Source organism: Anguilla anguilla, chromosome 17 (assembly GCF_013347855.1).
Source record: "Anguilla anguilla isolate fAngAng1 chromosome 17, fAngAng1.pri, whole genome shotgun sequence".
NCBI classification, from domain to species: Eukaryota; Metazoa; Chordata; class Actinopteri; order Anguilliformes; family Anguillidae; genus Anguilla; species Anguilla anguilla.
In genome coordinates, this window is record NC_049217.1 from 3,978,757 (window position 1) to 4,122,935 (window position 144,179).

At 47.0% G+C, this 144,179-nt stretch overlaps 2 protein-coding genes across 2 annotated transcripts; one reads left to right on the forward strand and one right to left on the reverse strand.

Annotated features, from left to right (window-relative positions):
• The first annotated feature begins 80 nt into the window (after positions 1–80).
• LOC118216518 (actin, cytoplasmic 2) lies at positions 81–4,611 on the forward strand. Its single transcript, XM_035397752.1, has 6 exons — positions 81–236; positions 1,910–2,039; positions 2,364–2,603; positions 2,996–3,434; positions 3,543–3,724; positions 3,845–4,611. The coding sequence occupies exons 2-6, from the start codon at positions 1,917–1,919 to the stop codon at positions 3,986–3,988; spliced, it is 1,128 nt and encodes a 375-aa protein (XP_035253643.1). The 5' UTR covers positions 81–236; positions 1,910–1,916; the 3' UTR covers positions 3,989–4,611.
• Positions 4,612–33,605: 28,994 nt separating this feature from the next.
• LOC118217397 (trinucleotide repeat-containing gene 18 protein-like) lies at positions 33,606–110,598 on the reverse strand. Its single transcript, XM_035399358.1, is given in 31 exon segments — positions 33,606–33,839; positions 33,944–34,018; positions 34,483–34,719; positions 36,879–38,179; positions 38,533–38,763; positions 39,656–39,772; positions 40,966–41,074; positions 41,440–41,515; positions 49,665–49,782; positions 50,659–50,803; positions 51,950–52,099; positions 52,433–52,896; positions 54,179–54,421; positions 57,413–57,670; positions 58,269–58,647; positions 59,396–59,567; positions 60,127–60,258; positions 60,991–61,124; positions 61,530–61,681; positions 63,023–64,009; positions 65,424–65,553; positions 65,555–65,848; positions 66,301–66,488; positions 66,979–67,125; positions 68,370–68,575; positions 72,038–72,134; positions 74,196–75,968; positions 76,677–76,805; positions 82,371–82,535; positions 109,427–109,756; positions 110,432–110,598. Coding segments are annotated over 30 exon segments (9,024 nt in total). The 5' UTR covers positions 109,635–109,756; positions 110,432–110,598; the 3' UTR covers positions 33,606–33,632.
• Between the last annotated feature and the right edge of the window lie 33,581 nt (positions 110,599–144,179).

Genomic DNA, 144,179 nt, shown 5'->3' on the forward strand with positions numbered 1-144,179 from the left:
CAAGTTGCAACTCAGTGCAGCAATGTGCACGCGACACACCGAGTGTGACGCTCGACCAATCAGATTGCCGAGTTCCGAAAGTTTACCTTTTATGGCTCGAGCCGGGTGTCTGGCTGAGGATAAAATAGTGCACCCAATATCTACTGATTCACTTTGAGCTCCTCCACACGCAGCTAGTGCGGGAAAAATACAGCCTGTAACAGTTTCTCTTAAGCCGCTAAAGCCCCACACCCAAGGTAAGAAAAAACATTGTTTTAAGTAAGTTAAAGCTGGATTCAATTATTTTCATCATTTAACCTGATCACTTTAATGTAAATATATGCAACCAACATCAAGCGGTGTGCTGAAAGCATGAAGTTCTTTGTTGGATTATTTTACTGATATTTCAGATGTCTGGTAGATTAATGGCTATTTATTTTTGTTAAAATAATTATTTAGTCGACAACTCATTTTGAGCAGCAAATTGCGTTTGCTGGCGCAGGTGCTTGGACAATTGAACAAGGTTTGAATGAATAGGCGTCGTCAGTTGGTGGATATAATCGCTAAGCAGTGTTAAATTGGTTTGTTAGATTTGTCTCCGTAATCTTAAAACTGTAGCCAATGTTTGATCTTTACCTCGCAATGTTTTTCATCTAGTTGCATGGCAAAGCAAGGTCTGTAAGGAGATTTTTCTCGATGTATGGCTCCTGATGAGATTGGGTGTGACCTACTTTTCCTGTTAGCCGGTGAACTAGCGTTCGTTCTGAAGACTGATGGATAACTTGAATGCGTTCAGCCGGCTTTTTAGGACTGCTGCGTTTCCTAAAACTATAACTTCGATGCTATCTAATTATTTGCATCCATCTGGCTCGTTTGACACAAACCTCACAGCCCGACACCTAGAATGTTGGGTTCGCCAGTGAGGCTTCGCTATAATTCCTATGTATTCTTGGTTAATCAATCTCTTATTCAGAATTAACGTAAGGTGTGGTTGAGTTGTAGTGGGGCTTCCTACCGGACGAGGGCTTGCTAGGAAGTTGCTAAGGCGTGGTTCGAATGTGCTAGCAAGTGCAACATGGCCAATGACACTTGGCTAAATCGAAGCAGACCGCTGTCGTGACTGCTGTCCTTATGAAGTGATTGCTTACAAAAGCACACTACTAGTTGACTAGATGACAATGATGACTTATTTTAAAAATTATACTTTGTCATATATGATTAGCAAACCATTTCATCGGAACCACATTGTTTGGCTTAATTTAGTCTAAAGGCTGACATCCTTATTCTGAAGTTCGAACATCTGGACGTTGGTCGTTGTTCGAACTTTAGAATAAGGACTCTTATGATGCAAAATTCATAGTACTTTGCGAACGGGGGAATCGGCAACTAGCCGTCTAAACTAGTTGCATTGCAGTACCTAGATTGGCCAGGCTGCATTGGTGGCTAGCTAGCTGGCTAACTACGTTGGCTGGCTAAATGTGACGCAGTAGGGTTAAAATCTTTGGAGTTGGATACGCTGCTATAACGATAGTCAAGTCGTCTATCCGCAAGCGGGCGGGGGTGGGGGTTGCAAACTGGAAATGAATGGTGTAGGGAGTGGCCATGGCCATGTTGAATGTCGAAATAAGTTCCCTTTCCTGAAACCTAGCAGTTTGGCTGAATGCCACGCCGCCGGCAACCGCAAAGCTGCTCAGACCATTGCCTTTTATGGTAATAACGAGAGAATGGAGCGGGACTTCCTTTGTCTCTCGAATATCTCGGTTGGGCGGCAGCTCCCCCTAGTGGCAAAGTGCTAAACATGCAGCCGTCAGAAGCAGGAAATGAGGCAAAGCCTGTCACGTGGTGCGTTTTATGGGCAGTGCACTTGCGCAAGGCATAAGGATCATCGGCGCATGTAGTAAATTTTTTTCTTTCTTTCCTTTTTTTTCAGTTCAGCCATGGAAGATGAAATTGCCGCACTGGTTGTTGATAACGGATCCGGTATGTGCAAAGCCGGATTCGCTGGAGATGATGCTCCCCGCGCTGTCTTCCCATCCATCGTGGGTCGCCCCAGACATCAGGTATGTATTTCCACCCGTCAAGCCTGATCAGGTTAAATGAAAAGCGAAATAAATCTTTATTGGCGTTGAACCTAAATTAGTGTTATAAGATTTTGTAAACAATGTGTTTAATTGTGCACATTGAAGGCACTGTCTATGCCTATTTGAACCTCCTGTTCAATCATAAATGATGCACAGAGCTACTTTAAGTGTTTTAAAATGATTCAAAACTGGTAACACTGAGGGTGTGTGAAATGATGCCCCTGGTGGTGGATGATTTTAGACTTGTCCTTATTTTTATTTTTTTCAATGGGAGTTTAACTAAGACTCAAATCTGTTCCCCAGGGTGTGATGGTTGGCATGGGACAGAAGGACAGCTACGTTGGTGACGAGGCTCAGAGCAAGAGAGGTATCCTGACCCTGAAGTACCCCATCGAGCACGGCATTGTCACCAACTGGGACGACATGGAGAAGATCTGGCACCACACCTTCTACAATGAGCTGCGTGTGGCCCCCGAGGAGCACCCCGTCCTGCTCACAGAGGCCCCCCTGAACCCCAAAGCCAACAGGGAAAAGATGACCCAGGTAAGGACGCCCCCGGGGGGGAAAAACAGGGCACGACCTCAAGACTTATCAAAACTGGTCCTCCTCTTCCTCATTTTTCCATCCTCCGTTCATTTCTCTCCCTTGCCACCTCTTTCAGGAGTTCTCTCTCCAGCCCTGAGTTTCTCGTCCTTGTTCTGGAGACCCACAGGTTCATTTCCTTTTCCGTGTCCTGTTTGCAGTTCCTTTATTTATTTTGCCGCACCCCACGATTTTTAATGAATGTTGGGTTTTTTTTCCTCCTGCACTGAAACCTGACTAACTTTGCCTCTTTTTGGTTGGACGCATGCACTAACGGGTGTCTGCACGTCCCCGGCGTTGGCCAGTTTGAGGTGGACTAATCTTGTGTCCTGTTTCCCTCGTCCCTCTTCCAGATCATGTTTGAGACCTTCAACACCCCCGCCATGTACGTGGCCATCCAGGCCGTGCTGTCCCTGTACGCCTCCGGCCGAACCACCGGCATCGTGATGGACTCCGGGGATGGCGTCACCCACACCGTGCCCATCTACGAGGGCTACGCCCTGCCCCACGCCATCCTCCGTCTGGACTTGGCCGGCCGCGACCTGACGGACTACCTCATGAAGATCCTGACCGAGAGGGGCTACAGCTTCACCACCACGGCCGAGCGTGAGATCGTGCGTGACATCAAGGAGAAGCTGTGCTACGTCGGCCTGGACTTCGACCAGGAGATGAGCACCGCCGCCTCCTCCTCCTCCCTGGAGAAGAGCTACGAGCTGCCCGACGGGCAGGTCATCACCATCGGCAACGAGCGCTTCCGTTGCCCCGAGGCCCTGTTCCAGCCTTCCTTCCTGGGTAAGCGAGCCGCCATCTGAGCCCCCCCGGAGGTCCAGGACACCCCCCCCCCCCCCCCCACTGTTAGCTCTTTCGCGGCTAACTGTGAACCCCTTTTTTCCCCCACAGGTATGGAGTCCTGCGGAATCCACGAGACCACCTTCAACTCCATCATGAAGTGCGACGTCGACATCCGTAAGGACCTGTACGCCAACACCGTCCTGTCCGGAGGCACCACCATGTACCCCGGCATCGCCGACAGAATGCAGAAGGAGATCACTGCCCTGGCCCCCAGCACAATGAAAATCAAGGTGGGTTTGCCTGCGCCACTGAGGTGTGCTAACGGCTAGCCTAGCTGTGAACGACACGCACTTCCAAAAGCCCCCACTAGATGGCACTAGACTCACCTGTCTCCTCTTTCCTTCCTTCAGATCATTGCCCCACCTGAGCGCAAATACTCCGTCTGGATCGGAGGCTCCATCCTGGCCTCCCTGTCCACCTTCCAGCAGATGTGGATCAGCAAGCAGGAGTACGACGAGTCCGGACCCTCCATCGTCCACCGCAAATGCTTCTAAAGAGAGAAACAGACTGTTACCACTTCACACGCCGACTCAAAACTGCGCAGAGGAAAAACCAGAAACGACAACATTGGCATGGCTTTCTTTATTTTTGGCGCTCGACTCAGGATCTAAAAACTGGAAAACGGTGAAGGTGACGGCAATGTTTTTTGGCAAATAAGCATCCCCGAAGTTCTACAATGCATCTGAGGACTTTAAAACAAAAAAATTTAAAAAAATGTACTTTTTTGTTTTTTCTTTTTAGTCATTCCAAATGTTTAAATGTTAAATGCATTGTTCAGAAACTTATTTGCCTCTATGAAGGCTGCCCAGTGTTTGGGAGCAGATACTTAAACCTTGTTGTAGTATTGCTTATGTAAATTATGTAACCGAAACAATGTCTGGGTTTTTGTACTTTCAGCCTTAAATTCTTGGTCCTGTATTTTTTTCCCTTTTTTTTTTTTTGTTTTTCTTTTTGTTATGCAAAAACAGCTTTACCTTTATACAAAAACATAAAGGTTTACATCCCCCTGGGCATATGTATGAGCCGTATGGAAGGTGGCAGTGCCAGACATGGTGGGGCCAATCTGTACACTGACTAATTCAAAACCAATAAAAGTGCACATGTGAAAGACATGCTACATCCGTGTTGTGCTTCCTCTCGACTCCCGATTCTTGTTCAGTGTGTCCATATAAAACGGGGTAGGGTTTTTCATTGAGGGCTTATTGCAATGATGAAGGTTGCATTATCATTCTAGGGGTGTGAAATTGCATCCAGATTAGATTACATTTCTGTTGTCTGCAAACAAAGTAGAAAGCACTTTCTACACTCAAGTTCCCCAGAAAGTTACTTATGAGTGAGGAGTGCGATTGTGGGTGGGTAGGATTGAATCTAACTTCTATCCCCTGGATGCTCTTGAGTTGAGGCTGTTCAGCATTTAGCTGCATGACGGTAAAAGTGTGGTTACTGGGTACTTCTAGCCCAAGGGTAAGCAGTGGATGTAGAAATGAGGCCATTTGGAAAAAAAAGCCCTTAAATCTGATATTTGATTGGTTGGTATAACCAATCCTCTCCCAGGCAGGCAATACAGTGATCTCCACAGTAGGAAAAACTACAATTATGAAAGCTCTATGAAGTATTCTGGAATACCATGCAATATTTGCCATCTCTTTGATAATTAGATTTCCCCATGAATGATAAATTCAACTGCTTTAAACTTGATAAACTAATTCCAGTTTCAAATGCTAAAATTGACATTTTACAGGGAGTCACTTGGAATATGCTAGTGTTTTTGTTGAGATTACATAAGTGGAACAGGTTCTCCATAAGTTCAGAAACACATTAGACTTGTATTGATGTACTGTGTTTCATGTGTGTTTCCATTATCCTAAAAAACAAACACTAAACTAACATTGCATTTGAGAACGTGCAATATATTTAAGATGAGCAACGATTAATTCTAGCACACGCTGCCAGCAGTGATATTGAAGAAACTACAGGTGTTCCATTAACTCATTAGCATCTCCCACGCAATGCAGTAGTTTGCTGAGAACAATAATTGCCAACTAATTACTACATGTCTATTTATCTGAAGGTTGATAGATAGATAGATATATACTTTATTGTCTACTTTTGTGAAAATTTGCCTTTGGCTTCACCATATTTACAATAAAAACAAGCAGTCACACAATACAGGCTACAAACAACACAATACTAACAATATAGGTTTAGACAACACAGGCCACAAACAACCCAGTCCATAGACAACACAACAGAGCTTCAAGTACCTTTTCCAGTACATTAGAGTGCTATGGTCAAAATATTAATATTATATTAATTTTGTAAAATATAGAAGTGGGAATCCTGGACAGTCCTCTAAATCCTTTATAATTCCAGGAACACAACTTCTATTTGCAGAAAATGAAATATGAACATTATCTCAAACTTTAGAAATAACATTGCATCTATTTGTTGGTGGTCCTTTCTAAAATCATACTCAGTCTGTGTTCTGGATTCAGTATGGAATCTCAATCTGGGTTCTCAAGAACATATGGAGGAAAAACAGACTAAGCAGCTCCACGTGGTTAGACGCTAAGTATTGCTTATAACATCTCGACACGTAATTATTTTTCACACCTTCTGTAGGGGGTTTTGACTGACAGCCCATCATGATCCTCGTTGGTCTTCCAGGATACAGTATACGTTCAATTCTAAAACGTAAATAAAAATACACCTTTATTCAATACTAAGATAAGCTTCGCAACATATACTTTTCTGACAGCTCAGATTCTTCAACTGACATCCCCAATTATTTCAATGAACCCACAGCATAGATACTGACCTGCCTTTTCTGTATGAGAGCAGACCACTGGAGGGCGATCTCCTGTTCACTCTTGGTCTTCTCCGCTTTTATCTTTGCCTGTGTGTCCTTCAGGCAAACCTGAGTGGAAGAAGAATGGTGCGCCGTAAATACAAATCTCTTCCCTTCACTGATTTACAGCACAAACATTGCAGGACAAGTATAGAGAGAACTCTGTGAATGAATGGGGGAATTAGTTCCATACTTATTCATTCTAATTGGAAGAACATTTTCAGTGATGTCTCTGTAAAACCAGGTTCCCTGCCAGGGATTATGTAACCTCTCCTGTTTCCTGTGTGGCCCCCAGTTCTGAACGCGCCTCCACTTCCCTCCTTCCTTCCGTCTCCTCAGCGTATCTCCTCTGGCTGCCCCTGTGTGGCCTCTCTTGCCCCACATCTTGGGGCCCTGACCCCGCAGCGCCCTGACCGCCAGCGCAAAGTCCGTCCGCTCCGTCACCGCCAGCGCTAGTTACTGATTATTATGGGATGCAGGAAGACCCGAAACGGCAGTTAATGATGGAAGTCAAGTGGTAGGCTGCCCAAAATGCCACAAAAAACACATTCTACAAAAACAAGGAGGGGCAATGATTCGTTTTTGTTTTTATATCATGAGTCATCAGGGTGTGGTCCCTGAAACATTCAAACATTACGCTCACTATGAAAAGGCATATTTCTGAAGAGAACTGGCATGTTTACAGTTATTTTCGTTTCAACTCAAGCGGTTAGATCTGTGGCTACATCATTACAGAGAATGTGATTGGTCAACACTGTCTGTATCTCAGAAACCAGCGCATTATGTACTTCTCCATAAGAAAATCCTGTGACACATCTCCATATGAAGACTCATTGCTACCAGCACTAATTTATCTAATCTGTCCACCTTGCTTTCATTAGGTAAAATTGAAATGTGCTCCAAATTCCTGTCCTTTGTAAGAAAGACAAAATGTGTTTGTTTGCACCCTTAGGTACAGGGGTTCCTATTTCATCCATGGAGTCATGACCTGAACTGTAACAAACCTGATGTTATAATGTCAATGGAACTAAAGCAAATAAACCAGTTCACAAACACATGGAGGAGCTCACAGCACGAAGATGCCAGGTTCGTATCCCATCCAGGGTCTTTTCGTGTGGAGTTTGTATGTTCTCCCTACGTGCGCGTGGGTTTCCTCCGGGTAATCCGGTTTTCTCACGCAGTCCGAAGACATGCAGCTTAGGTTAACTGAAGACTCTAAATTGCCCATAGGTATGAGCGTGTGAGTGAATGGTATGTGCGCCATAGATGTGCGATAGATTGGCAGTCTGTCCAGGGTGTATTCCTGCCTCTCGCCCAATGCACGCTGGGATAGGCTCCAGCGACCCTGACAAGGAATAAGCAGGTTGGATAAGGGTGGATGGATGGACGGATCTGAGCAGTATTTGCACAGAAACTCACATTCAGTCTTTTTTTTCTCTTGCAGGCTTGTTATGGTAGGCTTGGTACACGAAGGAGCACAAATCCGGTTATATTTTTGATGGACAGCCTTGATTCCGGCCTGGGAATTTGGCTCGTACCTCCAGATGTCTCTCTGCCTCGCCGTGACGCTCTGGGTCTGTGAAATATTAGCTCAGTCCACAGAAACGTTAGCGCGAACATTCGCACGGCTCGATCGTAAGACCGCAGAGCAGACGGATGGCGGCGGAAGAGGCGCTTAATTTCGGCATGCGTCCACAGGAATGTGTTTATCGACATCCTTTTGCCGCAGAGACGCGACGAATGACCCAATTTGTCAGCAACCGGGCCGCAGCCAAACCCCCATATCTCATCCACACCCGGGAGTGGGTGGGGCAGGGGATGGAAGTGTGTGCGTGTTAGCCGTGTAATTTAGGATAAGGGTCTGAAAGCCGCCATGACTGAGCTGCATAACTTCCAAACGCCTGTGAGTTCTACTCCAGTTGGTCAACCTACATCGCAGATGAACAATAATCTATCAAACACTGTAGTGTTCACTAGTGTTCCTTTCTGGAGGACGGTGCTTGTACTTTCAGAGACAGCTGTTGCTTGGCTGAAACAGAAGACAAATGGAAGAAAAAAAAACAGTCTCCTGGGAGATAGAAGTTGAAAATACATCAGTGCTGGAGGCAGTCCTGTTGCTGTTTTTTTCTTCTTCTTTCCGACCACTACAACGTAGGCAGTTTCCAAACGCTATACAACCATTCAACTATACGTCCTTATATTTCCTCATTTATTTTCCTTTGTGTGAAAGGAGTCTGTCTATTTTATCGTCTATGACTACATTCAATTTGTCTTTCGGATTTACACGTTTCCACTTTATTCAACCTATTGCGATTGTTGGTATAACCAGCACATAAAGCTGCTCCACGGTCAGAGCAGCCCGGACAGAATGTGCCAGTGGTGATGGGACACGGAACCAGAAATGGGTATAACTGCCATGTACTAGCAGAGACTCGTTGATTTGAACCAATCAGTGCCTTTGCTTTGGGAAGCAAAATATTTAGATTGAGTTGAAACAGAAAGTAGTCACTGACAGATCAGACCTCCGCCCATTATGGGGTTTATTAAATATCTTGCCTCTCAGCCGTGCGCTGGTCTCTATCACAGCCAACTCAATCACGGCACGGGGCTTTTCACTGTGATGTAACCAAGCCTCGCGTTGTATAGCGCGGTCATCTGGAGTCGTTCTCCGCTATGAACGTATTAGTGTCGGAGGTTGCAAATTTCAGTTGGAATGGAAGATAGGCTACGAAGAGAATGACCAGACGACAACTCTCTGTCGGGCGTCTGTTGCGCGAGACAGTGACAGGAAACATACAATTTTGCGTTGTCCAGTCTTTATCTTGAGCTTATCGTGCGTGTTGAATTTGTGATATTGCAATTGCTGCAGTGGTCCATACATGACTGAGAAAGGATGTTTTCTGGGATAAAGTAGCCTAGGCCTACTTCAGGAAAACTAGGTCTATACAGACTTTGAAGGTGAATCTTTCACTGTTCCAAATGAAAAATCAGAAAGTATATAGCTAAAGGGACATGTATTCATCAAAATGGGCTATTTGCGTATAGCCAGCAGACTGTTACATCCTTGTCATTGGGGAAATCTGTCAACACAAGGCAATAAGCCCTCACGACTACTATGCAGTAGCCTACTTCTTTACATTACAGGCATTTAGCAGACGCTCTTATCCAGAGCGACTTACATAGCATTTCTTTTACATTGTATCCATTTATACAGCTGGATATATACTGAAGCAATGCAGGTTAAGTACCTTGCTCAAGGGTACAACGGCAGTGTCCTACCCGGGAATCGAACCTGCGACCTTTCGGTTACAAGCCCAGTTCCTTACTCACTGTGCTACACTCCGTCCCTACTTCTAGCAGATTAGGTCAACATATAGTAATGTAAATATAAACAACAAGCGTTAAAATGATCAGAAATAATATTTAAGACGCTTGTCTATTCTTTAATGTTTTACTGTTACATTTCTGTGTTTGTGGATGTCCGTAGGCCTACGCACTGTTGTAGCTCATGGTGAAATACAGCAGATGGCGATGTTGTTCTTTTATGTGCATTCTTTGAATTTGGCTCGTAATATGAACTGCCTGACAAGCACTCAGAGCGGCGAAATGCACCTCTGGTGACGAGCTGCATCCGATTTACATTATAACTCTCCTTTGTATTATTAAAAGAGATAATGAATGTATGTATCGGCCATAAAACGGAATGAAAGAATTACAAAGAGAGTCATAAAATCATGCTCGCGTTCTCTGAATGGCGCGTGCTAATCAGTATTCTTATAGCCTACGTTGCCTGTAAACAGACGGACGACTTCGGTTTCCCGATTGCGACGATATCCGATCTGGAGATGGGTGCCCTAGTTGCATATGATTTTCAGCTTGGCGCGTGGTGTTCGTTGACACTCCTTGATGAAATATGATCAAGAGATAGTAACTGCGGCACTTCACGTGGGGGGCGGGGTTGAGGGAGTGCGGGGGTGCCGTTTCTCGGCTCTCCTCCTGCTTCAGGCAGTTAGTGTTCAGTGAGGAGAAAGCAGCCATCTAATTTAAATTTATACTCCGAAGACGATATTGAACAGACCATAAAAGTCTTCTGGTCGTAATAGTAGCAGTAACAGCGGCAGTAGCAGGCCTTGGGAATGCAGCGTTTGTAATATCACACGTTGTATTTGAAACTGTCCGTATTATGACATGTGTTATAAGCCGTAACATAAAATTTTTAAAAGTGTGTACGTTTTCTATTGTCTGTCAAAACCCTGTAGTGAGGGTCATTGTTGCTTCCGAAACTGTTCAGTTGATTAACCCGGCCTGGAAAAGAAAGAAGATCCGAATGCTCTGTTCATTAAACTGTCGGATGCATAATGTATGCCCGTGGTCATTGAAATGCATTGGGTCTGCAGTAATCTCTCACAACTACCACCCCCTTCTCCCAAGAGAGCCCTCCTTAAGCAAATGTTTCTGTTCACAGGGCGTGGAGCCGCATGTTAAAGCTCCGTTGCAGAAAAGACAGGCGGTGCCGCCGCCGTGCAGTTAAAACATGCGAGAAATTCCTAATGAAAGCCTAACGATACTTGGCGGAAGCAGTATCAAAGCCCGGGACGCACGAGCCTATTTACCGCTCGTGGGTTTTCAATTTTGCGTCGGTCCTTTTCAATTTGGGCTGGTTTGGCTTGATTGCGGGTGATTTTCGTGAGATCCGTTTTTTGTTGCTGAAAAGTGTATGTGTGTGTGCGTGCGTTCGTGCGTGTGCGTGCTCGCTGGAAACTCTAGAGTTTTCACCGTTCCACTGTCATTCCTTTCGCTGCTTACTCTCACTGAAACGATCTGGATCTAGTATATTATGACCATGTGAAGGACTTGGTGATCGTAAAAGCCACGGCCAAGGCAGGGAAGTTGCAGAATGGATGTTGTATTTTTTTTAAAAACCTGAAGGACAGCCAGGGCCCCTGTGCCATTAAGTCCATTGTATCAAAGGAGTCCTTCTGGGACCACGCAAAATGAGATCTGGAGGTCTCTGAACAATTTTGAAAGGCCTGGCAGCGATTGGACGCGGAGAGGGCGTGTCCACTCCTCCCGTTTCCGATTGGCTGCCGGCTCCATTCTACCAGGCGTGCCTCCCAGCCTTAACCCGTTGACGCCCAGCCGTTCTCTCGCACATCGGGAGGGGATGAGTCTCGTCTTATCACTGGTAGCGACTCTAGGAGACCTTTATCTTTTGTGATTTTTAAAAGGTCTCTCGCTGTTTGTGGGGCGGGGGGGGGGGGGGGGGGGGGGGTGCAAAGGAGACGCACTCTCAGCGTGGAGCTGTAGTCTGTCACCGGCGGTGCTGAAACTCCCCACCACCCGGGGGATGCGAGCTTTGAAAGGATCTCGGGTGTTTTAATGCATTGCGCACGGGGAGATAGCGGCGAACTCGCCAAGGCGGTGACCTCACTCTCTGCTCCTCTGTGGCTGCATCGCCATTATTCGAGGATTTACATTGAGCAGAAGCTCTTAGCGATTCCCTTCACAGAAAGTAAACCTCTTTACGGAATGCCCGAGACTGGGACATTACAGTGTAGGAGAACCGAAGGTGGAATAGCACTTCAGTTTTAGTCGCTGGTGACCTTTGAGCAAAACGGGAGGAAGCCAGACGGAGAAGCTAGATTTCTCAATTTAGTTGACAGGCTCTTTTATCTAGAGCGACATACATGTGCGTTTAATATGGAAGGCAAACATCTCTTCTTTGCTTAAAAAAAAAGGATATTGGTCACAGCTAGCATTTCACTCATTTCAATAAACAATTTACAACGACCCTAGTGTTTTTCCTCCAACATTTTACTGTAGCTGCAGTCTGAGGGTCAGAGTTTCCTTATGGCACAGGGAGCAGAGATCTGACTGAGCCATTTCCTCTACCTGGTGTTGGAGTACTCCTGCATCAATCCTCATTCTTGGTGCATGCATGCATCCGTATGCGCACGTGAACACGCACATGTACGTTTGTTTGTAATAAGGCAGAGGAGGCAAGCCTTTTGCTAAGACCCTGATTCATGCCACTGTTTTTCTAAATGCGAAAAGCCATCCCTCCATGTGTTGGCTTTGCGTATGAAATATACATAGTAAAGAGCACGTGCGGCGGGCGTACGCACATTGCATAATGCATGGCGGTGAATTATGAATGACGCCGTCGAGCAGATGCGCTCGGTGTGTGTGTGTTTTCCAGGGTGTGTGTGAGGATCTTAAGATTTCCACACCCATTACCGGAATTCTTTTTAAGCTCAGCTTCCATTACGCGTCCCATTTGTCACCCTGCTCCGATTGGTGCGGATGACCCTTGTTCGCCCTTGGATGAAGAACTGGTGCCCCCCCCCCCCCCAACCCACATACACGCCCACACTTTGTAACAGTTGCAGTGATCCCTCGTTCAATACAAATAACCCTGTTCTAATCTGTCTTTGAAATGGGCTGCAGCCTCGCTATTTTGCAAGCAGAAGCCAGCAGCGCATGCTTTAAATAGCCAGGCAGAAATGCAAAAACAATAGGCAGACACACATCTTACATGCTACGTATATTCTATGCAAACAAATATGTGTATTGCATATAAATACAAATACACATGTCATGCACATAAATATATATTGCTTGCATATTACTCGTTTATATTGCTGAAAATGCACAGACAGAGACTCTAAAATTAAACTGAAATGCAGTTTTTTAGTAATATGTAAATATTGTTTTTAGGAGCTTGAGAGCAGCATACAGGCTAGTCTGCTTCTTTTGATCTGTTTTTCTCTCTGCACACCTGCCACGCAATAGTGTGTGTGTGTGCGTGTGTTTGTGTGTGTGTGTAAGCGTGAGTGTGAGTGTGTGTGTGTGTGTGATCTGTTTTCTCCTGTGTTCATTAAAACAGCAGTAACTATCCCCTCAGGCTGAAAGCCCAGTTTTCCGACAGCTACGCCACACCACCAGCAAGAGCTTGCCAGGAGCTCGTTGTGGATGATTTTGTGAGCCCAGGAGGAACCAGGATCTGCTGAATCGCCCATCTGCGGTTACTCCAATAAAGGCACATCTCTAATCACTTGGAACACAACCTAAATCCGACTAGGAATTAGTTCGAAATTGTGAAAAATAAATAAACTGGAAAATCACTGGTCACACCTTTTAAATAAGCACTGATTCACAGTTGATAATCGACATTGTAGTTATACAGTACTACACTAGAGGTATTTGCCTGTGTTGGTTAACATAGAATAATCACAAACCCCTGAATGTCCCATAGGCTACCGGCCTTTGTGTAAAACTGGCAGGTTAACAGAAATTTTCACGGATACTTAAAATATGCCTCAACACAGTCAAAAACTGCCTGGGATAATCAAAAACATGTACTAAAACTGAATATTAAAACAACAAAAACCAAACCACCCCTTCAACTTTTTAAATGTAAATTTGTCCAACTTAATGTGTGAATAAAACACTCCTCTTCACCTTTGGCTGTAAATCGGATGAAGTGAGAACAGGCCGGATTATGACTATTCCAGGTCATAACTCCATTAATCTGGTCTCCCCGTCCTTCATGTAAACGGTCAATTCCGTAACTCCACTTGTCTTTACTTCTGGGCATTTTTGAAAGCAGTCTGATTATATTAACTGCATCGGTAAAGCAAAGTCTGAATTTCAAAGGCAAATTACTGAGTTAAAGTAAATCTCCCTCTGACACTACGGAGAGTTATCACGCGCTTCCACACGCGGTTATGAAAACACACTGGGATTAACACTGGAAGTGAAGGATCTCATCACCCTCACACATGCAAACTAAGCGGTGAATAATCTGCGGCAGGACAGCGGACAGTAGTAGGGTTGAAAGCAAGAGGATGTGACTTATCTTTATCTCTTCCAGATTCTGGGTGGGTGGACACATCTCATTTTGAGGACTCAGAGCAGACTCACGAAACAAATGTTAGATCTTTCACTGCCTGCCAGTGAGAACTTCCTAGGCCAGTTGCACAAGGTATTTGGTTACTCTCTCGCCACTGAACAATGCTTGACGGTGATGCTTCAACAACTGCAGCATGGATGGACTCTGCTAAGAAGGCCTTGCCTGGTCAATAAACTCTTTCTTCATTTGCAATATCGTGAGTTGTAGCAGACGTCGACCGGACCTGGGTCAAATACTTATTTGTTTTGGATTCAAATACTTTTCTACGCTTTACTGATCTTGTCTGGTGTATTGGAACCAATGAAATATCCTCAAAAAGTGCAAACCCTGCCTTCTGGCCATATTGGGAGGCTCAATGACACCAGGCAAGATCAACAGAGCACAGAAAAATATTTGAATCCAAAACAAATACGTATTTGGACCAGGTCTGGTGTCTTGCACAGACTCAGACGGAGGTTTCTGGCCAGTCGAAAGGACTTAGGAGCCATTCGTCCATCTCAGAATACAGACCAGCCCTGTCTTTGAAGATATGCCCTCCCAACTATGCCCATGCACCAGATCTAATAGGGGCCATAGCAATGATAGCCTAAGCTATGACTTCTGCACCCAATTAATAGCGAACTTTGTTTATGTGTCTTATGGGATATTCAATTGCAATTAAGTAGGTCTGACGTCGACGCCGCTTCTAAAAAGAAGTCGAATGCTGAGCCGAGCCTTCCATTTTCTTCCATGTTCGAGGGCCGCACTCAGCGGTCTTAAAGGCACTATCATCATCCTCAGGAGGAGATGAAGGAGCGCCGCCAGTCAAACGTGTTCAGGGACAGCGCGGAAAGGAGATGCTAGCAGTCTCTGGGCTGGACTGAAGCGCCATTCCTTCAAGAGTCACCGTCCTCTAGAGCGGAGAGGAACGAGAAAGCCTCTTAAGTAGCTACAGAGATGGATTCACTCAAGATTACATCTGAACGATGAGCTCACGTGGGTGCGATGGCCTGCTCCTCATCGAACACTCCCCTGCACGTCTCATATTTCTGAAAGTTTCGAGGACCCGCACGGATCGATCTCCTGAAATTACTCGCCTGCGCCCTGCAAGGAATCCCAAAGGTCCACTGCGGACTGACACGTGGATTCCACAGCTGAACGCGTCTGTAGCTCGTTGCCGTGCGAGCTCGCGGTAGGTAAGTCTCTGTCAAATAACCCCTCAAAGTCACAGAGGGAATCCAAAAAGATACGATGAAATTGCATTTTCTTTTTCATCCCCCCCCGCAACTGGTGGCCCCCCCACCTCCGCGAATATACCAAACAGCAACGTTGTTATACTCTTTTATTTTATTATTTTTTTTACAATATTATTTGGGAAGTCTCCCCGCTCCCCCGCACCACCCCCCCCCCCCGGCCTGCGTTTCCCCGCGCCCCCACACCACCCCCCCCCCCCCCGGCCTGCGTTTCCCGGACACGATTCGGTGGAGCCGGCAAAGACGTTCCCGGAGGAAGGCAGCGGTGCTCACGCGAGTGACTCACCACCGCCGCCGCCGGTTCGCGCTGTCCGTCAGGGGAACCGTTTTTTCCGCGCTCCAGTTCCGAAGAAATACACTGCTCCCCCTGACGTGACAGTCAATTACGGGCTTATTTCCCTCTCGTTTGCCGTTGTGCCGTTTTTAAAAAAAAGAGGTCTGCGGGGAGGCGCAGGCGAGGGAGAGAGAGAGAGAGAGGGGATCGGAGCCGCGCGCGTTTCTCTGATGTGTCACGCGGCCTCTCGGCCTTCCTCCCGCTCGCGTTTCGCTTCTTGCGCGTCCGCGCGCGCGATTCCCGCCTCGGCGTCGCACCGCTGCAGCCAAGGCGTCGTAAATTTAGTCCTGGCGTGCGTCGCCGACAGTTTAGTTCCCGGAAAAAAAAATGCCGATGCCTTTTCTGGAAGAATGTAAAGGCCACATGTGTTTTGATCATTTGCGGGCTTAAAGGATTGCTTTAAAGGATAACTACAGCTATTCAACAAAAAATATTAAACGTACCTATCCCATTTTTCATTTGAAGTCTAATGGCAGCTTTACCTTTTTTCTTTTATCTCTGTTTGAAATTTAACGCCAGGGCTCATGATTTGGCGAAACCCACACCAAATCAATAGACTTTACTGCTTAACATCAACAGAGGGGTAATGATAAATAATCAAGACAGAAGCCCCTGACCTTTGGATAAATAGTTCAAGTAAAGACTTGAATACAGCTAACTAGGTCATTCCATGGGTTTTCTCTCTTCTTCCACTACAGTCACAAAGGGCAAGCCACACTAAAGATAATTAAGTAGTTCATTTGAGTATTAAGGAGCACTTAACTGATTTCCATAGCAGGATTTTTTAGAAAACCTGTAACTCTGGCTTGGAGTCGAGAACAAGGAGGTAAGAACGAGGACGAGGTGCGCAAAGCTTGCAAGGGGGAGGGGCATGGCGCTGATTAGCAGGTGTGGCATGCCCTCTGGAACATCAACACATCAACTCCTATTCATTTAATTTCAGGTGATGTCACTTGAGGTGCTGTAATGAGGACTTGTCAGCCGGTATGCAGCCGGTAACCTATTGACCTGTGCTTGTTCGGGGTCTGGGTTAGCCGCCCTAGACATTAGCATTTTGGCTGTGGAGAGCTGTGCTTGAGAAAACCTGAGGATTCTTCACCCGCTCTGAGGGAATGAGGGAGAGTTCCAGAGCAAGAGCACTCCTCGCTCTGTGTGGTGCTCCTTTCAGCGATGAGGTCGTTAGCGTTCCTCCATTTTGTTACTTCGGCAGCCAGGTGAACAAAGCCTCTTGAAGTAAAATGATGTCATCTAAGAATGATCTCGCGCCGGCTTGAGGTTTTCACACAGAGGCCTCCAGAAGGCCCCGCGGACTGTGAGAGATTTTTATTATTAAGGTTATGGCCAGTGCCTCACGCTCCCTTAATGAACCCACCCTCGCAGTTTACCGGGCCTCTCAAAACTCCGTGACGACGGCATCCCATAATCGCCGCCGCGTCGTTTTTTTTAGCATCGTTCCTCGTGGCCAGATGCCTGCGAGGCGCGGTCGTTTGCTATTAATTGGATTTTTTTTTCGTGAAAAAAGGGAAGGACCCCCGAAAGGCGTTTAGCGCCTTCCTGACGGGGGGGCGGGTAGGGGAGGGCCGGGACTCGGGGAGACCCAGGCAGCTTCAAAGGAAGCCATTTGTTTTTCCTGGGCTCCGACGGCGAATCAATCTGCCGAGGCTTGTGGGAGATGGAGGCGCGGAGGAGGACTGCGGCTAATTAGCTCAGAGGCACCGCGCTCTCTCCTCCCCTTAGCTGCTCCGTTCGTGCTCTTCTCCTCTCACCTTCGCTCAGCTGCAGCGCTTCCCCATTCCTCCCTCCGCTCTCCTTCTTTCCCCCGTCTCTTTCTGGTTCACTTTTTGCGGTTCTCATTTTAATCACGATTTAAGAAAAACAGACAAAAATCTATCGGTTATAGCAGTAATGATCCTGATTCCTGACGAATAACGGTTTGACTAAAAATCTGTACTGCTAAAAGTCTTCATTGTTACTTTGAGGACCTACTTTTCTTAAAAAAAAAACCACAAACACACTGCCCATTATTTTCAGCCCATTAAAAAAAACATGGCAGGCTGTTCGCTGTTCTTGTCATGTTTCTCGTTATATCTAACACACGAAGATCAGATTAAACTAATGAGCTTTTTCTTTGAGGCCATGAAACCGATACCGCGCGTAACATAATTTGTCCTCCGTCAGATCAAACATCGCACTTCTCATTCACAGGCCGTGTTATTTTTTCTTTCTCTGAAGTTGACATGCGTTCAGGTGTGCCCGCGGTGAGCCAGATCTTTCGGGCGCTCTGAGCAGGGCCCCCCCCCCCGCCCCCCCCCCGGGTGCTGACAGGCCTGTCACCGGCCGCGGTGTTATTGGAGAGGGCAGCGGGTCCGGAGCTCCCGCTAACCCGCCGCTCAGGGCGGGGCGGCGGCACCTTCATCCTCTCCATCAGCCGCTTTCAGCAGGTCAACTCACCTCTCCAGGTGCGTGTGTGTGTGTGTGTGTGGGCCCACGAGGGCGTGCGTGTGTGTGTGTGTGCGTGTGTGTGTGTGTGTGTGTGTGTGGGGCCACGAGGGCGTGCGTGTGTGTGTGTGTGTGTGTGTGGTGTGTGTGGGGCCACGACGGGGTGTGTGTGTGTGTGTGTATATCTGTATGCAATAGTGTGTGTGTGAGTGCCTGTGCATGTGTGTGTGTGTGTGAGTATATCTGTAATCAGGAGTGTGTGAGTGCCTGTGTGTATAATATGTGTGAGGGTGCAAGAGTGTGTGTATATGTGTGTGTGTGTGTGTATATCTGTATGCAAGAGTGTGTGTGAGTGCCTGTGTGTGTGTGTAAATTTGCGTGTGTGGGCATGAGGGTGTGTGTGTGTGTGTGTGTAAATGCGTGTGTGTGGGCATGAGGGTGTGTGTGTGTGTGTGTGTGTGTGTGTGTGTGTGTAAATGCGCGTGTGTGGGCATGAGGGTGTGTGTGTGTGTGTGTGTGTGTGTAAATGCACGTGTGTGGGCATGAGGGTGTGTGTGTGTGTGTGCGTGTGTGTGTAAATGCGCGTGTGTGGGCATGAGGGTGTGTGTGTGTGTGTGCGTGTGTGTGTGTAAATGCGCGTGTGTGGGCATGAGGGTGTGTGTGTGTGTGTGTGTGTGTAAATGCGCGTGTGTGGGCATGAGGGTGTGTGTGTGTGTGTGTGTAAATGCGCGTGTGTGGGCATGAGGGTGTGTGTGTGTGTGTGTGTGTAATTGCGCGTGTGTGGGCATGAGGGTGTGTGTGTGTGTGTGTGTGTAAATGCGCGTGTGTGGGCATGAGGGTGTGTGTGTGTGTGTGTGTAAATGCGCGTGTGTGGGCATGAGGGTGTGTGTGTGTGTGTGTGTGAATGCACGTGTGTGGGCATGAGGGTGTGTGTGTGTGTGTGTGTAAATGCGCGTGTGTGGGCATGAGGGTGTGTGTGTGTGTGTGTAAATGCGCGTGTGTGGGCATGAGGGTGTGTGTGTGTGTGTGTGTGTAAATGCGCGTGTGTGGGCATGAGGGTGTGTGTGTGTGTGTAAATGCGCGTGTGTGGGCATGAGGGTGTGTGTGTGTGTGTGTGTATAAATGCGCATGTGTGGGCATGAGGGTGTGTGTGTGTGTGTGTGTGTAAATGCGCGTGTGTGGGCATGAGGGTGTGTGTGTGTGTGTGTGTGTGTAAATGCGCGTGTGTGGGCATGAGGGTGTGTGTGTGTGTAAATGCGCGTGTGTGGGCATGAGGGTGTGTGTGTGTGTGTGTGTGTGTGTAAATGCGCGTGTGTGGGCATGAGGGTGTGTGTGTGTGTGTGTGTGTGTGTGTGTGTGTTGCTGTTTCGAGGCGAAGAGAGAAAGCTTTCAAACCTCCCGGCTGGCCGCGATCAAAGGCTTCCCCGCATGACTCCAAACTGAAAAGTGCATCGTGTGTTAACAGCTTTCGGCTTGTGGAATTAGCTGCTAGCGCAGGGCTCTTTCCAGCGAGTTTGTGACGGGCACAGCCGATGACTTCAGAAGCCGCTATCTGCTCTTTCATTTGCATAGCGTACGCACAGAGTCCACCTACTCTGTCAAGATGGAACTCCTGCATTATATCAGTACATTAATACATAACCAAAACGCGCAATTTTTACTGCCTTTTCACTCTTTTACCCTCATAAATTATTTTTCTCTCCATGAAGCATAAAATACGTCTAAGTAGAAAAACCAGTGGGAGCGTTTGTGGTTGAGATACGTCTTCAATGAAATGTTTTATTATCCTCGTTTATTTATAAGGCGATGTACCAAGCCATTTAATGTTTCACAGTGTTATGGATGCTGACATACGCTGGGGCATCACAGAGTCAGGTTTCAGAGATTTATTATAATTTAAGTACTTCTCTATTCTAAATCTTGTCTATTCTAGATTTTCTGCTTCTCCCTGTTGTCATATATTACAGTCTCTTATCTTAGTCTTCTTCACAGATTTTTCACCCCATCTCCTTAAAATACAAAGGAATCACATTTCCTTAGGTCATTGGGATACTTTGTCATATAGTTTTTGTATTATTTCGCATATTACTTGTTTATAATACTACTTTATCAACCATAGAACAGTTTGGGGGGGGGGGGGGGGGCTAGGTCCTGGAGCACCACAGCGTCTGCTGGTTTTTGTTTCCACCTGAAATCAAGCAGCCAATTTAGACACGAGAAACAAAGGCAGGCGAGTTAACTGTGCAATCAGTTAACTGCCTTAATTTATCAAAGTGACAAAAACCAGCAGGCGCCTTCCGGGACTAGGCCCGGCTACCCCCGAATTAGCTGACCCGCTACCCTCTGTGGGGGATCCTGTCCTTAATCATCAGGCACACCCCCCACCTTTCGCCGGAACTCGAAGACGTGGCACACCACCTGCCTCACACGGTAAAGCGTCCTGCGTTAATTCAACTCATAACAGACAACACTTGGTCTCGCATTCCAGCGTGGGACAAAATGTTTTCTGTTAAGAGGTGCATTAACACCGGACGTTTTACTGTGCTGAAACACAAACCTCATAACTGCCTTTTTTTTCTGTTTTGCAACTGTTCTTTTTGGCTGGACCGCAACGGCGGGGCCAGCCCTACAAACGCGAATGTCTGTGAGTGACTGACTGACTGACTGAGCGATGAAGTTACACCATTGGTCGGCCAAGTTATGAAGTTACACCATTGGTCGTCCGGATCACATGCGTTAGGTCCAGCCGTACACTAGGTCTTAACCTGGTCTTGTTTGACTTCGCCTTCCAATAAGGGAAGTACAAAACCAGCTAAATTAAAAATAAATAAATAAATAAAAGTTTGTCGGTTAAAAGAGAGGGAAATTCCTGACGCTGGGGGCGGAGCCTCGATTCCCCGCGGGGCCCCCGCGCTCTTTTATCCGCCGCGCGGCGGGCACAGCCGGTCGCCCGCGGGCAGCCGCCGCCGCCGCCTTTTACCGTCGACAGCTGCTCCGGCTTTGGTACTCCGCGCTGGATGCCCGTTTGTCAGCGCCGGCCAGCTGGTTCGCGCGCGGCGGGGTCTTTTGACGCCGCGGCAACGCCCCGGCTGCTCTCTGGGCCCCCGCGCTAGCGCCCGTCGCAGGCGCTAGCGCGGGGGGTCTAACACAGCCTGGGGTTCAGAACCGAGACGGGAGAACGGCGGGCTGATCTCCCCTTTTAAAGAGAGCGGGGCGGCCGTTCTTGGCCGGTTCTCCGTGAAGCGGCGTGAACCGACCGTGAGCAACGCTTTTCGAACTTTGAAAAACAAGACCAGGTCAAAACCCGGTCTACGGCTGGACCGAACCGGCCGACCAACGGTGTAACTTCATCAGTCAGTCAGTCACTCAGTCATGGACATGCGCGGTGTAACTTCATCACTCACTCAGTCACTCAGTCATGGACATGCGCGGTGTAACTTCATCACTCACTCAGTCACTCAGTCATGGACATGCGCGGTGTAACTTCATCACTCACTCAGTCACTCAGTCGCAGACGTTTGCGTTTACAGGGCTGGCCCCGCCGTTGCCGTCCAGCCAAAAAGAAGTCAATAAATGAGGGCGCCCTCGGACAAGCCGCGCAGACTTTGGGGTTGCCGTGACGGCAGCATTCCCGCGCCGTGGAGACGGACGGTCGCACTCGTGTGTCTCACCGCCAGGAGCGGGTCTCCCCCCGGCGTCGGGCCCTGTGGGAATCCCGCTGAGTACGAGTCTGCGCCGACACCCGACGCACGGCAGACGCGGGTTATTATTATGGTCTGGATATTTTCCCACCTCGGCTAATGGCGAGTATCTGTGGGCAATGCTATCCGTCACCCTCCAGTAGCTGCGATCCCGTTAATAGGGCTGTGTGCACGCGTGTATGTGCGTGTGTGTGCGTGCGCGTGTATGTGTGCATGCATGTATGTGCGTGTGTGTTTATGTGTGTGTGCACGCGTGTATGTTCGTGTGTGTGCGCGCGCATGTGTGTGCACGCGTGTATGTGCGCACGCGTGTATGTGCGTGCGTGCGCGCGCGTGTATGTGCGTGTGTGCGTGTATGTGCGCGTGTATGTGCGTGTGTGTGTGCATGCATGTATGTGCATGTGTGTTTGCGTGTGTGTGCACGCGTGTATGTGCGTGTATACAAAAGCAGCTTAAGGGGGTAAAAAGTGACAACCTTTGTGTCAATTCCCTTTTCTCATTTTATTCCTCACATACTCATTTTCAAGGGTCCCGACAGTGCCCTGTCGAACCGTCACAATCACCAGGCCTCTCCACAAGGCTGATGCTGTATCGTTCTTTTTAACAGGGATATTAAAATTGGAAAGAGACAGTTGTGACATCACCCTACTAGCAGAAAACAACGAGGACTTTCACCATGAGATACCTTGGTAACAAACAGCAGAACAATGCCAAAAATGACTGGTAGATACTTTCTGGCTGATGTCCGCAGAAAACCCAGAAGAATAGCCAGAAAGCATCCACCAATCACCATCACCATTGTTCTATGGGTTGCTACCAACATATTCACTGATTGGTGGAGCTCTTCCCTGTTTTCTTCCAGAAAGGTGACATGAGAGTTTTCCTTATCCCTAGTTTATTGAGAATCCCCTTGAACAAAAAGGACGTAGCCTCACTTTAGCTTTAATTTTCTGTTCCGTAATCATTGCTGAGGCGACACCTCTTATTTTAACAATGGAATTGGAAACGTGGGAACCAGAGCAGAGCAAAGCGCGTAATCCCGTTAAATCCGTCTGTTGCGCTTTACGCAGAGCTCCTCAGACGGTCTGCTAAAAAGACCGGAGACAGACGTGGAAGTGCTGGGCCTTGCCATCCTCACGTCAATCACATTATGGGAAAACAGGAGAAACCCTGATGCCGCTTCGCTTTGAACGACGTGTATTCTTTTGGATTCGGTGAAATGGAAAATATCGCGTTTTGCGCTTTTCACATCTATCCCTTTGAGAGTAGCGTTAAATAAACGACGACAGACTATATGAGGCGAATGTATCTAAAATGGAATCCAGCAGAGTTAACTTAACCCAGACAATTTTGCTGCGTTCCTTTCAGCGGCAGGTTATTCCTTTTGTTGATTGCATATTGAATTGATTGAATATTGTCATTTTTTTAAAGTTATTTCAGAAGAGACACTTTTTAATAAAAGCATTCTGTTTCACTCTCAGGAGGCATTTATCATTTGAAATCTTAGTGTTTAACAAGGAGCCCCAAAGCTAAAAGCCTAAATAACATCTATGGAAAGCCCTTAGTATATTACAGACACATTATCGTCAACACTGATGAACAAAATGAATACGTGTCAATAACTTTGAACACCACTCTGAAGCAACGTCTAATTTCACATATTAGGAGTTGTTAAATGAGTAATCGGTGATTCAAGTACCACAGTACAGTGATTGATGTAATTGATTAACAGGTGGTGGAATATTCACCTTGCTGCTGGAAGACTGTGAAAGCTAATCAGCCAAAAACACAGAGTACTACTCACATACTCAGGCAAAAACACAGGGTCCTACTGACATACTCAACTTCGGCAAAAACTCAGGGTCCTACTGACATACTCAGTTTAGGTAAAAACACAGAGCACTACTCACATACTCAACTTAGGCAAAAACACAGAGTTCTGCTCACATACTCAACTTAGGCGAAACAGAGTGCTACTCACATACTCAACTTAGGCAAAAACACAGAGTTCTACGGACAGACTCAACTCAGGCAAAACGACAGTCTTACTCACATACTCAACTAGGGCAAAAACACAGAGTCCTACTCACATACTCAACTAGGGCAAAAACACAGGGTCTTATTGACACTCAGTTTAGGTAAAAACACTGGGTCCTACTCACATTCTCAGTTTAACCAAAAACACAGGGTCTTATTGACACTCAGTTTAGGTAAAAACACTGGGTCCTACTCACATTCTCAGTTTAACCAAAAACACAGAGTCCTACTCATTTGATTGGCTTAGATTGGATAGATACTGGATAGATGCTTCTTGTGGATTTTCGGCGAGCTCCTGGTTTCACAATGATGTTATCGCGGATGAAAAGTTTGCTTTGTCTGCCTCTCAAAAATGGAAACACTGCAGTCGTATAAAGGCTATACACAGGGTGTGATTTGTGAAAAAGAGAGAGCAATGATGTTGGAATGCCGTTCTATTCAGACTGTGAGTTAAACAATTGATAAAGATTTGAAAACCAATTTTTGTGACATTTCAGCATTTAGCTAGGTTATTACTGTAACATTCAAGTGCTTGAGTGCTTGTGCAACATTATCATCTGTAAGCTGAGCTCAGGAACTTCTTTACTCCAATTTGCACACAGTGCCAGGTGCAGTGTGGGAGTAGGCCAAGATGACAGCTTGTCATGAAAGCGCCTCGGAATGAGAGTGAAAGAAGTATGTGCAGTACGTGTGATCACTGTGGACGGGGAACACGTGTCCAACAAAGGGGCTTGGTGTGTGGACAGACGCAGCGAGCGCGTTGAGGCCTTTCAGACAGAAACACAGCGTCCCGCTCACCGACTCAGGTAAGCTGAAAACACAGTGTCCTACCCACAGACTCAGGTAAGCTGAAAACACAGGTTCCTACTCACAGACTCAGGTAAGCTGAAAACACAGGTTCCTACTCACAGACTCAGGTAAGCTGAAAACACAGTGTCCTACTCACAGACTCAGGTAAGCTGAAAACACAGGGTCCTACTCACAGACTCAGGTAAGCCTAAAACACAGGTTCCTACCCACAGACTCAGGTTTAAGCCAAAACACAGGGTCCTACCCACAGACTCAGGTTTAAGCCAAAACACAGTGTCCTACTCACAGACTCAAGTAAGCTGAAAACACAGGTTCCTACTCACACACTCAGGTAAGCTGAAAACACAGGGTCCTACTATCAGACTCAGGTAAGCCTAAAACACAGTGTCCTACTCACGTAATCAGTTCGCCCGAAAACCGTAAAAGCCCGGCCAATGAAGTCAGCACAGCGAGAACCAGGGTCCGACTCACAGAGCCAGCGCAGCCGAAAACACCTGGACCTCCACCTCTTCCATAGAGCAAGGGGCTCTTGGAGGCAAAGGCAATGTTGACAGCAGGCTTTATTGCACATTTTCACCTTTGATGTAGAAATAATTGGATATATGCAGTTTTGTAGATTTTTAGACGTACCTGTGATGCTCGCCAAGGCAGGAGGAGCTGGAGGAGGAGCAGGAGGAGCAGGAAGAAGGGTATGTTCCATTGTCCACCGGGGAAGCATGCAGGGCCTAAGACAGCATCTGCCTTGCACACAAGCTTGCACAGCTGAGGCTGAGGAGCAGTCAGTGCTTCTGCACAGCTGATGCCGAGGAGCAGTCAGTGCCTCTGCACAGTTGAGGCTGAGGAGCAGTCAGTGCCTCTGCACAGCTGAGGCTGAGGAGCAGTCAGTGCCTCTGCACAGCTGAGGCTGAGGAGCAGTCAGTGCTTCTGCACAGCTGAGGCTGAGGAGCAGTCAGTGCCTCTGCACAGCTGAGGCTGATCAGCAGTCAGCTCAGGTGTTGCCCAATGCCTTCATTAGGCCCGTTAGAAGGGCACAGTACTCAGACTGGGAAAGATATAATTTTCTTTAAAAAAAGTCAATTAAAGTCACATACAAGCCCCCCATTTTCTACTTGCTTCTGAAAGGATTTTTTTGTTGCAGTTATACAATGAAAAGACTAGTGGTACTGTTCTCATACACGAATAAACATAAAAGTGGAGGTATTCTATCGAGTGCTGCATAATTTTTCCATTCACTGCCACAGTATTTTTTATGACATTCTCATTCTCACCTCATTTTATGACTCAAAACAGACAGCAGTCTTCAGGCAACAAAGGAGTTGTGTGTACGTACACACATACAGATATATAGTTTTTCCAATAACAAAGCTTTTTTTTTTTTTAGAACTGAAAAGATTGTTCTGCTCCTGTTGTAATTCTGCCTTTAATAACGCTGCCGGTTGTGTGTGGCAGGAGCTTCAGTGAACTGCCGTTTTAACGGATGCGGGGAATTTTACACAATCTTCTGTGATTCTGAGCTCATGCAGGGAACAGAGGAAGTAAACCGAGCTTTTCAGATATTCTGTGCCCGCGTCGTCTCAGTATTAGAAGCCACGCGCTGATATGAAAGCTCAGAACTGTACTCGGTTGTCGTAATGAATGCAGGCGCCTCTGTACTTCAAAAAAAGTGACATCAAAGCGGGCTGCTCAAACATATCTGTTGTTTGTATGAATCGCTGCGAAGCCGGCTCGGTTTAAAAATATTCCGCTTTCACCCAGGAGATACGCGACTCGTTTTCAACTTTTCCCAAGGATTCCAGAATATTCCATCTAAAGTTTTCGCTCAAACGTTTCCGCTGAAGATAATAACAGACTGCTGAAGACTGCAAATAAAGCAGCTGTTCGCTGAGCTAATGATTGGAACTCCTGAAAGCAGTGCTACTGTCAATGTGGAGGATATATGCTCAGGAGAAAATGTATTTTACTTAACATTCATTTCTAGGAAACTGCAAGGGATATTGAACACTGGATACTGGCAAAGATCTCTCCCCTACCCCTTGCAGTAGGGATGAGCTCCTGACTGCCACAAACCTAAACTGGGACTTTTATCTGAAACCCCTCCCCGAATTTACACAGGGCTCTTGCCTCCGACCCGCCGCCGCCCACACAGTTTCAGCTTCACTTTGCTCGTACAAGCAAAGAGAAGCTTTATCTACTTTATCCGTGTGCATTTTACCCAGTAATGAAAACCTGCCCTGTGATACTGTATGAAAAGTGACAGAAGAGGTATCATTATGCCTCTTAAATTGTCATATTTATCTGACGTTTACAAGCGGTTGTTCCTGTGCCGAGGTGGAAATCGTAAGCAAGAGCTCGCGACAGACTGTCAACACGCTGCTTGTCTTTTCATAACGAATTGGGAAATGTCAGATCTCTTTGACAGCCAACGTGAAATGTTCTCAATGTTTAGAGCAGCTAAAATGTTATTAAGCGGCAGTTGCTCATACATATCATTGTGTAGGCAAAAGCTTAATTCTTAATAAACAGAGTATAGGTGTCAACCCCAGTGCCCTGGTCAAACAAAACTGGCTTTCTATATCTGGACACCTCATCATCCCCAATCAAATTTCCAAGTGCTTTATTTGCATGACAAATATAGGTACTTGTGTTGCCAAAGCAGAGGTCACAAAATAAAACTGTCTACAATATGAATGTTATGGATTAGTTTTTAAAAAGCCTATAACAAAAATGGCAGCCAGTGATGTTAGGCGTGTGCATGTGTGTGAGTGCATGCGTGTCTGCTTGCATGTATGTATGCAGTACGCACATGTATGTGTGTGAGTGTGCGCGTGGGGTGGTCACTCATCCCTCAGCAATGTTTTTTCCCCTAATAAGAAGGGTAGTCCATCTGCCTCAGGTGTGTTATTTAATTTAGGGACATTTTTGCCTAATTTTGGGGTCAAATTTATTGCGAATTTGGTCAAATTTGGCACATTCTATCAGGAAGTGTTTCTCTGTTTCAATTTCAAGTCTTTGCATTGTTGGCTTATCTTAGACTGGCCACACAGTCGGGTGCATTCTTCCCCAGGACATCACAGCTGAGCAGAACAGTGTTCTCAGTTCATCCGCCTGCTTAAATAAAGGTTAAAATAGAAAGAAATCTTAATAAACTGCGCTGGAGGCCAATCCTGGTGTACACAGTGTAAATGGCAAACATGGCGATAACAATACTAAAGCCTATTTGAAAAGGGGCTTAGTAACTAGATACAAATGCTACCAAATGTGTACGATTAAAAAACAATGTAATAATATGACCGCACTTATTTATGATGTGTTGAGAAAAGAGCTGTGCCTTAAACCCACAGACTGAGGCTGTCCTCTGTGTGAGTGTTCAGTAACACTGGGCAGTTGTGCACATTGACGATTGTGGATATGTCTGTTTGAATATAAATATCCACAGATGTGTGTGTGTGTGTGTGACAGACAGAGAGAGAGACGGAGAGAGGGAGAAAAAGAGACGAAGAGAGGGGGAGAGGCAGGGAGAGGCAGAGGGAGGGAGAGATAGAGAAAGAGAGAGAGGCAGAGAGGGGGGGAGGGAGAGGGAGAGAGAGAGAATCGATGCAGATTTGTGTTTGCAGCCGATCTCTGATACAAAGCTGATGTGGCAGAGGACAATGCGCAGTGGGTCTAATCTGGGAGGCAGTGAGATGGTGATAATTATAGTGATAAAAGCAGTCTGGCAACCTAAAAAAAAAAAACCTTCACCTTGGAATGGCGTATTAGTCATACCAAAAAGAACTGAAGACGAGATTTTACTAAAGCACATCCAGAACAACTGAGTTTAAGGTCTTCCAAGCCAAACTGAACTGAATGCTCAGCATAGTAAATTAATAGACAAAGCTAATTTTAAAGTCTTGCCACGTTCAACCAGGTTACATATATTTTCCTCACCGAACCATAGCAGTTGCTTTTCCACGAGGCAGTGAAAAGGATGTTTATAGCTTCCATGTGAACAAGGTGCAGTCATAATGTGGAGAGAAGAAAACCTACTGCAAAAAACGGTTTCAGATCATTGTGGTTTATTGATGAATAACCTATAAAAAACATCTCAAGATACTAAAAAGCTTTAAAAGGAACACCTTGTGAAGGTCGGTAGTGTCAGTAAAAAATAAAAAGCTCCACTTACGCAAATTTTATACACAAGTCACACACAGCCATGTTCAGTTTTCGCTTAGGGCTTTAGTGTTCCGTTATCATCGCTACTGTGGTCTTAAAATGATACTTATTACATGATTAAACGTATACACAAAGTAACAGATTCATAGTTTATCACCCTCCTCTCAAAATGGATCATTTACAAAACCTTGATATTTTTAAAATTCCAAAATAATTTTTTTTCTTCTTTTAATATCGCTTACATATATAGATATATATATATATTTAACTGGACCTTTTCAATAATCAAAAAATGACAAACAAAGACCAGTGAAGGACCAGCCTCCAACCTCTGACCTCCGACCTTTGACCCTAACACGTTCCTCATCATCTCCATTCACAAACGTTTCTCGTTCCCCAACTAGCGGCTACCCAAGGAGAGCGCAAGTCAGCAGTATTGCACATTAAGCATGGAGAATACATCACAGGAAGAGGAAAACGCGAGAAAAATAAAAAAGACAAGATTTGTTATACAAAAAAGAACATTCAAAAATAAATCACATTAAACATTCTGAAAATCCAAGTCCCTCCCCCCCAACTATAGACGGTTGGCCATCTAATATTAAACAGTAGTTACAAAGTTCTCTGTATGGACGTAAATAAACTCCTACAGTATATCAGAGTTGAAATGAACATGCAGGAAGAGTCCCTAAAACGGATACATTAATTTGCTTATTTGTGCGTGTGTTTTATATAGAAACACAACGTGTCAATGTAGTGGTCACCGTGACAGCCAGAAAAAAGAAACTGATGCCCACTGGCGCAGATGAGCGCTGGTCTTTGCTGCTTTTGCATGCAATGCTGAAGACCCGCCCCCACAGGCCTGCAACGGCCAATCGTTTGCCTCCAGGATCCGGCTCACAGCCACGACCGCACAGGCAGGAGGCGGGACCAATGAGCCTGGGGTGAGACGGGAGGGCATGTGACCAAAACGAACCAATAAACAGCAACGGAACGAAGTGGGGGGGGGGGGGGGGGTGATGTGGGTCACGATCAGGTGATCACCCGCTACCATCCACTCCCCCCGCCCCCAGTTTGACAGAGGCCACCCAGAAAAGTACGTACGGCCTTGCCTGATTATTCTACTTGCGGACTATACGCAGGTTTTTTTTAAGTGACACTGCTGTTCACTTTTAAAGTAGACAACGTAAAAAGTCAAAAGTGCATCGGATGATTGCCTCAAGCTCTGAGAAAACATTTTTGGGGCACTGAAATTGGGAGTCCTAAAAAAGGTCGACTAAATCCTTCACAGAAAGGCAGCTGATTGTAAAATAATAATAGCCGTTACAATGCCTCCAACTTATTTTTTCATCTTTACCGCAGTTAGGAATACTTTGGCACCTCTGGGTCTATTTATAGATTTTCTCTGGGGAACAGAATAACTAAAACAATAGACACTCTGACAAAATATAATCTTTTATTTTAATCATAAAGAAAATATAAAGTTTAATATTTGAAGAAATACAGCATTTATTCCCAATGAATACCTACATGTTGGTTATCTCAAAGAACAACAATTCTACGAGAAATGTATTTGACACAAAAAGGTTTATCAAATAAATACTTGGGTGTCCGCACATTAAGAGGTTCAGAAATACTGAAAGAACCATCCCACCAGAGACTCCCAAAGAAGCCTCATTTCCCCTCCATGTGGTGTAGCAATAAAAAAAAAATCACTTTAATGAGATTTTAATGGGATATAGCGTGAAAACCAATAGAAGAGGCCAAAAACAAATACGGAGTCCATATCGGTCTGCGCATGTACGCGCTCGGGTACACGCCGCGTTGTACCTCACAGAAATGGCGGCTTTCGCACGCGAGGGCGAGACGGACTTATTAAGTGACTCGGGTGAGATGACTAAACATTTTTTGGAGGGGACGCCTTTAGAGGACGCGGCATTTGAATATGCGGTTTAAAAACATGTCGTGAAATTATATCCAACCTGACGCAAAAAATGGCATTTATTCGGGCAGATGACGGATTACCTTACAGATTTAATATTCTGCCATTTTATAATCATCTCACATTCGGGAGAACCGACCAGCCAGTCTGAATACGTTATTAGCGGTAAGGCAATTTGACATTTTAATGCGATTTTCTAAATTCCAGGTAGCCGATTTTTTAAAGTCCATATATAGTTATTCTGGCATCTTAAAGACCGCTGCTTGTGTCTATGCAAATTAACGTCTGGCCTGTATTTAACCACGGACGATCAGGCCAGCATCGTGGTGAAGTTGGGGTTAGGCACATGCTCAAAGGAAATGGGAGACAGTAAAGCAGCGTACATTAAAGCAATTAAAGATCCAGGTCCTCACGGTCCAACACAAAGATAAGTGACTAAAGGTGCTCTTTGGATTACCATTCAACGTGTCAATGGGTCATATGTATAGGATTGGAAAAGAAAGACCAGCTGCTCAATATCGAGAAGGCTCTCTTGGACTAAGATTAAGGCTATAGACTATGTATGGCATGAGTAGTGGGGGGGAGGATTTTAGGATAAACATGTAAGTGCTCGATATTATACAGTGAAACTAGCAATAAGGATAAATAAAAAATCTAAAGAAATAATGACACTTAACATGGTCTCCCATGGGAGTTTTAGAATACCAATTTCCTCCATTCTCAGAGCTTAGGGTTTAGTTTTTTTTTTTCTTTTTCTTTGACCACTATTATTGGACCGCTTCACGAAAGTGCATTTTTAACGGGGGAGAAGAATTTGCAAGGCAAAATTCACGATTTTAGCTGGAATTATAAAAACGGTAGCATGTTCCCACTCAGAAAACGCGACAAGCTGAGAACAGCAACGCTACGAATCAAATACCCAATCAGACAGAACTTAGTGCGACTTCCATTCTGATAAAGGAAAAAAAACAAATACAAACACAAACGGTATTAAATGAGCACATCTACTGCAGCCCCCCAGATTGTCTAATTTCTTCTTTTCAACATTCAACGATGGGTAGTGTCTAGCGATCTCTGTTTTACAGTAGCGTTTGACAACCGATGGCCGCAGAACACCGCAACCTATTCTGGAACTAAATTTTCCCTGTATTCCGTTGTGTAATACAAATGACTCACCAAGCCTAGTGTGCAGTCGAGTTAAGAGCCAGCAACAAGATTAATCTCTGTCCTCAGTCTCAGGTTTCCTGATTTTTTTTTTCTCCAATTATATTCACAGTTGTATAAAGCTTTTTTTTATCTTTAAAAATAAAAATTTTACATAGATACAATACATGAAACAAAAAACGGTCTAAACATATACTGTGTATATATATTTATATGTAATATACATAAAACGTTGGGGTCCCTTCCACACCAGTGCAACTCCAGTCTTCCAAAAGGACCGTTGCTTCTCCCAGTTTTCAGGGAGTTGAAAAAATCGAGAAAATGTTCTTTTGCGGTAAGTTTGGTTTTGTCCACTTTTCCAAGTCTGTTAACGGACGCTTGGCGTTTTGTGTGAACACACGGACGGTTGAAAGTAAGGGAGATCCCCGCTCGAACCCGAGCCAGGCCCGTGTCAACGCTGGGGTTCCTGCAGGGAGAGGGAAGAGGGAAATGTCTTTTGTCCTTCATCCTTTTATCGGTTCTCCTCCGCCGTCCCGACATCTCGCGTTATCGCCTGGAGGCCGTCGCGACGCGACCCTGTCGTGATGCGACCCTGTTGTGACGCGCCCCTGTCGTGACGGCAGCATCGCTGGTGGCAGACCCGACCGTTTGCGTGAGGCAGGACAAGGCCCGATCTGTCAGCACCAGCCTGAGATCCTTTCTTTTTAAAGTACCATCCGGGTCCCCCCCCCCCCCCACCCCACCCCCACCCCCACCCCCCTTTTCCCATCAGCGTGTTGCCAGGCAACACGGACTGTGATGTCATTTCTCCTGGTGGGCGTGATTTTCCATTCCACTGCACACTGCGGCCGGTGATGGTAAGCGGGGAGCAGGCAGCAGACGTGCAGGAGGGAGTAGGTGCTGGGTTTTTGGGTCCTGGGGCCTAAGGAGCTCTGGCTCTGTGGCTCCTCTGACTCAGGGCTGCTGGTGGTGCTGGAGAAACAAGAGGGCTTGGCAGCTCAGGCGTGCTGGGAGAGGTTTCACCCCGCCGTCGACTTTCACCCCACATCCTTCCCCCGATGTTATGCAGCAAGATCAATACAACCAAATGATCACTGACCCACATCGCAGTCACCAGCATGAACTTCTTCATACTAACAGGGGCACGTGTTCCAACCGCTTGTTTCAAGCACGGCCGCCGTTTCGGACTAGAGTCTCTGGTCACTCAGTGCGATGCCCTGAGGAAGAACGGGTCCCCGGGTGGCATCGAACACCCCCTCCCGGGCCCCAGCAGCTGGTGCCTCTCGCTGTGAGCCCAGCTCCCTCTCTTCACCACCCTGCCTCTCCCTTAGACCTTTCTCTCTCTCAGCTCGGAAGGTCACGGTTAAAGTCATGTTTGCAGTCACCGGTGTCCCCAAACTGGATCGTCTCCACTTCTCAGATCCCGCTCTTCGTTGTCCACAGCGCGTTCCCTGCTCTCGAGAGTTCATTCTTCTCCGTGAGGAACAACAAAGACAGGATTTGGAGGGGGTGGGAGGAGGGGGGGGGGGTCATGATGTTGGTGGTCAGCTGTTGGGGGGGGGGGTGTTCAGCAGATGATGGGAACACCGTCCGTGTTGAAGATCATCCCCGTGGTGGGCTCGTAGGTTCCGGCTAAGTAGTAGAGGTCCTCGCTGTCCTGGTACTTCTTGGTCTTGATCATCTGTTCGTACTGCTCCAGGCTGACCACCAGGCACTTGTGAGAGATGGTCTGCACGTCGTTCTCGTCGATGTGGGACGACTGGTAGAGGGCACGCTGCAGGAAAAGCAATACATTTGTTACGCTCCACCCCAGTGACCTGTATTCACACACTGGGATTGCATTTTGAGCTTAGATCAAACTGAGGTCCTTTTCCCCACCTCCATGAAGTCTTTCCTCTGATTGGAGGCCTGCAAAGCCGCGTGGAGCCCCTTGGCGGACTTCGGATCCCAGGCCTGTCGGGAGGAATGGTCACGTGATGCCTTAGCAACAGCGAATCACATCCTCCATATCCGTATCCACATAATTCCAAGTATCATAAACTTTGAAATTGCACACCACTCCCAACTGTACCAAATTCCTCTGGTCTATCATTTTCAAAGATGAATGCATTATTCAATCCTTTAAAAGAAAGGATTAAAGAATACAATTTTTGCAGTATTTTGCAAAACAACATTTACCAACAAGTTCTCACACAGTGCTTTGCAGCAGGCCCGGTAACTACAGTGTTTTAGGCCACAATTTAACGCAAGAAATGTAGGTTATAAGTTTGGAATTTAGGGGTCAGGTGCTGAACAAGAGGCTAAAACGATAACTCGAGGATTTAAATTTAAAGACCAAAGCGGTTTCTGCTTCTTGCGTAGTCTTCCGAAGATCAACCCCCCCCCACCCCACCAAAGCAAACGCGAGCGTGACGAACCTTCCCATCGTGCAGTTTCTTCCCGGGGTTGGTTTCCTCCGGGTGGTAGAACCACTTGACCCGGACCACCATGTTGCTCCCCCAGGACTCCCACATGCTCTGGATGTGGCCGATGTAGGGCAGGTTGGGCCGCCCGGCGGACAGGAACACGGCGCAGTCGCCGATGCGGATCATCTCCTTCCCGCGCACGATGGCCTTGTAGAACAGCTTCTTGGCCTTGCCCTTCATCCCCCGCCTCTGCAAAGCAACATTTGGAAAAAAAACTGTTCGTCGACGAAACTCTAACGTACGCGGCTCGGCTGCTCCCTGGCACGCGCGTGGGCGAGTGCACGTTTCTTGGCGGTAACAGAGGAGCCTAGCGAAAACCGCTAATTCCAAATTGGAGAAAAAGGAGGGAAAAGACTAAATTCAGCACCAGCAGGGATAAAGCTCCTCATCATGGATTTGAGCTGTAACTTTGAACTGAAATGCATTTTGGACCACACTAAGCAGCTGACTGGAGTAGTGATGGCAAAGTCACGCTTTGTGCATCCAGAAGTGGATGCAAGGAAGCTAAGGCAATGCGAGAGTATCACTTCTCCTCAGCGGTTTACATCGAGTTTACTTTGCATCCGCAGATATTCTGGACGTGCGTACAATTCACTCTTGCACAAAAATGAATGGAGTCATCATGTGCTACTAATGAGTGTATATGCAGTGCCATGAAAAAATATTTGCCCCCTTCCTGATGTCCTCTACTGTTGCATATTTGTCACAATGAGTGGTTTTATATCTTTCGACAAAATGTATTATTAGACATTTTGAAACCTGGGAAACTGAGTAAACAAACATTTAAAAAAAAAAAATTATATAACTAATTTACTGAAAGACGCTATCTAACACCCGCATCACGCGTGTGAAAAAGCAACTGCCACCTTAGTTACTCAATCAAACAATTAATCAGATTTAACTGATAATTAGATTCAGCTGATTGAACGTAGCCAGGCTCGATTGCAGCCAACCTGCTTGAAGCTAAACCTCACTCATGTTGAAACTTATCAGCAGTAGTCTTCAAAGTTTCTACAAGCACACTATGCCACAATCAAAGGAAATTCTAGAAGAGATGAGAAAAATAATTGTTGAAATATATCAGTCTGGAAAGGGCTACAAACCCATTTCTAAGGCTCTGCGACTCCATGGCACCACAAGAGCCATTATCGCCAAATGGAGAACACTTGGAACAGTGGTGAATCTTCCCAGGAGTGGCTGGCCTACCAAAACTTCTCCAAGGACACAGCTGCAACTCATCCAGGAAACCACAAAAGATCCCAGAAGAACATCCAAAGAACTGCAGGTCTCTCTAGCCTCAGCTAAGGTCTGTGTTCATGACTCCACAATAAGGAAGTGACAGGGCAAATATGGGATTCATGGGAGAGTAGCAATGCAGAAACCACTGTGAACCAAGAAAAACATCAATGATCATCTCACATTCGCAAAAAAGCACCTAGATGATCCCCAGGCCTTTTGGGATAACATTCTATGGGCAGATGAGTCAAAAGCACTACTTTCTGGACACCATGGGTCCCATTACGTCTGGTGTAAAGTGAACACAGCATTTCACAGTAAGAACATCATACTAACAGTCAAACATGGTGGCAGTGTGATGGTATGGGGATGTCTTGTTCTTACCATTATTGAGGGAACCCTAAATTCTGCTCTGTATCAGAAAATTCTTAAGGACAATATATATCTGTGAGCTGAAGCTGAAACGTAACTGAGTTATGCAGCAAGACAATGATCCAAAACACAAAAGCAAGTCCACATTTGAAGAAGAAACAAAACTGAAATTTTTGAAGTCCTGACTTGAACCCAATAGAGATGCTGTGGCAGGACCTGAAATGAACAGTAAATTCTCGAAAACCTACCAATTTGTCTGAACTAAAGCAGTTCTACAAAGAGTGAGGTAAAATTACTCTGCAGCAACTCGATATGAAATTACAAGAAGCGTTTGGTTGGTTTTTGCTGCTAAAGGTGGTGCCATCAGGCAGGCAATTACTTTTTCACATGGGTGATATGGGTGTTTGATTTTTTAATTCAATAAATAAAATCATTTTTAAAATGTCTTTCATGTTTACTCAGTTTCCCTTTGTCTAATATCACACTTTGTCTGAAGATCTGAAACCATTCAGTGTGACAAATATGCAATAATAGAGGAAATCAGGACAGGGGCAACTGGACATAATAACCGCGCTTTTCTGTGAAGAACTTCTGATTGGCTCACGACCATGAATCACTGACAGCACAGCATGACAGCACAACCCAGTGCGGTTTGCATGGCCCGACTCTCACCCTCACCTCTGTGAAAACACGGTTAAATCACGAAGAAAATCTGGGGGGGAAAAAAAAGCAAAGCTCACCTGGGTGGGCTTCCCAAACCACTTCCAGAGCTGCCTGGCCGGGAGGAAGGCCGAGATCTTGGGCCTGTTCTCCACCGAGGGCAGCCTCTGGCGCTTGGCCAGCTCCTTGGTGGTGGGGAGGTGGATGCCCTCCCGCCTCTTGGGCGGGCTCTTGCCCTGCTGCTCCTTCAGCTTGGCCTGCTGGCGCCTCTGGCCTTTGGTTGGGACGGACGCGGGCGCCTCCGGCGGGTCAGGCTGCTTCTTACCAGCTTCCGGGGGGCTCTGGGGGGTGGTGGACAAGGAGGAGGAGGAGGAGGAGTTTTGAGGCGAGCCCGCCGTCTCCTCGTCGGAGCTGCAGGGGGAGTCCTCGTCGGTCGTGGTCGAAGAGGCCGACGACGATGACGACGACGACGAGGAAGAGGAGGCTGAGCCGGAGCCGGAGGAGGAAGACGCCGACGAGCTGTTGGTGGAGGAGCTGGAGGAGTCGGTGGAGACGGGGCTGGAGGCCCGGGAGGTGCCGGACGCGGCGTCCTCCTGTGCCGCCTCCTCCTCCTCCTCCTCCTCCTTCATCGGCTCCTCTTCCTCCCCCTCTCCCTCGGACTCGGAGCCGACGCTGCTGCTGCTGCTGTCCGACTCCTCCTTATCAACCTTGACCATGCCCTCCCCGGCCCTGCCCGGCTTGCTGTAGGCGGAGACGGCGCCGGGCTTCGGGTCCTCCTTCTCCGGAGCTTTGGCCTTGGCCGGCTTGCGAGCGGCCTCCCCGGCGGGCACCGCGGTGTAGGCCACGCCCATGACCGCCGCGCTCTGCCGTTTGTCGAGGCCCTGGTCCTCCATCATCATCAGGGCCTTGGTCTTCTTGGTCTTGGGGGACGTGACGCCCTCGTGGTCCAGCTTGATCAGGACCTCGGCCTGCGGCGGCGGCTTCCTCTGCGCCTTCGCCCCGGGCCCGGCCTCGCGGGGGCCGTCGCCCTTCCTCCCCTTCCTGGGGGGGTTGGCCTTCCCCAGGGCGGAGCTCGCGCCGGACACGAACGACCCCAGGGAGAGGGACGGCTCGGCGTAGAGGCTGACCGAGAGGACTTTCCCGTAGACGGGGGAGGAGTAGGCCGTTTGCGGCTGGGGGCTGGCCTTGGCGGCGGCCTTGGTCGGCACCGGTTTCTTCTGGGCCTCGTCGGGCGTGGCGGCGGAGGAGCTGGCCGCGTTCCCCTGTTGTCGCTTTCTGCCCGCCCGGGGGACCGACCCGCCGGACGGGGGAAGGGTCTCCTGGGCCTCGCTGGCGGCAGACGTTTCGGGTTTTTCCCGCTCTTCTGGAATCACCTCGGAATCTGCCAAGGAGAAGAAACAGGGAGCTTTCACATTAAACCACTGGCTGATGTCAAACTGCTGTAAATCTGCACTCAGACCATGTCCCTATTCAAGCAACTCACTCCATTTATTTTTCAAGTGTGCGGAAAGGAATGTAAAATCACCAAATTCCAACTCAAACATTCCCAAAAAAGTTTATATTTCTTTTTGAATATATTCACAGCACATTGGACACACTTATATGCTAAACGGTCTTCACTGAAGATGATCCCGATATTTCCCTTCTCTGATTACAGCTTAACGAGCAAGTAAAGGAAGCCAGGAGTCTACAGCTACCCTTTTGAGTTCAGAAGAATCAGATGCTGGGAATTACCAGGCTTGGGTTTGGGTTTCCGTCCCCGTCCTCTGCTCTTGGGGGCCAGCTCCTCTGTGGTCCCGGAGCCGGCCTCCCTGCTCTCCAGAGCCTCCTTGCTCTCCGGGACCTCCTTGCTCTCCGGGACCTCCTTGCTCTCCAGAGCCTCCTTGCTCTCCGGTGCCTCCTTGCTGGATTTCCTGCACCGTCTCTTTGTGCTGGGCACCAGGAGGGCCGGCGAGGGCTCAGCACCTAGCGAACAACAGCCAATCAGGGCTCAGAAAGCCCCTTCAAACCCCCCTCCCCCACCCCCACCCCCACCCCAACCCCTCCAAGCCACCTATCTGGGAAAAATCTGACGCTCAACATTGCCAAGCCTAGCAAGCTCCATTCTACCTTAAATGAAAGGGACACATTGTCTATTGATGAACTCATTTAAATGAACCACTTTCAAGAGCTCGGTTCAAGTAGAGGAGCAAAGTTCTACAAAAGCAGCAAATTGTAAGAAATGACGAAAGCCACAACTGCGTAAAAACGCAACCTTCAAACTGCCAGTCACAAATTTTGTCACTTAAAATAGTTCACATGGAAAAATAATGAAGCAAGCAATTGGTTCCAGCGAACCCTTCTGAGTGAACTTTACAGTCTCTTAGCCCCTTCTTCCTGCACTGAAGTTTCAATTAGATTGCGCTTTCCTCTCGAAAGGATTAACCAAACCTGCTATTAACAGATACGCCATGCTAGACTTCCACTGTGGGTCAACAGGAATAGTGTCTGTGCAGAACCAATCACCGTTTTAAAAGAAGCCAGTTCCACATTTAACGAGAAATAAACTGAATCTGCACGGCAAATATGACAAGCTGATAAAGTACATAAATTGTAATCAAAAGCACTTGGCTGAAAAAAAAAAAATCAGTTTTCAGTAATCACCTCCAAACCGGTGTTGATAGCCAAAGCAAACAAAGCAAATCAGCTGCCTAACTGATTCCAAAGAAACAGCTTGCATTTTCTGAGCTTCCTGAACTATATTGCCTTGAGACCTGCAGAAAAAGTATATTAACTTCTTTGAAGGAAATGGCTTTCTGAGTGTAGGTTCCCGCCTCTTTTCTGCCATTCGCTGTTGCCCACTGCATGGGGTACTCACATTGGATCTTGTAGTCGGGGGGGAGGAGTCTGATGTGAGACAGCGGGATCCGGCCTGTGTCGCCGTCGTCAAACTCCACGGTGATCAGGTCGTCGTCCTCTTCCACGTCGGGGTTGCCTGACGGACACGAGGCGAAGGAGCGGGTTACGATTTATAGGAACTTCTCAATCGCTGTTTTAATTTCAGCTTTAGCATGTAGTTTCTGGCATGTACCACAGTGAATTTAATCTTCCAACCATATATAAACATGCCAAGACATGGACTCAAATCCACAAGAGTGGAAGAGCATCTTATGCTTAACCCACCACAGAAACACTGGGGGGACCAAAAAAAAAACTCTATGGTGAAATGTAGAGAGTTGAGATGGCAGACGACCTCCACAAAGAAAGAAAGAAAGAGAAACCCAGCCTATTCAAAACAGAACCTTCAGGACCCTTTATTCACAGACAAGCCTTCATCATTCGGACCCAGAGAGACACATGCGCAATCACAATCTTCCCCCCGCGTTCCCTTTGCTGGGCCAGATAGCGACGTGTGCAGCCATAAACGCGCTCCCGCCCTCCCGTCCGGTCGCTGGGAAGCTGGGCTCTTCCCCGTACCGTGAGAAACGGCAGCCAAGCAGCGGGAAGACGGCCGATCTTTCGGAGGGGTAACCGAACGGCCCAGGCGGTCTCTCCGCGGGCCTCACAGATTAATGCGCTGCCAAGGCCTAATAGGTTTTTTGACCCTTTTCCAGTGACTTGCCTTCCTTGACGCAGGGACCGTTTTTTAAATTGTTTGTGGGGAAAGGCCAACGCGGCTGTATACGCTATCCCATCATCCCTCAGCCCCGTGTCACCGCGCTTGCGGCTGGAAGGGCCGTCAGACTCAAAGGGCCATTGCTCATACGTGTTCTCGAAAAAACTAATCCTGAAGAAAGGTTGGCACGTTTAGGATTTCACGCATCACCTGACGAATAGACCTCAAACAGAATCACAGTCAAACAGAATCATAGTGCGCCTTTACCTAAACTTAAGTTTGAAAATTTCTCTTATAATTTGCAATATGTGGTTTTTAAACGATTACAGACGTTTCCACCCGGCGGAACATTCCGGAACTTCCGCAGGCACTGAATGCGCTCCTCTGTATAAATGCGTGGGGGCTGCAGAGGCTGAACGGGAGCCAAACACTCGCTGGCGGCCAGAGGGTTAAAGAAAAGCAGCGAGAGGAAGTGCGGAGGGAAAAAATAATAAGAAATGTTTCCACGAGGAAATAAAAGTTTATGAAACAGGCCGGCGGTCAAGCGAGCCAGAATGATAAGGAGGCGTTACCCCTGACTACGGTCCCCGGGTACAGGCAGCGGTACTGCTGACTCCAGTAGGCCGCGATCCTGGTGCCTTCTGGGAGATACTTCACGGAGGGCGGCTTCACGTCCACGATCTGCGGAGAGAGGCGACGAGCACCGTGTGAATTTACCTCACCGCCCCCCCCCCCCCGCCCCCCCCGCCCTGGAGTCAGAGGCCGAGAAACTGGCGAAACAGATTAAACACCGACAAGGACAGCCGTTGGAAAACAAGAGTGCTGTGCGTAAGCAGTGTTTATCTTCATAAAACAGGCATGGGGGAAACAGGGGGGCTGTTTAAGCCACTTTTTTTATTGTTTCCAGAGAACGCGATGAATCATCGCCTTTGATGGACAACAACTTCATAAATCCGTCTGGGAGAGCCCGGAGTGGCCCAGGCTGCTCCGCCCCCCGCCCCCCCGCCCCCCGCCCCCCCCCGCAGAGAGAGAGTAGCGCTGCTCACCGCTTCCTGCAGCAGCTGCTCCAGGCAGTAGATGTGGGGTCTGTTCCCTCGCTCTCCTTCCACCATCACTCTGTATCTGCAAGACACGGGGCAGAGCCGCCATGAGCGCACGCAGACCACGCGGGCAGCAAGGAGAGCGCGCACAATCGCACACATGCACACGTGCACACACGCACGTACACACACACGTGCACACACGCACGTACACACACATGCACATACGCACGTGCACACACGCACGTACACACACACACGTGCACACACGCACGTACACAAACATGCACATACTCACACACGTACACAGGCACACGCACGTGTACACACACACACACGCACGTACACACACATGCACGTATACACACATGCGCATGCACATACTCACACATGTACACAGGCACGCACACACACACACGCTCGCTCACAAACATGCACGTGCACGCACACACTCTCACACACACAAACACACAATCTACAAACATGGAGCTGAAAATGAAACGGCTCTGAGCGTAAACAGAAAGGCGACGCAGAGCATTAGGGAGCACTTCCAGCCATTTCCTGAGCCTGCCGGAGTGAGAGAGAGAGAGAGAGAGTGAGAGAGAGACGAGGCGGGAGCGTTCCAATAAGCCTGGAGCTTGGGCAGCCCCAGCGTTGAGTGAAGCCCCCTCTGAGGACCTCGCACCTCTCTGGACACATACACCTGAGCCAGCAGCTGGGCGGAGCCTCACCCCGGGGGCGGGGGGGTCCGGCGCAGGCGGCTCCACACGGAGAAAAACACAAAACCCGACCAGCTTCTCTGCTTGAACAGCAGTTTCAATTTATTAGCAGTCCAGAAGTCAGAAGTGATTGGGATTTGCGAGAGAGAGAATGTAAAAAAATAAAAATAAAAAAGCTCTCTGTTCGTACCACGTTCCCCGTAAAAAGAAAAGAAAAAAAGAAGCCTCCAAATTAATACCCAGGAGCTCTGGTAAAAATGGATCGGGCTTTCGACTGGGGAAGAAATTAAGCTGCAATTGTCAGGTTGAGTCATTGCGTTGCCCTGAGAGAATTCTATACTTAGAGCGCCGTTTTTTAAGATCTGGATACTGTTATGGAGGCCTGGTACATTTTGCCCATTAAAAACGGCATTCAACATTAAAGAATGTCGCCATTTCCCTTTAGAAAAATAGAGGTCGTCCTGAAATAAATTTATACTTTAAAGCCTAATACACAATGATGCAGTTTGTCATGCAAATGACCTTTTATGGAGAATATAAAGAACATTCAGAGCATACCGGTTGAGTTTGTGATGGCGAGCAAGTACTGTTCAGGAAATGCTTACCGTTCAATCCAAGCCTACAAGATAACATTAAATAAATTAAAGAAAATCAAACCACACAGAGTGAGAAGAGTCGTGAACTTTGATTTCTCGATTAGTTTGTGTGCGAACAGAATCGTACAAATAACCAGAGGGATGGCAATGCTAACAATGATAACGGCAAGCTTTACTGACACGGAGAAATAAATAAAAAAACTCGTACACGAGCGGAAACTGGGAAGCTGTAGTTTAATGGCAGTGGAGACGGATACGATGTATTCGACTTCATCGGACAAGAACGTCCACAGTGTGAGGATACGACTGGAAATTAACCGAAAATTAACCGAAAATAAATCAAATCAAAATTTATTTATATAGCGTATTTTACAACAGTTGTCACAATACGCTTTACAGACAGCAAATAACGCCGCGTGGTAGACCGTGGTCCTCGCGCGCTTCAGTAACGGCGAGGAAGGGCCACCATAAGCCACCGGGGAATTCCAGCACGAGGCGTCCCAATCCACCGTAACCGATCACATGGCTTACTGTAAGCGGCGACCAAACTGCACACGTCTGTCTTGCCAATTAAGAGCTCTTTCTACACCTACACTCTCATTTATGACATCTGCAGGGCCAGGACTGTGTCCATGGCCGACTTCTCAAACTACGCAAATAAGGGTGGTGGTGGTGGTGGTGGTGGGGGGGGGGAGGTGGGGGGGGGGGGGGGGGGGGGGGGGGGGGGGGGCTGGGGTACTGTGGTCAGCGGAGCAGTACGTGTGTAATGTCTGAGGCTGGGCAGAATGTTTATTGTTTTTTTTTTCCTGAATGGTGTTTGTTTGCAATGTGTACTCGAGAGCAAACAGAATTCTGTTGCTACTGCGATATCCTACCAAGTCAAATTCCCTTTTGAAGGGCAAATGGTTATACTTATAGACATATGGAAAAAGAAAGCACGGAAAGAATTCCAGTTACTCTTGCAAAAGAATGGAGGTAAAGATGTTTTACTTTATTTTTTACAACAAACACTCATCCAAAGCTGAAGAGGGGCTGAATATCTTTTATGCAAGAGGGGTCCGTCTACAAAATCACTGCGTTCTTTATCTGTTGCTTTTTACCAAGTCACATAGCAACTTGTCTCAACTTATTTTTTATATTTTTATTTATCATATACCACATATTTATTACATATTGATTCTATAAGATGGTATATACCAATATTTTTTTATATTGATTTCTCTTTTTATCTTAGTTTTATTCTCATTGTGTCTTCTCACTTTTCCTTTTTTAATAAAATTTCATCCATTTTTATGTTCTTTGTAAAGCACATTGAACTGTCACTGGATATGAAATGTGCTATATAAACTTGTTTTGAATTTTGAAAACACTACTGCAGATTAAAGAGGTATTTTTTGTATTCAGTTATGCTTTTCGAATCAAGACACGTCTCTACGGTCTCGAAAAGCTTCAGATTTGATCTACCCTCTTCAGCAAGATAACTGGAAGACCTAAGAGGTTTAGTTACGCATGGGATTAGCAGCGACCTTTATAAGTACGCCTACTGTTTATTTACTGGGAAGACAAACTAAGCACATACAAGCCTTCTGAAGGTTTTTAAATCTTGTGACGTCAGACCCGCGGTTTTGTTACCACCCCTCCGTTTGCAGTCTCTCAAATTTGGTAACGGCCTGGGAGAGCAGCTTGGATTTCTTCGGGCCCCGAACAGCTGAGACTGAACAGAGCAAGCTCCCTTACGCACACATCACGCTGATTACTTTCAGGCAAACAGATGTGGCTGATGTAATCAGAATCGTTCCATTTCGCATGAGAGCAGGGCAAAGGAACAAAGTAAAAAAACAACACACACAAAAAACAGAATGACAACTGCTGTTCGGTGGCCAATGATTTTTGTGACCTCGGCAAATTATCTTCAAGATTGATTGAGAAGAGAAACATTAAAAGTAAATGCTTCCCCGGATGAAAAAAAAAAAAAATGAAAAGAAACCGCGGCCTCTTCGCCGGTGGGCCCAGATAAAACACCGATTCCCAGGGCACCGAAGAAGCGGAACAAAACCCTGACTGGACGCACGCCTGCCCTGTCCCTGTCCGAGAGGGTAGCGGTCAACAAAGAATTAGCCGCTCAACTGCAAGAGAGCCTCTCCTTTGATAGGACAGGACCCGCATGAGTAAGCTACGAGCCCGGCAATACAACCGGCGCTCAAAATTTGGAGAAACGTAAATGTGAAACAAAAATGTGTTGCAAAAACACCCCCGCAAATTGTTTTAAGGTACTGTAACGTACTCAAGCTGGCTGCTGCAGAACGAAAGGTTTGGGTGAACGTCAGCTGCTTGTAGGAGCCAATAAAAATAATTAAAGGTCTCTTCGGTTCAGAGAAAAGGAGAAAAAAAAGATAAAGAAACGCTTCCGAAGAGAGAAATTCTCAAAACGTTCATGGGCGGTAATAAAGACGATGAAATAGCAGGCACAAAAGCGGGATCAGCATAATCGTAACGCTGCAGTTTAACGTAAAACCCTGGACTTACAGACCAATCTGACTTCGACGGGCACTTTCTATTAGCCAAAACATGGAAAGGATCTGTCCATACAAGAAAGATTTTCCTTCTTCAGATAGAAAAGCTATGAAATTTCATTTATGGTTACGTGTGCATGCGTATGCATTTCTGACTGCTTTAGCTCCCAGTGCTTTGTGTAACAGCAGTACTGTATTACATTATTTTCCAAGTAAAGAGAGCTATCCGGGACATGTACTGGAACAAATATAAACAGGACAACATTCACGGGAACAACTTAATTCCTGCAGGATTCAGACCCACCTATCCAGAGCTCAGAGATTTAGCCACTGTACCATAATGTACCAAAGGCATATTGAAATTAAGCCCAAAGTGGTCTCGGCTGAATTGTTGATTACGGTCACATCTCTGAAACCAAATTAAACTAATAGAGCATTAATAAAAACTGGAAACTCACTGAAGGGCGAAAAGCCTCAAATTATTTCCCCATTACTCACAACTAATGGGAGAGCTTTGTTAGCACGCGGGGCACGTACGCCGCGCGCACAAACGACCGGCGAACGAAAGAGGAGACGCGAGAGAAGAGAGGAACCAACGCGTTCTCTTTCCCCGGTGGTGCGAGCTTCAGTTCTCTATTGATCACTTTTAAAGCCAGTATATTACTGACTCTGACTCCAAACGGGAGGAAGAACACAAAAAAACAGATCAATTACTCATTTTTCCATGGTTACAGATGTATTAATCTTCTCCAATAGATGGGCAGATTGTGTTTGTCTGCGTGTTTGGGGGGAGGGGAGAGGGGGGGGGGGCAATGCTTATTGCACGCCCACATGCAGACAAGCACACAAACACATATGCACATGTTCTCTCACTCAAACACGGTGCAGCATGAAAAGAGAACACACATTATTCATTACATTATGCATTATAATAATAGTTATATTATGATATGAAACACTAGTTAATTTTGTCGTGCTAATATTCTGTAGGTCTAGACAACCGACTTTAAAAAAGCCACTCAGACTGGCATTATGATGTTTCCTGCATTAGAGAAGTGCACATTCATGTAATAAAATTAAACAGGCACTATGGTTAAAACCAGGGAGTTTAATTTCCCAAGCATAGGCATTTCCGCACCCCCACAGGCACAAGGGAAACCGCACTGAAACAGGCTATCAGGGCCAGGAGCAGCCTTCCAACTGAAGAAAAGGAAATTGGCAGTTGAAATTGTCACTACACTTCAATCAAATATGCATATGCATGGAGTACACACCACATAGCTTTGTATTCCACCTGTGTCAGCCAACTAGTAATCTTATTTCCAATAGTGTCTCCACATTTCATAACCTGTTAAGTAGAAGACATTTAATACGCTAGCAGGTAGCTTATTAGCTAGCTCTGATTAGCTTCATTCTCACTCAGGTGTACCAGGTCTGTGCCATGCTACCTCGGAGCTACAACAACAATCAGTATTTACATAACAATATTTACTGGGAAAATAGTGGAAATCCACCCCACAAAACAGAAAGGCTGACCTTAACTGATGCGCTACATAAAAGCAAAGAGGTCAAAACAACATGTCCTTAAGTGGAAGGCAACATGTTACATTAACAAAATATATTTACTTTCTGAGGGTTTTGATATCATTTCATTTTTAGTATCCGTTTTTGACTGCCCAAGGCCAAGATCCAATTAAGCATATTTTATGTTCAAAAGACAGAGGACACTACCAAGAACTGATTTTTTACAATATTTATCAAGGGCTAATACAATCATGATACTCCATTTATACTTCTTATTCGAGAATACATTATTTTTGGCTGGACCGCAACAGCGAGGCCAGCCCTACAAACGCAAATGTCTGTGACTGAGTGAGTGATGAAGTTACACCATTGGTTGGCTGGAGAGGTTCAGCCATATACTAGGTTTTGACCTGGTCTTGTTTAATATACGTTTTTTTTTTTTTTCAAAAGCATGTAGCTATTTACTTAAAGTCAAGAATGGTTTGTACCACTCGCCTACCACCGCAGAGACCAGGGTTCAATCCCCGGCAGTGGTACTTCCAGCTCGGTCAAACTTTCTTACGAACACAATTGCCAGTGTTCGTGGGTGGGAAGCCAGTGAGGGTATGAGTCCTAATCGTTGCATTAGCGACTCCTACTGGTTGGTCGGGGCGCCTGTCCAGCAGGGAGGGGATCTGGGGGAGATAGTGTGAACCTCCACGCGCGTTACGCTCTCCCAGTGAAACTCCTCGCTGTCAGGTGAAAAGAAGCGGCTGGTGACTCCACATGTATCGGAGGAGGCATGTGGTAGTCTACACCCTCCCCAGATCGACAGAGGACAGCGCATCGACCAGGACCTTGACACACACGAGGAATGGGTATAAAGACTAAACTGGAGAGAAAATGGGAGAAAAATGGCAACAACAAAAAAATGGTTTGTACTTGGCGTGTCTGCTTTCACCTCGATTACTGCCTTCGCTGTGCTTGGCATTGATTCCACCAGCTTATGCAACTGCTCATCTCCCATTTCACCCTAGCACTTCCCATAGATGAGCTGTTGCTGTTATTTGATGTTTGGCCTTCAGCTGCTCCTGCAGATGTTCCATTGGGTTCAGGTCCGGTGACTGTGGCGGGAATGCTATTCTAAATAAACTCCCCTTGTTCTCAATAATGCATTATTGAATAAGAAGTGCAACTGGAGTATCATGAATTCATTATTCCTTGATAAATAATGAAAACAACCAGGACCTGGTAGTGTCCTCAGACCTATAGTCCCTACTGTATTTCCAGAAGTTTCTGATGTAACAGGTTTCAGATTTAAATCCATTATCACTCAAACATGGTAAAAGTAGCCAGAAATGGAAAACCAAAACATTGTATGTTTTGAATGTTAATTCTAAGGCGTATTCATTGGTCAATAATGTCACACTAAACATTTACTAGGTATCTTTAAATCTGAGTTTGTGAACTAGCTAGCAGCTAGCTTGCACAACGTTGCTAAGGTTAACTTTTATAGAATGGGTGAGATCTTGTTTCTGCATTAGTAGCTAATATGTGACAGGCATACATGTATGAAATAGCCTATACCATATAACCAGCCATTGTTAAGTCATCAGAGGTCATCAGACATTTCTGAAAATATAACATTGTCCTTAACTGCAAACACACACACAAAAAAACACCGGGCCAACTGAAAACATACACCAAAACTGAAATGGTATCTATCCATTTAAACCACCCTCATGAATAATTCAGCGATTTCTTGCCTCTGTAGAAGTGACCTTCAAATAAGCGCTTTCATTATGCACACAATTAAAATCACATTTCACTCATCTCTCCGTTTAATTTGCATCGCAGCGATTCAAAGTCGCAGTCTCAAAATAGCAAACCGCAACTGCGAATGAACGACCTCGCCTCAGTCGTCAGCGCGTGTAATCCAATCTCGAAATCTGGCTAAAGAGAGCGCGGATCGCTCTTTAAAAAACCGGAATGCTGGCTGTTCAGCACAATTCACCGACCGCGTCTTCGGGGTAATTTCTTCCAAGGCCTTTCGGAAATACGATTCGCGATACAGAAGCCGAAGCACGTTAAAACCATCCCGAATCATCCTTCCATTTAACCTCAAACAGAAGCCGAGGCAAGCTCCGGCACATTGCTTGTAAGAACAGAAACCCACGCGAGCCAAGCCGAGAGGTTGCACGAAGCTACTCTGCACTTCTTTTTCCGACAGAAAGCATTCAGCTCTACGGGAGGAGCCTGCGTTTTAGAAGGGGACAGGAGCATCGGCTAGCGATAGTCGCGAGCGCGCGCAGTTCAGATGATCCACCCAAATGATTCCCGCAGCCTGGCTATGTCTCCCCCAAACGAGACTACACACAGAAACCAGGAACGGACGGTGCAGCGCCGGCTGCCAGTTGTCATTGCAAACTCGCGATTCGTCTCCTGAGTACCCAGACCTGCCACTGTTCATTTCCCTGCAAATTTTATTCATTTATATTTCTTACATATTCTTGTAACAGAGGTGAGGAAGGAGGGGGAGAATCCTTTTCTGGATTCCATGCCAGCTTCTGCTCTTAATTAAATCAGCTCAATCATTTGTTTGACCAACATTTTTTGAAAAGGTAATGATTGTCGGTTCAAGACTCCCCCCCCCCCCCCAAAAAATGTGAAGAGTTTTACTGTGCTCCAATCTATGAGTTAACCAGTGCTGCCGTACACAGCCAATTCAACTTATTAAGTCATTGGTGGAATCCCTGAACACACCATTGTTGTTATTTCAGCACCTCTAACTATTTCTTCCAAAACAAACAGAAAAGGCCATTGGCCGCGGCCGAGCACGGTGTCTCGCCCCGCCCGGGGGCCGATTCTGGGGAGGGAGGGAGGGAGGCGCGGTGCCTTACATGTCGGGCGAGTGGACGGTGTTGACGTGGCCGGCGTACAGCAGCTTGTCGTCCATGGGGATGAGGACCCGGAGCCCGTCCTGCAGCTCCTCCTTCTGGATCACGCAGTTACGCGGGCCTGCCGCACAAAAAAGGGGGCGGGGGGGGGAGGGGTCACATGACCTGACGGTGCTGCCAAAGCAGGCTCAACAGATGTAGAAAGGCAAACTGGATGCCCCCCTCCCATCCCCCCCCCCCCCCCCCCCCCATATGTTCAAAGACCGTATGCCAACGGGTCATTCATTTTTATTGTCTGGCAAGTGAAAACTCGACCAGTTCCTTTACGCTACTGTGCGATGTCGTTAACGTTATAAAACCAAACGATTGCGAGGGGGGACGCGTGTGATTTATGCGCTGTGTCGCTCGCCTCGCTGAGACGCCCGTCCCTTTTATGGCGTTCCTGAACAGACAGCAGCGCACCGGCGTTCTGGGGCTCTGCGCAACAGGTGTGCTGCAGGCCAGCTGCTAACGAGGGCTATTACCTGAGCGCGGTTTTGGGCCAAAGCAAATAGCACTATCTTCTCTCTGCTTTTGCATTACGTTACATTACAGGCATTTGGCAGACGCTCTTATCCGGAGCGACGTACAACAAAGTGTATAACCACAACCAGGAACAAGTGTGTCGAACGCCCTAGAGAGAAGCACCGTTCCAAGCGCAGGGAACAACCGCGTAGTTTAACTTGGACCCTGTAGGTTAATCTGATTAACACTAACACAAACAAGAGCAGCAACAAAGCAGTCTGCAAAAAATACAAGCAGAAGTTAAGACACGAGTGCATTAACTAAGAAACAGCTACCTAGTTACAACCCTAAGCTTACAGTCAATTTAAATGTAGGGAAAGGGGGAGAAAGTTTAGTGCGTGGTCCGACGGGTGTAGGGGGTTTTAGTGAGGGCTGGGTGAGGTGGGTGTGGGAGGTTTAGTGAGGGCGGGGTGAGGGGGGTGTTGGGGCTCACCGGGGGTACTGGGTCGGTCCGGGAGTCCGCTGAGTGGGACGTTCTCGTCCTCAGAGAAGCTGCTGTCCTGATTGGGTTCGAAGTCCTCGTCTGCCGCCATGCTCTCCATGAGCTTGCTGACAGCCCCGCCCTTGCCCCTGGCCTGCTACACACACACACACACACACACACACAAAATAAATACACTCCATCACCGCAGATACAGGTCTATACTGTGTCGCTCCAATATCTGAAATGTTATTGGGTTATTTTTAAAAAACTAAAAATAAAGTCAAGAACAACACAGTCTCGGTACGATGGCCAGGCCCGTAATCAGCGAGGCCAAAGGCACACTTTGAGAGTAAGATTACAGACAGAAAAGTTAATCCCCCTATTCTTACGAGGTCCGATTACCCCCCCCCCCCCCCCCCCGACGTGCCACCGCAGAGGCGGGCTAAAGCGACCGACCGCTTCGCGGACGGCTCCGCGTTCCGGCTGAAGGCCGCTCGGCGTTCACACCGTATTCACGAAGGACAGCCCGTCGGGGGGTGCGGACGGACAACGGTCCCTGACGGATTCGGCCGAGCTCCCACCGAGCGTCCAGGCTAATTACGGCCCGGTCCGAGCTCCCCGCTCGGGTCACAGACCAGCCGGCAGGCGGGCTGCGGGGGGGGGGGGGGGGGCGCTGGGCGCAGACGGGTAATTTAAACGCACCGCTTTCGCCCGCGGAGGAGGCCAGCCCGAGCCGTTCTTATTCTTCTCCTCCGTTTTAATCTTTCAGCTTCCGCAGACCGCGCCGCCGTACGGAATGAATGCTCTGCTGGCCCGCTCATAAGAGGTTAGAATTATGAGCTGTTTTAGAGGCTGCTTCTGTGCTTGTGTGTGTGTCTATGTGTGTGTGTGTGTGTGTGTGAGCTTGAGTGTGTGTAGGTGTGTGTCTGTGTGTGGGTGGATGTGTGTGTGTGTGTGTGTGAGCTTGAGTGTGCGTAGGTGCGTGGATGTGTGTGTGTGTGTGTGTGAGCTTGAGTGTGTGTAGGTGTGTCTTTCTGTGGGTGTGCGTGGGTGCTTGTGTGTGTGTCTGTGTGTGGGTGTGCGGGTGTGTGCGCTTGAGTGTATGAGTGTGTGTGCGCGCGTGTATCTGTGTGTGTGTTCTTGAGTGTAGGTGTGTGCATGGGTGAGAGAGACAGATCAACAGTGTGTGAGTGCAAGTGTCTGAGAGAGAGAGTGCACGTGAGAGGGAAAGCGAGCGAGCGAGCGAGCGTGGGAACGAGGGAAAGAAACGCAGAAGCGCGAACGCGTGCGAGCGCCTCACCTCTTTCTTCGCCTCCCTGGGCTTGGCTTTGGCCTTGCCCCGGCGCACGGGGCTGAGGGGCGGGCAGGGCGGGGCCGCGCGGCCCTCGGGGGCGGGGCAGGGCGGCGGCGGCGGGGTCACGGTCACCGGGCTCTCTTTAGCCTTCCTCTTCTGGAACATTCAGAAGCAGAGCAGCGGGAGGTCACCCCACGCGCAGAGGAGCCGGCCTACGAACGGGCCCTCGACAGCAAAACTCTCACATGAGAATCATCTCATTTAAAACAATAACAGTGTATCGAACCCCGCTCATAAAAGGTATGATTTATTATCTATTTTAAAGCTGGCTGCTTGTGTGTGTGCATGTGTGACTTAGTGTGAGTGTGAGTGTGTGTGTGTGTGTGTGTGTGCATGCATGTGTGAGTTAGTGTGAGTGTGTGTGTGTGTGTGTGTGTCTGAGAGAGGGGGCGTGTGAGAGGGGAGACAGAGAACAGTAACGGATCCGACCTTGACCACGTCCTTCGCCTCCTTCGCTTTGGCCGCCTCCTTCTTCGGGCAGCGGGCGGGTTTGGGGGCGGGGCCGGAGGGCGTGACGGGCGAGACGGGCGTGGACGCGGCGGCGGCGGCGGCGGCGGCGTCGTGGAGGAAGATGCGCTCGCTCCGCCGGCGGGCCCAGTGGTCCTCGTCGCTGGCCTCCATCATCATCGCCGCGTCCAGGCTGAGCGCCCGGGGGGGCCGCGCCTTCTTGGGCTTCCTGCCGCGCTCGGCCGCCCTGGGCCTCCCGGGGCCCGGTCCGGGGGCGGGGCCGGGGCCGGGGCCCGGGGCGGGAACGGGGTCCTCCCGCGGCGCGCTCGTGCTCGCCGGGGCCAGCAGGGGGAGCTCCAGAGCGGCGCGCTTCCCGTGCAGCAGCGACGGGAGCTTCTTCCTGATCTTCACGTCGTTCTCGGAGTCGGTGTACTCGAACTCGGTGCCTGGAACAGAATCGGGAGGTTGCAGGTTCAAATCCCATGTGGAGATCTGCACTGCTATCATACCCTTGAGTGCCGCACTCAACCTGACCTGCGTGATTTAAAACTGCAGCGGCCCTGATTTTTAGCATATTTCTCTAATGCATCTGGAGACACTGGGGTTCTTTGGCTCTCCTCTAGGCGCCATATTGGTGCGTACAAAGCAGTGTACAGTGCCAGTGACTTCAGTTTGACTGGAACTTTGCACGTTCTGCTGACTCCAGCGAGACTGCCCGCTCGCGCTCGGACGCTCGGCATAGCATACCAAACGGCCTAATTCAATTCTGAGAGTTCTCAATAGCGAAGTGATTCAATTCGGGCTTCCATCTCCAGCATAATAAAATGTAAGTTCGTCATTAATGAAACCGAGGGCGTGGCTCGGCGTTTTGAAGAATGAACATTTTTGGTAACAGTATTGCGCGTGCCCCCCCCCCCCCCCCCCCCCCCCCCCCCCCGCACAGATGTAAGTGCCACGCAGCTGCCACAACGCAAGCGATCTGTCGACGTAGAAAACGGGAGCACATCTGCAAAGCCGAGCCTGCGATTAGCTTCCGGAATGTCCCGCTCAGCGAACTCCTGTCTCGTGTTGACTCTGCCCCTTTAAGTACATTCCGAAACAGAAACTGGGAGCAGTGTGCACCCCAGGGGCAGCGCTTCTCAAACTTGGTCCTAGAGACCTCTGTGTTATCTGGTTATTGCAATCCCAGAACTTAACAAGCTGTTCATTTTCCTTAATCAGACACTTTTCCTGTTTTCAGGAATTATTTACCCTGTTAAGCCACATTATGGCAGAAATAGGTAAGCATGCCATAAAGAATAAAAGTTCAATATTCACATTTTGGTTGTTGTGCTACATTGCAAATAACTATTACCACCAAAAGAGGAAAAAACTTTTCTTTAACTGATCAAATTAAAGACTGAGGTGAATCAATAGGCTCCAAACTGGTGAAAATGTGGAAAGCTGGTCTAACCATTAGGTAAATAATGAAGTATTCAAAGAAATCAAATGCCTGCATTTTGTCAAGTTTAAGGGGAAAGAAATATGAAAGAACTTAAAACTTGCATGTTCAACTACCTTAACTGGGCAAAAGATTAACCATAACAAAAACCAAAAAACTAAGGGGTCCCCAGAACTGAGATTAGGAACCACTGCGTACGAGCCATGTCTGGGGTACCAATTAGGAGTGCTGCGCATTTCCCATTGCAGAACATTGACATATCATTCAAATTGTTTGCCTACAATTACCCAGAAGGCTTTGCCTCTCCTCCTTCTTCCTGGCCTTCTGCTTGGCCTCCAGCTGGACCACAGAGAGGGGGGCGGGGACAAGGGGGCTGGGGAGGGCGCTGGCGGCGAATCGGGCGAGGAGGCCCAGCCCGCTCTCCTCCATGGAGGGGGAGCACAGCCCGTCGTTCGTGTCGTACTCGTCTTCATCCTCCTCCTCCTCCTCATCATCCTCGTCCTCGTAATCCTCCTTCTCCATGAAGTATTCTGTCAATTGGAAATAAAAATGCATTCATTTGATTAAGAGAGGTGTGGTTTGCTCAGTAAAAAATTAAACGGTGTTGAGAAAACTACTCCCCTGTGCTACTGCCTGTTGTACAACTCAAAAAATCCATGCTGACTGCAACCACATAAAATTGTGATGCAAGATGACTAGGTGTCAGTACTTGAATACATTTGCTGAATACATTTGTTGGAAATTTGAACATGCAACAGTTTCACAGAAGTAAGCCAGGCTGGAACTGTGGCAGTAAATTCATCAACATTTGGAATGAAAGCAGCCTCACAGCAAGACACCACACACACACACACACACACACACACACACACAGACAAACTCGCACGCTCACACATTTATCAGCAGATTAGAGACATGTTAACAATTCAGACAGCTGGAGAGACACAGAAAATTGCAGGGCGGCAAGGTTTTTTTCTTTTTTGGAAAGCAGGAAGGGCATTCGTTAGCACACATGAAAAGCGGGGTGGGGGGGTAGTTGGGGGAGGGGGGGGGGGGGCTGAAAAGCGGCGGGTGCGTGCGTGCCGCTGGGTTAGTACACTCCGAGACCGCTCTGACATCAGACCGCGCCCGTATCAAACGCGGACGACGGGGGCGGAGCTAGGAGCGAGCCTCGAGCACACAAAGCAGGCCGTGTTGCTGGCTGGGCAGACTACAGCGAAACCGGGGGGGCGGGGCCTGGTGACATCACACGGCTACGGCACTGTCTGGGGGCGGGGGGGGGGGGGGCGCTCAGCCATGGTTATGTCTCAATTAATCCCGCACCTGACCGCTAACACCACCCCAGGAGCCCTTCCCTCTCGGCGCGACGCGATTGGACGATCCCTTCTTCTGCATCAAAGTGCGCGCGTAGATCTGAGCACGGAATAAAGCCTTCTGTACGTACGCCCGTTACTCCTGTAGGTGAAATTCTTCTGCCGATGTAATGTCATTTTTAAAGCTTTTTTTTCCTTAACCGACTGATTGCGCATCCGAACGTCGACCGAAATGTCGAGCGCAGAACAATGCGAGCGCGTCGCTAAAAGCGCTTCGGTCCCCGTACCCCAAAAATGTGTGTAATAGCATCCCCCCCCCATACCTTCTTTAGTTATATTTACTCTGTTGGCACGAATAAAACGAAGAGTCTTAAAGCCTAACTACAACAAAGGTTTGTGCATTGCACGATAAAGCCATACCACTTTAATGCAAATATTAAAAAATAGCTCAGGGATGTAATCTTAAACCCTAACACACCTAATGCTTTACTAAACAAGATTAACGCAACAGGAGTGCGTAATGCGACAGTTGCGCGCACAACTGGATAGCTTAATCGCCCGCACGTTTTAATTAAAGCGATAATTGCGCAGCGAGATCAAAGAGGACGTTACTCTAGCGTGGATATCCGCAAACTACAAGCGCTTGGGCCCGCGCGGCTACGACGAAACACTACCCGAAAACAGACTTCGGATCGTTTGGATTAAACGGTCAATCCTTTACCGACGGTTCCGCATAACCATGGCTGACGGACACAATCTCGGAAAGGTAACATTTTTAAGAGTAATATTGAGGGAAAAAAAACCACTCTAAACGCTGTCAAACCAAACTTCGTCTGGTTTTGGAGTTCACTTCCAAATGAAGAACCGGACGGATAATTAGTGAGAGATGTTATTAAAAATTCTCAGAAGGGTGACACTGAAAAGGAGAAAGGGGGACAAGTCCTACTTACACGAACAGTGACCTCGTGCTGCACCGCTGCCTGCCCTACTCCCAGCCAATCACTTTGCTCCTCTTTAAATGCAGCGGGACACAAGCCAATGCACAGACCGACAGACATGAAAGCATCATGGGTAGGGAGAGGGAGGGTGGGGGAGGGGGCGAGGCAGAGATGAAGGGGGTTGCCAAGCAGCTGCAGGGAAAAAGCTAGCAGACTACAACAGCTAGGTTATTCATTGTTTTAGTTCGGCATACAGGGAGTACTCCCGCTTTCCAAATATCCCTTAAACAAGTTACGGCCTGAACACACGAGGGAATAAATTCAATAAAACTGATTTTGGCATCTATATATGTTCCTAAACCAGCCTGAGCGACCTTCCAACCCGCTGACAACTGAATATGAATGTGTATGTGTATAATCTGCCAGTCAAGAACAGATACTAAACCAGCTGGACATTGTCTCCGACGTCTGTGCACATTTTACATTTGCTAGGTCATTATCGGTAGCTGCCAAGGTCTCAAATGGTCCAAGGCGCCATTTTGTTTTAGGCGGTTCTCATTTGTATTTCATTCACATGTCCGTTGAAAGCATTTTCTCGTCAGATCGACGACATAATTAACGGTTGGGTAAGAATGACTTTCACAGCGGACTGGAGATTAAGCACGTCGAAACGTGATGGTCATAAACCCCGTGGGCCGTTTTAAGCCGCCCGTCCGCGAGCCAGCCTCACGGCAGGGAAAAAAAAAACGCGACCCGATACAGGAATTTTTCGCATTTCCGCTCGGAGCCTCGAACCGTAAACGTCACGAGGCGGCGTAAGGGATATCTGAAAAACGGGAGCACCGAAGAACGAAGCGAGGCCGCCCATGACGAGCCGGCAGCAAACACAGCAACAGAGACAAAAAGCACACAGTTTCCTTTTTTAAGCAGTAATGAAATCACCATGTTTAATAAAGCCAGGGTTCCAAAATGCAGTACAGTCAGACAAGCACGTTTCGCAAGCAGCCACACATCACCCTCCCCGTTCGCAAGTCTACCGACGCCTCTACGGACCAAGCAAATAAAAAAAAAATAATAATAATAATAAAGAGGAATAATTAAAAGGGGACTCCAAAAGGAGTCCAGTAGAAAATTATACAAAAGAAGAGAAACTTTCGGCAGAGTTTGCCCGCCGGAATCAAAGATGGCCGCTTTCGGGAAAGGAGGCGGCCGTCGACTACGGCCGCCATCTTGCCGTGAGCGGCACGCGGCTGGAGTTCGGTCTAGTAACCTTGGTCGAAAGAGTCTTCCGAGGAGCTGACCCCCGCCTCCCGCAGCAGCAGGCCAAAGCGCTTGTGCGTCGTCCTGCCGAGCGCCTGCCGGGGGCGGAGACTCCCGGAGGCCTCGCCCCTCTTGGACGGCGGCCAGCTCTGATTGGACGCCTTGCTGCAGAGGCCGGGTCTTCGGGGGCGGGCTCCCGTCCTGCTCAGAGCGGGATAGGGCGGCCACCCTGCCATGAACTCCTCCTCCTCCTCTTCCGAGTCTGTGTCTGTGTGAAAACGGACGGGTCAGGTCAGTTTTCCCAGCAGCCTCTGCTCCACAGCACTCGCGCCCCGTAAGGAGGAACGTGCTTCTCTCGTGATAATACAAAGATGCCTTACAATAAAGATGCCTTACAGTAAAGGGACCATTATACGCAAAACAAACTCAAGTACAATCAGAATGCTTCACGATGTGTTTGAAACGTCAAGTACCGATGTATGATGGTGATGTATGATGACTGGGTGTCCGTACTTTTGAATACGTTTATTGGAAATTTAAATTTCATACAAATAAGGTAGGCCTGGAACTGAGGCAGCACGTTCATCAACATTTGGAACGAGAGCAGGTAGTTTGAGTGCTTAATGCATCTTTGTACATGGAAGTCTACCATATAATTTACCATGTTGCCATAGTAACACATTGGCAATTTAAATGCAGGAAACACATTTAGCCTAGGTGGTCTGCTGAAGCTTAAAGCTGCACAAGCATTTCAGATGATTGTTTTCATATTGCATGCCCATCAACCTAACAGCTTACCCTAAAAGAATAAACGACATGCTTTAAGACTTAAAAAACATATATGAGTGTTTGAATGAGGCGCTTACTGTTGGAGTAGCTGCTGACGTCCGACCTCGCAGGGGAGTACAGCGCTTTCTGCTGGCCTTTCGCGTTCAAGCAGGGCTCCGCGTTCTTCGTTTTGGCGGCCATTTTGTTTTTACCTCCTTTCGACGACTTCTGGAAGAGGCCGAGCCCCGCGGAGAGGCTCCGCTTCCCCGCCTCGGCCCTGAGCTCCGTCTCCCGGAGCGCCGAGAGCTTGCCGCACCCCCCGGGGCCGGGCGCGGCCCTCCCGCAGGGGTCCCCCGCGAAAGGGAAGGGGGCCCGGTGGAGTTTACCCAGCTTGGTGAGCGACAGGGCCCTGTCCAGCTTGGAGGCCAGCTGCTCCTGCTCGCTCAGCCGCCTCTTCTTGCCGCTCTTCATCTGCATCTGCTCGGGGAAGAGCGAGCGCAGCGGAAAGGTCAGGGGAAAGTCACTTTCGAGAAGCCCCCCCTCCCCCCCCCCCCAATAAAAGCTGTATGGGCGGCAGTGTAGCGTAATGGGTAAGGAACAGGTTTGATTCCCTGGTAGGACATTGCCATTGTACCCTTGAGCAAGGTACTCAACCGGCATTGCTTCAGTATATATCCAGCTGTATAAACGGATGCAATGTAAATGCTATGTGACAAGTTGTGTAAGTCGCTCTGGATAAGAGAGTCTGCTAAATGCCTGCAATGTAATGTAAAATGCAGACAATGTAATGTAAAAGCTTGGCTCTGGCCATCCTTACACAAGAGAGCCACAGGATCGGCTGGCTTTCATTACAACTCGACATAGCTCAGGAGGTAAGACCGATTGTCTGGCAGTCGGAGGGTTGCCGGTTCAAACCCCGCCCTGGGCATGTCGAAGTGTCCTTGAGCAAGACACCTAACCCATAACCCCTAACTGCTCTGGCGAATGAGAGGCATCAATTGTAAAGCGCTTTGGATAAAAGCGCTATATAAATGCAGTCCATTTACCATTTACCATTACCATTCAACTCGGCGCTTGATCCAATCAAAGCGGCCGATCACACGCTAACTCCAGCGAAGCTTCCTGGGCGTGCGTTGGCCGCCAATTCTTTCAGGTAAAAACGAAAAGCGGTAGACCCCGCGGGCGGCTCCAGGACCAGGGCCGGCCGCTCCGATCGAGGACTCACCTCCTGGGGGAAGCTCGACGCGGGCTCCCGATCGGCCCACTGCCTGCTCTTCCTCTTCGCCCTCGCGGCCGCGTCCATCTCCTCGTCCTCCTCGCGGCCGGGTCCCCGAAATCGCTTCCGCAGTACCTCTCCGGCCTCTGAGTCCTCGGAAAGGGTTAGGCTCTTGCTGAACCTAAGAAAACGGGGACGACACATTGCATTAAACCGGGGACACGATTTCTTGGGACATCCACGGCAAAGGTCCTCGTTTCTGCTGTAGCCCGCTGTCAGCAGACCGTTACACCCTCTATTATTGGGCAACGTCTATCCAATGATGAAAACGAGACAGAAATTAAACAAAACCCACAGACCTCACAGCCGGGGACGAGGAAAGGAGGATTCATTAACGTCATAATAAGGAGATCTTCCAGGTGCTTAATCACAGTAATTAACCAACCTAAAAAGGCTTTTCAGCTTTTATATCTTGGATTTAGGGATATACACACACCCCTTGTAGGCCCTAAGCCCTCCACCCACAGTCAGTAAAGCCAACACACTGAACTTCAATAGACTTAATTGGCATGTCAAGAATACTAGACCTGGGTCAGCGTAGTATTATATATCTAATATTTGTATGTGTATGCATTTGAATATAAAAACACTAAAGCATATCCTATCCGTAGATTTGTAATGAAACGCGTTTCTAACTGCTGCACCCACTGTAAGGGTGAAGGGTGCTCGTCGGAGCTCACCTGGCGCTCTTGGGGTCCAGCGGTTTGCCAGCGGGGGAGGAGGGGGCGGCGAGGCTGTGCCTCCTCTTGGGGGGCCTCCCGGGGCCCCTGCGGGCCGACGCCCGGCTGCTCTCCTCCAGCAGCCGCTTCTCCCTGCCAGGCGGAGACGGACCACAAAAGCTCAGCGGAGCCGCACCCTCAGGGGAGACCGCGGAACCGCGGAACGCAGGCGAGAGGCGACCGGAAACAACAGCCATTTAAAACGGCAGCCGGGCGGCCAAAACAAAAACATGAGGCTGCGAAAACCAGAGGGGACAGAGCGAAGTGCCTCTTTTGTTGGGGGTGGCCTCCACTGTGGGGGGGGCGGTCTTCGAGCTGTGGCGTGTGTGTGTGTGTGCATGCGTGTGTGTGTGTGTGTGTGTGTGCGTCTGTGCGTGTGTGTGTGTGTGTCTGTGTGTGTGTGTGTGTGTGTGTGTGCTATGCACGTGCTCGTCTGTACTCGGCCTTCAGCCTCCCCGTTTGACAGGAGGGGGGGGCTCTGTTTTTCGTTCTCGGCACAGCTGGGGCCGGGTGTTTGCCGAGCCGGTCGAGCAAAAGTGGAAAATATGCATTGCGGGAAAAAAAAACGCGAAGGGTGAGAGGTTTTTGTCCCGTGCACAAAAATAACAAGGGCAGCGGCTCAGAGACCCGGCGGTGAGTCACGGGGATGGAAGTGGAGCGGCGGCGCGAGCAGCCACTGAGCGGCGGAGAACGGGACGGACGCTAGCAACGAGCTTCAGCGGCGCGCAGGGGAAACCCGCTAACGGAATGGGGAAAGGGAAGCTCGGTCTCTTTTTTTTTGGGGAGGGTGGGAGGTGGGAGGTGGGGGGGGGGCGGGGTACTCACTCGCGCTCTCTCCGTCTCTGAAGCTTCATCAGCTCCCTCTGTCTGTCCTTGTACCGCCTCTGGAGCTCGGCCAACCTCATACGGTAGTCCACCTCCAAGATGTCCATCCCCTCCAGGGCTGACTTGGAGAAGAGCTGTGGTGGGATAGGGGGCGGGGGGGGGGGGGGGGGGGGGGGGGATTAGGAGACATGCTGAGACAGGGGTCCTCACCATGGAAACACACCGCTCAGACTACACACGCCAGGCAGCCGACACACCTGGCACTGTCCGTCCACGCCCTTAGTCACAGTCTTGGGCTTGTATTCAACTAAAATACAATGTGCTTCACGCTCAACATTATCAATTCAGCTGCCACTACAGAAAGGCTAGCAAAACGTTATGCTAAAGTCAGAGTTTAAAGGACCTTCTACACAAGTGTGCACACATGCGCGCGCACACACACAAACACACAACACACACTAAATAAGCAGATCGTTAAGCTTGCAGAACGGGCTGAGCGAATGGGTCTCAGCCTGAGAAAGGGGCGGGGCGGTACTCACAGGCTCCTCCTTCTTCTGCATCCAGCTGTACTTCCTGTTGGGGTCGAGCTCGCGGGGGAGGCGGACGGCGAGGGCCGGCCGGCGCAGCTCCTCCAGGAGCACCTGCCTGCTCGCCTGCAGCAGGACGTCCAGCCCACAGGACGCCGCCACGCCTGTACGAACACACACACGCGCAGACACACACACGCACACACACGCAGGCGCACACACATGCACGCACACGCACGCACAGACGCACACACACGCACGCAGGCGCACACACACGCACAGACGCACATGCACACACACACATGCACACAGAGACAGAGAGAGAGAGAGATCGATCGATCGATAGAGAGAGGGGGGGAGAGAGAAAGAGAGAGAGAGGGAGAGAGGGAGAGAGAGAGAGAGTGAGAGAGTGAGAGTGAGTCACATATTAGGCTCTCCGCTCTCATCTGGGGGTAAATTTCCTTAACTGGTTTCCCTCTCATTAAGTGAATTAGAGCAAGCTGTTGTCAGGTTGATATGGGAGTCATTTACATTTTATTGCCCTTACCGGTTTGTAAAACGACTTGTTTGCCAGGATATTCGCTAGATTGCAAATGTAAACCATATTTATTCATTTGAAGACATAACTACAAGACATTGGTATGGAAGGTGCATGAATTAACACGCATTATTTCCCCCACATTACTGACAAAGAATTTCACAAACTGCTGAAATAAACTATGGAAAAAAACAGTGCTGCTTCATTAAAATCGTTTTTTTTTTTTTTTTCTAAAGCGGCGAATCTTAAGAAGAGCAGAATTTCATCTTTGTTAGCGATGGGGAAACAAGACACGATCTTAAGCGCCTGCATCAATGACCGCCTCTCGAATCATTACACAGAGAACCGTTCCTCCTCCGTCGTGTGCTATTTATCCTGCCGATTAGCCTTGCGCATTTCAACCGCTCCTGCATTATTTTTTGATTGAGAGGACGGTGTGATTACGGCCAACCGCCTCTTAAAAAATTAAAAAATTTTGTAAATCTACAAAAACAGGAACTCTTTCCCAGCAAACAGGACGTGAAGCTTGCTGCTGCACGCTCTCATTGCCTGATGTACGTAAAAAAAATTTTTTTAAAGTATAATCTTACAACCATGCTCCCAGCGTTGGGAACTTCTGCCGAATTGCCCTTGTTGCCGATTTCACATTAAATTGTGGGATTGAAAATCAACCGCCATTTTAGTGTTTTTAAAGCTTTTGTTTTTCCTAAAAATCATTTACAGCCGACAGCTTGTGTTAAGCACCAAAAAGGGCGTGTTCTGAAGCAGAAATAAGCGCATGCACGGTAGTTGTTATTTCTGGTCTCTGGTCTTTCCAGAACAAAATGGCGGACAGGCCATTTTGGCTTGAGATCCTAAAATCTTCCCTGCATGAATGCGACGCGTGACCCATTTCTGGGAGAGCCGGACATTTTGGCCAATTTCTCCCATATGCAGGCGGCCATTTTGAAGCCGAGGCTCCACTTACACTGAACGGCCAAGCACTGCCTCTCCAGCTCCAGCTCGGCCATCTCCCCCAGCAGGGTCATCCCCTCCAGCCCGGCAAGCTCCAGGGGGGCGTGGTCCAGGGGAGGCCCCGCCCCCACGAGGGCGGGCAGGGGGCGGGCCTGCGGAAGCTCGCTGGCGGCCACCAGGGCGATCATGCCGGCCATGGGGTCGTCGGGGGCGACGTCCTCGACGGACAGGCGCGGCCGGAGTGGGGGGGGCAGGACAGGAGGTGGGGGGGACGGCGTCTCGCGGGCGATCTCAGTGACCTCATCGCCGGGCCGCTCCGGGCATCGACCCGGGTCCGTCTCCCCCCCGAGTCTGGGGGAGGCGGGGCCGACCGACCGGGGTGGGCCGTCCCACGCTTGGGGCTCGCCGTAATGGGCGGGGGGGCGGTAGGCGAGGCTCGCGGGGCTGGCTGACCCCTCGCGGACCGGGGGCTCGGCCTCGGGGGCGAGGGGACCCGCGGCGGGAGCTCGGTAGGGATCCGGTCCGCTTATGACCGTCGTCTCCTCCAGCTTCACCCTCCCTCCCGCGAGCGCCTCGTCGGGCTCCGCCCCCCCTTCCGCCGACAGGGACGTGACCACGGTGCGTCGCCCCGCCTCCGCCTCAGACGCGCCGGGCGCGGCCGCCTCGCCGCGGCGGGCCGCCCGGAGCTCGGGCTCCTCCCCGCCCTCCTCCAGCCCGGGCTCCTCCTTCACCGCGGGGTTGCCGGGCGTGGCCCGCTCCTCGCGGCGCGGCGGCGCCGGGGTCGCCGGGGGCGGCGGCGGGGGCTCCGCCGCGGCCGGGGAGCGCAGGCGGCGGGGCTTGACGTCGGCCGGAGGGGCGGAGCGCTCCAGGGTCTCCGCCGGCAACGGCACGTCGGGCGCCAGGCCGTCGGCGTCCGCGGCGGCGGCCGGCTGGAGCAGGTACGGGTAGTGGCTGCCGAACGGCGCGGGTAGCGGCTGGTACGGGTAACCGGGAGGAATTTCTGCAAAAAAAGCAAAGAAGGGAGAGTGGGGGGGGGAGAAGGGAGAGGGGAGAGGGGAGGGGGGGGAGAAGCGTTGAGCGCACTGTGGTAAAAAGCAGCGAGCTCCAGAAGGCCACAGATCCCAGTGAATGTGTGACAGAGCGGTTAAGCACGTCTGGGACTTTGTAAAAGATCAATCAGCCAGACGCAGCAAGGCTTTTCCAGCGCTCCCACAGTCTCACGGATTACACAGCTAGTGCACAATCCCGTGTATGCCCAAACATCAGGGATGGGAAAAAACAAGGCACGAGGGGACGTAGGCGTTCAGTCAGAGGTTCACATTTCTTTGGATAACCAGCTGAAAATCCCTTGTGAAGGGAGTTCCCCCACAGCACCACGTGATTAAGCTTGGCAGACACTCCCCAACCCAGTGTTTCTCAAGTTCAGCTATGGGGCACCAATTCCAACCAATCTTGCTCAATTAAAGTTGTGGAAGTTGTTCAGGTTCTTTCATAAAATTTTTCCTTAAACTTGCTAACACAATGCAAGTTCAGCTCATTATGATTTGCTTGGCCACTGAATGCTTCGTTACCAACCAAAATGGGGTTTTTTTGTGTCCGTGTGTCCACACTTTTACCAATTAGGAGCCAAGTTGATTCGCCTCTTTAATTTGATCAGTTTCCAATTTTTTTTTAACCTCTCTTGTAATTGTTGGCAATACAGCACAATCCAAATACAGGATTTTTATTCCTCATGGCACGCATAAGCTATTTCTGTCATAATGTGCCTTAAGAGGGTAAACAGTCCCTCAAAACATGAAAAGCATAATTGAGGAAAAATAACAGCCTGTTGAAAATTCTGGGATTGCAATTGCGGTTGGAACGAAAACCAGCACGCACAGCGGTCCCCACGGACCGAACTTGAGAGCCACTGCTTTAGCCTAATACAGTTCATTAGCCCCGACTTTAGACATGTCGGTTAAAAACATTAGCTTGTTTAAAAAAAAAAAAACAAGGCGGCAGATTGCAGCTTTTTTTTTGGACCGAACAGCGAATTAATCTGTAATTACAGACAGCCATTAACTTTGATTAGAGGCGGCCATTTTAAATGTCGTCCTCTCATTGCTCGCCTTCCATTTAAATGCAAAAACCGAGGAATTAAAACGAACGCTCCGGAGCGATTAAGACTGACCACCTGCCGTCACGCAGCGATATTGTTTAGTTTATCTCCTCAAACTTAGATTAGCGCGCGACGGCTAATTGCTCCTTCGAACAAATCGGGGGGGCTACGCAACGGCGGCAAATTCAATATTAACAAGCGCAGATTATTCCCCGAGCTTCCACCGCACATCTGTCTCCACCTGTTCCACAGAGCAGCCTTTAGTCATAAACATTTAGAAGGTTGCATGGTGGGGGGGGGAATAGCGGTTCCTCACCGGGGTACAGAGCCTGCGCGGGTGCGGAGACGTGGTTCTGAAGCTCCAGCTCTTTGCCCTCGCACACTTCCACGCACTCCTCCTTGGGCGGGACAGGGGGAGGCGGCGGGGGCGGGGAGGAGGCGGGGCTGGGCGGGCGGGGGGGCGGGGGTGGAGGGGTGGGAGTACGAGCGCCCGGGCAGGGACTTCTCCCCTTTGGGCCCGCCCTCAGACTTGAGGGCGGCGGCGACGGGGGAGGGGAGGGGCGTCAGGGCCTTGCTGTAGGAGGGGGACGGGGAGGGCGTCGGGGAGCGGGCCGCCAGCTTTCGGGAGTGCAGGGCGGGGCCGGGCCGCGTGGAGACGCCCTGCTTGCCGCAGCCGTCGCCGCCCCTTTTGGCCGCCTTGTCCTCCATTTCGGCTCTTTGTTCGCTCGCCTTCAGCCTCTCCTGCGGGGCAGACGGAGGAAACCGTTAGGCCGCGAGACGACCTCCACGACAGGGACCCAACACAGAAACAGACCTCACCATTACATTACATTACAGGCATTTAGCAGACACTCTTATCCAGAGGGATGTTTAAATGGACACAACTTCTACATTGTATCCATTTAAACAGCTGGATATATACTGAAGCAATGCAGGTTAAGCACCTTGCTCAAGGGTACAACGGCAGTGTTCTACCCAGGAATCGAACCTATGACCTTTCGGTTACAAGCCCAGTTCCTGACCCACTGTGCTACACTGCCGCCCCACTTGGTTATGAACTCCAGTGACTTCTCACTGAGGTCTTACTGGGTCTCTACCCCTAAAGCTGACTGATGGAGGTGGCGGGGGGAGGCGGGGGGGTGGCGGTGGGTGTGTGGGGGGGGGGGGTGGTGGGAGGGGGGGGCGTTGCTCACCGCGAAATGCACGCTCCTCTGCAGCTCCATCACCTGGGCGGCCTGCTGCTGGATCATGAGCAGCTCCTGCTGGCGGAGCAGCTGCTGCTGGGAGAGGAGGTGCAGCTCCTGCGCGTGCTGCAGGGAGGCGCCCGCCCCCGGGTACAGCCCCGGCCACAGCGGGGGGCTCCGCTCCATCAGCTCGGCCGCTGGGGGGGGGGGGGGGGGGGGGGAGGAGAACCGAAAATCAGCACCGTGCAACCGTCAGGATACCGGTTACGGCACCATGACATCCTCCATTACCACAAGGGTGTCTGAGTCTATGAAGCAGCACAGCAAAGACCACCTTTATGAAAACACATGCTCAACAACACATAGTTCACCAATTAAACAGAAGGTAATGAGATTCAAGATGTGAAACGGTACCCGCCATCGAGCAATGTCTAATTAGTCTATTAGTAGCGTTCGCAGTAGAAGGTTCCAGACAACATTTGCAAAACAAATGTTTCAAAAACAGCAACTATCAAATGATAAGACTTGCAAAATCAGGAGATCATACTCCAAGCAGAGAATGAGAAAGGTTAGAAAAACAAGCTTGTGTTGTAGGTTGATATACAGACTTCACGTTAAACAAAATTCTCGGTCACTTTGGGGGACGAATGGGAACGAGGGTTCCGTGGGGAGAGAACCGGGCCGTACCGTAGTGAGGGAGGTGCTCCGTGGGGATGACCACCAGCTGGCCCGACTGAGGGTCCCGCGCCAACTGGTACGGAGGGGGCATGGAGCCAGGGAGGGTCGGGGGGTACCCCGGGGGCAGGCCTTGGTGGAGAGAGGGGGGCCCCAGCCCTGTTTGGGGGTCAGGAAACACACGTTCAGAGCTTGCCTCCCGCGCAGTTCCCACGACACGGCGCCCTCCGGAGGGCGCGTCCCGCACCAGCAGCCGTTTCAACCTGGTTCCTGCAAGCGAGACTCCCAAGAGAGTCTCTCTGAACTGTCCCACAAGTTTTTCCTACTAGGCTGCTTTCAAGTCAAATTACATTACATTACAGGCATTTGGCAGACGCTCTTATCCAGAGCAACGTACAACAAAGTGTATAACATAACCAGGAACAAGTATGACGAAACCCCTAGAGAGAAGTACCAGTCCAAGTGCAGGGAACAACCGCATAGTTCAACTTGGACCCTGAAGGTTAAACTGATTAACACTAACAACGAGAACGGCAACAACGCAGTCTATGGAAAAAATACAAGCAGTAGTTGTGGTCTACCGTACGGTTGAGCAAACCGCTTTTAACTGAGTTTCACCACTTTGCAGTCATAGTCTCTTCAACTAGTGAGCGTTTTCACTGTTTTCCCTCAAAACTGTGTTTCGCGTTACGTCTAGAAAAAAAAAAAAAAACTGAACAAAACAGTATCCAGACGGGAAAATGCGTCAGACCGCAAACCGTTAACGTTTTCCCCAAAACCGCCCCCCCCCCCCCCCTAGACGATACCCCCCTCGCAGATCCGCCTACTCCGACAAAGGCAAATCAAAGCAATCCATCAACCCCCGGCAAGGCCGCTCATACCGCCTGTCACCAGACACAGTCCTTATTAAATCACCTGCGCAAGGAAATACTTATCGCTTAGTCATCTGAAAATTAACCTGCCGTCAAAAAAGTGCCATAAATAACCACAGCTGCCACACGCGTCTCACCACGCGTCGTCAGACGAACGTTCGACGTAATGAAACAGACGAGACATCCAGCAATTTCAGTCCTCCGTTAAATCCATGTTTGGATAAGTTGTTATTAATAAGTTATCATTCACAACGTATTCTTACGACACTGATGGAATTTCCCCACCTCCCCGCATGACATGCCCAAGCAAGTTGAAAGTAAAAAGAAAATGTCCACAGCGCAATAGCAAATTCAAAGAATAAATAAATGAATGGAAGCTCAATCCGTTCATTAATGGATGATAAAGAAATGCACTGAGAGTCGTATCCATGCACGCTTTAATATTAATATTAATATTTCCATAATACCCTTCCGCATCTGAACAAGGGCGAGACCAGCCAATGGTGAGACCCCGCAGGGGCTCGGTCTTACCGTAGGGGGAGCCGGAGAGCCACATGGAGGGGCCGCTCGGGCGGGGCATCCAGGGGTGGGACACCAGGTGGGAGGCGGGGTCCGGGGGCCAGCGCCCGGAGCCAGCCAGGGGCGGGCGCCCCGTCACCATCGGGTTGGGGTTGAGCCCGTTGGCAGTGCCCTCGGGCAGGTGCATGCGCGTGTACTCCGCCAGCTCTTTGCTCTCCCTGCGAACGCAGAAAATCAACAGCGTCTTTCTCACGCTTTATTAAAAAAATTAATCGACTGTCCAATCCACGGGTTCGGTCTCAGGCTCGGGGTCCACGAGTCAAAGAGCACAGCCCTGGGTAGTCCTTTAGATTGGGGCGACACAGCTCAGGAGGTAAGACCGATTGTCTGGCAGTCGGAGGGTTGCCGGTTCAAACCCCGCCCTGGGCATGTTGAAGTGTCCTTGAGCAAGACACCTAACCCCTAACTGCTCTGGCGCTTTGGATAAAAGCGCTATATAAATGCAGTCCATTTACCATTTACCATTTACCATTTAGAAGGCAGGCCGAATACGGCCCATGGAGCGACCTAGAGGGGCTCTTTATCACGCTTTATAACTTAAGTCAACCCTCTTTCATGCTACATGTACCTCCACCAGCACTTATGTTGTACTTTGTATCATTATCTTGACGTCGTCGCTTGTCACGCCTCCTAGTTTGATTTAGCATAGGCTAGGTCAGAGAGTAAAGTTTACTGTGTGAACCGGTGTTCACGGCTATGAATAACTGTTACGTAATGAGTATTGTACCTTATCAGACTTGTGTTTTGTAGTTGTTCCAATGTCCTTCGGTGTGCACTTATTGTACGTCGCTTTGGATAAAAGCTTCTGCCAAATAAATGTAATGTAATGTAATACTGCCACAAAAACCATCAGGTCATCTAAAATCGTCAAGATACGGCCACGCAAGTAAGAACAACAGTACTACGGGCAAGCGTACTGTTGCACCGGACTGTAGCGTCGGATTTGCAACCGAAAGGTCGTGGATTCAAATCCCGGCCAGGGAATCCTGCTCTAAAGCAGCGAAGGCAGGTCTGGAGTGTGAAAACGGCTATATCAAGAGATATTAAGGGAGTGAGGGAAAGAGAGAGAGAGAGAGAGAGAGAGAGCAGGGCAGTAAAGGAGAAGGTGAGAAAGGGAGAGACAGAGCTCAAGTGAGACCGGTTAATGCTTGAAGAAAAGAAAAAGAAAATTTAAAAAAGACCGACATCCTTTGAAAGCCCCGAAAACCCGACAGGCGCACGCTCTCCCTTACGCCCCGAAGTCGCTCTCTGCGGGGCGGGAAGCCGGCGGGCGGAGTCGCGTCGTCACGGAGACGCCGCCGGCGCGCTAATCGGCCCATTACGGGCGTCGCCGGGGATATGGGCAAATTGGCGGCGACACTTTAAAGCGGGGCGCCGCCGAGAAAGAGCCGGTCCCTTTCACCAGCCGCCGATTTCCACAGTCGGGGTGCGAGCGTTCCACGCCGCCGCCGCCAGCGAGCTCGGCGCTACCGGAGGAAAAAAGCGGGGAAAAAAAGCTAACCGGGATAGCACTTATCAATCTAGCTTCACTTCAAAAGAATCGCATGTGGCAAGAGAGATACAGTTTTTTTTAATATTAAATTTTTTAAAAATGTATTTTTAGTTGCCAGTTGGGGCCGAGGAAAAATAAATCACTAAAAAATTAACTCCGTTTCATGTGGGGCGAGGCTTCGCAGGCCCCTCGGTGTAAACAGTCTCTTGCGCGGCGGAGAGAACCAGGTCACTGAGACAAAAGGTTCCACGACTGCGCGGCGTTCGGGCAGGCCGCGGTACGGCTGCAAACGGGGCGTCCATTTTGTCGTCCTCGCCGGCGGTCCCCTCCCAGCGCCGCACAATGGGCAGCGCGTTAGCGAGCGGGCGCCTGTGAGGCAAGGCGTCTGCGGACCTGTTCGTGCGCTTTGAAGGCCTTCCTGAGGAGGGCCTTGGATTGCTTAGGGGAACGGCAAAGTCCTTTTAAGAGCAACCTTCAAAAGGAACCAACAGCCAGGGCCTTTCTTGGGCCTTATCAGGAACCTCCACACAACCTTGGGAGAAAAAAAAAATCTATTCTTGCGGCTTCCCCGACGCGTTCGTTGGAAAACTGGGAATTGAGTTTTCCCGCTTCCCGTTTTGTTGTTCTTCTGGAACGCGAGACAAAACACAGCGAGGCTGAACCTCGCAGGACTTCTCACAGACCTTCGCTGTGTGGAGTCAATACGCACGACAGGCAATACCAGTCCTGTAGGACTTCTCTCTCTGATCCTAACAGCTCTACACACGGCAACAACAATTTATTTAGCTTCTTGGGCAAGACAGGAACATCCAACCGCCCACCCACGCACGCACGCATGCAAGCATGCACACACCCTTCAATCTTGACAATGCAAACCCAGCCAAAGCAAGAAAAAACAGGGGAAAAAAATGGCCTTCGGTGCTCAGGGGATCTTCCCATTGGCACTGTAGGAAACCAAGCCCCACACAAAAGGAGGGGGGCGGGGGGGATTACGATCAAATCCATTGTAATAATGCAAGAACAAGTCGGTTTCTACTCCCTTTCCCTCCATTTTGTTTCAGTTCCGCCCGGCGCGGGCCGTGTTTTGTTCAGAAGAGTTACTGAGGCATAGAGTCACGTTGCCAAGGATGATGCGGTAACGACCGCGGGTCTTCCTCAGAGGAAGAGAACGCACTGGAACAGATGGGTAAATACACGGCCCAGGAGACACACGACCACTGGTTTTTATAAAAGCCTACAGGCCTCCAGAGGAAACCGCTCAGATTTCTAGGGCAGACATTTTATCATACCAAATGAGCGTGAGCATTGCTGTCAGGGGCTAGATTCATTTGGCAAAGCCGCACGAGGGCAGTCCGCAGAATGAAGGAGAATCACAGGCACGCTGTGTTGTTTTGGTGCATTTGTGCACTTAGGCATGTCAGTGTATGCGCATGCAGTCTGCTTTACCACACACACACATACACGCACCCCCGCACAAACGCGCACGCGCACGCGCACGCACACCCAACCCACACACACACACACACACACACACACACACACACCCACACCCACCCACACACCCACACACGCACACCCAACCCACACACACACACACACACACACACACACACACCCACACCCACCCACACACCCACACACACACACACGCACACCCAACCCACACACACACACACACACACACACCCACACCCACCCACACACCCACACACCCACACACGCACACCCAACCCACACACACACACACACACACACTACACACACACACACACACACACACACACACACACCCCCACACACACACCCCCACACCACACACACCCCCACACACACACACCCCCACACACACACACACACACACACACACACACACACCCCCACACACACACCCCCACACCACACACACCCCCACACACACACACCCCCACACACGCACACGCACACGCACACGCACACGCACACGCACACGCACACGCACACGCACCCGCACCCGCACACGCACACGCACACGCACACGCCCACGCCCACGCCCACGCCCACGCCCACGCACACGCACACGCACACGCACACGCACACGCACACGCACACACACACACACACACACACACACACACACACTCCGTCATACCTCAGCAGCTTCTCTTGCTCGCGCTCCAGTCGGCCCTGCAGGAGCCGGTCGTCTCGCACGCCCTCGTCCCTCCCGTCCTCCTCCGGACGCCCTGAACCTGAAAGGAGAACCCGGGGGTGGGGGGGGGGGCATACGTCAACTCTACAGCTCTGAATGTCAGCAGAGGGGAGGGGGGGGCGGAGGGGGCGACTCCAAAGGAAACCTGCGAAACACATTTACGGGCTCGTATTTGAAGCGCCAGGTGTCACAGACACGCGCGTCCTCTCCGTCCGGCTGGAAGCGGGCTCCGCCATCATATTTTCCGTTGCGTCGGGGGAGGGGGGGAGATAGCGCTAATCCGGCCGCCGCCGCCGCCGAGGGGAAGACGAGTCACGTCGGAGGAATCCGGGAAGGCCGTTCCCAAAACGAGGCCGGGAGACGCCTCCGCCCTCCGTTCCTCTCCAGCTGCCTCCCCCCCCCGGCGGGACGGGGCGACAGAGAGAGCCTAACCTCCTCTAAAAAAAAGCGCACACACCCGCGCGCCCCAGCGCACCTCCGCTCAACACCGCTCCCCGCTGACTTTTTTTATTTCTCGCCTCCCTTTTGGTATAAAATATAATTTATATGGAAATGCATTCCTAGCAGCCGCAGAGGCACTTCCCCCATGGTCAGCGAGGACAGAGACTGGGCTGCAAGCGGCCGGTCAGGCTAGAGGAGCCAAGTGACCCCTTTTCATAATTCCACTTCCTTCCTTATGAGCAACTACGGCTCTGAGACCATAGGGGTCTACATACAGCCCTTATGGGTTCCTCAGTCTTTAAACATCTTGCATAGTACTGACCCTAACACTATCTAAGAGTGAAGATTAATGGGCCAATGGCTAATGCACCAGAACTCTATTGAAGGACATCCATATAAAAATCCAAGACGAAATTATTTTTGTGGTCAAAGCCATAAAACATGCAAAGCCAAAACTCGATTACTCGATTACTATGGTTGCAAACACATCGATGGACCTCAAAGTGACCACGGTTAAGGGTATTTAAGAGAAAGAGATTACGAGCTTTTGGCATCAGTAGGCTACGGGCCCACTTCTCGTCCTGTGTGGAGAGATCTTGTTTCTGTATACCATAGATGGAGAAGGGAACAGCCAGTAGGTCTCAAATCACACTTAGATCCGTTTCTAAGGTTACCAAAATACAGTTCTAAACACAAGCCTTTTGCTGAGCAAACACTACAGATTAATCTACTGAAGGCCAACTTTCTATATTCTAAACACTCAGTAAATTCAAACATTTGTTCTCTCTGTGCAAACAGGCTAATACTGTTTCTCCTATTCCCCAATACACAGGACAAAATAAATTAATGCCCCCGCCCCCCCCCCCCCCCCCCCCCCCCCCCCCAAAATCAGCTCTCCTAAGGTAGATTCCATTGCTTAGCAACAAACCCAAAGGGCTATTAGAATTCAGGCCTTGTTTGAAGCTCTTATTTCTGCTCAGTAAATTAAATTAAATTCAGCCGTGCAGCATCTTGGTGGAAGGCTCAGACCAGTGTTTTCACCTGGAAGTGCGCAGTTGAGGACGGGGGGGGGGGGAAATAGACAGTAGAGCTAACAGCACGGCCCAAAGTCAAGGTCACACGTTCAAGGTCACAGCCAAGAAGTGCCCCCGCAGCCACCTGGGAAGGGAGGAGCGAAACTCTCTTCGCTCCAGTTGTCTGTTGCCAAAGCTTTTATTATGCAATTCTCAAAAGAGGCAAGCTCTCGCATGACTTCCACACTTTCTGTTTTCATGCAGGTCTAGCTGCACTTTAGAGGGGGAAAAAATAAAACGTCAGGTATTGTCTGAGGATTTTCGATATTCTTTGGTGACTCATTAGCAAGCTGCTACGAAGGCTAAGTGGCATATTAACATCATGTCAGGAAGAGGCGCTGGCTGAGCTGCGGTTAGGGAAGACTGGCTGTTTATCCAGCGAGCTCCAAGTTCAGCCGGGTGGGGCAATGCCAATATGCCCGCCGGCAAAACACCTGAGCAACACCCGACTCGCTCCAGTAAATAACCACATAACATCAGCTCTGCTGGTCCCCCAGGAGACCGGGCGCACAGTCAGTGCTGTCGTGGCTCACCTTGCAGAGAGAATTACACCCGGTTGTTCCCATTTCGAAGACGAGCCAACTCACCTTTGATGCCGCCCATCAGGGGGCGCTCTCGGTCCGCCGGGCCCAAGCCGGGCTTGCTGCCGCTGTCCCTCTGGCGCGCCACCGCCACGGCGATCCCCACCGGGGGGTGCCGGACCTCCACCTCCCCCTGGGAGCCGACGGTCTCCCGGCCGAAGGACTTGGCGCTCTCCGGGCGCTCCGGGTCCCGTTTCAGCTGCTTCCCCGGGTGCTGCGACGGGAAGTGCTGGGTCTTCGGCTCCGGCTTCATGCTGCCCAGGCCCCCAAAGGGTCCCTTGCCGTCGGACCCGGGCCTGGAGCCGGGGCCCTTGGCGAAGCTGCCGCTGTATTTGATCAGGCTCTGCATGGCCGACACTTCCCTGTGGGGTTCCGGGTGGAGCCTCTGAGGACTCCCTCTGGAGCTCCCGCTCGGGGCGGGCCTGTGAACCCCCGAGGGATCCAGGTAGGCGCTCTTTCCGTCGTCCTCCCCCCTGGGGCCCTGGCCGTGCTGGGCCGCGAGGGCGGACATCTGGCCGGAGGCGTAGTCGGCCATGTCGAAGGGCTTCCACTTGTGTTCCGGCGAGACGAAGCCCTTGGGCGAGGGCTGGTCCGGGTGCATCCAGGCGGAGTCCGCCCCTCTGTGCTTCGCGCCGCCTTCTCTCGCCGACGCCCTCTGGATTCTGTCGCGGTCGTGGCCGTGGTACTCGGCTTCGAGAGCCGTTCTGCTCGGCTCTTTGGACGAGCCGCCGGTCGGCGCAGAGTCCGCGTCCGGGCTGCGCCCCCGTCTGCTCGCGTGCGTTTCCGAAGGCGCCGGCCTCCTCGTGCTGAAGCAGTTGGACCGAATAACGGAGCCTTCTTCTCGTAAAATTTCCGTGCTCCTGCCGTGGTGGGAAGGGGTCTCGTGGGCTGGGGGAGGGCGAGCCGAGTCCGCTTGAGTCCTCTCTCCGCCCGGCTGCCGGTTCGAGTCCCTCTCCCCCGTCCTCCTGCTGCTCTTGCTCTCCCGGGCCTGCGAGGCGATCTGAATGGGCCCCAGTCTCTCCTCGTAGACCTCGACCGAAGGCACGAACGTGGGCGCGATCACCCTGTGCTCCCTCCCGGGGTCCTTCACGATGGGGTACAGCGGGTACAGGCTGGGCGGAAGGTGGGGAGGGAGAGGGGGAGGTGGGTACGTGCCAGCGGACATCAGTCTGTTGGGTAAGTGGGCGGGATTCCCGTGAGGGGAGGGGCTGCCGCGGGACGCGTGCAGGGTACCAATCGAGGACGTCGCTGCCGGGTCGCATTTTTTCGACCTGTCCCCATGGCACAGGACGCCAGGTCTGGTGTTTTCGTCGTCGTGGTTCAGGTCCCGGTGCCACCTGTCCTGGTCCGGTCCCGGGGGCCCAGACGAGGGGGCACCGGTGCCACCCCTGCAGTTGCTAAGCGATGACGTCTGCAGGGGGGCGCCCGGCTTGAGCTCCCCACCGCCCGGCCCGGGCGAGGGCTCGCGGAAAAAGGGCGAGGCTTTCTTCGAGGGCCTGTGCGGGACACCCGTTCTCCTGTCGTCCTCCGTGAGGTCCACCACGCTGTGGGATCGGGGCTCCTCTTTGGGTCCGTCCCCGTCCCTCGGGCCGCGGGGGTGAGGCTCGCCCGGCTCGGCCTTGCAGGGCCTCTCCCTGTCCCGGGACCCGTCCCTTGCGCCCCTGTGGTAGTGCAGGGCCTCCCTTTCCCTGGACAGGGAGCTAGGAGTGTGGGTCCCGGAGAGGCCGGACTGGGAGTGCAGGGCGGGTGGTCCTCCATGGCCGGGGAGGTAGAAGCCCTCTGCAAAAATACACATAGGCACACCATCAATGAGCCTCCAGAAAACTCCATTACCCATGATCACACTGGCCCCAAACACTAAGACAAAGATACCTGCAAAGACAAATCCATGTCTATTTACATTTTTAGCCTTTTAACTACTTTTCTAGATGTTTCCTCCCAGGATTATTCCCCTCCCTTCTCTAGACCAGCAGCAAATAAAGCCTTTAAAGCCTATCTGCTTGATGTACCACTGCATGGAATCATCCAACCGCTCAACGCCCCCTTTTTCTCTCGAGCTCAACTGGAGTAGAAACGGCATCGATAACCGGCGGTGATAACCACTCAACCGGCCAGCGCTTCCCCGGCATTAGGTCTCCGGCGCGAGGTTCTTGAAAAATCAGGCAAACGCGATAAAAACCTCGCCAAGCGCAGTCCGATTGCGCAGTCGACAAGCGGGCGTGCGCACGCACACGCGAACGAACGCACGCTACGCAGACGGGAGCATGAAGCAGAACCAGAATACATTTTGAAAAATCATACGTATATACGCAATAAAAAGATCAGTCCGTCGGCACATAGTTACGGCACATAGTTACGGCAATAATACGCTCGGTAAATCTCCGCTTGCCTATCGGTACTTTAGCCTTTGTGAAGCGGCGCGTGGAAGGGGGAGGGGACGGCGCGGCCTGCCACGGTCGACGCCGAAGCAGGAGGCGGGACACCGACCTTTCTGGGGCTCGAAGAGGGGGTGCTGGCCCAGCTGGGCGTGGAGGGGGCTGCCGCTGCTGGGGTGCTCCAGGGGTCCCAGCGGAATGTAGGAGCCGGGGTACAAGCTGCCAGACAGGTGGGAGAAACCTGAGGAACCAGAGAACCACACACACGTCAACCAACAGCAAGAGCGGCCCCATAGGCATCCAGTAATACCCCCATGCCCAGCTCCTAAATTCAATCAAATTAAATCAAAATGCAACTATATAGCACATTTCACAAACAATTTTCACAATATTTAAAAAAAACACAACATCCAAAGACGTATAGGTAGCACTCAACAACTTAGAAAAAACGGAACAGGGACAGTGCCTCAATTTCACCAGTTTATTTTGGCAATTCAAACAAGTCTGCTAACGTTTCGGCCTTCATCAGAGCATGAATGGAATCAGTGTCAAGTGATCTATATAGGACCTCGTAGTAATCGAGTCACCTGTGACTGGGAGGGGCGACTAGGCCGAAACGTTAGCAGGCTTGTTTGAATGGCCAAAATAAACTGGTGAAATTGAGTGCTACCTATACATCTTTGGATGTTGTTTTTTTTTTTTTTTTTAAGTATATGTTTTTTGGTTTAGCACCACAGTAAGAGTTTTTTGGGAAGGCGCGTCCAACTCCTCCACTGCAATTTCACAATATGTTCCACAGACAACCCCCACAGGAGCAAGCCTAAGCCCACACAAGAGCAAGCCGAAAGCAACAGTGGCAAGGACAAACAGTCGGCAGCAGATGGGAAGAAACCTCAGCAGCAACCAGGCTCAAGGAGGGAAGCCATCCTCCTCTGGTCGGCTCAGGGTGCTATGACAATGCAGGCTTTGCTGCATTCATTTCAACAGTTAACCACAAACTATTACCCAAAATGACATGAATGCCTTGTGAAAGCATTTAGAAGATGAGAGATACTGCCTAGACGGTCGATAAAACAAAAGTCTAGATGGGCCGAATGGCCTGTTCTTATCATTAGGAGCAATGTACAATCAACCTTCAGTTATTATTTTGTTACTAACCCTTTCAGATTTTTTTTCTCCTCATAGGTCCCGAAACATATCAAGCAATAAACCCACTTCATACCCGGAGAGGCGCGCGGATATGCAGAATCATAAAACTGAATTATGAAAATGCAGAAGCGGCGAGCCAAGAAGATTTCTCGCCCCCGGCGACGATACCTCAAGGTGATCTACGTTCACGTGCACCTGGGCGTGAGTTTCATACCAAGGTTTTGCTAGGGGTGCGATATGTAAAAACGAGACAACCACAGAGCCTTCCCTGTTGTGGAAATGCGGCTACAAATGTCAAACACGCAATCCGAAACAAGGGATTTTGAACATGTACTCTCCACTTGATTATTAAGAAGGCAAATTATATTGCTTCTAGGAGACACTCCAGAGAAAGTGTTTGCTTTGAGGTATCACAAACTTAGAACGTTCAGGACCACTTCTGATTCTCTATGCCGGTGTGCAATACAGGAACTGGAATCTAATATGGGATGCGTCTGTAATCCATAGGGAACTTCAACTGCATACAGCAGGTGTTGCATGTTTCCACTCCCACGCATTAAAAAAAAACTTTAGTTAGCGCTAACACAATGCAATAATGGCAACTCGTAGCAAAGGCGCTGCTTGCTTCAATTGTGCGATCCGAACGGCCCAAAAGGGTGTCAAACATCCATCCCGGAGGCCGGGGGGGTGGTGGGGCTTGGGGGGGGGGGGGACCCGGAGCGCCTCCCAGCAGGGAGGCGAGAAGCCTGCCCGGCGACATATCTGGCGGCCTGCCGTATGAACCGCCGCCTGTTCAGAGTTAGCGCTCGGGGGCGCGCCAGAGGAGTTCCGCGCTTTGGCGGACGGTTGCCGCCATTTTTCCGATAGTTAAACGAGAAGGCCCCCCTTAAAGAAGAATCGACGCAAGCGGTTGGGGTGGGGGGGGGGGGGGGGGGGGTGGGGGGGGGGGGGGGGGTGGGGGGGGGGTCGGACACTACGCAAAGAGACCTGTTGGACGGAGGGGGCCAGTTCCTCCGCCCTGTTTTGGTGTTTGTTCGCTCTCGGCGACGGGACCGTCCTCGCGGCAGCGCCCCTGGCGGTAATGGCGGTCGTTAACCCGGGGGGCTTGGAATCACAAGAGAAGCTCGAACAGGGGGGAGGGGTTCGAGCGCCCATCGCCCCTCCCTCTCCAAAAAGCTAAAAGGGAACAGGAGCACCACGACCAAAACCAGCTGTCAAATTTACGTTCATAAAAAAAACACGCAGGCACGTCACGACAACAGACGCATTAACGGGCAACCAAAAAAAAAAAAACCTGATTTGGTGCAAAAATTAAACGGTCAATACAATGTCACCACAATATTTTTGTCTTTAAAGACCCAGTAGTGCAGAACGTTGGTCTACATTCTACATTGTGGGAAAAGTACGGAACCAAGGTTCAAGAAGGTTAAGATACCAGACACTAGAAAACAAACAACACTACTTTAAAACTCTTGCCTTTATCGTGACACAATGCCCCACGCCTTAGGTAAAGAGGCCCAAATCTGAGGTTGTGGCGATTCACTCGGTGGAGGGACGGCCCGAGCCAAAGTCAACAGAGCGAATGCCCCTCGGACTGCTATTGACGTCCGACGCTCATAAATTTCATTACCGTCCAGCAACTTCGCCCGAAACAAATTAGGCCATGTGTCAAAAGCTGTCAATGCGGGACGTTCTGCAGCGGTTTGGAGATAATAGCAGAGAGGTCCTGGGAGGGTCATGAGGTCAGAGGTCAGGTCACCTTAATGAGTGTTACCACATTTGCGTGGTGGTGGTGGTGGTGGTGGTGGGGGGGGGTGGGGGGGGTTGTTCTAACAAAGAGAAAAAGGAAAAATGCACGGGCAGAGAGAAGAACACATGCAAAGATCCTTACAGAGGCCTCTTCTTTAGAGGTTTGTCCAACACGCGAATAAGAAAGTTTCCACCTCGTTCCACCTTCATTATAAAGCTCTCGTGTCAAGCCATTATTATTATTATTCTTTTTTTTTTATTCAGTGTTATTATTATTATCAGCATCACCATCAGCATCATCAATCATCATTATTTTTATTATTAAATTTTAAATACCTTTGAGGACAGACCAGGTGTTGCACTTTCTTCCCTCCCACACATTTTTTTTAACTTCAATTAGCGCACTTAACACAATGCAATAATGGTAATTCACAGCAAAGGCGCTGCTTGCTTCGATTGTGCGACCACAGGTGTATATTCCGCACTGACCAAGGAAACGTACAAAGAATTCATCGTTTTTTTTTTCTCGTTCATGGCTGTTTCCTTATCCTAATCCCGTGAGCTGGATTGTGTGTTAAATTTACAATTTCATGATCGTAGGAACATTTTTAACAACAAACGCAAGAACAATTTAAGGAAAGTTTTTGTGAATGAGGCCCAGCGCCTCACGATGGTTTCTTCTCGCGCGATAGAGCGAGCAGATATCAGCTCAGGCCATTACAGGAGGGTAATTAGCTCTGGGCTTTCACACCGGCCCTTCCCCGGGAGGCTAGCTCTCCCAGCCCAGAGACAGAGATAGCCCCGCCGCAGGGTAGCACGGAGCTCCCTGCCAGACGCCCAATACAGACCAGCCAAAGACAAAAACAGGGAGAGAGAGGGATTACAGAGCACACAGTAGATTAAGTGTTTAATCCAGTCCGATTGTGAAATTGGAAGATATACCGATATGCTTGGGGCATGGATTTCATTTAGGCCCAAACCATCAATTGTAAGGACGCAGGGTGCATTAATAAGGACAGGGTAAGGTTATAAAGTTATTAGGCCATAAAGTACAAGAGTACAGATGTACCGTGAGGATCTCGGGGCCACTGGTGGTGTATTATGACAGCAGGAATGTTTGGAACTTGAACATCTTAACAAGATGTTGGCAAAACACCTTTGTTGAGGTTAAAAAAATTTTTTTTAAAGTTACACACAAGCGGACTGTAGCATCAAACGGCCACAAATAAATGGCGCACATATAAAAAAGATTTTCCTCACAGGAATAAGATTCTTCATTGACAAGCCGACATGCTTAGGGACGCACGGGGCAAATTCAAGAATTCGAGCTCCAATCAGACAAAGAGGAACTGGAACAATGGATCGCGTCGCACGCCTCTCCCTTTTGTTTCGCGAGAGCCAGGTGTGCCCTTCAGAACAAACACGCGCGCTCAAATAGCTTCACGGGCAGCGGGGGAAACACAGCGCACTTCAATGTCAGCCATTCATCACGTCTCCATGCCCGCCGAGCTGGGAAACCACTTTGAGACACCGCGACAAGGATTTATTAAGAATTCAGCCGGGCCCACACTACAGAAACTGCTACAAAGCCCTGGTGTGCACGGGCGGGCCCCCTCCTAATGAATAATGCATCTGCGGCTGCTCCTAGTTCATCTCTCTCCCTCTCTCTCTCTCACTCTCTCTCTCTGTCTCGCCCGCTCTCTCTCATGTTATATATATATTTATATTATATATTTATTCGCTAACCCTTCTCTTTTCTTTTGGGTTATGCAACTCGATATTCTGTGTTGTTTAGGCATTCCGCGGGCGCCGTGGATACGGGGAGGATTGACGGCTGCGGTGGGGGGGGGGGGGTTGGGGGAGGCCCGCCGCGTCAAAGCCCAGGACCCCGCATAGCCTGGCCCCCAGAGGCCCGCCCGGAGGCCGCGCCGCCGAAAGCCCGCTAACGAGACTGGCCTCTCGCAGGTGCGCCGGGCTGCGCGTGTCAGAGACCAGGGGCGCTAGCTCAGAGAGCCAGGGCCCAGGAACCATTCCCAAAAATCAACCCCGCTGATGATAAACAATACAAATGAAGGGCTGCTGCTCAAACCCAAATCCGCAGCTCCCTCAGGAAGGACCCGTTGGAAACGCCTGGCCCACGAAGACATTGTGTCGAGACCCTAGGGGAGTTCAGCTAGCAAACAACGCAATTCATTAGGGTGCCATTTTTAAACAATAGCCAAGCTGGTCAGCAATATTTGCGTCCTGTTCAAGTTATGCTGGTTTGTAGCATACTGTCCAGAGTACCGGTTAGGCAGTCAATCTTTCAGACAGAAGGATTAATACTAGCGTTGCTGCTACCATGCTAACGCTAATGCTACCACATTATTATTGCAGTTTCGCCCATTACTGCTTCTCAACTGCTGGATATCACCGGGGCAGTTGCTACTCCACCAGCTATTTTTAATGTTTCTAAAATACAGCACTTCAAGTGCCTGCATCGCTCCACTACCATCATCATTTCATTGTTCTCAAAGCTAACCGATCTCTTAGTTTGGCAGAAGCCCTCTTCACCTGTCCGGAACTTCAGAAAGCGCAGTAATTCAAACTCGCTTCGAACCACAGAAGAGCTTTCGTGACTCAATCCACGGTTGCCATCGGAGACTTTCATCGCCCCGCTCAAATCCAAATCAGCCCCTCGTTCCTCCGGGCACCCCCACATTTCTCTCTTCCCCTGGGGGGCCCCCCCTGGTGCCCCGCTAACAATGAACCAGGTCGTTAAATTCAAAACGCTGAAGTGCACTCGAAGCTGCAGGAGCCACTTCGCTTCCCTTTCAACCGCGACGCGCGTTCAAAAAACCCGCCGCGGCTCGTTTGGCGCGCGGGCGGGGGCGGCGAGGTCGGGGGGGGGGGGGCGCCGGGACTTTACCCTCGTGGAGGTGGGAGGCCCACAGCTGCGCCATCTGCAGGTTGGTGGGGTTGGGGGCCCCCCTGAAGGACGGGTCGGAGGTCATGGGGGCGGGGCCTCCGTGCGGATTGGAGGAGCTCACGTAGCCGCCGAGGAAGGGGGAGGAGCCCACCGGAAAGGCGTCACCTGGGAGAGACGGGGGGGGGGGGGGGGGGAAGAGAAGCCGGGGTCAGTCGAAGGAGTTGCGCAACAGTCTCGAAAAACAGAGCGGCAGGCCGCGAACGCAGCGTCACTGCCCTGACATTTCCGCCAGATTTCGCGATGCTCTTACTCAACGCATTCCTGTGGTTTGTGTGGAGATTCAGCCGCAGCCTCAAACCAGCAGGAGCTATGACACACACCTTCTATTTTCTTAGAAGCAGAAGAGTTTAAAAAAACAAAGAAGGAAAAAAAAACAAAGACATTTTCTTTTTTTTTTCAAAACCACATGCGTACGTTGCCCCCACTTGTAAACAAATGTCAGGAATAATTATTGTTCGCCGTCAGTGTTATGTTAAGAGCCATTACAATGGCCGCCAGATGTGCAGTTTCAATAACAAATGTCTAAATTTAAAAAGAAAAAGAAAAAAAAAAAACGTGTTCATTCATCAACCTTGACATTTGCACAGGGGAGGGAAACGAATGTCTGGGCTTTCAGCTTGCCGACCAAAAAATTTTTCTTTTAAATGGCTGCTATTGTACGAGCCGTTGTAATGCCACAGAAAAGTAGCGGACCGTTCAGAAGTACGTGCGCGCTCCCAGGACAAACAAAAGGCGACTGAGGAGGGAGGGGAGGGGAAGGAAACCTTTGATGACCGTTTTTTTCCCCCCCGCGAAAAAGCTCTCCCGAAAACAGTCGCACGCGGTCACCCTTCGAGAGGCCGCATCTGCGGGCTCTTAGGGACGACAAATTAAACTGTCAGAGCCGTCAACCCCCAGGACAGCCTGGTCTACCATTAACCAAGGCCCTTCTATGCAGGAGCAGTCCCCAAAAATGAATGCCCCCCCCCACCCCAACCCACATATACACAGAGGCACAGGCCCCACGCAACCCCACGGTCCTGCTTTCCCAAACACGCTTTCCACATCAACGGGCAATTTTGGCCGGGCTTAAGTACAGGGAAGAAACCCGCCGTCCCGCCGTCCCGCCGCCCGCCCTCGCCGCTCTCCCCCTGCTACCCAATCGCCCGGCTCCGTTTCATTTCGGTCACGGCAACCGCCGGTCGCCGCCCAGCCGCGATTGGCGCTAACGAGCCGGCAGGGAGGTCAAATTGAGCCGCGCGCGGTTCTGATAGGACGGAGTGTAGCACAGTGGGTAAGGAACTGGGCTTGTAACCGAAAGGTTGCAGGTTCGATTCCCGGGTAGGACACTGCCGTTGCGTCAAACGGTCCAGAGCAGGGGTGTCCGATCTTATCCCAAAAGGGGTCGGCGTTTGTAAATGTTTTTGCTTTAGCTCAGCTAACGAAAGACACCTGAGATTCTTCTTATCAGCGTCTCGACTGAAGGCCTGGATTAGTTAGTTAGTTAGTTGAATCAGCTGTCGAAGCGCTGAGCTAAAACAAACACCAGCGACCACGTGAGCCCTTTCCGGATAAGATTGGACACCCCTGGCCTAGTGCGACAGGACGACGGCTCCTCGTGTCAAAATCATCTGAACCTGACTGGTCAATGCAAGGCGTCAGCTGCACTTGAGTGGCAGATAGGACTCGTGGACTCGTGGTTGAAAGCAGGGATTGGTCAGGACCGCATTGGCTACCGACGGTCTTTTTAAAGATACTGAAACCAAATTCCAAAGTGCAATATTCGTCAAGATGGCTGAACTTTATCTCGGAATCGGCGGCAAAGACAGGACTTTCCTTCGTGCCGTTTAAACGAAGGCAAGCCACCATTAACCGACTCCATCAATCAACCCTACTGCGTTTTCCTATCAGACCCACAGAGACGGAGCGGTCTGATGCAATGAGTCCAGACCGAGTGCCAGCCCGTCTCCATGAACCGGAGGACGATCCAGTTTCCATTAGTCAGCCCGAGACAGCCGACGGGTCTACGAGGAGATCAAGAGAACCGGGCCTTCGCACCCTTTCACGTCAAACACAGTCACGACCGGGATCTGCGCACGTGCGTTTCCTGGCAGACGGGCCTGGCCTGGCCTACTCAAGCGACATCTTTTGCATATGTAAACACCGCATTAGCACAACAAGGGGGGGAAGGGGGAACGGCAATCCATGAATAGCAACTAGGGCCTTTTGTCTCGGGGAAGGGGGGGGGGGGGGTCAACAGACAATTAACCTGGGAGGGGAGAAACCGCTAAGCGGAGAAGACCGGGCCCCATTGAGGTTGAAGTTATGGGTGGCAAGGGGCGACAGCTCGGGAGCTGTTAAGACGCCGACTGAACTTTAAAACGAGGGGTCGGGTGCGCCCGAACGCGCGGGACGTTAAGTGAACGCGTGTAGAAAAGAACCGGAGCGGCTGCCAGTAGCCCGTGACCGGAGTTCGCGCCGCCGACTCGCTACGGTTTGCACCGCGTGGCGACTGCCGGAGCCGCAGAAGGGGAGACGGAACGCCAAACCGCTCATTTTGAGCCTTTTTCCCGGAGACTGTGTACACCGGCTGGAAACGGCGCGGCAAGGCTGCAATTACAGCTCCACGCGAGCAAGCAGCCCAGGCTGACCGAGCCCTCTGCTGTAGGTCCAGAAACCGCCTTCTCTTACTGTCTGCACTCTCCCAGCCAACACACACATTACATACACACACGCACGCACGCACGCACACACACACGCACGCACGCGCATGCACGCACATGCACACACACGCACACACACATGCACGCACATGCACACACACCCATGCACGCACGCATGCACGCACACACACACACCCACACGCACACACACGCACGCACGCACATGCAGACACACACACATGCACATACGCACGCACGCGCACGCACACACATGCATGCACGCGTGTATACACACACACACACACACACACACACACACGCACACACAAGAAAGCAAGCGACTCTGGACGGGACCTGCGCCGGCTATGCAGACTTCAGGCCAGAATCAGTCCAGATCCACCCCAGAGTCACTTGCTATCTGGGACACACACACACACACACATTACACGATAGTGAGATAAAACTAATTATAAATTATAATTATAACGTATTAATTTACATCCACAACCATGTCGCAGTTTATGAAAAAGACTCTTACCCTCAGCTGCCTGAACAAACAGATAAGATCTCTCATGTACACCAGGCAAAATCATCCAGATTTGCATCCGGGGGACGGTTACTCCCAAGATTTATTTTTTAATGCAAACAACATTTACATGCAGGAGATAACAGTACAGAAGTTCATGTCTACAATGGCACATTTATTAAGCATGATGCCGTTCGCAGTTTGGGCCTGCCAGATCAGCAGACGCTCAAGTCGTTACATAACCACCCGCAGCCTTGATCAATCTGCAGTTTGCCTTACCTTCCCACACAACAGATCCACAAAAAAGCCAACCGGCCCAGAAGGCCGTTTCAAGTCTAACTGCGGAAAGACGCCATCCTGTTCCCTCACATAAACTTCAACAGACGTCATTCAGGGAGAGACGAGCCCAAACAGACGAGCTTTGCTTTAGCCCTGCGAAGCTAGCATGTAGCGCACGGCTATTAGCAGCCACTCCACCCTTTAGCGCCATCGCGTTTTTAACCAGAGAACGTGAGGCGAACTCAAAACGCCGCCGCGCGGAGCCCGAGCAGCCGTCGCGTCGCTCCAAACGGAACGGGCTCTCCTCAGTGGCGGCATTACGTCCGCCGACGCTCCCCCATTCAGGCCGCACAAGTGACGCGGGGCCCACACAGGCAGTAGGGGGGGGGGGGGGAAGAAACTGCGCACATCCCCACCTCAGCAAACACAAAGACGTCTGCGCAGACCGCTGCGCCCACAAGGCGGGTTTTTAAAAACGAAAAGCTCGACGGGTTTCGCGTTTTTCCCGCTCGGACGCCCCGCCCGCGAGCGTTTCTTACGCCGTCCGCTTAACCCGACACCCTGGGGCGAATCCGAAGCTGGCGGAGGGTTCCCGGGGTTCCCGATCGTTCTGATTGAACGCAGGCTGTTTTAAGGCCGTCTTTAAAAAAAAAAAAAAAAACGGCGGAGGCGAGCGGGTCGGGTGGAGGTTGGGTCAAAAGCACGGGGCCTTCTGCGAGCGGTTCCCCCTCTCTGCGCTGGTCACGGGGCAGGACCAAACGCTGCCCAGACGCGGGAGAAGAATGTCGTAATCGCTACTGCCGCTCAGCCCAGCGGCCGTTCCAGGGGACCAGAGCTGAGCTTTCGCCGATACGCCCGACCGCCACGTAATTAAACACAGCCCAGCACGAAGTCTCAATCGCTAACAGCGGTTGTGTATCAGAGAAGAGAGAGATGCCAATCAGTGTAAGGACCTTCAGAAAAACCAGAGATAAATGAGGGCCATTATATTCCACAGACCCACTCTCTACCTATCCCACAATGCACCGCTTCTGCTCAACCTCATATCCCAAACCTCGCAAGACACTACACTGTGGTGCAATACCTTTATTCAAGCACCCGTTAACCACTCAAGAAATGCATACATTTTGATGGAAAACTTAAATTTCTGATTTGCACAGAGCTCAGACTTTGTTAAATTAATATGTTATGACCCAAGAAGTCTCTAGTTTATGATAACCAGTCAGACCAAATAGATCGCTTGCACTGAACTTTTTTGTGTGCAAAGTCATTGTATTTCCAAAAGTCAGGCTAAAAGTATTTGGGGAATATTGAAGGAAACGATCACGTTACAAAGGGCGGAAATCTCTTTTTCGCACGGCCGGGCAGTGAGAACTGCCAGTAGCCCTTCAACGGCACAAATTTACAACCAAAAGCCGCAGGTCCCAACGCGGGTTATTCGCTCAGGGAAAAGGATAACAGACGGCTTTCGCGATAGCGTTTACGGTGCAATAACACAATGACTCATCAAGTTTATTCAACAGGAGGAAAGGTGAGCTGATAACACTAGAGGCTAGGTTTGGCAACGTCATGCTCAAACACTGAAGCAACATCCTCCCATGACTGTTCAAATTTTTAAGGGATTTACTCCGCGGTCATGCTGCTTAACTGAAAGTCTGTGACGACTTCAGCACAACACTTAACGAGAGAAGTCCGGCTCAGCACACTGAGAAGAAGAATTTGGCATGTGAGACAACAAGGGCAATCATGCCATCTTGTTGATCCATTAATAAGGCGAGGGAACCATCAGCGAGACTGGTCAGGGCCTTCCCCTCTACCACATTTCCGGAAGATACCGTCATGTTTTCCCTCACTCTGACTGCGGTCAGCGGCAGTGCCCTCCAGCCAGGAAGAGAAAGCGCGGAACGCAACGGGTTTCGCTTCCCGCTCGGAAACTGGAGATGCCATCGCGGCAGGCTTTGAACACATTCGCACGGCATAGCCACGTGGACCTTTCACACCCCGAACAGACCCAAGCAGAGATCACGGGCAGAGTTCAAGCACACATCACGGCTAAAAGATATATTAGTTACCAGCTTTCGCGCACGGCACGGCAAAGGCCTTACGCAATCAACGAGAATTCCTTCGCACGGCTCACCGAGAGCTGGAACATGATACAGCAGGAGCGGGAGGACACGCATGACAGACGCGACAGCTCTTACAGTATCGCACAACCTCCCTTTTCATACCGGGCTGAATGAGATGTTGCAGAGCCGTTGTAAGTTTTAGTTGTTATTCCCAAGCAGAACCTGGGTCAAATACGTATTTGTTTTGGATTCAAATACTTTTCTGTGCTCTGTTGATCTTGCCTGGTGTAACTGAGTCTGCCAAATATGACCAGAAGGTGGGGTTCGCACTTTTTTGAGAGTATTTCATCGGTTCCACTTCACCAGACAAGATCAGTAAAAGCGTAGAAAAGTATTTGAATCCAAAACAAATATGTGTTTGACCCAGGTCTGTTCCCAAGTGATGGTCGTGCGCAAGGCTCGGCGTCTCAGGACGGCAAACAGCAGGAACCACGAGCAGAGGCGCTATCCCGCTCATCCTCAGCTAGAGCCTCGAGCGGCCTCCTCGGAGACTAAAAAGGACGCCATCTCGTACAAAACAGCCGGCGACAAGTTTCTGGATCTCTTCGGAGACGGCCTGATCAAATATAGTGACAAAACATTGGAGGCATTATGCGGCACTACAAGCAGCTGTTTGTATGGCAAGGGTGTGCCAAAATCTGCAACGGCCTGAAGATCATCCCCTAACACAGGTGGAGTCACCTTCAGCCTTGCCGAGCGATGCAGAATCGGTGCGATGTGATCAGGAGGTACCCCACCGCCGTTCAGACACTGTGATGGCACAGGTGGGAAATCCCTCTGGATACGTCTGTGGCGGTTTTTCAGGGGACCCAGGAAATACAGAGACAAACGAAACCACGGGGGTTGGTTACAACTTTCCCCCCAGTTAAGTCGTAACCCAAAATAAAAGACACGCTTTTCACGAGAAGACTCAAATGATATGGTGCGCATGAGCACAAAAGAATAAAATTTAAATTTCCTCCTTTTTTAATCAACCATAGGAGGGTCAACCTTTTCAGGACTTCCAGAGCACTTTGCGGCCATCCTGTAAAATGGAGACTGCAAACGTAAACACTTTTCTATCGGTTAAATTTCTCTTTCTCCTGGGCAGTTTTCTTCTGATTTATGTGGGTGGTTTCACATTCTGGCAAGCAGTTTTTGAACTCTTCCAGGCTGATCAGATCCCAAAGTTGTTCAAACTTCATAACTTATTTGCAATAAACACAAATAAGTTGTGTTTAATAAAACAAGCTCTGTTTATCTCTTGCAATCTCTACATACGTTTGGCCATCTTGTTTTCTTTCCAACTGAATTGCTGACAGTAAGCCTCTGGGACCAACCCATACGTTCTTAAATGAGCAGTTTTTACTGCATCAAAATCATTTCTTTGATCAAGAGCCAGTGAAGACTAAACCTCTGGAGCTTTAACTTTTAAAACACATCGTAACCGCGATATCCAGACATCCTTCGGCTAGTACAATGAAGTGGCTACGCTACCAAAATGGGGAAAAATATTTATCCGCCTCTTTCTTATTTAAAAGTGGTACCAGACAAAGGTGTTAACAATTTCTGTAATTATTTCTATATTATTTCTTTCCCCAACTCTGAGGAATCAGATTTATTAGATAAAGAAACCGCCATCATAATCAAGGATTTCTCTATTTTACTCAACAACCCTGACTGACCAATCATACAAGTGAAAAACAAAGAGTGTAAAAAGGAACCAACCCAAAAAACCTACAAAGAACACTAGAAATGGATAGAAAAAATAGAAAAGATAGAAAAAAAAGGGACAGCAGAAAAGTGTCCAAACCTACAGTAAGCGCCAAAGCTTACCAAAAAGATCACATAAGTAATTCAGTGGCTGCAGATTACCTGCAGAAAGCAGCACTGGGGTGCCCGCAAAAGGCAATGAATACAATGAATGAAATGGCTAGAACGAAAATATGTTACAAAAATTTTTTTAAATGTCAGCGCCTACAGCCAGTACAAGCAACGCAAAAACTCCATATCTCAGAGGACCCCACAGAGCAGGTCACGACACTATTCTGTATTTTAGATGAAAAACTACACTGGGGAAGAACCATGCCAGTGTCTGAAGCGTCAGGAGGAAGCACAGAGGAAATATAAAGTAGCTATTTAAAAAAAAAAAACACAAATCTAACTATGCTTACTTTAATGCCAACAGTAGGAAGTTAACATTAATTAATGCAAAAACAAAACAAAAAAAACCAAGGCCAAGACAACAAATCAAACACTTGTGCATCATGTGACTACTCTGAAACTATGCTATGAGAAGAAAAATATATTTCAAAAACTAAATGAAGGGGCAAAACTCCTGGCACGTCTCAGATTCCTCCTTGCATTCCCCGCTCGAAGTAGAGCGCTGGTCAAAAGATACCGTCTGCAAGCAAGGTGCATATTCTACAGCTTCTGGGTCCGTCGACAAAGGTGATGGTCATTGATAACCAATCGGTGTCACAGCAGGCTATGATGAAAACCGTTCGGCTGGTAGACACACAAATGTGCGAAACGACAAACAGCAGTTTTTTTCTTTTTTTAAAATTTAAGCTCGACCCCCCACACACCACAGAGGACCATTGCGGATGAGGCCCTTTAAAACAAGGATTAGCTGAAACGTTCGGCAAAGCAAATATACTTGACTTACACGCTGGGGTGCACCCTATCTGATCAGATCGCTTCTCCGTGACATGAGGATGTGAGCAAGCGGTGCATCTAGCCAATTAAAAGCGTAATTTGATAGCGAGGCGCGAGACTGTGAGACTTGCGGGGAAATCTGGTGCGGTTTTGGGTGGACAGGAGAACTAAAGAGGAGTCTTGCAGCTCAGTAAAGCAGGGATACCGCGTCCCCAGGCTCCACAGTCAGAGGATGATCTGCCTTTACCAAGTCCGCACACAGCCAGACCAGGGGGCAGCCGACACAGCCTTCATTTTAAAGACAATTTTACGGAATAGACATTTATATCCAGCCAGAGAGCTCCAGGATGCAAACGACCACTGCCACCATTTTACTGACCACTACACCCGTCTCCACTATACTGACCACTACACCTGCCTCCACTATAGTGACTACTACACCTGCCTCCACTATACTGACCAATACACCTGTCGCCAGCATAATGACCAATACAGCCACCCCTATTATACTGGCCACTACACCTACCTCTATCACACCATTCTACAGAACCCACCACCTCACGAAACGCTACTCAACAATGCAACACTGGCCCATTAATGAAAAATAATTAACTCAATGTCAAATTTGCTTTGCCTGTAAGGCACACAAATATTTCCAACAAAACACCGCAAAGCTCAGTTTGTAAACAAAATTCTAAATAAAATGATGATGTACACAAAAGCATACTAGCAAAATTACCGAGATGATTTTTTTAATGAGTTTCTTTTTTTACAAATGGTTATAGCCTACCACATTCATAAAGCCCGACCCTGCTCTGGAGCAAAGCTGCTTCGCCTCCGACCGCAAGACAATAGCAGGAAACGGCTGCGGGTGCGAGGTTTGCGTAATAATGGTTACACGCGTTTTTTTTTTTTAAAAAAAGGACGACAGCAGATTTATTTTCGCTGATGCGCTGCTCTGTCGCCAGCACCGCGGAGCGGAAACTCCACTGTCGCGCGCACTGCGACCTCACGGAGGGAAATCGCGCTCGTCTGACAGCGTGCGAAAAAAAGCACAAGCGTTTGCTCGACTGTTCATTGGGGGGGGGGGGTTACGGTCTGCTAATTTTCCTCCCCGTCTTTGCTCAGGAAGTACCCTCCCCCTCCCCCCCCCCCCCCCCCCCCCCCCCCCCCCCCCCCCATGGCCTCCCCCCAAAAAATTACTATCTTCAGTGAGTTCATTGGGAAAGACAAGTCGCGTGGAATTTTCTTTGGCGTTATCAACAGTCATTTTGACATAGTCTTGCATAGGTTTGCATAGTTTAATTTGCCTGTCCTGACAAGTCCACCTGGATGAGGTGAAGAACAGTGAAATTCCTGCTCGCAGCAAGCACTGCAGGGCCCAAACAGAAACAAATAACTTTTAATCTGTTTCGGTTATTTGACAGGTGGGAGCAACAACATAATTGCACTGGTTACCGGGAAGTGTGTCAGGTACCGTGGATGTGCCCGTTCGACCGAGTTGGTCCATGGTGGGAACGCCTAAAAGCGCGATGAATAGTACTATAGTGTTTTGAATACCCTCCGCATGCACATTTAATGGGACTTGTTTTTGCCAGAATGTTCTCAGCACGTTAAGTGGCAGCTCAGTGGAGTTATAGAGCTGCCATTTAAAGGGTTAATTCTGTTTAAAAGAGACTTTTGCATAACGCCGGAGTTCAGTTACAAAAAGCGGGAATTCTGTCGCAGATGACTTGATCCTTCAACCGGCAGCTCAATCGCTTGTTTGGGTATGATTTGCTGCTGTGGCAATGGCTGGTCTTTTGCAGGCTCAATCCTGGTGGCTATTTTTTTTTTAAATATGGTAAAGGACTGCATTTATATAGCGCTTTTATCCAAAGCGCTTTACAATTGATGCCTCTCATTCGCCAGAGCAGTTAGGAGTTAGGTGTCTTGCTCAAGGACACTTCGACACACCCAGGGCGGGGTTTGAACCGGCAACCCTCCGACTGCCAGACAACCGGTCTTACCTCCTGAGCTATGTCGCCCCACAAATAATGAGCCCTTAGGTGTTTAATACTACCAGTTAAAGCGCAAACTGAACCAATTTAAGAACGCTAATTTTTTTTATAAGGTTAGTCTTGATATTTGTTGTTATCAGGTACGCATTAAAATGTGTCAACATTTCTGCCACGTCTCACATCTTAAACCTCACAAGAGAAACTGCTTTGTGGCGTGAAACCAAAATTCAAGCACCCATTAAACACTCAAAGCCAAGAAATACACATACTTGTGTGTAATTTTTTTAATACAGGTTTGCACAGTTCATAATTCAGCTCAGAATTTTTTTTTCTTTCTTTGGATTTGTTTTTATAATGTAAGCTTACCTTCGGCCATGGCAACCAAACCTGTCCGGATGAGGCACTTTAAAAACAAGGATTAGCTCAACCGCCTGCTAGACGAAGCAAACAGGCTTGACTTACACGCTGGGGTACACCCTATCTGATCAGATCGCTTTTCCGTGACATGAGGATGTGAGCAAACGGCGCATCTAGCCAATTAAAAGCGTAATTTGATAGCGAGGCGCGAGACTGTGAGACTTGCGGGGAATCTGGGGTGGTTTTGGGTGGACAGGAGAACTAAAGAGGAGCCGTGCAGTTCAGTAAAGCAGGGATACTGCATCCCTAAGCTCTACGCTCAGTGGATGGTCTGCCTTTACGGACTCCGCACACAGCCAGACCAAGGGGCAGCCGACACAGCCTTCATTTTAAAGATAATTTTATGGATTCGACATTCATATCCAGCCAGAGAGCTCCAGGAGGGATCAGGTCGAGAGCTGTGTTCAACAGCACTGAACACTGTCACCATTATAGAGACCACCATAACCACCTCCATTATAGAGACCACTACAGCCAACCTCCATTATAAAGACCACTACACCCAACCTCCATTATAGAGACTACCACTACACCCAACCTCCATTATAGAGACCACTACACCCGCCTCCATTATAGAGACCACTACACCCAACCTCCATTATAGAGACCACTACACCCAACCTCCATTATAGAGACCACTACACCGCCTCCATTATAGAGACCACTACACCCAACCTCCATTATAGAGACCACTACACCCGCCTCCATTATAGAGACCACTACACCCACCCTCCATTATAGAGACCACTACACCCACCCTCCATTATAGAGACCACTACACCCGCCTCCATTATAGAGACCACTACACCCGCCTCCATTATAGAGACCACTACACCCAACCTCCATTATAGAGACCACTACACCCGCCTCCATTATAGAGACCACTACACCCAACCTCCATTAGAGACCACTACACCCACCTTCATTACAGAGACCACTACACCCGCCTCCATTATAGAGACCACTACACCCGCCTCCATTATAGAGACCACTACACCCGCCTCCATTATAGAGACCACTACACCCGCCTCCATTATAGAGACCACTACACCCGCCTCCATTATAGAGACCACTATACCCAACCTCCATTATAGAGACCACTACACCCGCCTCCATTATAGAGACCACTACACCCGCCTCCATTATAGAGACCACTACACCCGCCTCCATTACAGAGACCACTACACCCGCCTCCATTATAGAGACCACTACACCCGCCTTCATTACAGAGACAACTACACCCGCCTCCATTATAGAGACCACTACACCCGCCTCCATTATACTATTGCACAAAACCCCCCACCTCACAAAAAAAGCTACTCAACTGTGCAGCACTGGACCGGTCCATGAATAAAAATAACTTCATGCCAAATTTGCTTTGCCTGCAAGACGCACTCGAGTATTTCCCCATGAAATAAAGTTCAGGCTAAGCTGCAAAACAAACAGAAAGCAAACGCCGAGGTGCACGAGCGCAAAATGGCAAATTACCAAGATAATTGTTTAAAGAGCGTATTTGCCCCTGCTTTACGCCGCCTGTTGACGTTTCCCCAGTTTTGAAGGAGGCACTTCAAATCGAGTAGGTGCACCTGCGAGTGTTGGTAGTTATCTTAAATTACCCTATGCTGTCAAGTGCGCCCCCCCCCCCCCCATCGCCCCCCCCCCCGATTCATCATAGCACATTCGCTAAAGCCCGACCCTGCTCTGGAGCGAAGCTGCTTGGCCTCCGACCGCAAGACAAAAGCAGGAAACGGCTGCGGGTGAGAGGTTTGCGTAATGATGGCTACACGCGGTTTTTTCAAAAAAAGGACGACAGCAGATTTATTTTCGCTGACGCGCGGCTCCGTCGCCAGCGCCGCGCCACCGACCGCCGCGCGCGCGCCGATCTCGCGCTCGTCCGACGGCGTGCGCGAAGAGAACGAGCATTCACTCAAACGCCCGTCAGGGTCACGTTCCGCGAATCCGCCTCTGGGCAGGAAGTACCTTCACCCCCCCCAAAAAAAATATGGGAATCTTTGGTAGGTTCATTGGGAAAAAACAAGCCGTAGGTTTGCGTAGGTTTCATTTGCCTGTCCTGACAAGTCCACCTGGATGAGGGTAAAGAACACAGAAGTTCCTGCTCGCAACAAGCGCCGCAGGGCTCCAACAGAAACAAATAACTGTAATTCTGTTTGGTTACTCTGACAGGTGGGAGTAACAGCACAGAGCAGGTGACGAATAGCATCGTAGCGGTCCGATACTCTCGGCATGCAGATTTACGAGACTCGGTTTTGCTTAAATGTCTTTGAGCCTTTAAGCGGCAGCTCAACGGAGCGATAGGACTGTCAGTTAAAGGGAAGGGATAATGCTGCTACGGCTGAATTGACCTCTCAGCAAACAGCTCTACCGTTCGGTGGAGTATGCTTCGTCACCGTGGGAGCACCCAATCTTCTGCAGGCACAATCTCGATGGTTTCCTATAAACTGGGCCCTTGAGTGTTTGACACTACCAACTAAAGTGCAAAGTGAACCAATTTAAGCACTCAACCCAGTTATGATTTGGCAAGGCTAGATGTTTGTTGTATGTAACCATGTAACCAAGTTAAAATGTGCCAACGGTCTTGGTTTAAATAAAAAAGCCACAGTAAGGTCTGGCGGGGGGGGGGGGGGGGGGGGGTGGAGGTTGGCAGACTAGAGGCCCTCCAGGACCTGGTTCCTGTAGCACCATCGGCAGTAGTTCCAGGACAGAAGCACTGAAGAGCACAGCCATTGCCAATACATACACATTCACAGGAAAGCATTTGCATCGACAAATACACACACTCAGCAATTTGTCTGAGGAGGAAAACACCATAACCAAATGTTTGCACTTGATTTTGCATTGAGTGGGGAAATTTATCCATTGGGTATCCAAATATTTTGCTAGGATAATTCACTGCCAGAATTCCAGGGCTTTCGTGGTTTTATTCCAGTCATTGCCATTTTACTGCAACTAATTTTAGCTTGTTAGTTAAAAGAGATAGAGGGAGCAAGAGAAATATGAAAGAGAGATGGACTCAGAAAGGTCAAAAGAGCCCATGCACATCAGCGCAAGTCTCTCCCGCACTGCCGTCTCAAACGCTGAAACACTAACGTTTGGCGGTTGCCTTTCTGGAGTCCGTCTGATGCAGTTATGCTGGGACAGCGGAATTTAAAATGCCTGCCAAGCAGCATTTTAAATTAACACAAGTGACCCACATGCGGTGGCGGTTCAGTTTTGGGCACTGAGCTGCAATTTTACAGCACTGCCAAGCCACGTGCTGCACAGAGATTCAAGCACGCGGACGCACAGACGCACGCACATACACGAGGACATACATGCATGCCCACTGTGCATGGACAGACAGATAAAGCCCTATCTCTAAGACAGATAATGCCATGTCTCTCAGACAGAGACAGACAGACGTACATACAGATGCACTCAGACACAGCCACATACAGACACGCCCACATCACTCACAGACAGAAACAGGCAGACCGACACACACATTAACACATGACATAACATGAGATAACATACTGCACCATAACATAACATGACGTAACAACAGAAGATAACATAACATAAAGACAAGAACAGGCCATTCAGCCCAACAATGCTCGCCACATGCACACACACGCACACACACACACACACAATACATATATACATTTTCCCAAGAAACGGGGAAGTGGGGGTCACACAGCAGTCCGCGCACTACCCTAAAGCTGATTATAAACACCTTCATATCTGGGCAACTTCAATTTCATTGCCCATCTGGTAGCAGCATGCAGCACCATCACCACCTGCAGCACAACACACATTTCCCCTGCCTCAGAACAGGGGCTAATGCAAACAACGCGCTTCACAACAAGGGCCCTACGGAACAGCTTGCTTTCCATTGTTTAAAATAACTGCTTGGCAAGGGAGCATGCAACGAAAGACAAGGGCCTGTACCACAGCTTAGAGAGAAAGGGGGTGGGGGATACAAGATATCTCCTCAGCCTGATTCACGTCATGTGACTCATTGACAGACAAGCCATATGTATTCTGATACACAATGGGTTTTTTTTAATGAGGCTTAACAAAAATGAATCATTTATAAGAGGCGAACAGAGGGCACTAATCCTTCAGACAGGTTAATGGTTTAACCGCTTCATGCTTTCAACCCACACGCACAACGCGGAACAAACCTCTCGCTGTCAATCCCTTGAGCACGTGCATTTATGCAGAAGAGGACCCAGCTTAGCATTCTAACCGATGTCATTATTTTCTTTACAAAACTCGGTTTTTAAAAACACACGTAAGTCAATGTGTGTCCAGTTCCAATTCTTTTGTAGGCCTATTTGTTTTGTCGATCGTGGGGCAACCGTGCGAAAGCTTGAGAATTTCAATCGCAATTGCCGTTCGAGTAGCCTGTAAAAACGGCGAACACGCCGCAGCATAAGCGTAAAGCGTTTAAATTCCTCTAGTTTTTTTATTGGGCTTGTAAGAAGCATACGCGCTGGTCTCCTCCACATCCTGTGGCCTGTGTACTCTTTAAAAAGAATAGGAATGCGAACAAAAACAGCAAGCCTCAAACGCGCAGTGCCCTTCGATACGCAGTAAACTGTTCTGGAGCGACACAATCGCAGCCGTCTCATTTCCTCTTTACGAGTCTGCCGGAGTGCAAAATCAGGCGGGAGTCCGACACCCGCGAGGTCGGAAATGTGCGCGCACACAGGAGTGCATTAACTCCAAATCAAAATTTTACAGCTGGAAACCAGAACGCCTTACATTCTACGTTTTAATCCTAACATTTCAACATAAACCCTGTTTTGGTGAGTAGAAAACACAGTACTGCCCTCATTGGATATATCCTTATATTAACCTTAATTATTCCTTATTAACTAGGCTATTGCTTTTGCACCAAAGCTAGTCCACACAGTGGACCAGATAACCCACAACGACAACCACTCGCCCTCCATTTTAAAGCCACGCAAGAAAAAAATCTTGCTAATAATACAAAAGACAAACAAATCTATTTTATGATGGATGACACGATGCCGCTGGGAATGACAATTCTGTTTTCCAAATTACCATCGTCATGGTTACTTCACTGTAACTATGACAATAACATGAAAATAAAATGGCATTCATTTTATGCAAAATATCTTTTCCAGAGATGCGTGGCCACATGTCCTATGCATATCTGAATACAGAGCGGTTCACAAAACACTGGAAGCACCTGATTATCCCGCTGCCAGACTCTGTGCATCTTTATTTTTAAACTTAGATTTTAATTACTGTCCTTACAGCATAATTTATACAAATGGACAATGTCAGCATGAATGGCTTAATTTTTTAAAATTAGGAACGGTGATGTTTAGAGGACCCTACCAAATGAAGCTTCTGTAGCCGTCTCATTTCACCAAAAGCTTAGGCTCTAGAAACCAGACTAAAACCTGACATTCTGAATAATGGGTATGGAGCTGGTCTTGTAGTCACAGGCTCAACTGCTGTAGTACCCTTGAGCAAGGTACTTAACCGGCATTGCTTCAGTATATATCCAGCTGTATAATTGGATACAATGTAAATGCTCTGTAAGAAGTTGTACAAGACGCTTTCGATAAATGCCTGTAATGTAGTGTAACATGTCATTCATAATTTCACTTACCATAACTTTCTGGTTATAGCCAATGCTTACTGTGTGAACTGGACTTAATGTGTTCATGACTATGCATAACTGTTACGTAATGAGTATTGTACCTTATCGGACTTGTGTTTTGTAGTTGTTCTAATGACCTTTGGAAGGCACTGAACGTTGCTTTGGATAAAAGTGTCTGCCAAATAAATGTTATATAATATATATATATCATTGGGTAGTGGAAGCAGAATTCAACATTTAATTAAATAATAAAGACACTGAATGTGTGTGCCTGAGACGTAAGGACCCTGTGATTGCTTTGTGTGTGTGTGTGTGTGTGTGTGTGTGTGTGTGTGTGTGTATATGTGTATTGCTGCTGACTGAGCAGGTTCTAAATCCTACACATATGGAGCCTGGCCCAAATTGGCAGCCTCAATCAGCGTGGAATAACCGTTATTGTAATCCAGTCAATTAAGAGTAAACCAGTTTTTATTAAAAAGAAGAAGGAAAAAAAACACACACATACACACACACACACAAAGAAAAACCAGCCAAACCAGAACGTGTCGCACAGGAGACAAACGTTCTGTTCAACGTTACAGACAAAGGACCACTGACAGGTATACTCTACGTGTCAAAACTGCAATGCGCTAGGAGACTTATAGGACAATGGATTTGCACACAGGGGGGGAGTAACAGCAAGCGCAGGCATTCTCCAGCTTGAGCCTGAAGGCCTCCAGACGCCGACCGAACCCGGGAAAAGCATTCAGTCAAGCCTCCCTTTCTGGAGCCGCGGGGTCAGATTTTACGGCAGAGGCCCGGTGTCAGCTTGGCGGTAGGTCAGGCCGCGCGGCTGAAAAACACAACCTTATCAGCCATCGCTTATCGGCAGAACGCCCGCTCGGCCGGCCTCATCTGGCGCGTTATCTTGGCGCGGTTTTAAAAAAAAAAACAAAAAAGAACAAATTCCAGAGGCACCATTTTAGGCACCACTCCCGTCGAGCAAAACAACATACGAGAAGGTATGAATCAAAGCATTTTGAGCGCAAATGTGTACAGTTAACCTCAGCAGCGCTAGGGAAGGCAGGGAGAGATATGCTCGTCGAAAGGACAGGAGTGAGTTGTGGCACGCTGACCCGTCCTGTCCAAGAATAGCGCAGGACTGAGCAGAATGAAGTGCTGAGCATTTTGCCCAAACGAGAAAGCAAAAGCAACAGGACCACTCTACTGCCTGGCTTCTCCTCGGGAACGGGAAGGTCAGCAGCTCCTAACATTTCAGCGAAGTGAAATTAGCGGCGTCTCGCGCAGACGAACGCATCTGGGAAGGACACACATTCACAGCACGCGAGACGACCGGCTTCCGGACCACTTAACGGCAGAGGCTGCCTCGAGACGTCCGTGAAAGGGCGCGAGCGCGCAGCGCGTGCGGAAGGACGTTAAAACGCGTCGAAGTTCAGAGAAGAGAGTCAAGGCAGCGAGCGCGTGTTTTTACGAACCCCACTGCCCATCGCACCACGTAGCCGCTTCTGCACCAAAGCCGTTGGCAGTGGGGAGGCGGGGGGAGCAGGGTTACCGAGACGTGCGGCCCGATACGCCGGCCTGTCCAGGCCCAGCGCGCGATGGTACACGCCGGACCCGAGGATCCGTAGCGCACGCCCAAGGCCTGACTGCGCGCGGAGGCCCGGGCCGCTGAAACACCTCCTCTCCGCTCCGGCTCCGGAGCTCCCGGTAGCAACCAGAGCCTCGGCTGGAACCGAACAGGCAAATATTTACCTAAAGAGGGCGGCGGCCCGGCGCCCGTCTTACCCTGGAAAGAGCCGCGCGTCGGCAGACCCGCGCCAAATTAAACAAAAATGTCACCGGGCCGCTGGAGACGGCTGGGAAGGATTCGTGTCTTGCGTTACAAACGCGCGGATTTCGCTTCTTTCGCGCGCGGAAGACTCCGGGGTCTTCCAGTGGAACCCGAGCGAATCAGAGGCCTTCGGACTCCAGCCTGCTCCCGGACAGGCAGACTGGCGGACGGATTTCAGACACAGAAATGTAATTGAATTTAATTTTTTTTAAATGCAGAGACTAACTGCGGAACACACTTTTGTGCTGTTGCTACTGCTAAATTCTCAGCATCAGGAGAAAAGAAATTCTTGCAAGAATTTTAGGTGATTCAATATGGATTATTTCCACACCATTCCAGGATTACATCTTTAAAAAAATAGGCGCAAAAGCATTCGTAACTGCACTAACTTGCAAGCTTGCAAGACGATTAGCATTAGCTCACCGGGCTGCAATGCAACCTAATGGCTTGGGGCTAACCTCCAAGCATGATAAGGGTTACAAAGCCTCATTTGGCTACAAATACCTTTTTTTGGGGGGGGGGGGGGTCTGATGATTGCGTTGGGCTTATTTGCATACTAAGAACTGTTCAAAACTAGAAACTAGATCATGCGTGTAGAAGGCAAATATCACAAAAGCATGGAAAGCCAAGCAAATTCCTTATTTTAAAAAAAAAAGGGGGTGATGGGCATAACATCTGAACTCGGGCATCCCAAACGAGAATGTTTATGATGAGCAGCGCGAACTGTTATTCCTGACTGGCCTTGGCATTCTCCGTGTATCCACCCACCACGAATAACAAGCTGATTCGAGAACTTACTGAAGTGCACATTAACAATGGCTGAAATATAAACACCAATCATGGCCGCATTTAAAAAAAAAAAAAAAAAATTCTCTATAATTATGGCGCCCAATGATGGGTGAGCATGTCTAATTCCCACTTTAATTTTGAATGGCCAACTATCTGCACGGGGTTATTATTGTCTCATAAATCATTAAATAAATGAGATGATCTCAACACAAACACAAAACCTGATTCTCAAAAAAAAAAATTTTCTTACACTAAACAATCAGTTCACAAATATGTTTCTGCACTCACAAACAACTCTCTCTCAAACAGACAAATGTAATAATACATTTTCTTCACAATTTCTTGACACTTTCTGGGGGGAAAAGACCTACCAATGTATGGCCATCAATTTGACAATGACTTGATGTGCATTTAAGCATCAACCTGGCTTGTGTGGAATCACTTGCATTAATTTGCGCAAATTTATCCACAGATAGGTTGTTTTCCCCCCACTGAGTTTACGGCAGCCAATCAGATTTTAAGACATCCCATCGCTAATGCCCACATTAGTCCCACCAATCACAGCACTTATGCAGTTCAACCAAACATTTTTATTATTTTTTCATTGTCAACTAAGTGCAATACGGAAGAGCACATATATCATCAGTCATTCAGCAACCACTCCACACCCATCTCCACAATAAACACCAGGATTCTTGTTTTTAAATAAACAGTGGCACAGCCGATAAGGCCAAGACTACAGACTGCTCTGACACTCGAGATAAACGGAAAACTGGCCCCACCCGAAAGCTCTCTTTTCAAGTAGGTACCGGAAAGCCTGCATCAGCACTTCCAAAAATAATGCTGTAATAACAGTTTGATTGAAACTGAAGTTGAGTCCGTAGCGATGCTACACCATTACGCACTGCTCCACTGCCCAAGCCGCTAAACGGAGCATTACTGAACAATGCATTTGCCAATCATTAACTCCCGTTAATGTTTGCAAGCACCTGAACACAGAGCCTACGGGTCGAAACGCAGATTGTACAAACCTGTTCAGCCCAGGCAGATGACTGGACGTCCGAAAAGCATTAACTGGCAAGTTTAGGCCAACTGATTTCAGTGAATCATTTCCTAAGGAGCAGAAGGCCACATGATCTTCCAGCAGATGAACGCAGCTCAACAGAACTTGGAAGCCCGAGAACATCGTTCCAGAAATTGCAGCAGGTTACACAATATTGCCACAGCTGCCCAGTTGCTCACACTTGCTTGAACTTACAGAAATAGGACGCTCCAACGGCCAATATAATAAAGGCCACTTCTAAATCAATGGACTTTTTGGCACATAAATTGTCCACCCTCCTTCATCCCCCTAAATACTCCTCTTGCCTGCACTCCCTCTGAACACTAGAGCACTTAAAACCAGAAAAATCAGCAGAGGTCAGTAAAGTCTATTGGACTGCCAGTCACAACCCTAGCCTGCCCGTATTAGTCTTAGAGAGACTCAGAAGCATTGGGGCGGACGTCCCGCACGGTGAACTGAAATCTAAAACTCACAAGGGAGTGGAGAGGGGTCCCAAAAGATTGCATGACTAAATCTGGAGGGCAAGTTAACGGCTAAGAAATACGGGACAATTTCACTGAAGAACTAAACAACAGAACCGATAAACGGGAAAATATACGCACGTAGGCATGCACAGACGCATGCAAATATTTAACAGACACGAAATTACGCGATCCATCTCTACCATACACGCGTAAATGGCCTAACGAAAAAAGGGAAAGGGGAAAGCAATAGCATCGTACAATACTGTAAGAGGGCCCCACATCAATAATTGGTGGGAGCGCGAGCGCAGGACAAAGAGGAGGGAACGCTTTGCTGCAATATTACAGGAGGGATTCAAGCAGCTGCAGGGCTAATAAAACCGCCGTCAATCCGCCGTCACTCTTTGGCAGCGAAGCGTAACGGCCTTGTAGGTCGGTAAAGTCTGCGCTCCCTCTTTGACGGCCCTTACTACACCCCTAGCCTCGAAATAAGATGCGGTAACACCGCGTATCTCGCTCTAGTTGTGAATTCAGTTTTTTTTTTTTTTTTTTTAACTACCACTAAAACAAACACTACAAGAGAAGGAATTCCGTTCACTACGAGACAAGAAAAAGCTTGTTGCTACGAGCAACACTTTCAAGACCACTCAGTCATTTTTTTTTTTTGTTGAAAGCGACCACTTCATAGCATCTAATTACAGAGCCTGTCAACCAAAATAATTGCTCTCCTCTATGTTTATTTTTATGTGCACGGGCCACAATGTGCGTCATTCTAATTATTGTCATTTCCCCTGCCCTTACATTCTGCAGAGCGTTCCGCCCACGGTGACCACAACAATCCCTTCAAACAGATGAAGATTAAATGAATTGAGAACAGGGGAGGGGCCTTTGTGTGACACAGAAGGTGCATCTAATCTCCTTTCAAATTCTGGACAGGGGCATTTGTTGATAATCTCAGGTCTGATTAAATGGAGTGCTGTGGGGTTCGCATCTATAGCAACATGTCACATTGCCAGAAGAGCACAAGTGACACCCCAGTTAGACTGCCTGTATCTTTACACGAATTGTCATTATGTACACATTTATATTTAGAACTGGGACACGCGTTATAAAAGTATGCCTAACCTAATTCACTATGGATGAAGAGGTCTGTTAAATTGATCAAGTACTACTGCAATAATCACATTCTGGCAGAACATAAATGATCTCCGAGCACTAAAATGCCTGCGAGTGCCGTAGCTCATATTCGTTGGGAACCATAGTTTCAGTCTTTGCAACGCGTGATAGGCTGTATATTACGTATGGTTCACACAGCACGGTTTAAAAAGACTAAACTGCATAAACCTGCAAAAAATCCGACTCCCACCGCATGTCTCCAGACACTTACAATGTTCACACGCATAAACAGGCCCATTCACAACAAATGTGCCGCAAATAGATGTGCTTTAATCAGACCATTTCACCTCCTCTGGGCCCAGAATGCAAGCGCCGCTGAAAACACAACACTGACGAAATTAAAAACGAATGCGGCCTTCGCAGTTCATTACTCAACGTGAGTTAAACATCCCATTACACCTTAAATATAAAGCGCTTTTATCAGAGTTGGCATTTATTGAAGAACCTTTAAGAATGGTAGACCCATGAGCGCTTGCAAACTGTCCAACACAAACTTGATATTTCCGAAAGCATATAGCTTTAACGGTCATTTCTTGAAGCACATACATAGTTAGGTTAAATGCCCGTCCTCAAAACAACACCACTGACAGGAATAACCCGGCCCACGCTTAGTTCGGTTTTCCAAAGAAAGCATCCGTCATTGCTAACGAGTGATGTTTTTAAGGAAGTAGCCTACGCTATTTTCAACAGTTTCTGAGGAAATTGAGTCATTCCATAAACACACGCTGCACGGCACAGAAGTGCCCATTTAAGTCTGCGAAAGTTCCTCCCCCGCCACCCAACACCCCCCAATCTTAGAGTCATTTCTAGCCAACATTCTGGACACACGCATGAACTCACAGAACAAACAGAGACAGGGCAGGGTGCATATACCGAGGTAACACGGACACCGCAAAACATTTGCCTCTCCCCAATCACGTAAGTCTCCCGTATCCAATACTCAGCCAGACACTACGCAAGCCGGAGACACAGTTAGTCGTCCCACCAAATGGCACCGCTATCAAATGACCCCAGCGTCAGAAGTAATATGCGCCTTCCACCCAGATTCTCTCCTGCAGGTTGTAATCAGTAACACATTTCTGGTATGCGCTTTAGCGAGTGGCTGTATTTTTATTTCGGTGCGCGGGCCTGTTCACCAGCTGCTGCCCCGAGCGAGTATTCATTGAAGAAACGGAAGCGAAAGCTCGCGTCTGGCCCCGACCTCTCTCGGCTCATACACTCTCTTCGGATCAAGACGGGCTTGGATTTAAAGTTGTGAGGGGAATGAAAAACCTTGATTGTTCTGCATCTCCCCCTTCCTGCACTCAGCATATACGGGGGAAAAATATTATATATAACTGGACCAAACAACGTCAAGAAAGGAAATATTGACCTTCACAATAAGAAAGTTACAAAAAAATATATAAGAAAATTATTTAAAGCAATTATTACCATTGCTATAATTTTTTCATGGATTGCTTATGGACAATGATGCATGTTATGCAGGTGGCAAAAAAGGAAGAATTTTTACCAAAGGAATACAAAGGCATGTATGTGGATTAATACAGTGTAGAGTGTGCAAAAATAAATCTGGCAATACAACGGAAAAAGTCAAGAATTGAATAACGAGTGACATTACTGCCTCTCCGTGAGATAGGGTGCCTTTTTGTACACCAGGCAGTGAGCACAAACTCCTATAAACAAACAAACACTCAGCCATTACTGGGAAAAATCACCACACTTTCTCTTCCTGTGCCAGCTCTTCTGTGTGGGCTAGGCCACAGACTGAGACAGAATAAATCCTGTTTGTCTGTCCACCCCAACACCTACCCCCATCCCGTTTAGAAAGGGGACTTGGAACGGGTAGCACTCAAAAGTGACACATCTCACAAGCGGGCGATCTCCTCATAAATCCATACAGCCTTTTACCCACCCCCCCCCCCCCCCCCCCCCCCCCCCCCCCAAATGCATTTTTACCCCACAACAGTAAGCAATAGCAGAAATTACAGGATGCAGATTAAGAGAAGCAAGCAATTCATCCAGGGAGCACAACTGCAGCCATACACAAATAACATCCCAAATGGAGCCAATCTACACACACAATTTCTTTCCAAACAACTTCATGTCGTATCTCCTCCGTTAATTGCGCTCCCTTATGAGCATAGGGAGCGGGTGGCCTCGGAGAGTTTAGGCTGCGAGACATGATTGGCCCTCCCGGTTTCATTACCTCCAAAGGGCTCAGTTGAAGTCAACTTGGAGCTTGCCGTTTACCAACGTAAAAAAAAAAAAAGTTACCAGAAAAACATGGTAAACACGCAGCATCCATGCTATTTCTAGCCCAGACATCTGGAAATCGGCTTATCGGTGACCAAATACATGCACATTACACTTTTTTCACCATTAAAAACAATTCAACCAGGCTACATAACATAAGTGCACTGAAACGAACATTCTTTATTTTTTTCAACCCAGTAAGGAAAAATGTTTTCAGGGGAACGTAAATGGTAAATGGTAAATGGATTGCATTTATATAGCGCTTTTATCCAAAGCACTTTTTACAATTGATGCCTCTCATTCACCAGAACGTACTGGTTTAATGTGGACATAGTTAACAAACTTAAAAGATGAAAACTCTCAACCAAAAACAAACCATGAATCTCGCACTTCTTGTGAGAGTTAAAAAAAAAAATAATTTAAAAAAAAAACATTCTAGAATATTCACTCACTCCTTCAAACTTCCTGACCCAGTGATATCAGACAAGGGAACACAGTGGGAACCTCTGAAGCCAAGACCTGCTGTTTGCTGTAGCAAACCGTCGCTACAATGCCTCACCATTTTAGATAAACCGAGCAGCATAGCCAGCAGGGCTATCAGATCTCTTTTACCATTTGACAGCACTATATTTTGTGAAATGGCTCCCCTTCACTCGAATCAATCTGGCTTCGCTGACATATCATCCAACCACATTATCAGACAGGCGCACGGTATAGGCAAAAGCCAGCAATAAGGCGCAGCGGGATAGAGCGCGCTGCTAGCGGTATGGGAGTGCTAAATGCGAGTTCTCGGCAGTGCAAATACCGTGTTTATAAAGACTCGTCAAACCCAAAATCGCATAAATCCAGAGGCAACAAAAAGCTCGAGAGAAATGCAGAGGGAAAATATTACAATTGTGCAAAGCCGGCGTTGCCCTGAGAGAGCTGGCTGACAACGTCTCGATTGTGTCGGGAACAAAACGTTGCATTTAAAATTTCGAGAGACCCGCAACAGCCGGCTACAATCATGTTTGACATTTCCAACACGATCGTTTCATTGAAATGTTTTCAGGTTGCTCTGAACAGCACAGAGAGGGGTAGGCACTCTAAAATATCAGCTCGGCTGTTGACCTGAGATAACAAACCATTTCCTTGACATAACCGGGCAACCCCCCACCCCTCCCCCCAATTCTGAAATAGACCTCTTTTTTCCACCGAAACCATGCTACAATCTGTCAGTTCAGGAGTGCTACTTTATTACAAGTTCCCCTGCCTTTCTTTGACTCCCACACTGCCCGTGTTACGCAAGAACGAAATTTCCATTTCTGCGTTTTCATTCTTTTGGATTAGCTTCCTCACTTAGCTCCCTGACCGCATACCTAATCTGCTTGTAAACATATTTTCCCAAACTGTAATGCTCGGGCAGAGACACCGCTAAACAATAAGCTTGCAGCACTGGGTTTTGTTCGGCCCTCCATGTCCGAAAAATAGAAACGAATACAGTAAAATGAAAAGGCTCTTTGGCCATTAAATTCAATAAGGTCAAATTACAACATTAAACAAAACATGATATGCAAAAACGTTTCTCTATGCAAAAAGCAAACACATTTTAAGGTTACAAAGCATGGGGCACGTATTTGAATAGGGGGTGGCACTCAAATCTAAACATACTGGTGACATACTGGTTTAACAGATTTTGGAAAACACTGTTATAGCCCAACAACTCCATGGAGCAAATTTAATATCCATGCCAATTCCTGCTGGTGTCACAGAATGTGATATGTCCTTTTAAGAACTGGTCTACATGTTTAAGAATATGCAATTGAATTTAAGCCACCTTAATGAAAACTACTTTAAGTCTGGATAACATATGAAGTCCAAAAAGAAGTTCGTGGGAGTCTTCGGTGCATTTTGAAATCTGTCAGGTCGTCAAAGCTATTTCCTCCCATCTCTTTAGACTTAATGCATAGTTAAAGGATTTCTTTAAAAAATGACAGGCGAACAATCAGTTGCCTGTAAATGGAAAATACCGCTATGCAGCTGCCCGTGTAAACCGAACACGTAAAATATCGCAATCAAACGCGAAAAAGATGCGTTACAGGTTTTTCGATATTCAGAACAGATTCTGAGCACAAAAACCGTTTACCTTATAGATGGCTGCTATATTCTTACAGTAGACTGATATATTGTGCCTACATTTTTAGTTCAATCCATTTCGCACAGATATCTGAGACTACAGCCAGCAAAACAGTGACACTGCTAGCCTAACTGTAGCCTACATCTCATTACTCAACTCCCGTTATTCAGCTCAATGAAACTACCTACACGATTAGTTGGCATAGCCTGCATTCTCAGAGTGATAAATCATTTCCCCTCGCAACATGCATATGTAAACAAAGTAAAAGCTGATGCAATTACTGTTTTACTCTGATTTTTTTTTTTTTTTTAAACCCCCATCCCTTTACACATTCAACATTTCGACGAAAATCATAACACTCACTCTAGGCAATTCAAATAAACAGAATGACAAGCTATAGATCCATATCGCATTACACTTGTCGTTATGGTAATCACAAATAGCCTATCAGCATTTTCACATATTTGTGAATATTTGATATCATCGAATCTGTCATCTCCGGGCTTATGTCATCACGAGAATCTAAACGCAGCAAATCTAATAATGTCAAAGTTCCGTGCTCTTCTAAACATAGATTTACCACAAGAGACGGCCTAACAATGAACGCGATTAACAGCGGAAGACCTGAGACTGACATTCTTTCATTAGCTACATTCAGTATGTACAAAACGTTTGGTGATCATTGTTGGTAAGTAGCCTAGTTGTAAGCCATGTAGGACATGTAGGTGATACACGCCCATACTCCACTCCCCTAAAACGAAAATGTGGTTTCGCTCATAATCCACATATGTATACATAATATATAAGTATAGATAATAACAGTTTATAAGCATGACTAAAAATGTTTTAAAAAAATACAATAATTGACGACACGCACAGACTCAAGTGTACACTTCTTTGCATACTTTCATACATAATCTGTGGATATTTAACAGTTTACGATTCACCAGTACATCCACATTTACTTGGTTTACACATCCCGAATGGTCAAAACAAATATTCGCAAGGCGTTCGCAATTAAAAAAAGAGTGACACTCACCGTGATGAGAACGGAGGTTAATGGCCGATGACAAGTATTTTCCAGTATGGAGTGATGCCGAGTGTCCCGCGCCCAAGTGGCCGGGGGAAGGAGGTATTCTGCCGGCTGCAGCAGCCGCTCCAAGCCGGTGTGACTCCATGGCCAGCCCCGTGAGTAAAGGTGGGGGAAGATGAACAGATCTCGGGGGTCCGCAATCTCGGCCATCCATTATCCAAAACAGATAAACTTAGTGTCGAAAACAGTCCACTGAGGAATTCCGAGAAAGCCAGATTGTTAAACAGTCCCTATATTTCCGGGCAAATCAGCGTCTGTATCAGGCATTCTGCTGACCTAAAAACAAAAGAAAACAAACACTGAGGGGACACTTTTGGGAGAAGGACCAAAACAGTTTTAAAAAACGAAGACTGGATATCAAAGTAACGTGGGCTAATTCAAACATCGTCAATGACGCATTTGTTATAATTACTCGGTCCTGTCATTTATTTACATATACTTGCTTATATTGATGCGCTAGCCTTTCGGCGCTTGTAAAAAAAACAAAAAAACAAACATATTTGGACATTAAAACAATTGTTTTCGTAATGTTTTTGACAGCGTCCAAGGTAGGCAACGATGTTCTAATTTGCAGCCCTCACAGCGTAGCTACAAATATTCCGCGTTGCCTTTTTGACTGGCGATGAGCTCATTTACCCAAAAACTCACTGTTTGTTCAAGTAAATAAACTCATCGTGCTACAAATGTGTTACAGTATCTGGAGCATCTGACGGCTTGTTATTTTCGTGTGCAGGATAGAAGTATGGGTAGTGAACGCTTATCCGACTAACTATCCGACAAACATTTTCAATTCAAACGCGATACTATGCAGATTTTAGGCGCTTGAAGATAACAATACACGCTCCAATACACGTTTGAAGATAACCATGTTTCGTTTATGAGAAGAACATTCTATAACGTAGTATACTGAGTACGTTTTATTTGGTTGCATCTGTAAGCCAAGTGTCTTACCTCCCGAGCGAAAGGAAGCACAAACTCAACATTTAGGCCCAGATATAGCTTGCAGAACTGCAACGGAAATCCCGGATGAAAAGGCTTAAAACACAAGATTGAAAACGATTGCTCCCAGCCGTGTTTTCAACGCACAGAACTACAAACTAATAACGTGGAATATACTGTCTTACCCAAGCAGCCGACGCCAGTGTTTACCAAAAAGTAGCCTAACGCTTACGTTATAGCAACGCCACAGACTGACGCGTTGGCTACTTACTGTGGACGTGAGTGTGAACGAGGGGTATTTCCTTCGTTCGTAATTGCTGTCCGGTATGTCTAAGCGACGCTACTGTTGTGATATTTGAAAATACGCGTATGAAGTCGCCAGCAGTGCTCGATGTCATAGAAATTAAGTCAATAATAAATATATATTCTATTTGCTTACAAAATTCTCTACACAAACGGCTTTACAAATTCCTAATCAATACGATTCGCTATCATGCAACGGTTTGTTTTCGTCGTCAGAAAGGGTTATGTTGTGCATGCTGTATCACTGGGTGTTACACGTTAATACTTATTGATGCACTCATCAGACTGCTGGTGTTAATACACCCCATTGAACGCAAGCTATAATAGTGACCCATCCCATTGATTCCAAACATTTAGGACCAGCCCGTTTAAAACGTGAATTGAATTAAAAACCCCACGACAGATTTTATTACGGCGATGTTAAGATTTCTGATAATAAAATGGCCTATGTCTGAATGCTTCCTAAAGAAAAAAAATACATTGGTCGTATTAAACGCCCATTCTTCAATATCAACAAACCCGATCTACTGCTAGCCTGCGTTTCAAACTTCTTTTAGTTGCATCAAACTTATTTCAAAGAAACGTCCCACCTTCGTTGTTCTTGTGCGTCTGCGAATCTGTTTTTGAAACGTTTTTCGAAATTATGCTCAGTTTTAAAGAGCTACCCGCCTTTTTAAACAACTTTGAAATGTTTACAAATAACGCCAATCCGTAATCCAAACGCTTTGAACAAGATATCGGATAGAAGTAGCCTATACTTTGCAAAACATTAAATTCTTACTTGCCATGGCGAATCACGCTACATAAATCCAACGATTCTTTTACATCCAAACGTTTGCTGAAAGACTTGGAATACTCCATTTACACACCAGCCGTAGGATGAACTGTAGGCTAACATCGGGGGGAGAAAAGCCCCATGTAGGTCCCTCACTGTAGATTTCGGTAAACTCTTAGGCAATGAAACAAGCATTGTTTTACAAGCACCGCCCCTTTAAACCCAACAAGACAAAATTCTGCAGAAAAAACTGCGATTGGTTACATGAAGTGCCAATCACCGCAATGTAAACACTTTGGCTCTTCGCCAGCTCTATAAAACCAATTATGGACCAAGGAGATTGTGCTGTTTCAAGGGTCCCCTCCCTTCAAGACTGAATGATCAAAACAAGCAGTGAGAATTTTTAGGAAGGCGGTTTCAAGGAACCTCTTCTATTCAAGCTCTGATGATCAAAATAGACATGGGCAGATCTGGAGGTAGTCGCAGTTAAATTCACTAGTGGACAACTCGGTTAATTTGGATAAAATAATCGGAATGAATCTCACATTTAGCCAGTGTATGTCCTCGGTCTGCGATTGTATTTCCATCGTTGGAGGCGTAAGCCTATTTTATTACTTGCGAACCTAGTATTTTCCGGAATGATTTGCTTAACTTACAAGAAGACCAAATGTATACTTGCAATTTACATTAAGGTAAAGTGGAATACGCGCGTCTTTTTAATCAACATTTTTTCTTTTCATTTTTTTTTTTTCGTTACGTCGCTGTTGTAAATGTCTGGTATAGTTGTTGGCTTTCTTGTTTTGAGCTAAGCCGAATTTCAATGCTGTAATATACGCAGTGTTAAGTTGAGTCAAAGAGCGATAAAACGGCTAATTTTTTTAGAGTTGATTTTATTTTTTGTAGTAATGACAAGGAAATGAGTCAATAGAGGAATGCTTCGATGTGACTACATTTTAATGCAAACTTGGTGTAACGACTGTGCGTGGTTGTTTTGGTAAATTTGTTGTTTTCATTTTGTTGATTAATTTTTATTCATCTGTTATAAGAAACTGCTGTCAATATACAGTTTAGGCTTAAGAAAAATCATATTATTCAGCACCCTAATTCCCCAACATAAATATGTAGGCCTAGTTATGGAATTATGTAATTTAAAAGTCAAGAAACGAAATGGATTTGCATTTATAGGCGCCCTTTCCCCTTACATTTATTTCGTGCCCATACGAGTGTCCTCTCAATACCACAATGGACGTTCACATTAGGCCTGACAACCGACGCTAAAACAACAACGCTAAAATCGCACACTTGATAAAAGGAGACAAATTCGTGGCTGTAAATTTACTGCCACGTGCACATGGAGAACAACTATTGACCTACGTAAAGAGGCACAATAGAATAAACGTCAATAGAATAAAAACCTCACATGTGAAAACGCGCATAGTCTATTAGTAAATTAATAGAGCATGTGGATTTATTTCATGTAACCGCTGGTGAAACAGTAACTTGTTCTCTGCATGATAACCCCTGGAAGTTTCTATGATTTTTTATATATATATATATACATATACATATACACACACTTTTTTATGCAGGTACGGTTTCAAATTCCCCTTTGTTGAGTCCTTACAAGTGACGGTTTCAAGCCTCCCCTTCTTGGGAGGCAGAAGGGAAGACTAAAATAGTGTGAAGGAAAAAGCAATGTCTGAATGTTAAGGCAAAACGAATCTATTCTGTGTTGTATCCAGTTGCCGCTTTAACTTTCGGCAAAGGAAGCGTAGCCTACTTTTTAGAAGACCTTTTGACATTGGACGTTCTGGGGTTTTTTTCCTCGTCAAAGGATCAGTAGGAAAAGGGGGGAAGATCTGAGCGTGGGGGTGGGTTGTTGTGACGAGGAAATTATAACAACATGGAGGCTCGCGGCTGCCTGAACTGAATGCGGACGAACTCTAATATGCGGAGCTACTGAAAATGACGACTTCATCCTGAGTGAACCTTACCCTCCAATTTACTCTAATCTATATGCGAACGATGCAACTCAATATGACTTCGTGTTTTCGATCACAAAAGAAAAGTGGTGAGACTACGCCATTTTCCTAAATCTGTCCAAATCGAGGAGATGCCAGACTTCGGAATCCATTTTTGCGTTAAAATTGTTAGTTCTGGCACGTTTAATCGTCTTGAAAGGTATTGTACAGATGCCAGGCGCTTCTCTTTTATTATGGGTATGTATACGAAATAATTTAACTGTCAATAAACCACGAAATAACCAATACGAGTACATGGTTCTTTGTTTAAGGCCATTCCATGCATATTTGTAGTACGTTTCCTTTGCTGGTAATTTCTTGAGATATTTGATGGAAAATTCAAGCAGACATATCCTTTTTGTCATTTTACCAAATGTTTTTGTCATTTATAATAGGCATAATTGGAATATGTTTGACTAGCGTATATAACACTCGCATAAGATAAAGAAAAAATAAAAAAAATCGCATTTGAAACCCACTATGGCACTTTATAGGCGGAATGAAATAAACCTAAATTTATAAGCAAGTGCTATGCGATTTAGTTGCGAGGTCTTGTGCGATTTTTAATAAATTTCAGTTGCTTGTTTTTGTTTGGTAAAAAAAATAGCGCGTCTTTGCTTTAATAATTATGCCTGTAGCTGATCTGTTTTCTTTAATTTGTAATTTATTTGAAATTTTGTCTAGCATATGGCCAACTTGTCGATAGTAATTTCAGTATAGGCTATGCTAGCTAAATTTTGATTGTAGTTCAAATATTGCACGAAATAAAGTAGCCAATACAGAACGCATTTCCTCTAAAATGAATATAGAGCAATTGTGCCGTGACTTGCGTCTAGACGGTAAATATTCCAGATCTCGCAGTTACCTTAGAACTTTCCCCGTTGATTTTCCAGATTATTTGAATATGACACTGGTTCGCCAAGCGCTTATAGTATCTGATACTAAGACGGCCGTTTTTTCGTATAAGGTTTAGTTACGGCGTGACCGATCACGGACCGGCATGCCGTGATCGCCGTAAGGTTTAAAATGATCTTTTCTGTGTTGGGGAAAAATCACTGTTGTGGAGCATTAGCCTAAGAGACACTACAAGACCAATATAAAAACTGATAGCAATTACGCTCATGGACAACACAATTGTTTACTGTGGTTTTTCTTCTTCGACACTAGGCCTACTCCCACATTTTCATATAGAATTAATTTCAGGTTTAGAAACAAACCCCACAAATACAGAATCCGACCATTTCTTTACTCGTCCAGCTCACTCCCTTATGTTTGTTCGTCAAAAGTGTGTTCCAAGATAGAATACAACATAACGACGATGAATATAAGGGACCTTTCACGCAATCAGGGGGTTACTGAACCATTTTGCGTGTACAAAAACAATTGAGAGCAATAATGCATTTCGGGCCGCCTTCGGACTGCCTTGCATATTTTATGTTATTGCTAGAACGCTTTTTCTAAAATACATTTTATAATAATAGCATAGGCCTACTTATTGTAGTCTGCTGTCGCACAATTAATGTAAATCATACAGTTGAATACTGTACTGCATTATGTGTGACAACAGTAGGCTAACTCCTTATTTTAGATCGATATGACATTAAAATGTTCTCGTCCACACGAGACGGGACACTTTAGTATTTAACAAAACATTCCCCGTGTAATGGCCTACACTGTACTCCTAGTGTTTACAGTGATAAACAACTTTCCAGTATGACAGTAAGATTTATGTCTACTGCCAGGAGCACCGAATGCGTTGTGTAAGCTTGTTCATGTAACATGGCCACAACTCAGTTTGTGTATAAAAAATTAAAAAAAGTCTGAATGTCATCATTATATGTTGTATTATATGTCATTATATGTCCAGCTGCTTGCTAGACACGTGGCAAATCAAACTACCAGTTTGACTGGCTGCTGGTTTGATATGAATTGCCTGTCGATGAAAAGCAAAATGTCGTTTTTATTTTTTATTTTAAGCGGAACGTAATTGTAGCTGGCGTATAAATTTGTGTAAACCGCAATGAACGGCGATTTGTTGTAAACTAATTCTACTTATGAACTTGAGAATAATAACCTATATAGGTGTAGACTATAACAGGGCTATTTGGCAAGTAGGCCTAGCGTACTTGACCTCGGTGGGTTGGAATATAGGTATTTAGTATTTGACGTATAAATCACTTAATTGTTCATATTAATTGCTGCTTACAGAATATGAAAGTGGTGCTGCTGGACCGACATCGCCTGTCTTCGTGCTCTTACTAAAGACAAATAACATTGACACACGCTCCTGCTGGATAACCGTGTTTGTAGTGCATCGTTCAACATAAATGGCCCACACCTAGCTTGTGTAATAGTACATCGTCATTTGGGTAGCCTGTTTGACCTTTTCGATGTTGGATAACGTAATTCATGCGTACAGCTCTGTTCGTGCTCATGGTGGGCTAATTTTACGACCGGAATGAAATGGCACAATTACACTAAAGCTGAGATCGCCGCGTATGGCTATGTCGACCAATCTTACCTTAAGGCTGGATAACTTCTCAGTTGTCTGTCTCACTTCAGTTTTTCGTTTGCGGTTCGTGGCAGTCCTTTGAACTGAAGCATGTACGTCAGTGGGACCTTAAACATCAACGTATTAATAAAGATAGAGTATCTGGCTACATAATTATATTGGAATATAACGCTGTATACCTACGGTCTTCGATTGCTGGTGCAAAGCATGTGAATCAACTTCTATCCACGAAGACCTCAATAGATTTTAAATAGAGTATTTGTTTGGCAAATGCAAAACATTATCGTACCACGAGTTCAAACAATTCTGCAGTTAGCATAAACTTTTCATTGCTTCCCTGGAGCGCGTATTGACGCACACCCACCATCCCACTTACGCCACCCATAGGTTGTAAAACTCCGAATCACTAGGGCAATACCCCAGCTTTTAAAATGGACATCACATGTTCGGTTGGAAATTTCTTAAAGGATTGAAACGTTTATTTATTCATGAAGAAACTGCTATATTCATAGCAGTGAGTATGTCTGCACACACATCCTACGTGGTCTTTTGCTGTCAACAACTTGGCCACAATACAAGGATACTTAAAAAAAAAATAATTTTATGAAATTTTATTTTTCCGTTTTAGTTTAGATGTATATATGCTAGGCGTTCTGGGGTTAAATATTTTTGTGGAAGGCCTGTACAATGTTACAGGAGGTATGCAGAAATATGCTGCGAAAGGGGATAACGTTTCAGAGGGGAAAATATCAATCAAGAATAGGGTATATGAAACCTGTGTTTTTCATTTCAAAATGAAAATAGAAATGTAAATATCTGCCAAAAGAAATGCAAGCAGTCATGTCCGGGACGCATGTCTGTAATAACGTCGAAGTTCCCCATTGCCCAAAGTTTATTATCCTTCGGTGTTCAGTGAAATAGTCTGCATTCTCGTATTTTATTCAAACCACGTTATACACGCTTTACGTTCAGAACAATGTAATAGAACTGTGTGTCTGTATTCATTGATTAAAATAGGATGTCCTCCAACTTCTGGGATGTAGACTGCTCATTGAAGGAGAGCGTCAAAATCAAACGGGGAAGACTGCGTTGTTTTCAGATATATATAAACAAATATTCCAACGTGTGTTCCATATAACGTCATTTCAATGTCTGCAGTTGATTAAACATTGACAGAATGTACATGATGTATACTTCTTGACTTATCGGGAAGGGGTGTCTTTAAATTTGTGTTGATCTCATGCTTTGTCTCCTTCAACTTACAGACCAAGTTTGTAAGCTTCCATTATATCTTTATAAATAACTAGGCCTATACAGTCTGTGTATGACACCAAGTGAATCAATCACGCGCGTGCTACCACCAGCAAAGTGGAATATTCCTATTTTTACATCTATCGATTCGCTTGGGTTGATTTTCTCAAAGAGAATAGTCGCCTACAGTCATCTTTTGCTATTCGTTTTTGTATCTTCATCACGGATAATCTATGCAAACAGAATCGCTACAGTTATCACAACGGACTGTGTGTGTCATTCTGCTACCATAACGTCCTCCAAATCCCAGGACTAAATTTTAATTACGTTTTCACACATACACAGCAAACGATTAGCTACTCGGAATGGATCATCATGAACCACAAGCTAATGAAATTATAAAATCTATACGATTTGCACACATTTGAAGGTGACTTCTTTCGAGCACCCCGCTGAGTTTTAAACGTTTGAACGCAGGACGTGACCTGCGCAGATTTGTAGACCTCCCGCTTTGAAAATGAGGTAGGCTAAATAGGCTGTAATATGTATATTGTCTTCGTAAGTATTCATATCCAGTGTTATCACTTACTTTTCAATGTGTTTACTGAACTGCAATCAGTAATTGTATGCTGATGTATTCATAGATGCATGCAGATTTTAGACTACTATGTTCGTCTGAATTTATCTTATTAAAAATGAAAAAATAGCTATTAAATCTTGAATGGTCGTCAAATACTTTGCCGTTTAACGTCACCTAATCGATGCATTTTTATACAGCAATACATAAATATATTATGAACGTATTTCATTATAATTCATAAGTTAATATATTCAAGTTTTTCATTTAAATATTTTTTCTTTTCATGGTGCCGTGCTAATTTTTAGACATCAGTCACTGAAACAGTCCACCAATAACCCGAATAAAACATGCTAAAAATATTAATCTGGTTAGAAGTGTTGTAGGCTACGAATCACCAAACCAGTAAGTGTGTCTTGGACTTCCTGGATGTGTTCGACTTCATTCAAACATTTTTTTAAATGACAGAAATGCTTTCTTGTGAGAAATGCCCATTGTCACTATAGTCCCTTACTCATCATGCATATTGGATACACTAATCCAGGACTAGAGAGCTTTTGTTTGTTTACCTGTAGGACAGCCCAAATGTTCAATGAAGCATTTTGGGAAAAGCCTCTGTTCAGTGATTTCACGGCAGTGCCCCACCCAGTATTCAGTCCTGCACAAACTGCTGTTTATACATCCTGTATCCTAACCACTATCCCAAAACTGCCACCCATGCCGTGCCTTACTGCCACCCGTGACTACTCCTTACAGTTTTACTTTCATTCAGGCAAAAGCAAATGTCCCGACTACAAAGTTCTGATAGGTCATCCATGGACCGCTTGGAGCACACTAAAACGAGGTTCCTAAAACGACTGGCATTCAGTTGTGCATATATTTATTTTCTCCATAAATGTCAGAATCCCTAAACATATAATGAAACCTACGTTTAAATTTGCCTGGGCCTTTGGAGATCTCTTGTATGGAGAATCTTATTTTCCTATTTTAAATTGCATGATTAATTATGATCATCTGTTATGCTGCGACAACACATTTGATCAAGAAAATGAATTCGCAGTGAATGCTGGGTGCATGTCATTTCTTGTTACATATACCGTTCTATTAAATTGGGAAAACAGGATGTGAATTTCTCGTTAAGATCTATCCAATTGGACGGGGAGAAAAACAGCCCAAAGTTAATGAGGAAATCACACTTTGCTGCCTTTCATATGTGTTACTCTACAGCAATATCACGCATCTATGGAATAAAAATGGCTGACCTCTACAATGGCATCTGTCAGCCCCTCTTACAGATCAAACCACTGTTAAAGCAGATGGCATCGTTGGGGACAGATGTGGATAAGGTTGCGTGTATTTCGATTGCTGTTCGGAAAGCCCTCTTATTCGTTTAAATCCGCGATCAGTCAGATCCCCCCACCCATTCATTTCAGGGACTATGCTATCCTGTGCTCTTTCTCATAAAACATAGACCAGCAATGTTTCAAGGTGGATCAGATACTGCATGCATGAAATCATTTACTGAATCAACGTGGTGTTTTATTTTATTTTTCAAAAGAACAGAAACACAAAAGCTTTTTTCTTTATAGGTACTGTCTGCATCCCTTTCGAGGCTGAAGCATGCACAGTAGTCCCAAAGTAGTTTTCAGTTCAGTAAAAAAAAAAAATTTTTTTTAAATCTGACATTCAATTAATGAGGCCTGGACCCACAAGTGGTTGCACATCTTGGAGAAACTAGCTCTACATTTCCTCGAATAATGCCCAAACAAGGGCACAGCTATTTATGTTTTCCAGTTGAATGCATCTAAATATTGTTGCATGTGGTGCAGATGTTTACTTGCATTTTGTTTAACAGTAACATACCAGAAAAAATACTCATTTAAAATAAACTATCATCGCATATGGACCGTATGCAATAATAACACGGTATTTTCACATAAAGACACACACACACACACACACACACCAAATAAACCACGCAGGACTGTTTTGATTGACAGATGCATTTCGTTGTTTATCATTTAGAATCAGCTCATTCACATACTGCCATGCTGAGTCAGGTTTAAACGGAAATGCAGGTAATAGCCAGATTCATTCCTCTCAAAAGAGGTGTTGAATGCCTACTTTTACAAATATAATGCTAGACTCATTTCTGTCATTGCCAGAAACAAAATTATGTCTCTCCGTTATTACCTAATAACACACAAGAAACCGAGAACCGTAAATTATGAAACAAGATTGTTTTTCTTAAAACGCATTGGATCACACTCTGAATTACCACTCGTTTCAATTTGGCCTTGGCGCTGGTTGAAGTGCAGCTAATTAGACCGTAAACGTGGGCAGACTGCAGGAAAGCAAATTGCATATTATAACTGCAAGGAAAGGCAGGCTACACAGTGTATGATTTGTGCTCTATTGTAATATTTGTGGCAGTTTCATTATCTTCTCATAATTTCACTCATGTTTGACCCGCTCCCATTTATAATATATGGAAGGTAAGTGGTAACGCCAGCGCGATCTTTTACTTTCATCAGGACGAGCTGGCAGTCAGTTGTTTTCCTGTTGAAGCTAGCCGACTCCGCCGCGATCTCTGGACAAGATTCTGATGGCATCTCCGTGTGGAGCCCAGGAGAGCATAGTCAGACCGTAGGAAAACGATGGCGTATGAAACTACAGCGGCACCACAAATATCAAGAATGTGCATCGTTAAAAGATCTGCCTCACTGTCGTGTTTAAGACTACACTCAAATTCAGAAGCTTGCAGTTCATGCTCTGGATGGACGTGTATGGGACGAAAGCTGTAAACGTTATAACCATCTTCATATTCACATAGGCTAAGTTTATAAAAGTAGGCTCCATTCTGATGTAGCCTATATTTGGCGAATGATAGTCGCACAATGTAGGCGGTAGGCTATGTGTGATACTTTAAAGGTAAAAATAGTGAGTTTTACCTGCTCTGGAAATCGGCGTTTAAGCTTTAGTGCAACTATCATTCTTGTCGCAACAGGTTTTTCTTGCGCAAGAGCACGCGCCCGACACACGGTTTTTTCATTTGTACAGTTCCCGCATTTCTTTCTCAACAACTTTTTTCATTTGTACTATTTGGCTCCAGTGACTTTACTGCTTCACTCAGAAAGTGCATTTATATCACTCAGGAGTAAAATGCTTCCCAATGAGCATTACAAGCATTTTGGGAACTGTAGCTCAATAATATGTCCCGCACCTCAAGGACTGCAATACAACCAGCCACATAGATCGCTCACACCTCATTCTGCACCAACGTGACACACTGATACTTGATGGGCAAAAATCAACTACAAAATGTGAGAAAACACTGGCCTATTAAAGTGTCATCATTCATTGTACATTTGTGTCAATGAATACTGCAGGGGCAACTGTAAAGCCCGTGTAATTCAGCGGAATGCGATTGCCGTCTGTCAGTGGGGAAGGCGGATTTGCAGAATCTGTTGTGTATTAAGTGATCTCTGGGCCGCAATGTGAAATTTGAGTGGATCGCGGCCTCGCCGGGTTCATTTATTTATTTGCCTCAATAAATAAATAAAAACACTATTTATAAAGGAGGCACGTTGGTATGTGTACCTTATATAGTTACTTCAATGCCAGAGAGAAAATGCAAGACGGTGGACAAGAGCCACACAAAAATGGACAATATTAATTTAGGAGAGCATTCATTTTAGACTGAAGGTGAGAGAGGCCGTGATTGGAGACAGTTAAGTTTCAGCTGTAAGTTTGCACGAGAGAACTGAACTGATTTAGGATTAAAAAAAAGTGCAAAATAAGGGCAAAATAACGATGTCATTATTATGGTACACATACATAGGCTACATCGTGGACCTCCAGCTGCAAACGAACGCCTGCCCCTGATTAGTTGTGATTGCAAACCATTTTTACACCGCCTGAGAGAAAAATTATCTTACGCTTAATTTTTCACCTTAGTTTTACCGTGAGTGAAATGGGAACCTTCAGATTTCAAATTTCAAAAGTAGCCTAACATAAGCAACAAAAAGTATATAATTTCATTGCAGAATGGACATTCCTAAGCCATTTTGCACAGAGCCCTCCGTTAATGAGAATTACATACAGGACCTCCAAGAGTTGAATAAAAGTTCATTTTCAAACATGTACGTCAGAATACGGATTTGCACAAGCCGTCTGTGTGACATGTAAGATTTGTATGGTACAATTTCTGAGAATTACAACCAAAGCAGAACTACTGTTTTCACACCAGATGGTATCGTGTAATTGCTATTACTCAGCATGCAACTCAACATATAGACTGAAATGATATTATCAGGAAATGTGGCCGCATCTTCATTAATGCAAGACTATGCCCCAGATCAACGCTTGATAAACAGGCTACAATTGCCTCTGAGTTTAAAATTCAGCTGCAGTGTACATTCGGAGGCACGGCAGCTGGGTTTATCAGAGTGAGCTGATCTGTTGGTATGATTACCGTGCTGTAAAATGTTAATATATTCACATTTAATTTATACATGCATTATTTAGCTCCATAAATTGACCTCACAATTGTTAAAAGCCCGGATTGGATTTTCAACTTGCATACTTAAATGGATGCCCTGCAGAATATTCATTGTTTGCTATGTGCAGATTCAGGCATGCATCTTCCTTTTTTTGTGCACCCATCTGTCCGTGATGTCATGTGATTAAATATACTTCTTGTTTTGTATATTTACATCAACGGTCATGCTGGTTAATTTGATTAATTTTCAGTTATAGCTGTAGAGACTTAGCCTTCATGATATAGCATTGTAATTCATCATCATAATCATCGCCATCATATTAAATTAATTGACGACAACTCAAGGTAGTTTCTCAAGAGAAATGCAATTAACATATCACAATACAGTTACAGTATGCGCAAATGACCCGACGTGATGGCAGAATTTGCACACAAGAGATCAGTTGCCATTCTCGAGTTTTAAACCATTCCACGACCTTGAAAGCTCATGACTGGGTCCTCATGAAAATATTGTCTTCATATTGCGAGCGATCAATGCAAGTTCTTTCAAAAAGGTGTATTGGTTGTAAATCCCACACAAGGACATGTTGCAAGGATACAAGAGCACAATACAGAAGTGTCTTCATGCACAGTTTCTTCGGGCTTTGAGTATGTGCATTTAAAGCCAAAAGAAACATCACAACGCAGTCAGCCATTCTGACAGAAGGCCTTCGCTCCCTGCACTACTCAAAAGATCATTCCAAAATAAACCAGCACTCCTTCTTTTGGACTTTCCTTAAAGGAACCCGACGGGCCGCCAGTGAAATCCTCCCCATTCTCCTCCTCGTTCTCCTCCTCGTTCTCCTCCCCATTCTCCTCCTCGTTCTCCTCCCTGTTCTCCTCCTCGTTCTCCTCCCCATTCTCCTCCTCGTTCTCCTCCCCATTCTCCTCCTCGTTCTCCTCCCCGTTCTCCTCCCCGTTCTCCTCCTCGTTCTCCTCCCTGTTCTCCTCCTCGTTCTCCTCCCGGTTCATTACATCTACCCTTATCTCCAGAGCCTATTAGTAAGCTAAGACATATTTCCATTGCAAATATTGTCCTTAGCGGCACATGCACATTTGTTGCGGGTTTAAGACGAGGTGCTGCAGAACGAACAACGACAGAGCCATGTGTTGTCAGTTAGTTTGACAATCCTTTCGGACGTCTGCATCTTCGGAGTAAAAAAGAGAAAATGATTTGAGGCTAACTGACGGCAGACAGATAAACAATGGTTCATACTTCTTCCCTACCAAAATCTTAATACAAGTGGTTTGTTTCAAATGGCGAACAGATGCTCAAATACACCAGTCTATTTTCAGATTGCCAAGTTCCACAGCTCTGTTGGGGATTTCTGGCTGAGCGACTTAGCACGGGGATCGGAGATGTTATGCCAGCGGCGTGAGATATTGGCTCGCCTCACGTCCATGTGGTCAAACTCAAGTTTCAAACCGGCTGAAATTAGCCTGCGCTATCATTTAGAGTGATTGTCTGTGCATCTCAACTTTATTTTACCTCTCTGAACTGTTATGTAATAAAGGCACAGCTGGTGTTTGGTAGGGGTTTGTAACCTTGGCAGTCAAATCTAGGGCCAGTCAAAAATCCAGTGATTCATTCTCAGCACATAGCTGTTCACTCCTCCGTTGGGACTCAGATATCCACAATAATCTACTTAGAAATCTCTCGTAAACACTGGACATTTGTTTCAGCACCATAACTATCGTGCAAGGCTATTTGGATACCTGTTTTTCAAAAGAGAATTACTTTCTGGAAATTTGAGTGTGTCCTTTGAATGATCAAACAGCAACGGCTCTTCGATAATTTGTCACGCAAAACATGTCGGATAACAAAAATGGCAAATCAAGAAACTGAAACACCTTTGACATGCAACAAGACAATTTATGGAATCAGATTACAAGCATAGTAAAAAGTACTTCATGCAGAGGTGCTAAGCAAACTGCTGGTCACATGAAATGACAATTTCAGAACTATTTCAATAGAACAGGAGGCAATCATGTAGAAGTGGTAATGTCGCGAAAGAAGCACAAATGACACCCTAACTGTTTAACACATCCCCTCTATTATTTCACTTTACATTATATTTAGCATCCGGATAGCATAGAGACAATTTTTAATGTAAAAATTATACTTTCTAAAAGGTCTGTTTTCATTTTTAGCACCACTCGGAAACATATCTGTGACTGCTACAGAAAGTGACTTTGGGCCTCATTCACAAAACGTGTACAATCGCATTTGATCGTAAATTGCGTGTAAGAACGTTTCCAAGAACATTTCGACATTCATCATTTTTTTCTTATCTGTACTTGTTCATGGCTGTTCCCTTTTGCAAATCATGTGAACAGGATTGCACATTAAATTCACAAACAGCCAGAATTCATCATCTCATACATCTGGGAGATGCACAAACAACAAAAGTCTGCACATGTGTCATGAATCTCATATTGCTTTTTCGTAGCAACATTTTTAAGAACAAAAGTAAGAATCATTTAAGAAAAGTCTTGTGAATGAGGCCCATTATCCCCAGGCGTGGGTGCAAACTAAATCGGTCCTCTTGGCTAGGAGCCGGGATCCTTTGGCTCAGAAAACCAATCGTATCTTATTCTGCCGTGCCAGGGCCAAAGTTCATAGTCTAAAACCGACAGCAGGTCTACATCTGCTGCATACGCTTGCAACATCAGGTCTTCTGGGCCTCGACGGCTCTGCTCCCAAAACTTACACAATACATGCTGACGGACTGGAATGAGTAACAGGGATTACTTTACAGAAGGCACTGACTCGCGAGTTGGACAGAGGCCCATGGGGAAGGCTTATGGATAAGCAATGACACGTTAGCAAGATGAAGCCATAGGCTAATCAGTGCCTCTAAGTACAGTACCTTCCAGCCTCTCAGCCTAGATCTACAGGCATCAGCCTAGATAAGTTTGTAATGTGTACAGCTGTTCGTCTCATTTTTGCAAACCAAAAGCTCAAGGAAGGTGTGGTCGGACTGAGCGTGGAAAAGGCCCAGGAAACGAAAATGATAAATTTGAGCAAAAGTCAATGTTTTGGTTGTTTGCTTTCATGTCAAGTATCATTGGATGGATGGGTGGGTGGGTGGGAGGGTGGGGGGGGGGGGCGGGGGCATACACATAATGGCACATGATTATTATCAGCTTGATGACTGTTGAGGTGATGGAGTAATGGGCTGCTATGAAGACATGAGATGCACAACACTGGTTTGGCCTTGCATCTGTGCAAGCCCGACTTTCAAAATGCTGTTGGACAGATTCAGCGACTGACATCACACCATCCAGAGGCGGACACGCGACTCTCTGCTCTCCAGAACGGACAGCGGAGGTTGTGACGAGGGTTGTAGCATGACCGTGATTGGGCATTCCAAACGGGGTGGGGGTGGGGGTTGGGGGTGGATGTTGGGAGAAATCAAAAATGTATTATTACTGTTTGATCATCTGTATGATGCATAATTGAAATTGGGGTGGCACGGTGGTGCAGTGGGCAGCACTGTCACCTCACAGCAAGAAGGCCCTGGGTCCGAATCACGGCCAGGGCCTTTCTGTGAGGAGTTTGCCTGTTCTCGCCGTGTCCCCTTGGAATTTCTCCCACAGTCCAAAGACATGCTGGTTGGACTGATTGGGGACTCTAAATTGTCCGTAGATACGAATGTGTGTGGATGGTGCGTGTGCCCTGTGCTGAATTTGTTAGCTCTCTAGGGTGTATTCCCGCCTCTTGCCCAGTGCATGGTGGGATAGGCTCCAGCACCAGACAGACCTGCAGGGCTGTGATGTCGTAGATAAAGCCAACAAACCAGAGACATCATCTATTGGCTCCTGCACAGGTGAGTTTACAAGAATTGTGCAATAAACACGGTCCATCGTCCTTCAGGAGATGAAGACAGATGTCTCTGTATGTCATCTTTGCACCACTTTACAAGCCCTATGGGAACAGGAGGACAAATTGCACAAAGCAAAATGATCATTGTTAAATTACTCTGATAAGAGTATATTTTACACTGGCAGAATATGTCACCCATTTTAGACTCGCATAAACCCTACTGGTTTAACACTGGACAATATAGGCCTGTGCACCATAACTGTAGAGATGGGATTTCTGAGCAATCTCCTTGTGCTTAAGTATTACTATCCAAAATGTGCCCTCGTAAAAAAAATCATCAACCAACCAGCTGAGAGGACCCCTCTGCATAATCAAATGTTTAAACTGGTCAGCTTGTTCAAAATAGTCAAATCGGAAGACCGTGTCCCTGAATAGGAAAAGGATGCTCAACGTGGCGGTTCAGGCAGGTTAAACGATGAAACCATTCATGTTAAATACGACTATTTTTCATGATCCGACCCGGATATAGCCATAAATTTTCATTTTGTTCAAGCACCATTAAGAAATACACAGTAGCGGATTTTTGCCTAGTTATAGAAGTTCTTAATAAAATCAAATCAAAAAGCACATTACGTGACTATTCAGAACTGAAACGCAGCAACAAGAGCTTCGCAGTCTATCTAAACGATTTCGTGTTGTTTCATTTTGCAGCACGTCAGCACAATATAGCAGAGCGTGTAGGCTATTCTAAACCCAACGCTACCACCTGCGCGTCTGCAGCGTAGCAATTTGAGACGAGCCACGGAATATGTAATTTAACATGCAGGGGCTATGTTTTTGATCAAATTAAATCAAATTATACAGTCCTGCGACCGCTCTGCAAAACAGGGCATGAGTAAAGATACTGGAAAATGAATATGTGTGTGGCAAAAGCATTATCTACGCTGAAATTCAGGCATTATACCTTCTTATGGGAAAGCTGTTCAGAGCCGCTGAAACCCATGACATGCAAGTTAAGAGGTTCACATCCTCAATTCGCCAACGTGTCATTTGATGTTTGCGTTCCGTTTCCATGGAAACAGGGAATCCCATCGAAGAGCGGCGATATGCCTTTCTGGGTCAAACAGGATATTACGCTAACCTGGATGCGTAAATGTACAGCTTTTATACTACCTCCAGGCACATCTCAGTTTAGCCTGGGATTAGTCTCTCTCCGATTACTTTCTGTTTTCGTGTTTATCTTGGCCAACAACAGGGCAAACATAAGTAGACTGTTTATAATAACATCATAGAGTGAATAATCTGGATGGCTTGGTGTTTACATGCCTCATGAAATTAAAATATGCAACAAAGAAAGCCATTTTATTTTCTTGCATTTTCTATCACATCATTGGAGGATGGGAGGAAAAGTATGAATATTCTGACAGTGCGATTTTAGTTATCCCGCAGCCTTCTTGTCAGGAATAACATTTCTTAGCCAAGCACTACATAACCAATCACATTAACCGCAGGTGAGGATGCAAATTTAATGAACTGTATAATGGGCGTTTGGTTGTAAGGGTCTACGTGCAGAGACCTGGGCAAGGTTGCATTTTGGCAGCGTGAAATCTCATTTGAACAGTAATTACATTTAAACCAATGCTTTCTTCAAAATTGTAGATCTAATTGTCGCCAAATTTCTGTAAGTAAGCCTAATTCGAATGCATGCGTGGCAAAAGGGACAAAACACCTGTCAGTAGGCTACTGTGCACAAAATGACATTGATGTAGAAGTAGAATATCGTCAGGGGAATTAACGCTTCATCACTTCGCAAGCGAGCTTTAATGATTACAGCCGTACATATGAGGCACAAAACGAAATTAGCGAGAACGTCTGTCAGGCTATATTGACAGCAGATCTGTAAGGATGACGTGATGGACAGGTGACCTCTAATGTGACGCAATTACAGCCTAATTGGTGTCATGAAATCCTGTGCACAAGAATGAGACGATATATCACGAAGTGTGTTTTAGTGAGTCTGTGCATATATATATATAATTTGGGACAATTTCAGAGGGAAAATAATGTTGAAATGTTAAAATGTAATAGGGGAAATTACTGTTTTCAGTTGAAATCACCTCAGAGTAGCCCACACCTGTCGTTGGGCAAGCTAGAAAACGTCATAATGTCGAGTCCATAGATTGTCAGCATTTTCGCAGGAATAGAAATGATCACAGCAAGCTTTCCCCCTGGTTGATTAATGGGACTATTTGAAGATTTTGCTCTTCCCAAATATTTGCATAATGGCTTATCTAGAGAGAACAGAACAGTCCTAACGGGTAAAAGCTGCTCCAGATGGTTTTGCACGGGCAAGAGAGAACGTGAAGGGAAAATACGAGGCGAATGAAAACGGAGGAAGGACGAACGTCTGACGCATGGTGTACAAGATGAAGACGGACCGCTGACCGAGCCAAGGCCGTGACGAAAAGAAAAAATAAAAACTTGGAGAAGGAATGCGGCGGGACCTAAATCTTCCTTCACAGCCATGGCCCGCGCGCTCTCGGTCCCGGTAATTGGCTCTTCAACGGATTTCCATGGAAAGCTTGTCATTGTCAGGATTCCTTTATGGGAGGGCCCTATGCTATTAGGCACAAAGGGGTTCACAGGAAAAGCAGGCCGCCCGCTGTGACAGTTCGTCACCGTCATCCCCTGCTATTAAAAGGATATACGGAGCTCAGGACTGGCTTGCGTAGGCCAACAATAGGCTGCGGTGATGGAGTGCCGCTTGCGTCTAATGACTATCAGGAGTTTTTTTGGGGGGGGGGGGGGGGGGGGGGGGGGGGTAGGCTACTGTCTGATGACGAGTCTCAGGTACACACAGTGAGTCCGGACCCCACTGTGAGCAAAAAGTGGGATTGTCACGGTTTCTGTGCAGGTAGATCATTTTTCTGTGCCTGCACCGGCTCAGTGGTTAGCATTCCGATTAGCCACTCGGCTAATCGTTATTTTGGGGTGTGGGGACGATTAGTTCGAGCTTGCAGATTAGCCACTCGGCTAATCGTTATTTTTGGTTCCTGTGGGAGGATTGTTCCTGTTTGAACATTCCATGCATTCCTGCAGGGTTACCTCTGATCGGTTTCACCTGTGGGTTGCTCACATCTTCCGCTGATTACCAGCCACACCTGTGGCTGGGTATTTAAAGCGTCAGTAGGCAGTGGAACGGTGCTTGAGTGTAACGTGTTTTGCTCTAGCCAGTTCCCTGTCGTATTTCTGAGCAAGGTGTAAGGAATTTAAGAACAAAGAAATTTAAAAAGAATTCTGACTTCAGTTTGTTTGTTTTTTCTTTTGAGAAAAAGGTATTAGGACGGTATATGTCCAGATTCTGAGGCTGGCGGTTTTAAGGGGTTATTGTGTCACCGTTGGGGCACAAACCTTTCTGCCCCTTACTAACTAGTTTCCCCGCTGGTTTTTGTTGGCCTCAGAACGTCTTTTGTTTGTTTTTTGAAAAGACATTTTCTTTTTCTCTGCTTCGGGTCGAAGTCGTTTTTCTTCTTTTCTTTTCCCTGTTCCTCTATTTTCTTTATATACTCCTTCTTCCTCAGTTACCCGTTTAGGGGTTTATTCATTTTTTGGGATACGTCCCTTAGGAGTATAGCACCCCCTTCTCATTTCGTCTCTCACGAGACTCAGTGGTTACTGGAGTGCCCCTTTGGTAACTTATAGATCCCCTGTTTGGTCGCGTCTGGTCTTCACACTTCCCCTCCCTCACAGGGACAGCGTCACATTTACACATTTAAAATACAGAGCAGCATTCACAAATTACACAGAAAGCAGAAGCAGCAGGTGGTAATCATTTGGTGACCATCAACATAAATCATTAATTCCCTCAAAACTGCAGAAGATGGCGGATTCTGCAGGAAGAAAACAGATGGTGTGAGCCCAGGTGGTCAGAAGATTGGTCCAGTCGGTTCCTGTTAGATTTTCCCGTCTTACACTTAACAATTCTTTTAGTCTTATATTTAGACTAAAAATCTATTCTTATAAGAAATGAGCACACGTTGCTCCCATCTTGCGCCAGCATCTGTGCGCATGATGATTTCCTGGCCTTTCGAAGACCGAGGTGAAGTTGGTTTCAAGTTGGATATTCAACAGATATTCGGACACCTAGTCTCGCCGACGCTTTCCCGCTTTGTCCCGGGGTTTAGAGACACAATGCAACGGTCGTCACAACGTTGGATATTCAGACATTCAGACAGATATTCAGACAGCCAGTCTCGTATCGTCTTATTTCCCCGACTCTTCCCTACTTTCCCCAGTCAAAGTAAGTGGCTAGGGACCGTCAACAAATTACAGATTACAAATTATTTCTATTTCAATAGCTCCCAGACAAAAGGACCTAGAAACTTCAAACCACTTTTACATTGTTCACAAACAATGGACACAGGTTGCACAGCCTTGCTTTGTCCATTTTCATCTCATGCAATTTTACATGAATACTTCAGTTAGGAATTTCAATAGCTTTTTGAACAAATTACAGATGACAAATTCTTTCAATTTCAATAGCTCCTAGACAAAAGGACCTAGGACCTTCAAACCACTTTTAAATTGTTCACAATCAATACACACAGGTTGCACAGCCTTTGTCCATTTTTATCTCATGCATTTGCAACCCTTTGTTGACTAGCAATGAGCTCTGACCAGCAGAGGGACATAAGCAGTGTCTAGAATGTGCTTAATGTATGTTTGATGTACAACTATGGCTACAATCTAATTTAACATTTAAACAGGATCCTGGGTTCTCAGCAGTTGATGGTGAGCTGGCTGGCACTTCCTGTTACAAGTAGATGGCGTTCCTTCAATTCCCTGTAATACTAACAGTACAAATGCCAGAATGAAACAAATGGTGTCTAATATGTAATGAGCAGTGAATAAATGAATAATAAGCAGGGTGCCTCCACTGTGGAACTACTACACCAAAATATTATGGTATATTCTGTATTCCCCCAGAAATCGACTATAATTATCCTTATTGACAGTATATGAAACCTTAACTAAACAGAATGCGCAAGGCTACAGTGCACAGAGGAGTAACAAACAAGATTTATTTCTCTTGACCAATCATGTAGTTGTGTGTATGTTTCTCCAAAATAAAGTACAAAGGGACCCAAAAAGAAAAATATAAAGTCTCCTTTAGGATTTCCCGCTTGTAGTATTACCAGTAATAAAGAGTATATTGTATATTATACCACAAGGGGGATTACTTTAATTTTTAACCAACCAGTGACCTTTATCGGTTAGAGTAATAACTGGGCATAGTTAGGCTCTATGAAAATTGTTGTACGTTTAAATGTATTTACTGTATACTCCAAGGTATAATTTAGACTCAGGCGGGCTTAGTTATAGTTCCCAATAAGTGTTTATATTACTGTGGCTTTTAAGCTTATACAGGTGCTTTACACTCCAATGTATTTACTTTACCATTATATATTTAAAAATTATAATCAAATCAATATGACTGTTATAATTTTAATACGACTAAACAAACCGCTTTAAATGCTTCTTTGCTTCTCACGATTTAGAAAGCCAATTGTGAGTATAGCAGTCTAAAAGATGTACAGTAATTTAGTACCCTCCTTGTTATGGCAAAAGTAGGCATACTACTTATTAAGGCAACCTTAACCACACTGAGGTGCATAGGCTGTAACAAAATTATAACGTTACCAAAACGACCTGTATAACACAGTTGTAGCCATACAGACAAATCCCACGAATACAGAAAACCAGTAACTCTTAAGATGGTGCTACGAGTCTCACTCGGATTTCTAATTTGTTGGGGCCCAGCTGGTGCACATACGATGCGTTTCCCAATGATTGAAATCCGAGCACAATCCAATGGCTGTGACAGTACTCATGATACCAGCAGTGGAACTATGGGCTCAAATTAGTGCCAAAGGCATTTTGTATTTGTAAGCAATGACTTGTGATTGCAACTCATGGTTTGCGTTTGTACATTGCGAGTTGAAACTGAAACAAAAGTATTTTGTACTTGCAAGCAATGACTTGTGCTTGCAACTTTGTGTTTCGTGTTTGTACTCGGCAAGTTGAACCTGTAAAAAAATGATGTTTGTGGATATAGATTTTCCTGAGGGGGGAGGGTCACGTCTTTAAATTAAAATCTACATGCGTTTTGTGATCTGAAGTGGTTTATTAACATTTGTGAACAGAAAAAGTATGAATGCAAACAATTGTACGTGCGACACTCCCTCTACATGCAACGCCCAGTTTACAAGAAGAAAGCTACAGACAGACTTTTGGCACTGTTTTTACGCTTCCAGTATGGAGAGCCAATCATTCAAGGCATTTTCAACTATTCAATCAGCGCTCCAGTAGAGACCAGGGTTTTCCCCCATTGAGTCTCCAAGAACGTCGTTGTTAAAGGGCATATTGCAGGTTGGAGACCCCAGTGAATCAATGTGTAGGAAAATGATGTAGGAACTAGATATTCATAAAAAAATATACTTATATATACACTACAGACTTCTGGAGTCATTTTTGTGAGAGAATTTTACTTCCGCATCTAAAAAACACCCTGCCTTTTACACAACACATTTACTGATAACTGCACATGCTAATCCCCATCCCTTTGCTACTGTTGACTGCTCCGTACCAAATTTAATGCAATTTTCTCTTTTTTTTATCTCTGTAAATGTACTGTGGTGAATTTGGTTTTTTTTAAGCAATGTTTGTATGTTTTTTTGATTGACTCATTTCTTCTTGGCCAGATCAGTGTTGTAAATGAGAATTTGTTCTCAATCACTTTTACCTGGTTAAATAAAGGCTAAATAAATAAATATTACATTACATTACATTACAGGCATTTGGCAGACGCTCTTATCCAGAGCGACGTACAACAAAGTGTGTAACCATAAACAGGAACAAGTGTGTCGATAACCCTAGAGAGAAGTAATATTCCAAGTGCAGGGAACAACCGCATAGTTAAACTTGGACCCTGTAGGTTTAACTGATTAACACTAACACAAACAAGAACAGCAGCAACGCAGTCTATGCAAAAAATACAAGCAGAAGTTAAGACACAAGTGCATTAACTAAGTCAACTAAGAAACAGCTACCTAGTTACAACCCTAAGCTTACAGTTAATTTAGAATTACAGGGAGGTAGGGAGGGATGGGGAGAGGTGCAGCCTGAAGAGGTGAGTTTTCAGTTGTAGCTTGAAGGTGGTCAGGGTCTCAGCTGTTCTGACTTCCACGGGAAGGTCATTCCACCATCGTGGGGCCAGAACAGACAGGAGACGTGATCAGGAAGCGCAAGTGCGAAGAGGGGGAGGTGCCAGGCGTCCTGAGGTAGTGGAACGGAGGGGTCTGGCTGGCATGTAGGGTTTGAAGATCTATAAATAAAAATAAAATAAACAAATGGCACCTGCACATCTACACTATCCCTACCTAAACTTGCCTTAGCTACCCTGCCCACCACCTCATTGCCCTCAACCCCAACATGTGCTGGCACCCATAAAAACCCCACACTACATCCCTGCCTCTCCAGTTTAAAAACCATCATTAGAATCTCCCCAACTATGTCTATTCTAGCTCTTCCCCCCTCACCTCCCCCCAATGCCTTCAAGGCAGATAATGAATCGGTGCACAAGACAGCATTACCCAACCCCCTTCTTCCACCCACCACAATGCCCACAATAAAGCAACCAGCTCATCAGAGAATATTGATATCCCATCAGGCAACCTTCTACTCTGACAGACTTGTACATGGGGTACGTATAAGCAGAATCCCACTCTTCTGCTTTCACGATCTCTTGAGCCATCAGTATAAATATTTATATAGTTACCCCATCCTCTACAAACGCTGCGACATTTCCTATTTCACCTTTCTGTATTAACTCTTTTATTGTTAAGTCCACATCAACCTCTGTCCACATCCATCGAGGGATAGGTGGCCAGCATACAGAGGGCCCTGCCTTTATTCCATTAAATCCCAGTTCCTCTGAGTATTTCCTTACGGAATTTATATAGCTGCCCCTATTAATCCTACTGCCACCCTTTTCAAACTCCCAGAACTCTGTTAACAGAGAAATTGATGGAAGAGCTGTTCCAAAGCCTTTTAGCTTAATACAATAGTTTAGCGCTAATTTTTCACGTCCCCCGTTTCCACCAGCAGCGCTGGGATCGGCGTTGCCCGGAATGCCCCAGTGCACAACCTCAGAGCCCTGGCCTGAACAACATCCAACTTAGCCAGTGTAGACTTGGCCACTGAACCATATGCTAAGCACCCATAGTCAAAGATAGCTCTTATCATAGCCTTATAAATCATCAGCATTCATTTTCTATATGCCCCCCAGGAACAGCCAGTCAAGCACCTCATAATATTTACAACCTTCTCACACTTACCATTTTTTCCACATGTGCTCTATATGTCAATTTTTCATCCAGCCACACACCTAAAAACTTTTTTCAGTGGGTTCTCCATATACCTTAAGCCCCTGACTATCTATTTCCTTCTTTCTGCCAAAGATCACATATTTTGTCTTTGATACTGACAAACTAAAACCCCACTTATCAGTCCAAGCCTGCCCCTTATCTAAGGCTCCCTACATCTGCCTCATCAAATATTCAACATTGTGCCCTCTCTTCCATATTGCTCCGTCATCTGCAAAGAGAGATCTACCAAAGCCGTCTCCCACTTTATCAAACATATCATTCACCATTATATTAAACAGGACAGGACTGATAACACTACCCTGCGGGGTCTCATTATCTACAGAAAGACTGTAGAAAAGTCTTTCTGTAGATTTCTAGAAAGACTATCAGAAAGACTCCCCCCCCCCCCCACTTTTACCTGAATAGTCCGGGATCTCAAAAAATCTTTCATCCAATTCAACATCCTGCCCCGAATCCCTGCATCATATAACTTAATTACCAACCCCTCTTTCCACAACATATCATAAGCCCTCTCTATATCTAGGAAGACACCAATCACCACCTCCTTATTCACTAGAGCTCTCTTAATGTCTCTAACATCAGGATTGCATCTATTGTTGTTCAACCTAGTCTAAACCCGCTTTGAAATGGAGAAAAATACCCTCTCTGCTCTAGTCTATGCACAAGCCGATCAGTAACCATTCTTTCCATTATCTTACAAATAACTGCTGTGAGGGTAATAGGCCTGTATAATCCAGGACTGTCGGCTTCCTTCCCAGGTTTCAAAATTGGAACGACCACTGCATGCTTCCACTCAGCCGGAATTAGCCCCTCCTCCCACACTGTATTAATCAAACATAACATCTCCCTCAAAGCAAAGTCATCCATGTGCTTAAACAACTCATATCCCAGACCATCTCTTCCAGGGGTGGTATTATGCCCTTGCCTTACTGCACGCTTCAGTTCTTGAACACTGATTGTCTTCATCAAAGCCTGAAAAAAAAAAAACATGTATATTTCATGATAATAGACACAGTTTAATAAAACTGTGGTGGAGAACCATCCCAATGTCCCCCAAGACATGACGTTTGACCCTTCGAAAGAAGCAATGTCATTCAAGTGACGGGAGATGGCAGCTGAGATTCTGGATAGCTCAGGTGGGTAGATTAGAGTAGAAGTTTAATTGGAAATTAAGATGAATTATTATTAAACTGTGACTTTTACCATGAAATATACATGTTTTTTTCAGGCTTTGATGAAGACAATCAGTGTTCAACAGACAAACCCCCTGGAGGCGGACCAAAAACAGTTAGTGGGTCAGTTATGTGGCTCCTGTATTAAACTATTCATAAGGTCTTTATCAGATAAGATTCTGAAAGGAATTTAGGCAAGTATATGTGTAAGATTCTGTCATATTGTTTGTTAATTATCTTTTACATTTAGTGTGACTCTTGTAAAAGATGGTTCCATCAATTATGCCTTAGCATGAGTACACCACTCCTCAACAAGGTGAAGAGAGGAAGATGGAAGTGTTGTCTCTGTTGCTGATGTCCATTTGTCAATAAAAAACACTTAATTTTTCATTTTTAAACAAATAAAATTCTATATTTTTCTTTGGACAACTGTCACACAGACCAGAAAATTGTCAGACTATGAAAATCAAAAATGTTGATACACTTTTTTTTTTTTTTTTTTTACATAAAAATGTTTCATCTATTTTTCAGAAAACCAAAGGATTTCCACGACCAGTGTGATGTGCTGGTTTCTCTGTTTGTTGATGTTGTGTCTCTGCTGTTTGTCTGCTGTGTGTGTTTTTAAAAAATATATAAATTCCCAAACCCTTTTACAAGAGGCCTTTTGTCTGTTGACAAACTTTATAATTCAAAAATGTATATACATTTTAGTCAATAAAAAACTGTTATTCCCTTTTATCATAAAACCAATGGCTGTGCAATATGTGTCAGTATTCTGTGAGCAATCCAATAGTGATTTGGGGTGTCTAGGTCATGTGACCAAAAAGCTACTGAATTTCCAAAATTTGAAATATTCATATAAAATTGCATGAGATGAAAATGGACAAAGCAAAGGCTGTGCAACCTCTGTCCATTGTTTGAGAACAATTTAAAAGTGGTGAAGTTTCTAGGTCCTTTTATCTAAGAGCTATTGAAATTGAAAGTTAAAATCCCAAACTAAATTTGTTTGAAATATTCAAACACTTATGAATAAACCAGTGGCTGTGCACCATTGATGTACCCATGTTGAATAGTTTAAAATTATTTAGACGTTTATAGTTCATGTGGTTGAAGAGGTATTGACTTTTGACGTTTGTAATCTGTAATTTGCTGACGGTCCCTAACCACTTCCATTAGCTAAGCGGCCGGTTGTGAAGACCGTTGCATTGCGGCTCTAAACCCCGGGTTGAGGCAGGGTAGAGTCGGAGAAATTGAGTGTCAGAGTCGGGGAAATTGAATATCCAACGGAAATATCCAACTTCACCACGGTCTTTCCAAGTCAAACGGGCTCCTCGTGCACACTGTAGTCCTTTTCGCAGGCCAAACAGAAAAACCAATATTCAGAGAAGAGGCCCTCCCAGCCAAAAAGAACCAGTGAGAATGTTTTTGCGAGGTATACATTTCCAATACTAATAATTCTTTTTAGGACTTGATCCATTTTAGCCCACAGTCTTCCATTCATTGAAATACGAGTTAGCAAATATTGTGTAACAGCAGAGCTCAACAGAGCTCGTTATTGAAACAGACGGAGGCAGTTTCCCAGCAATGCTGCAATCGCCTAAACAAGTTGCTTGTTTATTCCGTTTCTTTTTCTGTCCAAGCGCTAGTCATAACATGCATGGAGAGAGAAAAAAAAAGTCTCATTCTCCAAAAGAACGATGTCCCTTTAAGTTTTATAGAAACATTTTGATTTAAAGGGCTCTCTCTTTCTCCTGTTATTTCAATTACATAAAAGCTTTAAAGCAATCCCCGGGGCCAGATATAATCTGCTTTACAACTCCTTCTATGGTTTATGGAGATACAACAGCCATTTCTGTCAAACCCCCCTCACCAGTACATCTGAAGCAGAATTACGTGTTTTAAGAGCGCTTTTCAGAAAAAGAAAAAAAATCACCCACCAATTTTCCCTTTCAAATTTTAAAATTGGAAACAAATCATCCTTTCATCTGAGTGACGTTCCTCATTTTTATGTGAGCCACTTAAGCGAAGTACCAGCGGTGGAACAACAAAATTTATTGAACTTTTAGCTCCCCGTCACCAGCAGGTCCCGGGTTGAAGTCCCGGAGGGGGGTGTGACACAGCACCCCGTGGACCCTCAGTCTTACGGCGTCTGACAGCTCCGCGCTTGATGGGCGGAGCTAGCGGTCCGCCACGTCTCTCCGAAGCCCTCCTGGGGCAAGCGCTGAACTGCTGAGAGTTTCATCTCCGCGAGGAAGCCAGCTTTCACAAAGGACTGTAATTCTCTTCGCGCGCAATTCATCACCTCTTGTCGGCCACGGCTTTTAATCAAAACAGCGCAGCGGTCATATTCATGTCCCCGCCAGATTGATCCAGCCCAACTTCATGCCATCTGATTTATTCATTGCGTTTCCTCCCCTATGAGTGTTTTGCTTTTGGTCCATTTTCTTATCGCTGTTGCTATTGGCGACTGATACGAGCAAGACCTAGCGGTTGCCACAAAACTAAAAACCAGTAGGCTAACTTATCTATTCAAGAGATGAGCGAGGGGAAACGGAATTCTGAACGTTCTGCGAGAATTACAAAGCTAATTCTCGCAGCTTTGTATGAACACAACTGACACTTTGCTGTAGCCTAAACCGGAGTGTATGAGAGATACAGATGACATGCAAAATGTTTTATTCTGATTGGAGAACAAAAAAATCATGAAATGAAATTCTCATGAAATGTGACCATGTCCAAATGCCTTCTAAAACATTATTTACTCAGTTGTGTTTATATGATTACGTACCACATGTTAGTAGATCGCATTTAATAACAGGGAAAAGGATTTCTAATTAAAAATGATAAACTAGACCCCAGAGCTGAAAGAGGTCAACCTAAAGTCTCCAATTTGCAGAAACTGAAACTGTTAGCAGGGAATAAAATGGAGGAGGAAAGGGAATGACAAATTGAATGATTAAATCACAAAACACTCATTTCTTTCTTCATATAACTGATGTAGCTTACGGCAGAATAGGGCATTCAACTTAGATGAATTTTAAAGTTTAAAAACCCCATCAGCATTATAATCACCACACAAGCCTCGGTGCACATTCAACCTTAAATGAACAACAGTGGGCTTATTTAGCCAAGGTTCAAATATATTATTCTAACCGTATAGGGAGCCTTAATCCACTGCTAAAGCCTCAAGATAGTTTAATTGCAAGTCAAATATTTCTGTGAGGTTTTTAAATTTCCAATGGAGACCAATCACAGAGGGGGAACACAAGGACCACTGCGGGCGGAGAGGAACATTTTCAGGAAACTAATTTCAAGGAAAAAAGGATTTGCAAAATAAAAAGAAAAGGTTGGAAGGCCTCTGACATTTTCAGTTGAACTCGGCTTCGCAATAATCTCGCGTCCGCAGACGTCCTGTGCCGAGAGCTTCCGAGGCAGCCCGGGGATTGACGAGAAATGGTAGCCTTTTGCGAGCGTTTAAAGTGTAGCGTTTCGGCCGCCGGGCTCAGAGGCGGAAAGAGAGCCCTGCTTCTGCCAGAGTGAAATACAGCGGTCCTACCTGTCATTTTTAACCGTCACGTCAGTCTCCCAGATCCGCTTGAAGAGATTCCCGGTTGTCAGCGGCTGTCCTTGGTGAACAAGTGCCTTTGTGTAAGTCCTCCTGAGACCTGGCTGGGGGGAAAAAGTTTAAGAGTTTAAGTTTTTTTTGACATGATAGAGGTGTCTGGGATGACAAAAACATGAAGCAGTGAAAATCGTTTCAAATTTTTTTTATTTATTTCATTTTAATGGAATGTCCTTTGCAGTGTAGGTTTCGGGATTGTAGACTAGGCCTATAAGGTTCTTGCTATTAAGACCGGAGACCAAAATGAATTTTCGGTTCTCCGGAGCATATGGAAAAGAGACAGAAAGTTGCAATGGACTCATTTCGGATTGTCTTTTACTTTTATCAGTGAGAAGACTTGAATTGCACATAGGCTGTTTGGAGCAATAAACCCCAGGGCAAGTATTTGGCTAGAAATATGAAACATTTATTAAACAGCCTTGTAAACACCGTTGATTTAGCACGGGTACACTACATCTTATTAAACAAGTGCCCCAGGGTTTATTTACGGGGATGCGATATTTATTAAATTAATTAATCTTCATGTTATAAAGCGTTCAGTTCCTGAGTTACAATTAGACATACATACTCCGATTTGCACCATCTATTGCTGAGGTGTTCACAGATTAGTTACGGTTAGTCCTAAATTACCCGTAATATGTTTTTCATGTTAACTGAGAAGAACCTATGAATCCTTTGCCACGAGGATGAATTCGTAAGTTAGTTCTACTGTTACGGGGAAAATGGAATTTGTTTAACGGCAGCTGTGGAACAGGAGCGCAGTGCTGGGTCACATCCGAGCCAGCAGCCTCTGCAGTCCCGCTACGGGTAGTCAGCTCCTTGTCTAATTGCAGGCGGCTCAGAATTATGCAACCTCGGTGCAATCCGCACGCCCCGCCCACTTTGAGTCACAGCCTATTGGTTTCCCTTTTCCTAGCTCATGCATCCTCCAAGTAGGTCTATTTGCAGTTTGCAGACTCACTACAAATGAGGCCGGTCAGTACAAAACACGCCCACCATAGGATGACATAAGTACAAGTCACGCCTACTATACAGACACATCGGTACAAGGCACGCCCACTATACAGACACATCGGTACAAGGCACGCCCACTCTACAGACACATCGGTACAAGGCACGCCCACTATACAGACACATCGGTACAAGGCACGCCCACTATACAGACACATCGGTACAAGGCACGCCCACTATACAGACACATCGGTACAAGGCACGCCCGCTATACAGACACATCGGTACAAGGCACGCCCGCTATACAGACACATCGGTACAAGGCACGCCCGCTATACAGACACATTGGTACACGGGGCAGGTCTGTCTCTCTATGCTTCCAAGCCATCTGGGGGAATGTCTTAAAGTGTTTTGTAGAGCGTGGGCTTCAGATTGACACCTGACAATGCATGAAGAAGGGTCAATCAGCCACAAGCCCCGCCCTCTTCCACAGGCACACGATAACCCGAGGCCTCTGAGGCCGGGGTCTCGGGAGGAGCACGCTCGCCGCCCAGACAAAGGTCAAAGGTCAAAGCGCTGAACAGACAGCCCTCTACGGGGAGCGGGGTGCCGAGGGCGCGGACGTCCGACACGGGCGCGCCTTGGGGGCCCGTCCGTTCCGAAAGCGGATCGCTCTTTGTCGAATCTGCTTCACGTGCTGGCGTCTGAAATCGCACGCGGCTCCACATCATCACAATGACATCATTTTTTACCGCATCTGTGAAGGATGGCTAGCGCTATAGCTGAAGGTGCCTGGCTGCGACACGTTGAGAGGCTGAAATTTTCCGCTAGACGTTTTCTTAAATATCCGTCTTTTCATTCCTCTGTAGCGCTACATTTTCTGATGCGTTTTTACCACCACTGGCTCCCTGTATGCCCAGGAGTATAATTGGTAAGGAACTGGTCTTGTAACCTAAAGCTCACGGGTTAGATTCCCGGGTAGGACACCACCATTGTACCCTCGAACCATTGTACTTATGTCGCGAGTCGCAAAAGACTTTCAAGCTTAAATTTAGACTTGCGTTTTGCAGTTGATATAAGTACTTGTAGCCATTTTGACTTTTGATATTGGGTAATAGGTTTCCTTTGCTCTTAAAAAGGGTCATTTCCTTTAGTGTGCAATGCCTGAAAGGAGCAGCTAATTGAGATTCAGTTATTCCAACATCGTTGGTACCCTTGCACTGCAAAGCAAAAGGATTTCAAACGGTAAATGCCGTTGGGGTTTCGAGCTAAACATTGCTTCCTCTGGGAAAGTTAATTATACACTCTATTCAACCCCCAAGATAGACTTGCAGGGGCTTTTGAAAAACTTGCGTATTTTAATGCATAAATAATGGATCGAAAATGCTGCTAATTTTTTTTTTTTTTTCTCTCCCCCGAGAGGTCACATTCAATTCTCAGTCTCTGTGCCAGACACTCATATTCTGATGTATATAAATAACCTGTGAAACAACGTCCCTAAATCAAACACATTCTCAAACCTTTTTGGAGAAACTCCCAGTTTCTGCCTGTTATCTTTGTCAAATTACGCTCTTAAGTCAGACGGATGTGGTTCCTTCCCGCCGAAGGAACGTTTTGCGAACGCTGAATACGACACTCTCAGCCTCTGTGTTCCGTTCTCTGTGGTCTCTACTGGGCGCTGTTGAGCTTTTAGGTCAAACGGTCACAGCACAGATTTTTTCTTGGAGATAGCTGCGCTCAAAAAGTCAACAGCAACTTTTGAAGAGATCTCTGCACGGAGAGGCCTTTGTGACAGAGCTCAGGGGCGACTGTAGGGTGAGCGTCAGGTGACGCGATGACATCATCACCCCGACGCTCAAGGGCCGGGAAAGGCCGCTCTTTCGCAAAATGAGGTCAAAGATTTAAATCCAACGCTCGGGCCAAATGCTGCTTTTAAAACCGATGGCAAAATTAGGCGACTAATGTAACGTTACACCATGGCCTCCATTTAGCTTCTCGCCACAATCCAGGAAGGGGAGATGCCAAGTTACCGACGGTTGTCGACGGCTTCGGTTCTGTCATGTGACCGGAGGAGTCCCCCGCCCTCCCCGTCGGTTTGATTGTCGCCCCTCCCCAACCCCACCCCCACCCCCACCCCCACCCGCCCGGCGATTCGAATGAGCTTTCCCTCTCCCCCGTCCTCTACACATCAGCTCTCTCTGCAGCCCTTCAGCCGCTCCACCTCTCCGCCTGCGCCGTGAGTGGAGCACAGCCCCCCCTGCAGGCCAGTCTCGGCTTAGTCACGCACAAGTTCTCCCTTCCGCCTGGATTAGCATTTATCATAGTCGCCTCTACACAGAGAGAGAGAGAGAGAGAGACACACATAGCAGGGAATGTGTAGGGATGTTGATATGGTACAAGATGCACTGAAAAAAATGCACTGTTTATTTACTCCTATAGCACACCGTGGGCAAGCACCAGAAACCCCCTAACAACATAATTTCGGTAAATGCCTATGGTAATAAAAGCCATACTTGCAGTCCTTTCCTAAAGGTGCAGTTACTAACATTCACCTTGCTGACCGAGGTCTGTAGATCCCTGGATGTGGCTTTGGGGTGAATGTGCTGGACGTCCGCTCCTGCACGGACATCATATTGACTGAATATTGTAAATTGCTTCATATCTCTTTCCCAGACACTGAGCAAAAGTTTCTTCTCTGAGATCATGACGGATATCTTTTGTCCTTGGCATGCTGTGTTAACACAAACCGGAATGCTTCAGACTGAACTGTCTGCTTTTATATACAGGTGGTAGCACTTCCTGATGATCAGCTTAATTGTGTGCGCATGACTAGCAGCACCTGGTTCTAATTACCTTCTTAATTGGTATAGGAACAATAAGGGTTTTCTTTTTCCACGCATGGATTCTGCATGCTGGCTCATTTTCGGTTGAGTAAATAATGACAAAGTAAAATTTGTTTGTGTTATGAGTCACAAGAGGCTAGTTTCATCTACTATTAGGATTTAGTGAGGGCGAAATGAGGGTTAGTTATTGTATGTCCTAACGTGTAAAAGTTTACATATACTTTCTTATACCTGCACTAATGAAGCAACTGAACGCACCTGATGATGACTTGGAATGGGGAGACTAATTATAAAAAGTGCTATAACGTTTACATGGTGAAACCAAAGTGTATAAAATAAAAAACCTGAGAATGTGCACTTTAACCACGTGTGTGTTGTTTGATAACATATATGAAATTGTAAAATTGAGTATAGAGCCAAATCCAGAAAAAAACATTTCTTTCTCCCAAGCATGATGTAGCTCACTGTATATATAGCATACGTAAGTTCACTGTTTGAACCCGTGTAATCAAGATATTTTTTATATCTTTATTCAATACAAACTTAATGAAATTGAGTAAAATTAAGTGAGCGCATTACCAGTTTGAAGAAACTGCACTGCAGTACAGTAGAGACTTCTACAAGGACCTAATCACTGCACACGTTTCCAAATGGACACACAGTCATATTTCTGCATACCAGCCAACTGCTATTTGATGCAGAATGCATTTTAGCATTTTAAAAATCTTCAAGCGGGATAACTGCCATTGCAGGTAAGCATCCCTTACAGGGTGGGGTACGAGGCTCCTTAAAATCCTCACACCCTTCTTGAGAGCGGCTGTTACCTCGCCCGCATGTAAACATCATCCACAGCTGGGCACAGCAGGCTCTGATGGAGGCAACAAGGACAGGAGAGGGGAGAGGGAGAGGCAGAGAGGGAG

Coding starts and splice junctions, on each gene's coding strand:
- LOC118216518 (XM_035397752.1), top strand. CDS start 1,917: ATGGAAGATGAAATTGCCGCACTGGTTGTTGATAACGGATCCGGTATG. Junction 2,604..2,995: donor ACAGGGAAAAGATGACCCAG/GTAAGGACGCCC, acceptor TCCCTCTTCCAG/ATCATGTTTGAGACCTTCAA. Junction 3,435..3,542: donor GTTCCAGCCTTCCTTCCTGG/GTAAGCGAGCCG, acceptor TTTCCCCCACAG/GTATGGAGTCCTGCGGAATC.